This window comes from Saccopteryx leptura, chromosome 9 (assembly GCF_036850995.1).
Source record: "Saccopteryx leptura isolate mSacLep1 chromosome 9, mSacLep1_pri_phased_curated, whole genome shotgun sequence".
Classification (NCBI taxonomy): domain Eukaryota; kingdom Metazoa; phylum Chordata; class Mammalia; order Chiroptera; family Emballonuridae; genus Saccopteryx; species Saccopteryx leptura.
In genome coordinates, this window is record NC_089511.1 from 70,173,547 (window position 1) to 70,288,301 (window position 114,755).

Genomic DNA, 114,755 nt, shown 5'->3' on the forward strand with positions numbered 1-114,755 from the left:
ATAGTCAAAAGATTTTTGACAAAAGCACCAAAGCAATTTAATGGAAATAGAAAATTATTTCCAACAAATGGTACTAAACCCATGTGAACACCAATAAACCTTCAAATACTACCTCACATTATTTTCAAAATTTAATTTGAGATAGATCACGTACCTTAATATAAAAGCCAAATTCTCAGGTCATCCAAAAACATTATTAAGAAACCAAATAGGCAGGTTACAGACTGGGAGGAAATATTTTTAATTAATATATCTGATACAGATATTTAATAATAAAATGATAAATATATTTAATAAACTATAACTTAATATAATAAGAAGGCAAACCTCTGAATAAAATATCAGCAAAAGTCTTACAGACACTTTAAAAGGAAGGTATACTAATGGCCCAGAAGCACATGAAAAATGCTTAACATCATTAATTATCAGGGAAATGCAAATTAAATCACAGTGAGAAAACCACACACCCGTAACAATGGCTAACATTGAAAACATTGACAATATGAAATATTGGTAAAGATGTAGAGATACTGCACTTTCATATACTGCTAATGGGAGGGTAAAATGGCATAACCATTTTGTAAAATGGTGTGTGGTAGTTTCTTATAAAATTAAATATACATCTACTGTACCCAGCAGTTCCACTTTAGCTTTGTTCACAGAAGGACTTGTACATGAATGCTAATAGCACTTTATTCACAAAACAGATGTCCATTAACAGAAAAAAAAGATAAATATTCTGCAATCATTCAATGGAATACTACTAAACAATAAAAAAGGGACAAAGTGCTAATACATAGAATAACATTAATTTCAAAATCATTATCCTTAGTAGATAAAGTGAGACACAGAAGAGTATTTACTATATGATTCCATTACTATGACATTATAGAACACTCAAAGCTAACCAATATTGAAAAATAATTAGAATAGTGGTTGCTTCTAGGAAATGGGATTGACTGAGAAGATATAAGAAAGTTTTCTGGGGTTGATGGCAGCATTCTACATCTTGAGAGGTGTGAGTTGAATGAACGTATGCATTTGTCAAAACCAATCAAACTGGACACTTCAGATACCCACATTTGTAAGATGTAAATTATATCTTTTTTTTTTTTTTGTATTTTTCTGAAGTTGGAAACGGGGAGGCAGTCAGACAGACTCCCACATGTGCCCAACAGGGATCCACCCGGCATGCCCACCAGGGGGCGATGTTCTGCCCATCTGGGGTGTTGCTCTGTTGCAACCAGAGCCATTCTAGCACCTGAGGCAGAGGCCATGGAGCCATCCTCAGCCTCCGGGCCAACTTTGCTCCAATGGAGCCTTGGCTGCGGGAAGGGAAGAGAGAGACAGAGAGGAAGGAGAGGGGGAGGGGTGGAGATGCAGATGGGTGCTTCTCCTGTGTGCCCTGGCCGGGAATCAAACCCGGGACTCCTGCATGCCAGGCCAACGCTCTACCATTGAGCCAACTGGCCAGGGACTTTTTTTTTTTTTGTAAAGATAGGAGGGGAAGTGGTAGAGCATTGGACCAGCGTGTGGAAGTCCCAGGTTCAAGTCCCTGCCAGGGCACATAGGAGAAGCAACCATCTACTTCTCTACCCTTACCCCTCTCTTTTCTCTCTATCTCTCTTTCTCTCCTGCAACCAAGGCTCCATTGCAGCAAAGTTGGCCCTGACACTGAGAATGGTTCCATGACCTCTGCATCAAGTGCTAGAATGGCTCCAGTTGCAATGGAGCAACAGCCCAGATGAGCCCAGATCATCACCTCCTAGTGGGCATGCCAGGTGGATCCTGGTCGGGTGCATGCGGGAGTCTGTCTCTCTGCCTCCCAACTTGTCCGTTCAGAAAAATACAAAAATAAAAAAATAAAGATAGGAGGGGAGATAGTGAGACAGACTCCTGCATGCACTCCAACCGGGATCCACCTGGCAGCCACTGTCTTGGGCTGATGCTCCAATCAACCGAGCTATTTTTAGTGCCTGAGGCTGATGCACTTGGATCAATTGAGCTATCAACAGAGCCCAGCTGACTCTTTTATTTATTTATTTTTTAGAGGAGAGAGAGAAAGGGGGAGGAGCAGGAAGCATCAACTCCCGTATGTGCCTTGACCAGGCAAGCCCAGGGTTTTGAACTGGCGACCTCAGCATTTTAGGTCGACGTTTTATCCACTGCACCACCACAGGTTAAGCCAGCTGACTCTTGAACCAATCGAGCCACTAGCTGTGGGAGGGGAAGAGAGGGAGAAGTGGGAGAGGGATGAGAAGAGAATCAGATGATCACTTCTCTTGCATGTCCTGACCAGGAATTGAACCTGGGATGTCCACATGCTGGGCTGATGCTCTATCCTCTGAGCCAACTGGCCAGGGCTTATATCTTTAAATGAGTAACTTATATTCAATAAAAAAGAAAAGGAGAACAGTGAGATAAAACATTAAGTATGGGTACATTTAAGAAAAGAACCGTATATTGTGAAAGAAACATTTGGCATTTACAATGGTAACTCAAAAAAGGAAACAAGAATGTTTACCATAATTACAGAGGTGCTGTCTGAAGCTGTTAAGCAGAATATATTCCATCTGGTCTGGGAGATTAAGGGGAAAAAGTGTTATACTACACATTGACATGGTTTAAATTAGGTTTTCTCCTCCTCCTCCCCTTTTCTTCTCCTTCTCCTCCTCCTTCTCCTCCTCCTCCTTCCCTCCTCCTCCTCCTCCTCCTCCTCCTCCTCCTTCTTCTCCTCCTCCTCCTCCTCCTCCTCCTCCCCTCCTCCCCTCCTCCTCCTCTTCCTTTTCCTCCTCCTCCTTCTTCTTTTTCTTCTTCCTTTATTTTGTTGGTATATTTGTATTTGGCTCTTTTTCCTTAGCTTTGGCTGTCAACTCTGCAAATAGCTGCTTCTTGACACTCACAATTATTAATCATTTTAGTCTTCGTGAATTTCGTTCCTGCTAGACAGAGGCTCAAATTATTTTTTAACTTAAACCTGGTGCTTTTGTTTGTGAAAGTCAGTCATATTTTTACCTACATCTTTTTTTTTTTCAGAAGGAAAATTTAGGGATGCCACAGTTCTTGGCTGGCAAAACACTATAAACTAGCCCTGGGTAGGCAGTGGCGCAGTGGATAGAGCATCGGATCGGGACGCAGAGGACCCAGGTTTAAAACCCTGAGGTCGGCCCTGGCCGGTTGGCTCAGCGGTAGAGCGTCGGCCTGGCGTGCGGGGGACCTGGGTTCGATTCCCGGCCAGGGCATATAGGAGAAGCGCCCATTTGCTTCTCCACCCCCCCCTTCCTCTCTGTCTCTCTCTTCCCCTCCCACAGCCAAGGCTCCATTGGAGCAAAGATGGCCCGGGCGCTGGGGATGGCTCCTTGGCCTCTGCCCCAGGTGCTAGAATGGCTCTGGTCGTGGCAGAGCGACGCCCCAGAGGGGCAGAGCATCGCCCCCTGGTGGGCAGAGCGTCGCCCCTGGTGGGCGTGCCGGGTGGATCCCAGTCGGGCGCATGCGAGAGTCTGTCTGACTGTCTCTCCCCGTTTCCAGCTTCAGAAAAATACAAAAAATAAAAAAATAAAAATTTAAAAAAATTAAAAAAAACCCTGAGGTCTCTGGCTTGAGCGCGGGCTCATCTGGTTTGAGCAAGGCTCACCAGCTTGAGTCCAAAGTTGCTGGTTTGAGCAAGGGGTCACTCACTCTGCTGTAGCCCCTGGTCAAGGCACAGATGAGAAAGCAATCAATGAACAATTAAGGTGCCGCAACAAAGAATTGATGCTTCTTACCTCTCTTCCTTCCTGTCTGACTATCCCTATCTGTCCCTCTCTCTGGCTCTCTCTGTGTCTGTCACAAAATAAATAAATAACTAATTCTTAGCCTGACTGGGCGGTGGCGCAGTGGATAGAGTGTCAGACTGGGATGTGGAAGACCCACGTTCGAGACCCTGAGGTCGCCAGCTTGAACGAGGGTTCATCTGGTTTGAGCAAAAGCTCACCAGCTTGAACCCAAGGTCGCTAGCTCCAGCAAGGGGTTACTCGGTCTGCTGAAGGCCCGCGGTAGAGGCACGTATGAGAAGGCAATCATTGAACAATTAAGGTGTTGCAATGCACAATGAAAAACTAATGATTGATGTTTCTCATCTCTCTGTTCCTGTCTGTCCCTGTCTATCCCTCTCTGACTCTCTCTCTCTGTCTCTGTAAAAAACAAACAAACAAACAAACAAACAAAAACACTATAAACTTCTCACAATCTAGCTTGAACTTTCTGGCTTGCCAAATATATAAATAAATAAGTAGAAAGATAACTTGCTCAACAGTTCTGTTACTTCTTGCATCTATTACAATAGCACAATTATTGGGTTTTGATCAGTAGAGTAAATAGTTAGTACAACTTGGTCTCTGTGTAACCTTCTTTGCCAGCTCTCATTTATACTTGGCTTCACCAGTGTTTCTTTGCTGCTGCTTTACTTTTATTTATTCTCTTTGATGTGTTGAAATTTAAGCCCTAGACTAGAGTAGGTAAGAAACAGAATAGCTATCAAGGTAATAGGGAAATCTTTTAAGTGAAAAAAAAATCATCTTCCTTTTTCACTGATAATGTCTAATTTGATGAAGGTTTGCATTGTTTTTTATTTTTATTTTTATTTTTTTATTCATTTTTAGAGAGGAGAGAGAGAGGGAGAGAGAAACAGAGAGAGAGAAGGGGGGAGGAGCTGGAAGCATCAGCTCCCATATGTGCCTTGACCAGGCAAGCCCACGGTTTTGAACCAGCGACCTCAGCATTTCCAGGTTGACACTTTATCCACTGTGCCACCACAGGTCAGGCTGCATTGTTTTTACTGTTTTCTTCTCACAGTTTAAATAGCAACGATACCAGTGTCACTACCATTATGAATAATACACTAATACCTAATAAAATTAAGTAGGTTTTAGAAATCATTGGACCCCATCAGATTCTATATAGATTATTAAATGTGCTTTGACTATAGTCTTATTCAGATATTTTAACTGGTGTGCCACAAGAATTTTTAAAAACATTCAATACCTGACTAGTTAGTCTGGGACACTACCTCTTTTCCCTTACACTGTCAAATAATAATAATAATAAAAATGACAGCAGCCGGCCCTGGCCGGTTGGCTCAGTGGTAGAGCGTCAGCCTGGCGTGCAGGAGTCCCGGGTTCGATTCCTGGCCAGGGCACACAGGAGAAGCGCCCATCTGCTTCTCCACCCCTCCCCCTCTCCTTCCTCTATGTCTCTCTCTTCCCCTCCTGCAGCCAAGGCTCCATTGGAGCAAAGATGGCCCGGGCACTGGGGATGGCTCTATGGCCTCTGCCTCAGGCACTAGAATGGCTCTGGTTGCAGCGGAGCAATGTCCCAGATGGGCAGAGCATCGCCCCCTGGTGGGCATGATGGGTAGATCCTGGTCGGGTGCATGCAGGAGTCTGTCTGACTGCCACCCCGTTTCCAAGTTCAGAAAAATACACACACACACACACACACACACACACACACACACACAAAAATGACAGCAGCCAACACAGTAGCCATCCAGTGTGAATACCCTGTCTTGAACCATAAATATATAGGTCATATAATAGAGTTGCATCTTATTGGTCATGGTACATAATAAGGTTACATTTGATTGGTTAATTCTTAAGGTACCAGAAATCCTTATATACAAGTATAGGCCATTGAATTTTTTTTTCTTTGAGAAAGGCAGGGAGAGAGAGACAGGAACATCAAGCTGCTCCTGTATGTGCCTGGACTGGGGAATCCAACTGGCAACTTCTATGCTCCAGAGGATGCTCTAACCAACTGAGCTATCAGGCCAGGGCTTAACTTCTTTTTTTTATTGATGAAGACAGAGAGGGGAAGGGAGAGAGAGGGGAGGGTGAAGGAAGAGAGGGGAGGGCGAAGGGAAGTATTCATTTGTTGTTTCACTCAGTCGTTCATTCATTGGTTGCTTCCCGTGTGTGCTCTGACTGGGGATCAAACCCTCAATCTTCTTGTTTCCAGATGATCCTCTTAACCGACTGAGTTAACCCACCAGGGCTACAATTGACTTTTTAAAAAGTCACTTTTGCCCTGGCCAGATAGCTCAGTTGGTTAGAGTGCTGTCCTGACAAGCAAAGGTTGCAGGTTCAATCTTTGGTCAGGGCACATACAGAAACAGATTGATGTTCCTGTCTGAAATAAAAAAGGTCACTTTGGAACAAAAAGGATAGATAATTACTAATATTATTGTTTTTTATAAATCAATCAAAATTATGCCTATTTTTTTTGTCAGATCAGCAGAAACATTTTTTTGGTGTGCTGTAGAATTTTAGTAATTAGTTTATATGTGCCATGAGATAAAAAAGATTGATAATCACTGGTCTTATTTACTAATGTCAAGTGGGCAGTTTGATAGAGTTAAAAAGAACTCTGTACTGGGAATCAGGACATCAGCATTCTACACTAATCAGTTGTACGATCCTAATCCTAATAAAATTAAAAAGTTAGACTCGTTGATCTCCAATTAGGTCTACAGCTCTAATTAAAAATAAAAACAAGGCCTGACCTGTGGTGGCGCAGTGGATAAAGCGTCGACCTGGAAATGCTGAGGTCGCTGGTTCGAAACCCTGGGCTTGCCTGGTCAAGGCACATATGGGAATTGATGCTTCCTGCTCCTCCCTCCTTCTCTCTCTCTGTTTCTCTCTCTCCCTCTCTCTCTCCTCTCTAAAAATAAAAAATAAATAAATAAAAATGCAAGGTATAATTAAAAAAATAAAAACAAAATATTTATCATGGGTTTACTGAGTTTTAGGTGCTATGGTTGGTCAGAAAAGTGTGAGATGAAGTTGTAGCTTTTAGCCCCTTAGCTAAAAGGGCTCTGCCCTCCCCTAAGTCTGGTAGGGAAGATAACTTATATTAAATGAGAATAAACAGAGTGCTCAATTAGAATGAGGATGGAAGACAATACTTTTCCTCATGGTTGTGAAGAGATACACAGGCAAAATCAGAATGTGTTGCTTTAAAACTCTAACTCAACAATCCTTATCTGTAAGAAAGAGAGCAATATCTATGAATCTCCTCATATTCAACTGGATCACTGTGTCTCATTCTGTATTACTCATCCTGTATTACTTAACTGTGCCTGTTATTCAGTAGGCTTCAGTTACATTGTCTTTCCATTCCTGGGAAGAACCAAGCCTTTTCCTAGTTCAGGACCTTTGCATTAGATGTTCTTTCTGCCAGTAATGGACTTCTTTCTTCAGTTCTTCTAATAGGTAGCTCACCCTTTCAGATTTCAGTTTAACAGGTTCCTATCACATATCTAAAAATAGCTCTTTCTAACCTATCATGTCTCCAAGTTTATCTCTTTTTAGTGCTTTTTATTTTCAACAGAAAATATTTTATTTAATTACTTGTCTCTTGATCTACTCTAAAATTTAAGCTCCTTGGGGGCTGAACCTTCTACTTAATATTATTTTTTCTAACAGGATCTATCCGCACAGCCTACAACACCTGGCATTTAGTGAGTTCTCAGTAAATATATATTTAATGAATGAATGCCAGGATCACTGACTACAAATATCTGGCTCCAGCAAATATGCTCAGTTACTTGACAGAAACTTCTATAATAAACACAATCTAAGAAGGGGAAAACATGAAACATTCTTTCTCCTTTGATTTATCCTTGTTTCTGTTACAGTCTTAGATAAAAGGGTTCTGCATGGCCCTGGCCGGTTTGCTCAGTGGTAGAGTGTCGGCCTGGCATGCAGGAGTTCCGGGTTTGATTCCCAGACAGGGCACACAGGAGAAGCGCCCACCTGTTTCTCCGCCCCTCTCCCTCTCCTTCCTCTCTGTCTCTCTCTTCCCCTCCTGCAGCCAAGGCTCCATTGGAGCAAAGTTGGCCCGGGCGCTGAGGATGGCTTTATTGCCTCTGCCTCAGGCACTAGAGTGGCTCTGGTTGCAGCGGAGCGACACCCCAGATGGGCAGAGCATCGCCCCCTGGTGGGCATGCCAGGTGGATCCTGGTCGGGTGCATGCGGGAGTCTGTCTAACTGCCTTCCCGTTTCCAACTTCAGAAAAATACAAAAAAAAAAAAAAAAAAAAAAAAAAAAAAAAAAAGGGTTCTGCACTTGTTTCATTGCACATTTTATCTGTATATCATAATGCTGACTTGAGTATTGGCAATAATAGGAACACATTTTAAAACTTGTATATATAAAGATGTCCCACTCTAGTAAAGAGGAATTTTTCAGGTACAAAAAGGAATTTTGCAGGTACTCATTTAATCAGGGTGTAGGGCCAATCCATAGATCACTGTTTTCACAGAAATTTCTGTTAAATAAACTTTACTTAGGATTTTTGTAGCTAAGTTTATGAAGGCTATTGAGATGCAGTTTTCTTTTCTGTGGTGCCCTTTTCAGATCTCAGTCTTAGGGTTTTGCTGGCCTCAAGAAGAGAGTTGTGTTCTCTCTTCCTATATTATCTGTAAAGGTTTGTGTCAAAGCTTGGTATTATTTCATTACATTTTGATAGAAGTCACCAATGAATTCTATGGTGTTTGGGAAGGTTCAGTTTAACTGATGCAGGACTGTTTGAATTTTCTGTATTTTCTTATGTTCATTTCAGAAGTTGTGTTTTATGGATGGTGTCAAAATTAGGGGCATAAAAGTTGTTCATATATTTCCTGTTATTCTTTTGATGTCTGTAGGATCTGAAGTAATGTCCTCTTTTTAATTCATAATATTGTTAATTTGTATTTTCTTAATCAAAGAACTAACTTTTGGATTTCTTGATCTCCTATGTTTGCCTATTTTCTATGCTATTAATTCTGTTCTTATTTTTGTTTTTCCTTCTGTCTACTTTTATTAACTTTATTTTATTATGGTAAAAAATGCATAATGTAAAATTTACCATCTTAACCATTTTTGCGCAGGGGCCATGCTAATCTTCTCTGTATCGTTCCAATTTTAGTATATGTGCTGCCGAAGCGAGCACACCATCTTAACCATTTTTAAGTCTATAGTTCATTAGCATTAAGTATATTCACATTGTTGTGAAACATCTCCATAACTTTTTCATCTTGCAAATCTGAAACTCTATACCCATTAAACAACAACTCCCCTTTCCTCTTACCCCCAATCTTTGGTAACCACCATTCTACTTTCTGTTTCTATGAATTTAACTACTTTAGCTACCTGATACAAGTAGAATCATACAGTATTTGTCTTTTGTGATTGGTTTATTTCATTGAGCATAATGTCTCGAGGTTTGTCCATGTGGTAGCATGTGATAGAATTTCCTTCCTTTTTAGAGGGAACAAAAGTCCATTCATCTGTCCGTGAACAGTTGAGTTGTTTCTACCTCCTGGCTATTATAAATGAACACGAATGTTCACATATGTTATAAATATGCGTATGCAAACATCTCTTTGAGACCTTCCTTTCAATTCTTTAGGGTATATACCCAGAAGTGGGATAGCTGGATCATGTGGCAGTTATAGTCTCAAGTTTTTGAAGAACCTCTATACTGTTTTCCATAGAGTCTACACCATTTTGCAATCCAAACAACAGTGCATAAAGATTCCAATTTCTCCACATCCTCATTCACACTTATTTTTTTATAGTAACCATCCTAGTAGATGTGAAGTGATATTGTGTGGTTTTTATTTGCATTTCTCTGATGATTAATGATGTTGAGAATCTTTTCAGATTCTTGTTGTACATTTGTATATCATCTTTGGAGAAATGTTTATTCAAGTCCTTTGTTTTGTCAGGTTATTGAGTTGTATGTAGTTCTTTATATATTCTGGATACCTTATCAGATACATGATTTAAAAATATTTTCTTCCATTCCATTACTTTTTCACTCTGTTTGTTCTTTGATGCACAAAAGTTTGATGTAGTCCCATTTGTCTATCTCTGGTTTTGTTGCCTGTGTTTTTAGTCTCACATTCAAGAAATCATTGCCATGTCTAATATCATGAAGATTTGTCCCATGTTTTCTTCTAGGAGGTTTATAGTTTTAGATTTTATGTTTAGCTCTTTAATCCATTTTGAGTTACTTTTTTATATGGTGTAAGAGAAGGGTTCAAATTCATTCTTTTGCATGCAAATTGTTTTCCCAACACTATTTATTGAAAAGATGGTCCTTTCCCCATTGAGTTATCATGACACCTTTATCAAAGACCATTTGATCACATATATGAGGGCTTTTTACTTTTAAATAGACTTAATTTTTTAGAGCAGTTTTAAGCTCACAGCAAAATTGGGCAGAAAGTAATTTCCATATACCCTTGCTCCCTCCACATGCTAATATACTTTTTTAAAAGCTTCCTTATGTTAAAAAAAAAATAATAAAAGCTTCCTTACGTGAACTTAGATTTCTGATTTTAAACCTTTCTTTTTTATAAATATATGCATTTAAAAGTATGTTGAGAGGGGAGAAACCAGAAGAATGCAGGAGAAGAGGCCTGCAGGAATGACTGGCTCAGCCAGTTAAAGATTAGCCACATCCTATAGGTCTCTAACTGACTTCCTGGAGACTCTTACAATGTTCACAAGAAAAACAAGATCTGTAAATAGATAGGGCCAGGGGTCTGGAAACCCTTTTCCCCTTGCTGCCAGACCCAAACTCCCCTTCCCCACCTTGAGTCATGAGGTGCACACAGGACCTCAGGCAAAGGAACCACACACCCCTTGCATGGACACTGTAATATAAGATGTAAGACATCTAACTTTAGGGAGCTAGTGCTTTGGTGCTACTAGCCTCATGTGCTACGCTGGCTGCTAATAAATTCTCCTTCCTCTATTAAGCTGTCTATTATCCTCCATCAATGTTGTTTCCTGCAACAATGTATATTCTATAACAGGCTTTATTGAAAGGAAGAAAGGAACCCTGCCGGGCACTCCCCTCCCCCCCAGAAGAGCGCCAGTTACAGACTAGGGCAAATTATATAGTGTTTGGGAGAGCCTGAGGGGATACTGAGTCAAAGGTTCTGGTATGTTCCCTTTTATGGTTTTAGGATTTCAGCTTTCTGGAATGATTCTTCTTGGGGCAGCTTGTCAGCTTCTTGGAATTCCTGTCTCAGGGACGATAGTCCAGTAAGGGTGAGGTCTGACAGATAAGCGGAACATCAAGAGGGCAGTTTGGAATACACATATCTGTCACTATCTTCCTTTGAACACTACTTCAGCTGCAGCCCATAAATTGTATTTTCATTACCTTTTAGCTGAACCTTTTAAAAATTATTTAAATTTATTTGTTTTAGAGAGAAAGAGGAGAGTGAGGTGGGGTATGGGGGAGAGAAATCGATTTGTTTTTCCCATTATTTAAGCATTCATTGGTTGATTCATGTCTGTGCCCTGACCACAATCAGACCATGCTCTAAGCAACTGAGCTACCCAGCCAGGGCTGAAACTATTTTTAAATTTCCACTGATGTCTTCTTTGACACTGAGGTTTAGAATTATGTTGCTTAGTTTCCAAATATTTTTGGGTTTTCTGGATAACATGTTATTTCTATCTGACTCTATTGTGGTTAGTGACTATACTCTAATTTCAAGTCTCTTAAATTTAAGGCTTGCTTTGTGGCCCTGCTTTAACAATTTGTAATGATGGATTATTATGGTGCACTCAGACTTTATTTTTTCTGCTTTGGTTATGTATAGAGAGCAGCGCTGTGATGGTTAAACACTAAGTTCTGAAATCCTGAAAGGGTATTCCATCACCGGGAGATCCTTGAAGCTTACACCGCAGTAAGATTAAAAACACTGCTCTTTAGCTCCATCATAGAACTTTTCAGGAAGGCTTTCTTTCCCCTCTCACAAACCGCAAGGTGCTCTATAAACCGACCCGAGCGCCCTCTACAGCTCGGGGTGCATGCTCACGATCCGTGTACTTTGGGAAGTACGTATATGGTACTCTAACTTTTTTTCAATTGGTCGTCCCTTCAGAGGAAAGAGCTAGTTAAATTCTCAAAACTCAGAAGTTCTCGGAGAGGAAGGTGGGTCGAGTTCCAGAAGGGGGAAAGAATGCCTCACCTCTGGATTGAAGAGAGCACGCCTCTTGCGAGGCCTAAGGAGGCCGGGACTCTAGTAACAGCTTCCCTTCTCGTCGGTGGCCAGTAACCCACCCACGGACACCGCCTCCCAGACTGTTTGCCTTCCCTTCCCAGCTACTCAAATTTAAACAAGGAAGAGGAACTGGTTAGAGCGAAGAAGCTTGTCAGCAACCGTCTGACACGTGACGTAAAGGACCTCGAGGAGGACCTGCAGAGCTTGCGACCACCCTGGCTCCTCCCACTTTACGACATCTCAGTGCACCGCCCTCCGCCGCAGGGTGGAGCGCTGGGCCCCGCCTCCAAGCGGCCTCTCTGGTACCACCTAGCTGGCCCTCGGGGTCGGGAGAGAGGCCTGGAGGAGGGCGGTGCAGGGGGAGGGGAGGGAAGGAAGAGAGGGGTCACGTGTGGTCACTGGCCCGAGGTCACGTGACGGAGCGCGGGGGCTGGGAGTTCTACTGAGGGAAGCGGAGTGAATCGCGGGGGACGCGGCGGCGCGGCGCTGATAATGGTGAGTGTGCGGCGCCCCGCGCGCTTGCCTGCAGCCCTCGCTCCGGAGCGCGCTGCCGGACGGCCAACGGCGGTCTCGGCGTCGTGAGAGGGGTCTGGGGGAGCGGCAGGAGGAGGCAGGAGAGCGGGGCGGGGAGCCGGGTTAGGCCTGTCGGGCCACTGCGGGGTCTCTTCTCGGGCTCAGCGAGGCCCCAGCACCTGCGGGCGGCGGCGCGCTCTCCCGGCCATGTCGGAGCCTCTGCCGGCGTTCCTCGACCGGCTGTGGGGGCCCTGGCTGGGCGCTCGGACCCCGCCTCAGCGGGGGCTCGCCGCCGCCTCCCCTTCCAAGGTAGCCGGTCCCTCCGCTCCCCCCAGGCGGGCAGCTTCGATTTCTCAGACGTGGGGTGACTCTGGACTCCCCCAGTCTGGACGGGGGAGGAGGACGCGGTCACTCTCTCCCGGAGTATCACTAGCTTGATAAACTACGTGATTATTTTGTTTTTAAACACATATATGGTGGCATTCTGAGGTTTCCCGACCCCAGTTCCCCCTGATGTTGACACTTGTAGAATGGAAGAGAAAAAGAAAAGGACGTTGCAATAGGGAACGTCTTTAATTCAAAGGACCAAGTTTTGTGCCCGCTGGTCTAAGCACTGGAAGCATTTCCTTCCTCAAGCCATTTCTAGAAACTTGGCGCTTTGGGATGTTGAAACGGCCTAGGAGCAGAGGGAGGAGAAGCAGAGGACTGGGACGCAGTGGGAGCGCGGCGAGGGCGCGGTGGCCTTTACCTGCGTGTGTGCTGGCAGTCTCTGCATATTCTCTCATTTGGCTCGTTTAGGGCAGTGATTTTCAACCTTTTTTTTTTCCATGGCACAAACACACACTAATTACTAAGGTCAGTGCCCCTGACTGAATACAACCATTTTTATCTCATGGCACAAATAAATTAGTTACTAAAGAAGAAGAGGTCAGGGCCCCTTTTTCTTTAGTAATTAGTTTGAGTGCGTGAGAAACAAAGGTTGAAAATCACTGATTAGGGTACTATTCGTTTCATTTAACAAGCATATGTTGAGCGCCTACTGTGTGCTCTTCTTATACTACCCGCTTTGCCAAAGCTCACCGGTTCAATAAATCGCATGACGCTTTTCACCAAAGACCAAGCTACGTTTTTTTTAATTGATTTGAATAAATACAAGTAAAGACAGACATATTCATTCTTCAACTTGGAGCATTTTTTTCCTTTCATTCAAGAAATACTTACTTAGGTATGCTCAGGGGCCCAGAGCAAGACTGAAACAGCCCTTGCTCTCGTAGTTTCCAAGAGAGAGGGAGATAGACATTTGTGTAATTATTTGTATAACGTGGGAATTGTAGTTGTGATAAATACCAACAAGGAGGTGTTGGGAGACCTTGCCTAGTCAGGAGTTAGGGAAGTCTTCTTTAGTTCAATGTAATTTGCAAAGAAAACTTAAAAGGCCCTCCTATTTTTTGCTTACATTTAAAATTGTTACTTCTAATAAGTTTTTGAATTATGCTCATGAGCAGTTTATTTTTATTTTCAAATTAGCCCTCGTACTAAAGCTTATAACCTTGAAATGGGCACACGTGTAATATACGTATGAAAATTTGCTGTTTCATTGCTGTGTATGGGCTAAGTGAATAAATTTTGAGCCTCCCACTCACCTTGAGTTGCATTTCTTTACATTCACTGGACTTAGTGAAATTTTTTCAGTGAGAGCTAAAAAGTTTGTCTTTTAATGTAGCTACATATACTTTTGCTAGATGGTAATACACAATGTTGGGTTTACAAGTTATATGAACAATCTTAAGTTAACCTAAAGTCAATGATAGGAGGTTTAGGTCACGATTAGAAAACTGTAAGAACAGTTGCTATATAGAATTTTAATAGTCATATATGCAATCTAGTTATTTAAAGGCTAAGATGTATGGCGCAGTGCCTGGTCAAGGCACATATGGGAGTTGATGCTTCCTGCTCCTCCCCTTCCTCTCTCTCTCCCTCTCTCTCTCTCCCCCTCCCCCTCTAAAAATCAATAAGTAAAATATTTTAAAAAATTAAAGGCTAAGATGTTTTGCTTATCTGTTAATTGCTTAGTATTGTTCGTGAAAATCTCATATTTTAAGTGCTTACTTGAAGATATCTTTTTCAGAAGAATTGAGTAGTTTTTCACTTTAAAGATCTCAAAACTGCCTTATGTTAATACATGCATCCTAACCTTTTTTACAATTTATATTCTCTTTCTTCAAGTCTTCACCATTGTGACAATTCTGTATTTTATATCCTCTTTACATATTGGGAGAAGTATTTTAATTTGATTGTGAATAAAAGATTTTAATTTTATGATTTTTTGTTTGAAGTGACAGAAGGTGCACATCTTGAAATAAATAGCAAGACTTAGGGTTGAGAATCTTTTCTTCAACTCCTTTTAGAGGGAAAACAAAAAAGACAAACATTTTTTCTCTCTGTTATCTACCTGTTAAATGTAAGAGATCCACAGTTTTCTGAAGGCTTTTTGTAAATCTGATTTTTTTTGATACAACGTAGAGTAAAAAACTGGATGTTAACCCAGTGCTAAATTCTCATGGCATCATTAAACCTTGTTAAAGTGTTGTAGTTTATTTTTCAAGCTGTTATTCTGCATATGCAATATTATATTTTAAAAATATTTCTGATTCCTCCCAATCTTAGTTTTGATTGTGTTGAAAATTAAGTCTGCTTTTAATTTGTAGTTATGAAATATGTAAAGAATACAGAAAATAATAAAGGATGACTTTTTTACATGTTTTAAATGCCTAGGAATTGTTAATTTTTATGTATTGTGTCAAAATAAGACTTATTGTTTAATTATAATGTTATTAGTTGTGAAGTTTTATAAGGACTTTTAAGTCTATTTTGCATTTTAATTAGTAGCAATTTTGATATTTTTTGATTACTTGATCTTTTAAAATCGGCCTTCAAATCCAAAGTTTAGCTGTATGTGTTAAATATATGTATGTGGAAAAATGTTACCATCATATTTTCTTTTATTTGTAAAGTAACTTTTATAGTGTGCAAATCTCATTTTTCTTTGAGGCAGCTCTGGGGAAGTATTAAGGGGAAATGAGAAAATTAAATTTTATTGTCCTGTTTCTATTTTGTAACTCAAGTGAGTCTGTTGTTTTCTACCCTTTCTTAATTGCTACACACACCCCCACATACCCTTGGCTCAGTGCATTGCACATTATTGATTAATTTGTAAATATCAGATGATATATTGAGCTGCTATACATTTTTATATTTATAGCACTTACGAGAAAATTTAGTATTTTGAGTATAAATTTTGAGTTTAAACCTTGGGGTATAAAAGCTAACTAGGAAAGGACCAGTGCATGTGACCTATCTTTGATGTTTTCCAGTCTCTAAATTTGTTAGTTTTCTCCCTCTTTAAAAGATTTTATTTATTGATTTTGAGAGAAAGAGAGAGAGAGAGAGGTAGCGACTTGTAGTTGCTTCACTTCAGTTGTTCATTGTTTGTCGGATTCATTGTTTGACCCAGCAAGCCCAGGGATTTGAACCTGGGATCTTGGCATTCCAAGTTGACTCTATGCACTGCGCCAAAACAGGTCAGGCAGAATAGTTTTCTAATTAAAATTTTCTGGTTGAAATTGAGTTTGTTATTTGTAATGTTGCCAGGAAAGATTAAAAACATCTTGTCAGAAGGAAAATTTGCTGTTCATGCCTTTGGAATATGTCAGAAGTATTAATTGGCAATTTTTTTAGTTGATTTCTTGAAATTAGAATCCTTTTGTTAATACAGGATTAATAAAATAAGCTCAGAATTTAGGAAAACACTGTCTCCTCTGACCCTAGTGTTATCCTGTGACCTACATAGCTAGTTTTAGGAAGATCATTAGCTTGCTTGCTGTTACCCTGCCCCCTGAGGACAGAACTGAGACTTAATGCAAGTTCCTTGTTCAAGACTGCTTCTGCACCAATGCGGACTTTGAAGGAGAGCTAGTTTTACCAAATATTCCACATTTTAGGTTCTTTTGTGTTATTAGTACAGTATGTATTCAAAAATTAATTTACTATTCAACAGGTATTTGAATGCCTTCTACCAAATGCCACACACTGCCCTTAGCCACTGTGATGAGCAAACAATAAGGTATCTGTCCTCGTGGAGTTAACAGTCAGGGAATCAGGTACTAAATAAGCACTAACACAGATTATAATAAATGATGAAGGAAAACTACTTGGTGGTGTGAGACCTATATTTGGAGAATCTGTGTAACTTTGATTAAAAGTTAGGGAAATCCTCTTTATTGACGTGAGTCAAACAGACTCAGATGAATTAGTTTAAGGATACTTGATTTAGGACAAGAAGGAGACTGACAAATGTGATGAACTTGGATCATTTGAGGATGGTTGGGCTGGAGAAATGGATAGAGCCAAGTATATGTTAGGCAAAATTGTGTGTATGTGTGTTTAAAATAACATTTCATTGAAGAAAATATTTGCTATATAAAAGTGCACAAATAAATGTACACCTTGATTAATTTTTTTTTAATTAAGTGAGAGGTGGGGTGGCAGAGAGACTCCCACATGCGCCTCAGATTGGGATCCACCTGGCAAACCCTCACCAGAGAGATGCTCTGCCTATCTGGGGATGCTGCTCCAGTGCTCTGCTACTGAGCTATTTTAGTGCCTGAGACGAGGCCATGGAACCATCCTTAGCACCTGGGGCCAACTTTGCTTGAATCATTGGAGCTATGGCTACAGGAGAGTGAGGAAGGGAGAGGGGAGAGAGAGAGAGGGTGAGGGAGGGAGGAAGGAAGGAGAGAGAAGGGGGGCAGAGAAGCAGATAGTTGTTTCTCTTGTGTGCCTGGGAATTGAACCCAGGACTTCCACACACCAGGCTGCCGCTCTGCCGCTGAGCCAACCCTGAGCCAACTGGCCAGGGCCACCTTGATTAATTTTTACAAAGTGAATATACCTTTGTAACAAGCACTCACCTAAAAACAACAGAACATGCTAGCAGCATCCAGAAGTTACCCTTATGCTTTCTTCAACCAGTTCCTGACTTCTAATACTAATTATGGATGTTATACGTTTTTTATTTTAATTTAAAATTTTAATTTATTGTGTTGTCATGGTTTCAAGTGTCCTACTCAATATAACGCTTTACACCCCTCATTGTGCCCTACCCCATGCAAGGTCTCTTTACACCCCCATTTCCCTCCCTTGTTTTTGACTTTTTAATAAATGGAATCATATAGTATGTATTTTTGTGAATGGCCTATTTCATTCAACATTATGTGTGTGAGATTCATCCTTGTTGTTTGTGGATATATCTCATTCCACTGCCCACTGTATGAATATAGATTAAAATTGATCCTTTTTTTTTGTTGATATATATTTCGATTGTTAACTGGGGCTATTGTTAATAATGATGTGAACATTCTTATATTGTCTTCTGGTCACGTGTGTACGAGTTTCCGTTTAGGGTTGATACCTAAGGGTGTAATTGCTGGGTCATGGGATATGTCCATCTTTACTAGATAATGCCAACTATTTTCTAAATAGGTGTTCCACTTTATATTATTACCTGCACATTGAAGGATTTTACACAGAATGATCCGATTTATGTTTTTAAGAAATCATTGGTTGTTGTTAGGGCAGAGTAAGAAGGGATGTAGGACAACAGGATAGGAGATGATTCTCTGTAAATTTTTAAATAGACTGGAAAACTATCTTTAGTGGCAAATAATCCACATTTATATCTGATACTGGAATTACTAATGGATTCTGTATTAATATTATGCTTGGGTATTCATAAGCAGTTGATCTTTGTCTTTTAAATTCAGGATTTATAGAACATACTTTACAGAATTATCTGGTCACATTCAGGATTTACAGAACAAGGTATATACATTTTCTTTGGAAAATGCACAGAAATTTACTCTCTTCCATTAGAGCCAGTTTTTTTACAAGGGCTGTAACACATCCTGTTCAGACCTATATAGTAGTAGATTTTACAGGAAGTAGCATATCATAATAATTCATTTGGATTTGTACGAGTAATTTGGATTTATGAGTTCTGCTATAATGAAAGAATCTTATAAAAGTATAACTAGACCCTGACCAGTGGTTCAGTCAGTGGATTGAGCGTTGACCTGGTGTATGGACATCCCGGGTTTGATTCCTGGTCAGGGCACCAGGAGAAGTGACCATCTGATTCTCGCCTCCTCCCTCTCTTGTTTCTCTCCTTCCTGTCCCACAGCCAATGATTTGATTGGTTTGAAGGTGGCCCTGGGCACTGAGGATAGCTCAGTTGGTCCAAGTGGTCAGCCTCAGGTGCTAAAAATAGCTTGGTACTTGAGCATTAGCTTCAGATGGGGTTACTGGGTGGATCCCAGTCTGGATGCATGCAGGAGTCTGCCTCACTATCTCCCTTCCTCTCACTTAAAAGAAAATTTAAGTATAACTAAAGGTAAGTTAAAATCCAGATGTTAATAATAACTTTTTAGATTTCTGGTATATGTATTTGATTAGTGGTTATCTATAGAAATGATCGAAATGATAGCATGATTAAATTTGTGTAGTTTTTATCTTTTATAAAAATATGAATTTATCCTCTTAACAAATTATTAACAGTATTAACTATACACATTGTATTAAATTTAAGTTCTACCTGTGAATTTACAGATTTACAGTCTCATGAAACTGTAGGTCATAGGTAATTAAATTTGAATTGCAAAACATAGTGACTGACAAAACATCATTATGAGCATTTTTCTTTTATTTCAGAGTTTTCTTGGCGGCTTTTTTGGTCCCATTTGTGAGATCGATGTTGTCCTTAATGATGGGGAAACCAGGAAAATGGCGGAAATGAAAACTGAAGATGGCAAAGTAGAAAAACACTATCTTTTCTATGATGGGGAATCTGTTTCAGGAAAGGTAAATCGTTTGTAAAATGCTAGAATTAGTTATCAAAGTGGTCTGTGCTGTTTTTAAATTTGAATGATTTCATTAGGGATGGAATCCTTTATTGGAGGGTCAGCTAAAATCCTTGATTCATTAGCGCATTCACAGGAAGTGTTCTTAAACTGGAAGGGTTATGGGGCAGAGTCGAAATTAAATTGTGTGCAAAAATTTGTGTGTGTGTGACTATCTGCTTGAGACAGTTTCTCCAATGAGGCTGCAATCCATGCAAAGTTTGTTCTGTAACATAGAGTTGAATTACAGAGATTAAGGATAATTCTCTAGTACAGTGGTCGGCAAACTCATTAGTCAACAGAGCCAAATATCAACAGTACAGTGATTGAAATTTCTTTTGAGAGCCAAATTTTTTAAACTATATAGGTAGGTACATTCCTTATCAAGGTAGTGCCTGCCTGCCCATGGTATTTTGTGGAAGAGCCACACTCAAGGGGCCAAAGAGCCGCTTGTGGCTCGTGAGCCACAGTTTGCCGACCACTGCTCTATTATACCTTTTTAAGTTTCTTTCTCATTCTTTATCTCTCTGTACTACTACCATTGTATCTCTTATTTTTTGGTACCCTGTAGAGGACTCAAGTATATACATAATATTTGAAGGTTTCACTTTCTCTCCTTTTCCATATCAAGTGATATATAAGATTCTTATACCTAGAGAAAATGATTGACATTCATTAGTGTGTGATACTGAGGAATGGTAATACCATAGACAAAATCAAGGTATAAAACATTTGAAATAGTTAGCATACTTTTTCCCTACTATTGGATATTTAAGTAGTTTTTATTTTTCAGATGGCTTGTAATGTGTCACTGTATCTTTGGAAATATATCTATATAGATAATTTCTTCTCTAAATTTGTGTTGGATAAGATTATTGTTTTAGAATGAATTCCTGGAAGTGAATTGTTGGACCAGAAGACATGAATATTTTAAGGGTGTTGATACATATTAATTTGGAAAATATGCATCAAATCACATTTCTACTTATAATGTCTTGTTTCACCCAGAGTGATGTTGAATATGATCACTTTTTAATCTTTGCTGTTTTGATAGGCACAATGATATTCTTATAATTAGCATCTCTTTGGTTGCTAGATAGGTTGAACTTAGGTCTGTTACTTGTTGCCATCTTAGTGTTATATCTGAAACTAGAAAGCCCGGCGGTCATACGAAATGACCGCTGTTCTAGATATTAGAAATTGTAATTAAAATGATTTGTGCAAAGGTGTCTGCTAATTCAAACTGAATTACCCAGGGCAGGCGGCTGGACATTATACCGGCTTTGATCTAAGTTTCGATCACAGACAATGGCCATGGCAATGCTGATTGCTGGCTCATTACTTGCTATAGCATTAGAGGCCAACTTTTTTTCAACTTCGTGCATCATTTTATATGCAGTAGCAAATGGGTTAATGTCTTGAAATAATTCCCCCATTTCATTAAGTAAGGTCTCAGGAACTCTTTTATTCCATTCTAAACGTGCCAAACTGGCTTCTGAGGGATCAAGTATATATAGTTGAGCAAACTTTCTTTTCCCGTCAGAAGGATGCAAAGTTCCAGTTTGATGGTAAACTTGACCATGAAGTCGAAAGCAATCAAGTCCTGGTCCAGGCAAGTCAATTGGTTTGTTTCCCATGGACGCAAAAGCAAACAAACTATTAATGGATCATGCTATCCATGCACTGTTTGCTATTTGGATGCTGATTAGTCAATAATTTATTCAAGAGTGGTGGATAATTCTCAATTAGTGGAACTACAATGTTTCCGTACTTGCAACATTGAGAAAATCCTTTCTTGCCACGGTCAAATCGATTAGTTTCTAACTTGAAGTTTAAGGACTGACAGTGTTCACATTTAATATTCATGTCACCAGAGGAATGCTCAAAAATTAAAGTTTCTCCATTTGAAACTGTTTTAATCCTTTTTGTGTTTCGGTCAGCATTACTCTGTCGTTTTTTTGCATTTCTCTGCTGCCTTTGTTCAAGGGAGTCATTTTGTCGAGACAGGCTTTTTTGTCTTGCATCTGAGGCAAGCCTTGTTTCTCTATGCTCATCAGTCTCATTTTGCCGAGAAAGACGCATTTGCTCTGCGACTGAAGCAAGCCTTGTCTTTCTCTGCTCAGTGGTTTCTTTTTGTCGAGAAAGCCGTTTTTGTGCAGCTTTAGCTCCTTTTCTCTCCTCTTCAGTGCTGTATTTTCTAGGAGGCATTTTTAAAAGAAATTACGTTAAGACATAGTTTTTATGTAAAACAGATGATTGCCAATGCAAACAAATGTTCACCTTCACCTTCCCCCTGACCCGCTCAATTTGCGTTCAGCCGTGGCAACTTCACCCCATTGGCTAGTACAGTTACGCAAGCAACCAATAAGCTATCAGCGACAAACAGACACTTAAGCCGCATATAATAAAGATGTTTTGGTTTTCATCTTTACTTTTCTGGTACTCTTCCTTTAAAAAGATGGAGAGAAAGAGAAGAGGCCTAAAAAAGAGCAGACAAAATTATCAAAAGGATGGAACATGTCAAATGAAAGAAGAGTAAAGGAAATAATGTTAATTTATTGAAAAGAAGACATTAATATGGTAGGGTTGGAGGGGTAGGGAAACCAATCTAGTCTAAGGAGAGATTAAACCTGCTAATATCTCAGGTATTTAATTTATAGATATGACAAGTACATTTCTTTCCTGCTAGGTTAAAAGCTTTTTAAGATCAGAGAACCCGTGTATGCTCTTATATTCTCCATAAAGTACATTATTGTTTGTTTATATAATAAGCTCTCACTAAATGTTTGTTTTATTTGTTTCCTGTTTTGAAGTCCAAAAGGGAACATTCCCGGTCTGGTTTAAGGTAAGCTTATGCCATCTGGACCAGTTAGGCTGATGTTTATGGCATAAATAAAGGAAGAAGGGAATGTTTAAGGAAATAAAGCTTGTCAGTGTGGTTTTTAAAAAATGGCTGACATTCAAATTACATTTTTGGAATTTCTAGGGATCATATGTAGGCTTAATAATTATAGAGTATATTTTTAAAAATGATACACCTGGCCCTTGCCGGTTGGCTCAGCGGTAGAGCGTCAGCCTGGCGTGCGGGGGACCCGGGTTCGATTCCCAGCCAGGGCACATAAGAGAAGCGCCCATTTGCTTCTCCACCCCACCCCCCTTCCTGTCTGTCTCTCTCTTCCCCTCCCACAGCCAAGGCTCCATTGGAGCAAAGATGGCCCGGGTGCTGGGGATAGCTCCTTGGCCGCTGCCCCAGGCGCTAGAGTGGCTCTGGTCGCGGCAGAGCGATGACCCGGAGGGGCAGAACATCGCCCCCTGGTGGGCAGAGCTTTGCCCCTGGTGGGCGTGCCGGGTGGATCCCGGTTGGGCACATGCGGGAGTCTGTCTGACTGTCTCTCCTGGTTTCCAGCTTCAGAGAAATACAAAAAAAAAAAAAAAAAAAAAGATACACCTCTTACAGGTAAATAATTGCTCAAAGGATATTGTATCTGGTATCTGATTATTTATTTACCAGAGTCTGTTTTTCATTTTTAACCTTTTTATTGTGAAATAAAACACATACATAAAACCACACAAAACAAAAATAAATTATTATCAGACATATTTTCTTGTGATCACCATTCAAGTCGAGAAGAACTTTCCTAGCTACCCCATAAAAGTAACCACTATGCTGACTTTTAAAATAATAAACTGTGTTTCTTCATTGTTTAGTCTTGCTCCTTTAAAAAAATTGGTATGGTGTTTAAATGTCTTTTAATCTCAGGTTCCTTCTTCATGCCTTTCTTTTCCTTATAATCTATCTGTTGAAGAACCTGGGCATTTGAACTGTAGACTTCTCTCTCATGGCATACTCATGATATAGTTATTGCATGTAAATTGGCAGCTGGATCCAGAAACTTGATCAGAGTCAAATTTTATTCTTTTGGCAAGAATACAGGTGATTGTATTGGGGGTACATGGTGTCTGATTTTCTCTTTTTCTTTTTTGCAACTCTTGTAACTGTTGTTAATATTGACTCCTGATGTAGCTCTAGAACAGGTTATTAAATATGATTTATGAACACTTTGAAAAGAAAGCTTAACAGAAAAAAGAAAACAAGCGTTGGTTATCTGCGACCTAGCGTGGGTCACTAAGAACATGTCTTACCACACCAGTCTAGGCTTTCTGAAATGTCTGAGTATAATAAAAAGATCATTGGGATAGAGTTGGGAGATTTGGCCTTTATTTTATTTTTTAAGCAAGAGAGAAACAATGAGACAGGGACAGACTGACGGGAAGGGAAAGAGATGAGAAACACCAATTCTTCGTTGCGACACCTTAGTTGTTCATTGATTGCTTTCTCATACACTATTTGCCTGGACCTGGGGGACTACAGCAGAGCGAATGACCCCACCCCTTTCTCAAGCCAGAGATCTTTGAGCTCAAACCAGCAACCAAGGGGTCATATCTATGACCCCACACTCAAGCCAGTGACCCCACACTCAAGCTGGATGAGCCTGTGCTCAAGCCAGCAACCTTGGGGTTTCGAACCTGGGTCTTCTGTGTCCCAGGTTAACATTCTATCCACTGCACCACTGCCTGATCAGGCTAGCAGATTTAGTTTTGACTTTACCACTGACTTAGTAAATAACTCTAGGCAGTCATTTAGTTTTCTTTATCTCACTTGTAAATTCAAGAGGTTGGACTGAATTATTGGTTTCTAAATTTGACTTTACATTGTAGGATTCTCTGCATGAAAATGCTTCATATATTAGATATAATCTTGGAGACCTGAGAGGTCTGACATCCTACTCACAGCAAGTATAAGTTTCTTTTATGATATATCTGACATGCAAGCTTCTATAAGTATACTTTTTCCCCCCAGATTTTAAAAACGACTTAATTTTTTTAGAACAGTTTTAGGTTTACATCAATATTGAGAGGGAGATACAGATATTTCCCATATATCCCCTACTCCCACACATCATTCCCTAAAATGGTATATATATGTATTTATTTATTTTTAGATTTTATTGATTGATTTTTGAAAGAAAGGGGGGGAATGGGAAGCATCAACTCATAGTTGCTTCTCGTATGTGTCTTGGCTGGGCAAACTTGGGCTTTTGAACCGGTGACCTCAGCATTCCAGGTCAATACTTTATCCACTGCGCCACCACAGGTCAGGCAGAATGGTGTGTGTGTGTGTGTGTGTGTGTGTGTGTATTTATATTTTTTAATTAAGGGTGCATCTACGCTGGCACATCATAATCACACAAAGCTCATAATTTACCTGAAGGTTCAAGTTCACTCTTGGTGTTGTATCTGTGGGTTTGGACAAATGTATGATAACATATATCCATCACTGTATCATACAAGATACTTTCATTGCCTTAAAGTCCTCTTTGTTCATCTCTTCCCCTGCCTGCAAAACCACTGATCTTTTTATTGTCTCCATAGTTTTGCCTTTTCCAAAATGTCATATAGTTGGAAATCACAAAGACTGAAAAGACTATGTACAGTAGTCTTTTCAGATTGTCCTCTTTCACTTAATAAAATGCATTTAAGGTTCCTCTGTGTCTTTTCATGGCTTGATAGCTCATATCTTTTTAGTGCTGAGTAATAGTCCATTATCAGGATATACCACAGTTTATCCATTCACCTACTGAAGGACATCTTGGTTGCTTTCAAGTTTTGGCAATTATGAATAAAGCTGCTCTAAACGTCTGTGTACACGTTTTTGTATGGATGTTAGTTTTCAATTCATTTGGATAAATACTGAGAAGTACACTTGACGTATCATATGTTAAGCCTGTTTTTATCTCTGTAAGAAACTACCAAACTGTCTTCCAAAGTAGCATTATCATTTTGCATTTCAACCAGTAATAAACGAGAGTTCCTGCTGTTCCACATCCTTGCTAGCATTTGGTGCTGTCAGTGTTTGGAGTTTGTCTAATAGGTGTGTAGTGGCATCTCATTGTTTTAACTTGCAGTTCCCTAATAATATGATCTTGAGCATCTTTTCATACATTTGTCAAGTGTATATCTTCGGGGAGATGCCTGTTCAAATCTTTTGCCTAAATTTTAATTGGGTAGTTTGTTTTATTGTTAAGTTTTAAGAATTCTTTTGTTTCTTTACCAGATATGTCTTTTGCAAATAAACCTCTCTGCTATGTTGCATTGATCTGACATACTTTCTTTTCATTTATAAAAAAATAATTTTTTTGAATTATTCTCATGCCACAAAATCCACCCTATTAAAGTGATTTTACTATATTTTCAGTGATTTTTACTATATTTACAAAGTTGCGCAATATCACCACTATCTTAATTTCTTAACATTTTCATCACTCCAAAGAAATAACATATATCATTAGCAATCACTTCCTTGGTGCCATAGACTAAATGTTTGTGTCCTCACGTGTTGAAACCTAATCCTTAACGTGATGGTACTTGGAAGTGGGGACTTTGGGAGGTAATTAGGTCATGATGGCAGGGCCCTCATGAATAGGATTAGTTCCCATATAAAAGAGACTCCTGAGAAATCCCTCCTTGCACTGCCATGTGAGGACACAGTAAGAAGACAGCCATTTATGAACTAGAAGGCAAGCTCAGACACCAAATCTTTTGGTCCCTTGACCTTGAACTTTCCAGCCTTCAGAACTGAGCAATAAATTTTTGTTGTTTATGAACCATCTATGGTATTTTGTTACAGCAGCCCAAATGGACTACAACACCTATCAACCACTAATCTACAAGTCTGCTTTCTTTTAGTATGGGTTTGCCTATTCTGGACATTTCATGTAGATGAATTTATAAAATATGTGTCTGGCTCTTTCACTTAGTATATTTTCGAGATTCATACCTTTTAGAAAGTTTTGGTAAAAAATATACAAAATAGGCCCTGACCAGTGGCTCTGTGGATAGAGTGTCTCTGTGGATAGAGTGTCTCTGTGGATAGTGTCAGCCCAGTGTATGGACATCCCAGGATTGATTCCCGGTAAGGGCACACAGGAGAAAGGACCATCTGCTTCTCTCTGCCTCCCTCTTCCCCTCTCTCCCTCTTCTTTTCTCTCCCTCTCCACCTCTCTCTCTCTTTCCCTCTGGCCCCTCTCCACCTCTCCCCATCTCTCCCTCTTCTCCTCCTGCAGCTAGTGGCTTGATTGGTTCGAGTGTGGCCCCAGGCACCGAGGATAGCTTGGTTGATCTGAGTGCGACAAACTCAGGTGCTAAAAATAGCTCAGTACTCACGCATCTGCCCAAGATGGGGTTGCCAGGTAAATCCTGGTAGGGACTCATGTGGGAGTCTGCCTCACTATCTCCTCTCACTTAAAAAAAATTTGTGTGTGTGTGTGTGTACATAATAAAACTTGCTATTTTTACTATTTTTAAGTGTACAATTCAGTGGCAATTACGTTCACAATTTTGTGCAACCATCACCACTGTTTCCAACATTTATCAACCCAAACAGAAACTCTGTATCCATTAAGCAGTAACTGCCCATTTCCCTTTCTTCCAGTCCCTGGATTCCTCTAGTCTACTTTGTTTTTCTATAGATTTGCCTGTTCTAGACATTTCCTATAAGTGGTCATATAAGATTTATCTTTTTGTGCCTGTCTTATTTCATTTAGCATAATGTTTTCAAGGTTCATTCATGTTATAGCATGTATCAAAATATTCTTTTTTATGGCTGAATGATATTCTAATATATATTCATATAGTATAGGGATATAACATCCTTTTTTCATTCATCAGTTGAGAAAGTTCGAGTTTTTACTTTTTGGCTCTTATAGATAAGGCTGGACTTTTGTGAACAAGTTTATTTTGTTTGTTTTAAGTGAGAGGAGGGGAGATAGTGAGACAAGACTCCTGCATGTGCCTTGCCTGGGATCCACCTGGCAACTCCTATGTGGGACTGATGCTTGAATCAACCGAGCTATCCTCAGTGCCTGGGGCTGACACTCAAAGCAGTCAAGCCACTGTCTGTGAAAGAGGAAGAGAGAGAGGGAGAGAAGCAGATGGTCATTTCTCCTCTGTGCCCTGACCGGGATTGAACCCGGGACGTCTGCACCCTGGTGGACGCTCTATCCACTGAGTCAGCTGGCCAGGACCTTGTGAACAAGTTTTGTGTGAATGTATGTTTACATTTCTCCTGAATGTACACCTATGAGTGGAATTATTCAGTTATATGTTAACTCTATGTTTAATTTTTAGAGGAACTGTCAAATTCTTCCAAAGCTGTTCCACCACTTTACATTCTCTCCTGTTTCTTCACATTCCTGGCAGTGCTTATGGTTGTATTTTTTTATTATGGCCATCTTGGTGGATATGCAGTGGTATCTTAGGGTTTTGATTTGCATTTCTCTGACTGACTGACTATATTGAACAGTTTTTTTGTGTGCTTATTCCCAGTTGTAGATCTTTGGAGAAGAATTTATTCCTATTTGTTGACTGTGTGTGTGTGTGTGTGTGTGTGTGTGTGTATATATATATATATATATATATATAGAGAGAGAGAGAGAGAGAGATGTCTTTTTATTGTTTTGAGTCTTGTTTTTTGTATCCAAAATGTGTATATTGGGATGGTTCCCCACTTATCTGACTCATGGTACTTTTAGTGTTGTTTCTTTCTGAAGGAGCCTCCTTTTGTAAGCCTTGCTTTTCCTTTGTAGGCTGAGAGAAGACAGTGGAGCAGCCAACACACACACAAAACTACTGTTTGTGCATGGCTCAAGATGGTAGGGACTTTATAGCTTCCTGAGCATTTCACATCCATGAAGTAGAAATTGGGACTCTGCATCAGGCACTGCTTGTGTCCCTCTTTACTTCTGGAGAGGAGTGGAGATCCTTAGTGAGAAGCATGTTGTGGGGAGGTCTTCACTGCTGGAAAAGTGTCTTTTTATTGTTGAGTTGTAAAAGTTCTTTATATAATCTGGATACAAGTCTTTGATCAGTTGTATTTTACAAATACTTTCTCTTTGAGTTGTCTTTTTATGTTCCTATGGTGTCTTTGAAGCATGAAAGTTTTAAATTTTGATTAAATCCAGTCCTTTTTTTTTTTTGCTGCTTGTTCTTTTTCTGTCGTCTAAGAAAGCATCGCCTATCCAAGGTAATGAAGATTTATACCTGTTTTCTTCTAAGACGTTTGTAATTGTAGCTTGTACATTTAGGTATTTCATCCATTTTGAGTTAATATTTGTATATGGTGTGAGGTTGGGATCCAACTTCATTCTTTTGTACATTGATATCATTCTAGCACTTTCTGTTGAAAAGAATATTCTATCCACATTGAATTGTCTTGGGACTTCTGTAATCTATACTTTTGTTAAAAGTATTTTTTTATTGATTGATTTTAGAGAGAGAAAGAGAGAAGGGGGCGAGGAGTGGTAAGCATCAACTCATAGTTGTTTGTCATATGTGCCTTGATTGGGCAAGGCCAGGGTTTTGAATCAGTAACTTCAGCATTCCAGGTCGATACTTTATGCACTGTACCACCACAGGTCAGGCTGTAGCATATACTTTATAGGTTAAAATTAATTGCTGTGTATGTCAAAAAATGTTCTGGAGAGTGTGTGAGTCATTGCTTAAGACAACTGGAAATATTTACGTTATCACAAGATAAATAGGGATTTTTTTTTTAAGTTGAGAGAAGGGGAGATGGACCCCTGCATGCACCCTGCCTGGGATCCACCCAGCAACCTGTTTGGGCCAGTGCTTGCAGCCGAGCTATTATCAGCACCTGAGGCTCACATGCTTGGACCAACCAAGCTGTCCTCGGTGCTGGGGCCAATGCTCAAACCAGTAGAGCCACTGGCTGCAGGAGGGGAAGAGGGAGAGAAGGGGGAGAGGGAGGGAGAGAGAAGCAGATGGTTGTTTCTCCTGGTTACCCTGTTTGGCAGTCGTACCTGGGACATCCATATGCTGAGTCAATGCTGTATCCATAGAGCCACCAGGCAGGGCCCAATAGGAAAATTCTTAAAAGCTACTCACTTAGGTTCTTTTATCCTTATTTAGAATATTTACTTCTTTAGCTCATATAACAAGTCTAGAACAGTTGGACTGTATTACTATACCTTCTGAGTAATTGAGAGTTTTGCTGACTATGTGTAATTATTGAGATACATTTTTTAATTTTTGGAATTGTGAAAATTTTGACTTAGTACTGTGTTTTTCATTCCATAAGACGCACCTGACCAAAGTCTAGGATTTTAAGGAGAAAAATAAAAAAAATATTCTGAACCAAATGGTGTGTTAAAATATTTAATAAAATACCGTATTTTTCGCTCCATAAGACGCACGGGCATTTACCCTTCCACTTGGGGGGGGGGTACGTGCATCTTATGGAGCGAAAAATACAGTAATTTATGTGGTGATTTTGTGTATGTGTGTGTAGGGGGATCATAAGTTATAATTTCTTAATCAGGACAGTCTTTTAGATATTTTAACATTGGGCCCCTTATAGCTTCCATCTGTTGAGACTGGCCATATCCCCCACCCCCTTTTTAAAGTTGATTTTATATAGAGAAGGGAGAGGGGAGAAACATGGATTTGTTATTTTAATTGTTTATGCATTAAAACTTTTTTCAAATATTTACTTAGTGATTTTAGTGAGAGAGAAAGGGAGAGAGCAAGAGAGACAAGAACATCTGTTCCTATATGTGCCCTCCTGGGGATGGAATTGGCAGTTTCTGTGCTTCCAGGCAATGCTCTAACCCAGTGGTCCCCAACCCCCGGGCCGTGGACTGGTACCGGCCGTGGGCCACTTGGTACTGGTCCGCAGAGAAAGAATAAATAAGTTACTTTATTTCTGTTTTATTTATATTTAAGTCTGAACAATGTTTTATTTTTAAAAAATGACCAGATTTCCTCTGTTACATCTGTCTAAGACTCACTCTTGATGCTTGTCTCTGTCACGTGATACATTTATCCGTCCCACCCTAAAGACCGGTTTGTGAAAATATTTTTCGACATTAAACTGGTCGGTGGCCCAAAAAAGTTTGGGGACCACTGCTCTAACCAATTAAGCTATCTAGCCAGGGCTATTTATGCATTCATTGGTTGATCCTTTTTGTTTGTTTTAGTAGAATAGACTGAGCCAGAGATGGGGCAGATATGGACAGACAGGAAGAGAGAGAGATGAGAAGCATCAATTCTTTGTTGTAGCACCTTAGTTGTTCATTGATTGCTTTCTTATAAGTGCCTTTTCCCCCGGGGTTGGCCTCCAGCTGAGCCAGTGACACCCTGCTCAAGGCAGCAACCTTGTGCCCAAGTCAGTGACCATGGGGTCATGTCTGTGATCCCACGCTCAAGCCAGCAACCCTGTGCTCAAGCTGAATGAACACATGCTCAAGCCAGCCAGTGTCCATGGGGTTTCGAACCTGGGTCTTCTGTGTCCCAGGCCGACGTCCTATCCACTGTGGCCACTACCTAGTCAGGTCATTGGTTGATTCTTTTTTCTTTTCCAGTGAGAGTAGGGAAGGCAGAGAGACAGACTCCCGCATGCACCCAGACCAGGATCCATCCAGCAAGCCCTCTAGTGGGCAATACTTTGGCCAGCTGGGGTGTTGCTCCATTGCTCAGCAACCAAGTTCTTCTTAGTGCCTGAGGCGGAGGCTATGGAGCCATCCTTAGCCCCCAAGACCAACTCACACCAATCAAGCCATGGCTGCAGGAAGGGAAGAGAGAGAGAAAGAAGAGAGGAGGAGGGGTGGAAAGGCAGATGGGTCCTTCTCCTGTGTGCCCTGACTGGGAATCAAACCCAGGGCATCCACACTCTGGGCCAAGGCTCTACCACTGAGCCAACTGGCCAGGGCCTGTTTTGTTTTTTTTTTGTATGTGCCCTGATGGGAGATCAAACCTGCAACCTTGGTGTTATTGGGGCAATGCTCTAACCAACTGAGCTACCTGGTCGGGGCCAGCCTTTCCCTATGAAGCAAGAGAATAAGAAAGATTTTTTTCCTCTTTGACAAACTGTTCATTTAATTTTGTATCAGTATGGGATGTGTCCTATTGTATCCTAGAATACTAGGATTCAGGGAAGTGGAAAGTGGCAGTGATGATGAGTGAACTGTCTTGAAGTGGTGGTACCAGGGCCAAGCCATTGATAATGAACTCTGCATCTATTCCTTATTGCAAAAGTGAACAGAGTCTGAGATTGTAGAAGTTTATAGATTAGACCTTTAAGCAAGGAATATTATTGTAGAATCTTTTTTTCATTTTTTTTTGTAGAATCTCATGTCAACATGATATGAACCATATTCTAGCAGCAGTTGGAAACTAATCTTGGATAAACACAATCTCCAACAACAATAATGTACAGATATCTTGGTGTTCACTATAAATGACCCTATAAATGGCATGTAGTACACTGGTAAATATTTATCTTAAATATAGCATAAATGAATTTTATTCCTTAAATAGATCCTGAGAACAGCATTATTTGAGACACCTGTGGAATAATGTATATATGCTGAAGAATGAGCTTTGAGATTGGCTTGTTAGAGCAGTGAATGTCATGTATCTATAGATTGTTTCTCTATATTGTATTTTCACAGCCTTTTATACATATAGGCATAGTTTCAAGTTTCTCTGATTACTTATTAATAGCAAAAGGAAAAATAGTAACTTTAAATTGGAGAAACCTGGAGGGTCACCTTGACCAAGTGATCAAAGTTAACATCTCCAGTACTAAAACAATCTGGCATCATGTGCCTCCTAATAAGATACACTGAGAAGGACACAACTTCACTTCTGGTGTTCTTGCCAGAAATGCATATAAGTTAAGTCTAATTGTGATAAAATACCAAACCTAAGAGCAGGGGTCCCCAAACTACGGCCCGCGGGCCGCATGCGGCCCCCTGAGGCCATTTATCTGGCTCCCGCTGCGCTTCCAAAAGGGGCACCTCTTTCATTGGTGGTCAGGAGAGGAGCACATTAACCATCTCATTAGCCAAAAGCAGGCCCATAGTTCCCATTGAAATACTGGTCAGTTTGTTGATTTAAATTTATTTGTTCTTTATTTTAAATATTGTATTTGTTCCCGTTTTGTTTTTTTACTTTAAAATAAGATATGTGCAGTGTGCATAGGGATTTGTTCACAGTTTTTTTATAGTCTGGCCCTCCAACAGTCTGAGGGACAGTGAATTGGCCCCCTGTGTAAAAAGTTTGGGGACCTCTGCCTAAGAGGGACATTCTATAAAGTAACTGACCTGTATTTTTTTTTTGACCTGTATTCTTAAAAACATGAAGTTCAAGAAAGGTAATGACTGAGGAATGTCCTAGATTAAAGGCGACTAAAGAGACATAACTATGTGTAATATGTGATCCTGGATTGGAGCCTGGACTGGAGGAAAAAAGGATATAAAGTACATTATTGGGGCAATTGATGGAATTTGAATATATACTATAGAATGTTAATTTTCCTGATTTTGACTAATTGCACTGTGGTTATTTCTTTTCAGGTATACATGAAGCTTTTAAGGGTAGAGGGGCATGATGTTGCCAGTTTATTCTTGGTTATAAAAAATAGTCATGTGTGTATATGCATGCATATGTGTATATAGAGCAGGGGTCCCCAAACTTTTTATACAGGGGGCCAGTTCACTGTCCCTCAGACCGTTGGAGGGCCACCACATACAGTGCTCCTCTCACTGACCACCAATGAAAGAGGTGCCCCTTCCGGAAGTGCAGGGGGGGGGGCCGGATAAATGGCCTCAGGGGACCGTGGGCCGTAGTTTGGGGACACCTGATAGAGAAAAGATGATAAAGCATATGGGACAAAATATAAACATCTGATTGGTCTGAGTAAAGGTTTTGTGGCAAATCCTTGTGCTGTTCTTGCAACTTTTCTTTCAGTTTGAAATTATAATAAAGGTTACAAAAATATAACTTAAGTTGGTGTTCAAATTCTTTAACCTAGTTCACCGTCATAATTTCACTTATTTTCCTGTGCTCCCTTGCAGATTAGCTTTTAAACCAGTATACTTAACTATTCCTTTTTATTCTGGGATTCTTCAGATTCCAGAATAGCTTAAATTAGGTTTAAAAGCCACTAACACACACACACACACACACACACACACACACACACACACACACACACACACACACAACTTTAGCAAGAGAGAGAAGATAGGAAAAAGCAACTATATTTTAACATCAGTAGGAATCAAGGAAAATTTCAAAGTTTAGGCAGTTTGGTGGGAAAACAGAACAACTTTGCATTTCTAACTTTATGCAGTTCAAAGTGTTTTTTAAAGAACTATGAATTTAAAAAAATATCAGATACAGCCATGTTCAAACAAAGATATTACTATAAACTGTTCCTAAATAGACATTGTTAAAGTATACTTTTTTTCTGTGTGTTTTATTAGTACAAATTAGAGAATAGCTCTAGTTACTGTTTGGCATATAAAACAGCTGGGAGTTATGCTTGTGTTATTTGCAGTTCAGACCTAAAATTTAACTTGTTAGTGTATGGGAAGCATCTTTAAGTACTACCATTTTTTCTTAAAATAGATATTTTTCTGACTTTGAAAGTATTATTTGCCTATTAAAAAAGAACCTTTGAGAACTACAAAGATGAAAACAAAATTACTCATAACCATACATTCCAGAAGTAACTGCTGTTTGAGATCATTTCTTTTTTTGTAGTTTTAAAAAATATAATTGGCATTATAAGTTGTATATAGTTTGATCATGCTTCCTTCATGTAACATATTATGCATATCTTTCCACATCATTAAAAATTCTTTGACTATATTATGTTTAAACTTAAATATAACCCATTCATTATATGATGTACTACAATTTAATTATTTACTTCTTTTCTTGAGATAATAATTTGGAAGACAAGTAACTAACTTATCCTGGTTACAAATATGGAAGAACAGAAGAGTGATTATTTTAATTTTTTATTTAAACTGAAGTAATTGAACCTCTTTTTTTTTTTTTTTTTTTTTTTGGTCCTTGATTTCTATTTCATTTGAGAAGCATTCTTTGGAAGAAAAGCTTGTTTTAAACATTTTTTTTAGTAAAGAATATGCTTTTTTGTTTGTTAGCTAATTCTTAAACATTTAGAATTTTATTTTTATTATGTACTTTACAGATATTTTATCAAATTAAAAATTCATATAATTAAGGTTATTTGGCAGATATGAATTCAGGGATTTTGAGATTATATTATTTTACTTCATAAGTATGTATGACAAATCATTCAAAATTTAAATCTTTAGATAGTCTATTTTTAAGGTGAGTAGCAGACTCCGGGCAACAAGCATTGCTTTTAAGATTAGCAAGTATAACAATACAGTGTTTTAAAAAAATGTTTTTTTAATTTAAATATTTTTTTATTTATTGCTTTCAGAGAGAGAGAGACAGAAACATTGATCTGTTTTTGTATGTGCCTTGACCAGGGATCGAACTGTCAACCTTTTTTGCATATGGGAATGATGCTCCAACCAGCAGAGCTATCTGGCCACAGCAACAGTGTAGTCTTGTTTACAAAAGTTGAAAGTGATCTTGTAGGTCAATTCTTGGAATTAGTGATTATCTTACATTAAAATGTTATTGTAGAATTGTTTAACTGTTTGACCAGAAAACACTTGAATAGTTGAAATACCCCCCTTTTTTTGATTGAGTCTTTATAGTTTTTCAGCTATAAGAAGAGTTCCTTCCTAACAAAGCAAATACTTGAAGTGTACATATAAGTAATAGGCTCCTTAGTGATTGTATATGAGTAAGTTACACATTCTCTGGTGCTATGGTCATCATGATCTAGGTATGTGGTGGTTGGTCTCAAACTTCAGAAATAAATACCTGAATTACTTACATTACACATTGCATTCATCTAGAAGGAATTAACTTGCAGGTGCACTCAAAGGATTAACGTCTCCTACAATTTCATGTTTTGGCAGGTAAACCTAGCCTTTAAGCAACCTGGAAAGAGGCTAGAGCACCAAGGAATTAGAATTGAATTTGTAGGTCAAATTGGTGAGTTGGAAAATAGTATTACTTTTTTGTTGTTTGATAACTGAGTTTGAAGAGGGTTGGATTTAGCACTTAAATAATTGAATTAGAGCTTAATATTGTGGAAGGAATTGATTTTGCATAATAAAAGAGGATTTATTTTATAAACACATTAAATCATGTTTCTCTTAATTATATTAAATGATATTTGACTCATTCTGTCTTTATAGTAAAAATTAATTACTAAAAATAAAATGAGTTGTGTAAGCTACTAACCTTGAAAAACTAGAGGTAAATTAGTTGACTCACTGAAATTTCCATCTGCCTACATTTTTTCACCAGCTTTACTCACAATTACTGTCTCCTTCATCTGTCACTTTCTTTTTTAAAAAAATTTTTTTTAAAGACTTGATTCAATTTTTAGAGAGGAGAGAGAGAGGGAGAAAGAGAGAGAAAGAAGGGGGGAGGAGCAAGAAGCATCAACTCCCATATGTGCCTTCACCAGGCAAGCCCAGGGTTTCAAACCTACGACCTCAGTGTTCCAGGTTGACACTTTATCCCATTGCGCCATCACAGGTCAGACCATCCGTCACTTTCTAAATACCCATGCCATTTGTCTTCCAAACCGAGTGTGTGCCTGTAGCCACTCAGCTGTCAACAGAAATTCCTTGTGGAAAGGAAAGTTATAATTTCTTCTTGACTTAGATCAACTTGTGTACATTTCCTTACATGTATGTCAGAGACATTCTTGATTTAGCAGGAGTTTAACTATGTCAATCTTTTGGTACTACAGATTGAGAAAAGATAAATATATGTCTTTACAATACTGTATACACAGCTAGTTTTTAAATCTAGTTTTCTAAGTTTTATTATACATTTTTAAAGTATCAATTGGAATGGGTGGATTTTTTTTACATATCTATTCTAGACAAGACTTTACTTGAGGGACAAATTATAGTTATTAAGTGATAGTTGATTTTAGTATTTTGTGTTTCATAGTTTTATCAAGGTAATATATATATTTGCCTTGCTAAAGCAAAAGAATAAAACATTCTTTGCCTTAAAGGGAAGAAGTTCAAATAATTGCTGGAAAAGTGTCTTTTAAAACAGCTTTATATTGGGCAGACCCTAACTAGGAATGAATTCATTTATATTTGCTTTGGAGGTTGTAGTTTGAGTTTTAATGAAATGATATTAAATATAATTGGTCTTTTGCTTTTTAAAATTTCTTAGAACTTTTCAATGACAAGAGTAATACTCACGAATTTGTAAACCTAGTGAAAGAACTAGCCTTACCTGGAGAACTGACCCAGAGCAGAAGTTACGATTTTGAATTTATGCAAGTTGAAAAGCCATATGAATCTTACATCGGTGCCAACGTTCGCTTGAGGTATGAATTAGGTATATTACAAACTGCAGGCAGAGTCACAATGAGAAAATAATGATTACTACTGAATGTCATATTAGAACTTCTAATTATACTGTGTTGGAAGACTCAAGATTTTAAAAAATTCTGTCAAATACTTTATTTTGTTTGGCTAATGCTGATCTGAGGTAATAAGAGCCGCCTATTATATATTTAGAGAACTACATAATGAGAAATTTTAGTTATATACTTCTTTTGTACTTTATTTGTTGTGTAAATAGAATTACCCTCTAAATCCATTAGTTTTCCAACAGATCTCATTTACTATATCAGAGGTCCCCAAACTACAGCCTGCGGGCTGCATGTGGCCCCCTGAGGCTATTTATCTGGCCCGCAGCACTTCCGGAAGGGGCACCTCTTTCATTGGTGGTCAGTGAGAGGAGCACATTGACCATCTCATTAGCCAAAAGCAGGCCCATAGTTCCCATTGAAATACTGGTCAGTTTGTTGATATAAATTTACTTGTTCTTTATTTTAAATATTATATTTGTTCCCGTTTTGTTTTTTTATCTTAAAATAAGATATGTGCAGTGTGCATAGGGATTTGTTCATAGTTTTTTTTTATAGTCTGGCCCTCCAACGGTCTGAGGGACAGTGAACTGGCCCCCTGTGTAAAAAGTTTGGGGACCCCTGTACTATATGGTTAAGGAGTGATCTAGAGAGATTTGCTCCAGTAGGCTTGACGATAGCACTCCAAATTCATTTAAAAAGTATGTATGTATACCATTCTTAAAATTGAACTTTTTTTGTTTTCACGGTGGGGGCATTTATTTAAAAAATCAGAACTCCTTCATTAAGTAAATGAAGTAAGTTGATCCCAAAGGAGTTTCAGCAAAGAGAAAGCTGAGTTACAGTTAATGTTTGATTTTTAAAGACACTGATATTTATCCTAGGAGATTTAACTTGACCTTTTCATTAACTTTGTAGGTATTTTCTTAAAGTGACAATAGTAAGAAGACTGACAGACTTGATAAAAGAATATGATCTTATTGTTCACCAACTTGCTACCTATCCTGATGTTAACAACTCTATTAAGATGGAAGTGGGCATTGAAGATTGTTTACATATAGAATTTGAATATAATAAGTCAAAGTAAGTACCTTTCACAAACAGAGGTAACTTAAATGTTCAGGGGAAATTAAGAAATAAGCTTTTCAGGTTTTTTAAATTGGTCAAAGTGAGGGTAGAATTGACATTAATCTGATGTTAACAGATCTCTGAACAGAAGGAAACTGTAGTGTAGAAGTTTGTTTTGGCTTCTGACTCAGTGCAAGTGTCTTTCATACTCTATTCCTGATAGGTCTTTGCTTGGTCATATTTTGTAGAGGATCTTTTCTCAGAAGGCAGCTGATTCCTATGTCTGTAAAAATTTTACTGGCCTGACATCACTTTAGCCTTGTCATCTTTTTAAAACTAAACAAAAATACTTTATTTTTCTGACAACATAAATAATAAATACGTTTTTATTATTGAAAATTTTGATAATGTGGGAAAGTCAAAGGGAGTAAAAATATCACATATTTTCACCTTTACCTTTTAACCACAATTAATATAGTCTCTCATATCTTTCCATGTGGGAAGAGGAGGTATGTTGTATTTTTACAGAAATAGGTTCTTGTTTTGTTTAATGCCTTTTTAAAGTATATTGTGAAAATTCTCAAACATATACCAAAGTATATGAACAGTATAACGAATCCTCATGTACCCATTGCCCAGCTCTGACTGTTCAGATTTGTTTTGTCTATATTCAGCACTATACTCCCCATAGATTATACAGCAGCAAATTCCACATATAAAATTTTATTCATAGAAATTATGTATCATTTTTAATATGACCATAGTGTTCTATCTGAAAATGTTAATAATTCTTCAATATCTTCACATATCAAGTCAGTGTTCGCATTTCCTAAATTGTCTCATACATGGTTTGTTCAGATCAGTATAAAATGTTCAGATCCAATGTGTGCAAACACATGGCTTTTGGTTGTTTGATCTTAAATATGATTTATAGTTGTTTTTCTCCTATTTTTTCATTAAAGTTTATTTGTTGAAGAAATGGATGTACACACTCTTATCCTCTTCCTGTGCACTCTTCTGTTACCTGATTTTTATTGTTACTCTTCAGTTTGTTTCACTGAAACTATGATATACATGCCTTCAGAGTCTTAAATTATGTCGTTGATAAAATTATCAGATAGTTTAGGACCTAAAAACTTGTCACTGGGAGCCTCCCTTCAGACTGACATAATTGCATTAACCAACTTTTTGGGATATTATTATTTTTTGGGGAGATATATATTATTTTGAGATCCAAACCTGGGAGAAGGCTTACAAAGCCCTCTAGGAATATTGTAGGAATTCCCAGTTTTATTATCACTTCATTTAAAGGTACTTGGGAAAGGTCTTTGATTGTTAGATACTGATCAGCAACAAATTCAACTAGGGAGTTTCTTTGAGGGCAGGTGATGTGTTAGCTACACTATTCTAGCACTCGGAGTAATAATGATACTAAACTCTTGTGTAGAATTTTTATTGCTCAGAAACATTTTCATATACTAAATGAATATTTTGAGCATAAGAATCTTAATTTTCCATGCATAAATTAAGTTCTTTGGAAACTAAGTTAATTTCTGAGTAAGGACCAAAAGACTAATTCTTCCTTCTGAGGTGTATTGATAGTCAAGTAATAGTTTGATTCCTTATTTTTATGATACACTCATGTGCTGTATAACAATGTTTCTTTCGATCAGCACACTGCCTGTACAACGGTGGTATACCATAAGCTTCAGTGTGTAGTAGGCTTATACCAGTGTTTTCAACTGCTGGTCCATAGACCAGTATGTCAGAAATTTTGGGCTGGTTTATGAAAGAGTTAACTGCCCTGATGTTGTAAGAAGATTATAGACCCAATGATCTTAGTCAAATTTACTTGTGCTCAGGGTGATTTTTGCTTTAGCAGTCCAAAATAATTCTATTTTCACTGGTCTACAAGTATAAAAAGGTTGAAAACCACTTGACTGTATCATCAAGGTTTGTATAAGTGTACCCTATGACGTTCGTACAATAACAAAATGGCCTAATGATGTATTTCTTAGAATGTACCCCCGTCATTAAATGGTGCAAACTGTAAATTGATTAATATTTTTTTGAAAAAGAGGAATATGAATAGTCAAAAAGGTATTCTTAAATAGTTATTAATATAAAGATGTCTAATAAGGACTTTTAGGGCATATTTTACTCTTTTTCTTTGTTTTTTAAATAATAAGTGAGATAAATTTTTTCCCTAAAGGTATCATTTAAAGGATGTGATTGTTGGAAAAATTTACTTCTTATTAGTAAGAATAAAAATCCAACATATGGAGTTACAACTGATCAAAAAAGAGATCACAGGAATTGGTAAGTTGAAAGAATATTTGAATGAAAAGTCCTGTTTTAGTTGAAATTTTAAAGTCTTAAAATATTATTTAAACAAAATAAATATTCACATTGGGTACTAACTTTGATAATATTGCTGGCAATAGGTTACTCATTTACATTTTTTAAAAAATCGATTTTTGAATATAATAGTTCCCCCTTGTCTGTGGGGGATACAACTTAAGATCCACAGTGGATACCTAAAACTACGGATAGTACCGAACCCTATATAAACTTTTTTTTCTGTACACACAGACCCAAATTAGGCACATAAAAGATGAATAACAATAATAATGAAATAGAACAATATAACAATATACTATAATAAAAGTTATGTGAATGTGGTCTCATTCTCTCACAATGTCTTATTGCAGTGTACTGACTCTTGTTCTTGTGATCATGTGAGATGATACAATGCCTATGTGATGAGATGAAGTGAGTGGAATGATGTAGGCATGGTAACATAGCATTAGGTTGCTATAAGGGTTACTTGAACACAAGGACTGCCAATACCATGAAAGTTTATCTGACAACTAAGATGGCTACTAAATGACAAATAGGCAGCTTATACACGTGGATACACTAGACAAAACAGTGATTCCTGCCCCAGACAGAATAGAGCAGGAAGACACGAGATTTCATCATGCTACTCATAATAGCAAGCAATCTAAAAACTTAGGAATTATTTCTGGAATTTTTCATTTAATGTTTTTGGACCGTGGTTGACTGCAGGTAACTGAAACCATGGGTTAAGAGGAGAACTACTATAGGTAATAAATTCACATAAAAAAAAGTGTGTAAGACTATATAGTAAAGAGTATCTTATTTCTGTATTCTAGCTACTCATAGGCAATATATTTATGTTTTTAAGTCCTTCTAGACTTCCTTTTTAAAATTTTTTTCCATTGATTTAAGAGAGAGAGAAGTATCAACTTATTCCACTTAGTTGTTCCAATTAGTTGTGCATTCATTGGTTGCTTCTTGTATGTGCCCTGCTCTGACTGGGGAACAAACCTGTGACCTCAGTGTGCTGGGATGACTCCCTATCCACTGACCCACCTGGCCAGGGCCCTTCTAGACTTCCTTTTTGTCTGTTATCAAGGCAGCAGTAGTAACAGTTGCTCTTCAAGTTTCCCTATGCTGCCTAAGGATGACAAGAGGAAAGATCCTGGAAAGTCATCCAAGAAAGAAAAGGCCAGGCCCCGGCCAGATAGCTCAGTTAGTTGGAGCATTGTCCTGAAGCGCAGAGGTTTCCAGATCCATCCCTGGTCAGGGCACATACAGGAACAGATCTATGTTCCTGTCAGTCTGTCTCTCCCACTCCCCCTCTTTTTTCTCTCACTAAAATCAATAAATTAAAAAAAAAGAAAAAAGAAAGAAAGGAAAAAGAAACAGACCAGTGAAGAAATCTGGGACAAGGTGAAAAAGAAGTGGTCCAAAGGCAAAGTTTGGGACAAACTCAATTACCTAGTCTTGTTTGGCAAAGCAGCATATGAGAAACTAAAAAGGTTCCCACCTGTAAGCTTGTAACGCCAGTTGTTGTCTCTGAGAGATTTAAGATCCTCAGTTCCTTGGCCAGGGCAGCCCTGCAGGAGCTCTTTAGTAAAGGAATTCCTCAACTAGTTTCAAAGCACAGCTCAAGCAATTTACACAAGAAACACCCAGGTTGAGGATGGCCCATCTGCTGATGAGGATACATGAACAACAGGTCCCACCAACTGTGCATTTTGAAAAATAAAACTTAGTTTTTTAAAGTGAATTTATACTACTTGATTAAAAATCGTTTAATTTGCTTTTAGAGGAAAAAAACCATCAATTTGTTGTTCTACTCATATGCATTTATTGTTCAAAACACCTTCATATACTAAGTGAATGTTTCGAGCACACGAATCTTAATTTTCCATGCTTAAGTTCTTTAGAAACTAAGTTAACTTCTGAGTAAGGACCAATAGGCTAATTCTTCCTTCTGAGGTATATTGATAATCAAGTAATAGTTTGTTTTGATCAGCACACTGCCTGTACAACATTTATTGTAGTTATTGTTTGATTCTTGTATGTGCCCTGACCAGGGATCAAACCCACAACCTTGGAATGTCAAGACAACTCTCCAACCAACTGAGCTCCCTAGCCAGGGCAAAAAGTAAAACTTTATTAAAATAAAAATTCTTCTAGGGATTTATGCATGTACCTCTATATTATGCCTTCTCCGTTTTTAGTTAAATAGTTAACATACAATAAAAACTTGCTTTTTCACCTAGTGATATATCATAGCAATCTTTTCATATCAATATGTAAGGAAGAAAACTTACTCATCATTTTTTATAGTATTGCAGTTGTTGTATGTACGTACTAGAATTTAACCACTCTGCTGTTGATGGACATACACGTTTCTAGTCTTTTGTTATTATAAAAAGTGTTTTAATTTAATAGTTATTTTACCTGTGTGTGTGTATGTGTATGAGCAAGATAAAATTTTAGAAGTGGAATTGCTGTTTCAAAGGGTATATTTATTTTTAATTTTTATACATAATACCAGTTTGTCCTCTGTATGGTTTGTAACAATTTTCATCTACCAGCAGTTAATGTAGGGGAGTGCCTCTTTTTCCTCTCTTCTCCCCAGTGTAAGGTTATAAAACATTGAGCTGATCTGGTGGAAAGGGGGAAGAAGTACCCCATTGTAGTGTAAAGTTTTCTCATTCTGAGTGAGCATGAGTATATTTTAATGTGTATAAAAACTTTGTATTTTGGCCCTGGCCGGCGCTGGGGATGGCTCCATGGCCTCTGCCCCAGGCGCTAGAGTGGCTCTGGTTGTGACAGAGCGACACCCCGGATGGGCAGAGCATCGCTCCCTGGTGGGCGTGCCAGGTGGATCCCGGTCGGGCGCATGCGAGAGTCTGTCTGACTGCTTCCCCGTTTCTAGCTTTAGAAAAATACAAAAACAAACAAACAAACAAAAAAAACAACAAAAAAACTTTGTATTTTTTGTAAACTGCCTATCCATATTCTTTGCCCCATCACTATTGGATTACCAGTCTTATTTTTAAAAACTATTTACATATTAGGGAAATCAATCCCTATTTCTACAAGAAAAAATAATTTTTTTTCTTTTCATTGTCTTGCTATGGTGGTTTATGCCATGTAGAGGTGTTTGATATTTATGTAGTTGTTGATTAGTTTTTCTCTTTATGGACACTGAGTTTTGTGCCACAGTTAGAAAGCCCTTTTTCATACTGAGGTTCTAAGAATAATTTTCTTTGCTTGATTCTACTAAAATAATATGTTACAGTTTAGGGATTTTGTTTAAATTTTTAAATTATTTGGAGTCTGTCCCATGTAAGATAATGAGGTATAAATCCAACTTTGCTTTTTCCAGATGGCTGACCAGTTGCCCCCAAATCATTTATTGGTTCATAAACTGCTTTTTAATTTTTTTTTTTTTTGTATTTTTCTGAAGCTGGAAACGGGGAGAGACAGACAGACTCCCGCATGCGCCCGACCGGGATCCACCCAGCACGCCCACCAGGGGGCGATGCTCTGCCCCTCCGGGGCGTCGCTCTGTTGTGACCAGAGCCACTCTAGCGCCTGGGGCAGAGGCCAAGGAGCCATCCCCAGTGCCCGGGCCATCTTTGCTCCAATGGAGCCTTGGCTACAGGAGGGGAAGAGAGAGACAGAGAGGAAGGAGAAGGGGGGGGGTGGAGAAGCAGATGGGTGCTTCTCCTGTGTGCCCTGGCCAGGAATTGAACCCGGGACTTCCGCATGCCAGGCCGACGCTCTACCACTGAGCCAACCGGCCAGGGCCTGCTTTTTAATTTTAATTAGTATATCAATTTAGTTTGTCCCCTGTAGCTTGTTTGTTTCTTGTTGAAAATAATTTTAGGCAGTACATTTTAAGAATTTATAATTGGGCCTGACCAGGCAGTGGCGCAGTGGATAGAGCGTCGGACTGGGATGCAGAGGACCCAGGTTCGAGACCCAAGGTTGCCAGCTTGAGCGTGGGCTCATCTGGTTTGAGCAAAAGCTCACCAGCTTGGACCCAAGGTGGCTGGCTTGAGCAAGGGGTTACTTGGTCTGCTGAAGGCCCACAGTCAAGGCAAATATGAGAAAGCAGTCAGTGAACAACTAAAGTGTTGCAACACACAATGAAAAACTAATGATAGATGCTTCTCATCTCTCTGTTCCTGTCTGTCCCTGTCTATCCCTCTCTCTGACTCTCTGTCTCTGTAAAAAAAAAGAAAAGAAAGTTTATAATTGGTGGTAGTCATAAATATCTGTGATTTCTTTTATTTATTTTATTTATTGACTTGAGATAGTGAGAAAGGAAGAAAGACAGAAACATTGATCTGTTCCTGTATGTGCCCTGACCGGGGATGGAACCCACAGTGTTTGAGTATCAGGACCATGCGCTAACCAACTGAGTTATCTGGCCAAGGCTACATCTGGGATTTCTTAATCTCTATATTTTCCCTGCTAATAAAACTTTTAAGTAATTTAAAGATATTAAAACCAAACTTCATGTTCCCATTTGTTTTAAAAAATTATTTACTGAAAATTTTTTTTAATATAAAAATTATGTTTCTAGAAAATTTTAAATAAATAATCTGTTCTCATAATCCGGAGTACAGATCCATATTTACAACATTGACATCATTACTGTATGTTTTGGTATACTTTTTTCACTTATCATATCACTGACTTTTTAAAAATGTCTGGATTCAATAATTTCTTAAGAGGGTGAATCTCCAAATTTAAAAGAACTGTATGTCAATCAGATATTTAGTTTGATATTTTATGTTAAAGTTAACTGCAAGAGAAGACAGTTTGGGTGTTGTAGAGAAAACTAGCGAGTCAGTAGTTAGTTCTGACGTGTATTGCTAGTTTCCAGCGTATCAGTTATCAGAAGGAACTCTGTGAAGAAGATTCTTGCACTGTATATTATCTTAGAGAGGAAGGGAGGTAACATTCTGTTGAGTGTTAAGTATGTTATTTATTAAGGTGACCAATCACCCTCCTTTAGGGATGACAGTACTTCTTATAAGTTCCGTTCTCCCTTGAAAAGTGTCCTCCTACATGTCCTCCTTTTTGATATTGGAAGACTAATTTGTAAATTACTGTATTTGATCGTGCAGAGTTGATCCATTGCGTGTGATGTGACATATTTGTATCTAAATGAGTCCTTTTATCTTACAATTATTAAAAATTAATAGGCATGGAAGCATAATTACAATATAAAATATTACAAATGTTTTTATTATGCATTTATCACATTATAGTGTATTATTGTTGCAATGAATAAAATGTCTTTTATTTATGATTGTTTTCTTCAACTTATTTTTGTCCTTTTCATTGTAAAAATGTTGGTCCCCTTATATTTATAGATCAGGAAACAGAAAAGAATAGTCACCATTTTTACAAAATAGAAAGATAAATTAGTACTAAAATAATGTAGTGAGAAAATAGGAAGAAGGTATAAGACTGGAAATTATGTTCCAGAAATAATTTAAATTAATATTATTTACATTTTTGCACTAGGACCCAGTACCACAACAGAAACAGAAACAATTGCTAAATATGAAATAATGGATGGTGCACCAGTTAAAGGTAACCCTCTACATTGGTTTCTTCTGTGTTCTAGGTAGTGCAAACAGCAGTGTTCATGCAGTTTTGTTTGAAAGTATTTATGCAGTGTGAGAATATTTGTGAATTTTTAACACAGTTCTCACAATGATGGCTTTTATGATCACCTTTGTACATATACTGAGAAGACTGTAATAGTACTTACAAGTGTGAAATAAGGTTTAATTTTTTTACTCCATTTAAATTTAGAATTTAGAGACATGTATAATCTATAGTTCTGAATTTGTAATATTTTTATTGTATTCTTTATAATAGTTCATTTCTGTAAATATATTTTATTCTTGATGAACATAAGGTGCAGTCTAGGTAGGCATTAATTTCTGTGGGATTCTAGAGTCTGTATAGCACCCAGAAAAATAAGCAGTTCCATTACTACTAGATAATCTTCAGTGTGTCAAATAAAAATAACTCAAAAGTGGTGGCTTAGAATTTCAGCTTATATAGTCACCTTCAAAAGAACAATAGCACGGAGAGAAATGACTAGACAAAAAAAAGTAAGCTTTAGGCTTCTAAGGGTAGCAAACTGAGAAGGTAGATATATGAGAAGAAACTAATGGAATAAGATTGGTTTGTAGATTCTTCTTGTGCCATCCCTTGACTGATGAGTCTGTCTCTAGTAAAAGAATTTATGTCCTGACTTTAGGCAGTAAAGGGGGAGCCTTTTCTGCTTTGGCTGCTGCTTTTTAAAACATTTTAAAATTATTTTTTATCCTTCAGTGAGAGGAGAGGAGGCAGAGACAGACTCCTGCATGCACCCGACCGGGATCCACCCAGCAAGCCCACTAGGGGGCGATGCTCTGTCCATCTGGGGCACTGCTCTGTTGCTCAGCAACTGAGCTCTTCTTAGTGCCTGAGGCAGAGGCTGTGGAGCCATCCTCGGCACCCGGGGCCAACTTGCTCCAATCAAGCCATGGCTGCGGGAGAGGGAGAGAGAGAAGCAAGAGGGGGTGGGGTGGAGAAGCAGATGGGTGCTTCTCCTGTGTGCCGTGACTGGGGATTGAACCCCAGACATCCATATGCTGGGCCAGTGCTCTACCACTGAGTCAACCGGCTAGGGCCTAATTTGTTTTATTTTTATATTTTAATTTTTCCATTGACTTGAAAGAGAGAGAGACGCATCATCTCTTTGTTCCACTTAGTTGTTTTGTTTAGTTGTGCACTCATTGATTTCCTCTTGTACATGCCTGGACTGGCTATTGAAACTGTGACCCTGGTGCACAGGGATTAGTTGTTACCCTCTGAACCACCTGGCCAGGGCCTGCGTTTGTTGCTTCTTAACTGCCTGGGGCTCAAAATACTTTTTATATCAGGCATATTTTGTGGTGATATAGAACTCTTCAATAGCTAATTATTGCAGAGTTGGAGATTGAGCCTAGGCCTTTCTGACTCTAAGACCTATATGTTTATACTTTTATATTATGCAATTATTACTTGGTAAAATTCCAGCAGCCACAGTGTTTTATGTAAAAAGATTCCAAACAGGATATAGAAGTAGTTACCCTTAGGAAAAGAGAAGCCATGCAACTGAATAGCAATCTTTTCCGTATTGAAGGAGTGTCATCATTTTGAACATGTTTGTTGCTTTGGATGCATTAGTAATAAATACTCAAGAATTTACACAATTAAAAATTATGGTAAACTTCATGAAAGGAGAAAAACACTAATGCAGCACTTATCTACTGGCCCTGTTGTATGTTTTTTCCATCTAGTCCTAACAAATTCTCTTCAAGATTGGTATTCTCCGTTTCACAGATGAGAAATTTGAAACAGAATTGTGACTTGGTCAAGGTCACGCAGCCAGTATACCATAGAGTTGGGATTAGAATCCAGGCATTCTGGCTCTAGAACAGTGGTTCTCATCTACGTGCTATTTTGCCATTCCCCCTCTTTACTCACCACCCCCACGCTAGGACATTTGGCAATGCCTGGAGACATTTTTGGTGGTCACATGTGGGGAATGCTTCTGGCGTCTAGTGGGTAGAGGCCAAGGATGCTGCAAAACCTCTTACAGTGCATAGGACCTTACCCACAATAAAGAATTAGCAGACTTGCCTGACCAGGCGGTGGCGCAGTGGATAGAGCATTGGACTGGGATGCTGAGGACCCAACTTCGAGACCCCGAGGATGCCAGCTTGAGCGCGGGCTCATCTGGTTTGAGCACTCACCAGCTTGGACCCAAGGTCGCTGGCTCCAGCAAGGGGTTACTCGGCCTCCTGAAGGCCTTGGGTCAAGGCTTACATATGAGAAAGCAATCAAGGAACAACTAAGGTGTCGCAATGCGCAATGAAAAACTAATGATTGATGCTTCTCATCTCTCCGTTCCTGTCTATCCCTCTCTCTGACTCTCTCTCTGTCTCTGTAAAAAACACCACCACCACCCCCCCAAATTAACAAACTCAAAATGTTAATATTACCAAGGCTGAGAAATTTTGGTTTAAAGTTTTAGTTATACTGCCCAGTCTTGAGGAACTGAAGTATTAGTACCTTCTCTATAATGATTATTTCTAGTTATATAACTATATATTATTTAGTAATCTTTTAGAATTCAATGGAAATTGCTTTCCTTTCAGGTGAATCAATTCCAATAAGACTATTTTTAGCAGGATATGACCCAACTCCAACAATGAGAGATGTGAACAAAAAGTTTTCAGTAAGGTACTTTTTGAATCTAGTCCTTGTTGATGAGGAAGACAGAAGGTACTTCAAGCAGCAGGTATGGTGCCACCCAGGCTGGTATTTTGTTAAATGGCAGTTCTAAAATCACCTGTGCAAACTCATTTTTCTAAGCTTTATTGTACTGAGCAAGGAGGTTACTAAGTGAAAATACTGAGAGTATGATAAGGAAGTAGGCATGAATGCTATTTGTTGTGATAGATAGATCCCTTCCCAATTGTTCTGCAGGACTCCAGAATGGGCTACAATTTAGCAGGACTTTTATTTTTCTATTGAAGGTTTTGTTTTTTATAAAAACAATACTCACTGTAAAAAAATAAAATTGGAAGAACAAATTGAAGGTCATCAAAAATTACACCGTCATTGTGATTAATTTTCCAGATAAAATTGTGTGTACATTGAGATCACATAATGCATGATGTTCTTTATTTTTACCTTATCAACAAACATGAATTTCCATTAACACTTTTAATGACTGCATTAACTTCATGAATTTTGGGGTCTCCCTTTTTTTTTTATTCTATTATAAATGTTCATGAGATGACCCAAATCTAATACTTTTTTAAATAAACTGTTTATCATAAAACCTATTCTCATTTTGAAGTCAAAGCCTTTGCTGAATTATGAATGAAGATTTTGATTACAAATTTTTTTTGGTATTCTGAACCAGATTAATAAATATTTAGATCTCAGCTGAGTGTTCAAAACTAATTAGAAATTATTTTGTGCTGAGTACTATGAAGGATACAAAAACTACCTTTTTAAACATGGATTGTCCTCAAGGTTTCACATTGCACATATATGGAAAAAGAAAAATTAATAGTTTGACAGTAATTTAGAAGAGAAAAAATTCTATTTAATGCTGCCATATACTGTGTAATTAAACATAGGTAATTTATAACTTCAAAATAGATTGTATGAAATTTACAATTCCTAAATTAATTACATATTGTGGCCCTATTGAATAAGTATACTGCTTCCCATGGGCATTCATTTGGGTGTTTAAATTCTGATATGTTTAAAAACAGTTTTTCATGACTTTATGAAGCAAATAATTTTAGGAATTTGGAAAAGAGATTTCAGGATATGATAGGCTGAGAAATAGTGTTGGAGCATATAGGGGAAGATGTAGGGCAAGCTTATTTGAAGTGTACTGGAGGCAGAGAATAGTTTGGCTGGGGGGGGGGGCGAGGGAGGGAAGGGAGTGATGTACATTGGATCAGGGTTTTGGTTTATCTTATAGGCACTATGGAAGAGCAATCCAAGCACTGTTTTAGATTAATCTGGTAGTGATAGGAAGGTCGTACTTAGAAGGGGCCTCAGACAAGTGAGGCAGTCTTCTACCTGGAAGGTACACTGCTCACAAAAATTAGGGGATATTTCAAAATGAATATGAAGCGATAAAAAAAGCATTTGATTTTTTAAAATTAAAATCAGAAAAGCAAATGACAAATGAAAGAAAGTTTGATTATGCAAATGAGATGCTACTCGTGATTGAGTAGCAAGTGACATATTGGTGGGAGTGAACAGAAGCATGTCAAACTGGACGAGAGTTGCCACACATTGACTGTTCAGTAGGGTGTATGATCACCCAAGACTGCCAAAACACACTGACAGTGATGGGGCAGGACAGGATCAGATCGTCCAGCAGTTCTTGTGGGATTCTCTGCCACTCTTGCTCCAGGGCAACTTCCAGCTCAAGAAGTGTTGTAGGAGGCATTGGACGGTTTGCAGACGTCTTCCCAGTGCATCCCAAGCATGTTCAATGGGATTCAGGTCTGGAGAACATGAAGGCCAGTCCATGCGTTTGATTCTTGCCTCCTGAAGCATGTTGTTCACAAGATGTGAATGGTGGGGCCTTGCATTATCATCTATGAAAAGAAAGTTTCCAACAGCTCCAGCACAGGGTACTACTATAGGGTGCAGGACCTCATCTTGATATCTGACAGCAGTCAGCAATCTGTTTCTGATGACGTGGAGGTTGGTACAACCACCAATACTGATGCCAGTCCACACCATGATTCCACCACCTGAAGGAGTCCCTTTCTTTCATGAAACGGATTCTCCCATGTTCCTTGTTCATGCCAGATCAAGACATGATGATTGTCATGCTGCAGACTGAACCGTGACTCATCAAAGAGGACAGTTGACCACTCATCACGGGTCCAATGACGATGCTCATCAGCCCACCCTCTGTAGGTTTTACAGTGTTCAGCAGATAACAGAATGCATACCATTGGTCACCAGGCATGCAGTCCAACAGGATGGAGATGATTTTGTATGGTCTGGGTGTATATCCATTGTCTAGTGGCAGCAAGAAACTGTCCCTGCAGCTCTGTTGCATTGCTGCGCCTGTTCCCTTCTTGCCAGTCAAGTCAAGTAGCGGTCATCTCTTGCTGTTGTGGCAGATGGGCGACCCTGCCCTTGTCTTCTTTGTACTGTGCCAGTCTCTTGAAAGTGATTCCCCAGTCTGTTAATCATGCTTTGGGATGTTCCACGTGCTGTTGCCACTGTTGTCTGTGTTTGACCAGCTTCAAGACATCCTATGGCTTTCTAGGCTTTGCATTCAGGCAAATCATGTTGCAGGGAATGCATTGCAAGGGCTGGGAAATTGCAGGATGCGCACGTTCAAGATTAAGGAACGTGCAGATACTCCAGTACTTTCAGTCTTTTGTATAGTGCGTTTTCACCAATGAAATAGAAGTTGGTTTTGCATCTTATTTGCATAATCAAACAGCTTTCTTTGACTTGTTTGCTTTTTTGATGTTCTTGTTTAATAAAAGAATCAAGTGCTTTTTTTTATTGCTTCATATTCATTTTGAAATAACCCCTAATTTTTGTGAGCAGTGTATTTCAGTATCTAAGACTGAAGTGACAGGGCTTGAACTTGGACAAGGGTGGTAGAACAGCAAACCAAAGGATAGATTTATTCTTTATATCAGTAATAGCTAGAATTTTGTGCCAGATTGGATTGGTGGTGGTGGTGTGCATAGGTACTGGTAGGGGGAGCAGAGTTGACAGAGGCATTCTGAGATTAGAATTAGAAGAAAGTGCATCTTTAGTAGGGAAGTCTTTCATTTAGTTTGGGTTAAAATTTGAAGTAGCACTATTTTCATGGTGAAAATTTAAGGTATAACATGAAAACATTAATTTATTGATATCTTGAATTTTTTTTACTAGGAGATCATTTTGTGGAGAAAAGCTCCTGAAAAACTTAGGAAACAGAGAACAAACTTTCACCAGCGATTTGAATCACCAGACTCACAGGCATCTCCTGAACAGCCTGAAATGTGAACTGAATAGGAGGAAAAAAAAACAACTCTCACAACCATTGAGATTAAGTTCGGCAAGTTAAAGATGGTTGCAGCAGGTAGCGGGGGAAAGGCCAAAAGTCCATGTATAATAGTCTTCTTTATCTTACAGTGCTGCATTTATTTTATGATATAACTAAATATTCTTCATGTACATACATTTTAAAAAAGTGCTTTCTTTGAAACACTGGAACTTTCTTAAGCTGCCGGGCTTTTTTTTTTTATTACTGCGCACTTTGATTTCATGATAAGGATTCATATATGCATTGGTATAAACTTTAAAGATTTTCATGAGTAGGCTGTATTTGTAATTTTGCTTTTTTTCTGCATAATGTTGATTATAAATCCATTCTTTTTCATGCTAATGATTACCTCTTATTCTCTATATGCAAAATTAAATATTTTGTGTTCAAATAAAATTAAAACCTGCGTGGCCCTTACATCCTACAGCAATTTAAAACATGGCATCTCAATTTCTGAGTACTACATTTATGACTTCATGTACATGAGAAATGCATATGGAATGTCTCACGTTAGGTGCTTCTGAGTCTGCCATTCCATAGCTTCCTGAATTTTGTTCTCTTTGAAGTCTTCTGTGGTAAGAATTTTTTTCCCCAAGGAATATGTGACATCACTGCAGCCTTCTTTTGGTCATGTTAACCATTTTGCTACTACTATCCAGCAGGTCTACTGTATGTTTTCTGCAATGTGGAGTTAACTATTTAGAAGTTGTTAAAACTATACAATTTTTCCATTAATACTTTGAAATTATTCTTAATTTAAGGAAATCTTTGTACCATATACATGCAAATATAATTTTCTTGACTTCACAAATATTGTCTTCCCTTTTCAGGGAAGAATATGAGGATGGGGCAATTCAGATGGATATGTTATTAAGCATGTAGTCATCCATTTCTGGACAATACGTTTGTTTTATTGGAACTTCAGCTCATTCAAACTTAATTTTAAATTTTGCCTACTCTTTACATTTTAATACTAAATTAAAGTCATTTGTTCAGAGTCTATAAAAAAAGAAGGCTGCAGTCATGTGCATTAAGTTTGATCTCAGATACACTCAGTGTGGGGTGAAGGAACTAAAGCCTGTTGTGTGAACTGCTTTTTCACTTATGGTTCGTTGGATTTTGTACCAATATTTTTTATACACTTCAGTGCAAGTCTTGTCAGTTAATCTTACTTTATGAGTAAGCTAAGTAATCCAAATTACATTTCTTTAAACTTGTTTTACTACTTTGGCACTTTGATAAAATGGTCAATAACCAATTTCTTTACTGGCAAAAGGTTCTATGTACCATGTGCTGGAGCATCTATTTTAAATATGGTATCTGTGAATGGTAATGTTTTTCTTTTCATATAAGTGCCTGTTCAGAGATTCAAAATTTTAAAATGCCAAATATTTTCATGGTCATTTGCATGTAATAATCTACAAAATACTCAAGAAAATTTGAAAACCAATTGTATTTATCCAGCCTCGAATTGTGCAACCACGATGTATAATAAAGACTTTGAAACAGATACTGAACTTGCTATTTGATTAAAACGATTAAAATAATTTCTATTCTCAGTTCTTTCCTCATTTTCCCATTTATCATTGTGGCCAGGATTGCGGAACACTTCAGGAAGCTATAATTATGACAATTTTGAGTTTTTACAAATAATGTCAATTTGTTTTAAAGCTATAAAATGCTTTTAATTAGTTGGCTTAAAAGACTCATAAATAGGATGCTTATTCAGTTTGCTTGAGATATTGTTTTATAACCAATTTGAAAAATAAAAATTTGAATTCAGTATTTGGTGAACTAAGTAAAAAGTTGGCCAGTTAATCTGAAGTGAACTTGGAAAAGGAATTTATGTCTTTATAGGGTACTATATCTAAGGTGGTTCTCAATTCTGGCTACATTTTTAAATCACTTTAGCAGTTTTTGAAAATCATACCAGGTCCTACCTGGTATGAATCAGAATTTCAGGGACCCAGACATAACCATTAAAAAGAGCTACCCAGGGTTGAGAACCACTGTCTGAACTATTTATTTTTCTCATTAGTGAAAATTTTTCATTGTTTTGAAATGTTGGGGAGGAAAACTTTTTTCTACCTCTTCTATGTTTGGGAGCCTGCTAATTAAACTGACAGAGAAAAAAAAATGATTTGAGTATAGAGGAGTTCAAAAAAATGTGACTTAAAGGGGTGGTTAGAATTTGGGGCTTAAATATCATTAATTAATAGGGGAAAGGGGGTAAAGAACACTAGGGGAACTCACTAAAGAAATGCAATATGGCTCCAGCAGTACAGACGTCTGGGAAGTGCTGTGTTCTCTGTGACACTACAATCTCACGCTGGGTTGACTGCTCTGCCCAAAGACAAACATGTCCCAGGAGGTTATTCAATGTATAGAGTGTAATAACTACCTTATGGTATCTTTTAACTTAGAAATGCATTGTTATTTCTGGTGGTCTATGTGACTACCCACCATATGGTTTTGCTGTATAAAAAGGAACCCTGTTCTGGGAGGGGTGTGGATTTTGTCCTGCCATGGGAGGAAGCAAGCAGCTGCTGTGCCCATGTATGTAACTTTCTCCTATTAAAGCTCTTATGAATTTGGATAAAGCTTTGTGTCAGTTTTTTGGAATTGATCTTGAATTTAGACTTTTGAGGCTTTCCGATACTTATAAATGACTTTCCAATGGGAATTTGTGGGGAGGATGGACACATGGAAAAGCAAACGACTTTTAGGAAAAATAGTAAGGGTTCTTAGGAGAATAATGGTAGGTACAGTTTTGTGACAAAGTCTGTCTAGGTGTGGTGCTGACTTCTGTCTGGTGTGGAGTTCATCTTCCCTGGTTGCTCCCTGAGGAGATTTATGACTACTGGGTTCTTTTGGGAAGCTCTGCTTTTAGGCAGATAGGGGATTTCAGGAACTCATACACTTTCTCAAAACTTGATGCCACATTGGTATATTCTGGAGCCCTTTAGTATGGGCCAGGTAGTTTGAACACTCAGTTCTAATTACCATGTGAATCAGTAGTCTTTTATTTAATTATGTCCCCTCTATATTCAGCTGAATCTGTTGAACACTCCAGGAGTTTACAGTAGTCTGGATTGGAATTAACATTTTAAGTTTCAAATTAGATAAAAGGTATAGTGAGGAAAATATGTCATTAAATATGTATAATACATTCTTTTTCAGGCTTGAGGTCCATGAGCATAATTCTTATGTCACTTCCCTATTTAAACTTTTAGAGACTCGATTCCAGGATAAAGTTTGAATTCGGTATTACAAAACACCTTCAGATACAATTATGCCAGCCTATGGAGAATACCCATCCTCCATCCTGCATGCTTAACTTCTGGGAAGGTTCTCCTGGCCAATCTGGCTCACCAGCACCTCCATCTATAAGTCAAAGGGATGTCTGTTTGTTGTGCTGTCAAGGCATGCTATACACACCTCCAAGATTATGCTCACACACTTAAAGAATTCAATAGATTTTGAACTTCTTTGGGCTCAGCCTTTTTTGTTTGGTATACTTTGTACTTATAAATACTCAGTATCTGAATAAATAGGTGAACCTAATTTTCACAGTGATTATAAAATTAAAAGGTGTCCTTTAGAAAAATATACGATCCAAATGTAATAAAATAGCTTGTATACCTGATATTTTAAAAAGTATTCTGAGCCTGGACTGGGGTGGCATGGTGGATAAAGTGTTGACTGGAATACTAAGGTTGCATGTTCTAAACCCTGAGCTTGCCTGGTCAAGGCACATCAATGAACAAGCTATCAATGAACAACTAGAGTGGAGCAACTATGAGTTGATAATTCTTGCTCCAAACTCCTCCTCCTCCTGTAAAATCTAAAAAAAAATTCTGTGAAACAAAGGCATGTAACAAATTGTTACTGGAATCCTAGTTGACACACAGTTTACATATTACATGACATTCCTTCAAATTGCAAGATTTTAATGTTTCAAGTATAATGAGAGAATTAGAAAACCTAAGAACATATTTTGAGAATTTAATATGTTGCATGTAACAGTATCCAACCAATGCAAATGAAACTAAACTTTGGGGTGCAGAGGACATATTTTTGCTATTGTTAAGGCTAATCCGGAGGGACCCGAAACATTGAAGACACAAAATCCGTTGATTCCACACCAAAGCTTTATTGTCTAGCTTGGCAGAGCGGCGGCAACTCTGACAGAAATCTGAGGGAGAGCGCGCCAGCCCTTTGTTTTACCTAGTTTTATAGTTTTGCAAGCAGAAGCAAAAATTGTAATTAGGTGCCTTTTACCACTATTGGTTATAGTCATATGCCCTTTAACATGATAGGACCATGTTCAATTTGCAAGCCATACATCATTTTGGAGAAAACAAAATTTACAAGTCAACACAATGATAGAAAGCTTTCTTCCTGCACCTGGCTAGCCATTCACCCTTTTCCCCACAGGTGTGGTGGAATGTAAGGAAATCCATGTTTTCCTTCTCTTTGCCAAGGGCCATCCTGGTTTTATGCCAATCACACAGTATAGAGATCATTCACCAAATTTCTCTGCACACCTTAACCCAAATTAATAAAATGTTTTTTGAGCCTCTTAAAATATTAATATTGATTCTGTAGCTTTTGGTACTTTACAACACCTGCGGGTGAGGTGGCACAGTGGCTCCTCAGGGCTCCTCACTATGCAGCTGTGACATACAAACTGCTCAGGTTAAAGTATAGTATGTACACATGCTATACAAGGGGTTTACCTGAGAAAATGCAGGCCAACAAAATACCTTGGCAATGTTCCTGTAGGGCAGATCAAGTTATGTTCGCTAATGCTATTCTATCGGAAAGTTAATACTCCGCGAAACTTTTGGGAAAATGCTCCTAAATGTTGGAGTCTGCAAGCACGCTCACAGCTCAGGACATTGCTTCTCCATCAATCCCAATCGCCCTAGTCTCAGTTCTGCCCACGTGCTTCTAGACCACGTGCGCCTACTGACCTGGCCAGCTTGCTTCACAGCGGCACTTCACAGGCCCCCTCTTCTCATCTGTGACATCCCCAGTGGTGCCTGATCACTTTCTTTCTATTTTTCTTTTTTTAGATAAAGCTGGCTCCGATAGCTGATGAGAGAGCGAGAACAAGAACTTATCTTTTCTGATTTTCATTCCTAATCTTCTTCTCCCTCTTTTGAGCAATCTTATCGTACTCTTTCTTTTTTGATCGGGCGATTTCCTGGGCAGCTCCTCGGCTCGGTCTGGGTCTTTCCGGACAGTAGGCGCTTGCGGTGTGCGTCACTATTCACTGCAGTGTTCCGGCGCTGCTCCAGCCAGTTTCCTCTAGGACTTGCGGTCTAAATGTCCTTACCCCGGTGTGCCCTGCTGTGGGCTCGGCTCCCGGCGGGGCGCCACTCTGGCCACAGGGCAGCCGTCTGCTCTGCTCTTCGCGCCCACGTTGGACCCTTTCCTGGGGCTCTGGGGCGAGTTCCCGCCGTTGCCTCCGCCTCCTCCTCGGCCTCAGGAGGTTCCAAAGCCCCGAACACGTCCTTGTTTGTGCCACTGACTGTGAAACCTCAGGGCCCCAGCGCAGATGGCGATGTGGGGGCCGAGCTAACCCGGCCTCTGGACAAGAGTGAGTGCAGGAACTAGCGGGGACGGCGGGGCGGGGGGTGTCTGCTGGGCTGAGGGGCGGCCTTAAGGACGCTGCACCCCCTTCCCCTGGACACCCGAGGTCCCCTCGAGCGTTATCATCGCTCCGGCCAGTGTCTGTCTCTTTCACTGATTTGTGAGCCTCTGAACGCTTGTCATTGTGTCCGATTGATGCTTTAATATGGCGCCTCAGAAGTGGGTTTTGCCGTTTCACTCTTCTCTCAATGGTTTAAACCCTTTTATTATTTACCTTCCATGAGTCGTTAGTTGGACGATTGATTTTTCTAGCATCCTTCTTTGTTGTCCACCCCCCCACCCCCGCAGAATTATTGCCTCAGAGGCGGTGCAGTGAAAAGCCAGAGGAGGACTTTTTTCAGGATTCTTTGTCATTGACTGGGCACCTACACAAACAAGACATTGCCTTAGGCTGTGGGGTGGTTGCTAAGAGGAGCCAGACTCAGCTCCAGATCTTTCTCGCTCCAGATGTATGGATAACCAACTGTAATACAAGGTAGAAGATGGTAAGGGTCCTCGCCAAAAGTGGTAGGCACCATGATCATCCGCGACTGGAGAGAAAGGAATCGCTTAGCATCAGCAGAGTTACTTTGTTCCTTCAAGGTAACTGTGGATGGATTTGACAGAGAGGCGTGTAAATGTTTACGAGGGAAATTTCAGATTATAGGACTGAATGATTGAGGAGGTGAGGCAGTTTTCTTTAATCAAAGGAAGCTAGGGGGAACTAGGCACTGAACTATCTTTAGGCATTTCACTTCAATAAGCAACATTAGTGCCTCATATTGTAACTTTAAAATACAGAATACAACATGCTATGGTCAAATCTTGTTTTTCAGGGCAGAAGTACAATACTTTCACTAAAAATGTGGTGGAACTTTCACAGTATATATTACTCTTTAATCAGGTCTTCCAAGCCACTGTTAAGCAAACTCTTACTTGTAGTTGGGGGCTATATTATTATTATTATTTTTTGTATTTTTCTGAAGTTGGAAACCAGGAGGCAGTCGGATGGACTCCTGCATGCGCCCACCGGGATCCACCCGGCATGCCCACCAGGGGGCGATGCTCTGCCCATCTTAGGGCATTGCTCTGCTGCAATCAGAGCCATTCTAGCGCCTGAGGCAGAGGCCATAGAGCTACCCCCAGCGCCCGGGTCAACTTTGCTCCAGTGGAGCCTTGGCTGCGGGAGGGGACGAGAGAGACAGAGAGGAAGGAGAGGAGGAGGGGTGGAGAAGCAGACGGGCGCTTCTCCTGTGTGCCCTGGCCGGGAATCGAACCCTGGACGCCTGCACGCCATGCCGACGCTCTACCACTGAGCCAACCTGCCAGGGCCTATTTTGGTACTTTTAATAATGTAATTATTATGCCTGACCAGGCAGTGGTGCAGTAGTTAGCGTTGTGCTGGACCGCTAAGGACTAGGTTCAAAACTCTGAGGTCGCAGGCCTGAGCACAGGGGCTCCAGTCTGAGTGTGGGTCATAGACATGACCCTGTGGTCGCTGGCTTGGATGCAGCAACCGCCACCCACCCCCAATCAAGGCACATATGAGAACGCAATAATGAACAACTAAGGTGCTGCAACTATGAGTTGATAATTCTCATCTTTCCCTTCCTGTCTCACAAAAACAAGCAAACAAATAATTATTTGTGTTATTGTATATTATTTATTTTTATTATTTTTAGCTAGAGACAGGGAGAGAGATTCTCTGCTCATCTGGGGCCATGCTTGCAATCAGGCTATTTTTATCACCTGAGGTGGAGGCTACATGGTACCATCCTCAGCACCGTGGCCTATGCACTCCAACCAATAGAGCCATTGCTGCTGGAGAGGAAGAAAGAGAGAGAAGGGGGAGGGGTGGAGAAGCAGATGGTTGCTTCTCCTGTGTGCCCTGACTGGGAATTGAACCTGAGACATCCACACACCAGGCCAGTGCTCTACCACTGAGCCAATTGGCTAGGGCCCCAGGGCATCGTCTTAACCATTTTTAAGTATACAGTTCAGTAGTGTTAAGTATATTCACATTGTTGTGAAACATGTCCCCAGAGCTTTTTCATCTTGCAAAACTGAAACTCTAAATTTATTTTTAAAAACCATTTCTGCTTTTATTTTATATTATATAAGGAATGATTTGTGTGAAGTAATGACATTCATTAGATTTAAATATAGAAAAAATACTTATTTTGTGCAACTATTCCAATTTACCTGAAAGTATAAATGTCTTTGATGCTTCCAGTAAGGAGAGAGAATGGAGACCTAGATTGTTAGCAGCAGCAGGTTTTCTTCTGGTGGAGAATCCTTATGTACTAGGCGGTTTTTCATTTCCTTTGGGATTGGTTTAGATCAGGGGTCCCCAAACTATGGCTCGCGGGCCACATGCGGCCCCCTGAGGCCATTTATCCGGCCCTCGCAGCACTTCTGGAAGGGGCACCTCTTTCATTGGTGGTCAGTGAGAGGAGCATAGTTCCCATTGAAATACTGGTCAGTTTGTTGATTTAAATTTACTTGTTCTTTATTTTAAATATTGTATTTGTTCCCGTTTTGTTTTTTACTTTAAAATAAGATATGTGCAGTGTGCATAGGGATTTGTTCATAGTTTTTTTTTTATAGTCCGGCCCTCCAACGGTCTGAGGGACAGTGAACTGGCCCCCTGTGTAAAAAGTTTGGGGACCCCTGGTTTAGATGTTGCAATTACTAGAATGATTTTCAACATTGCAAGAGGGGCTGCAGAGAACAATGAACTACCACAGTTTTACATGATTAAGGTACCAGATTTTCATGTAGAGATTGAGACAAGAAGTTGTCACTTCTCAATCACTTGCATGCTCTTCACCCCAAAATTGGTGTACTTCAAGGCTTTGTCCTTTGTTACCTTGCCATCTTATTCTGCAATCTCCTTAGGGTGGCTCACTCTTTCTCCTTAAGTCAGTATTCCTTTTAGATCTTTGTCTCGAGCCTATACGCCTCTCATTCTCCCTGAACCTGTATCTCCCTGGACCTTAATATCTGGCTGCCTATCACGTAGCTCCACTTGGATTTATTACGTGCTCCTGACCTTCACATGTCTAAGACAACTTATCTGTTCCTCAACTTGTTTATTCTTCAGGTTTTTTGGTCAAAAACCTGGTAGTCTTGGTTCTTCCCATTCCACTTCCCTACATCTTACAGTCAGAAAGTACAGTCAACAAGTCTTGTTACTTTGTCTCATAAATATTTATTGAATTAATTCATTCCCTTCCTCCACTTCAACCAACCTAACCTAAATAATCAGGTTCTGTCTTTTGATGGGACTATTGAAATAACCCTTACATGTATCCTTGAACACCTTTGAGCTCTAATCCATTCTCTACAGTAGTCAAAATGTTCTTTTTTTTTTAATATGTTCTTTTAAAAGAAAGATCTAATAAATAACATCTAAATGTGTTGCTACCCTGAAATAATTACTATATTTCCCCATGTATAAGACGCTCCCGTGTATGAGATGCACCTTAATTTTGGGGCCCAAAATTTGAAAAAAAGTGTATTACATAAAGTTATTGAACTCAAGTTCTATTCATAAATTTCATACAATTCCTCATCACTGTCAAAACTCCCATCTACTAGCTCAGGGGTCCCCAAACTTTTTACACAGGGGGCCAGTTCACTGTCCCTCAGACCATTGGAGGGCCGGACTAAAAAAAAAACTATGAACAAATCACTATGCACACTGTACATATCTTATTTTAAAGTAAAAAACCAAAATGGGGACGAATACAATATTTAAAATAAAGAACAAGTAAATTTAAATCAACAAACTGATCAGTATTTCAATGGAAACTATGCTCCTCTCACTGACCACCAATGAAAGAGGTGCCCTTTCCGGAAGTGTGGCGGGGGCTGGATAAATGGCCTCAGGGGGCTGCATGTGGCCCGTGGGCCGTAGTTTGGGGACCCCTGTACTAGCTTGTCCTTGTCTGTGTCTGATGACGAATCACTGTCTTCATATATTGCCTCGTCCTCAGTTTCATCTATGGCATTTGAAATGCCACAACCACCAGGGTGGTGTTCTTAAGTCTTTTGGGCATTCTTACGAACTTCTAAGTGTTTGGAAGTCCCAGCAATGAATTGCAGCCAGCTACTTTGATGGCAGAGTGGCCCTCCTCTTTCTGGGAGTCAACAAAGCTGCAAGCTTTGGGAGGTCTCTGATGGAGCAGTGAAGGAAGAAGGTAGCTCCCTGGCACCAAGTTCAGCCTGATGAGTGCTGGCTGATCACAGGTGACAGATGCACTTCCAGAGTGTGTTCTGATTTTTGATTAATCACTGGCGTGTTTATAAGTGGCAGCAACAGATAATACCTTTTTTTTTCTAAGTGAGAGGCTGGAGGCAGGGAGGCAGAGACAGATTCCTGCATGTGCCCTGACAGGGATCCATCTGGCAAGCCCCCTCCTGGGTGATGCTCTGCCCACGTGGGGCCACTGTTCTTGCTTGGCTACTGAGCTATTTAGCTATTTCAGTGCCTGAGGCAAGGCTGTGGAGCCATCCTCAGCGCCTGGGGCCTAATTGCTCGAACTATTCAAGGTATGGCTGCTGGAGGGGAGGAGAGAATAAGAGAGAGAGAGAGAAAAATAGAGAAGGGGAGGCTGAGGTTTGGAGAAGCAAATGGTTGCTTCTCCTCTGTGCCTTGACTGGGAATCAAACCCGGGACTTCCACATGCCGGGCCAACACTCTACTGCTGAGCTAACTGGCCAGGGCAACAAATAATATTTATGGTAGGTTTTGTTAGTAGTTATGACTCCTAGGGAAGGTATCTGCTAAGTGAGGCAGGTTTTAGTAGTTTCCATTATAGATTATAGTATTGGTAGAGGGGTAGATGCAGATTGGAACTTGGATTCATAGAGCTTGGCAAGAGGATTGAAGCCATTCACATTCCTTTTAGTAAGGTGAACTGGAAGTTTTGGGGAAGCTTGCTTATCAAAACAACTAGCTGGTATGTTCTGGCATACCACTTACGAAGTATAGAATTAGGGTGTAATGCTCAGGGAAGGAGGTCAAGACAAGGGAGACGCCTGTATTAGCTATTAGGTCACACTTTTATGACTAGAGTACATATGGTTTCCTGGATGGGATCGTGCTAGTAGTTGCAAAAGGGACCTTATGAAAGAGGCTAATGAAGTTATTATCATTTGTTGTAAGTTTATCAGGTAAGAAATAGCTGAGGCTTCCTAGTCTTTCTGCTGCTGTCACCCCATCACCTGAGCAAGATGCAGAAAGGTCATTTTTGCAATAGTGGCAGTTTTAACAAATCTAGTATAACTTTTTATAATTCCCTTTGTAATATGAGAGGTTCAGCATGAGTTCCACTAGAACAATATTCTATTCATGTTAATATTCAACAACATAGAGATTTTTTTTTGTATTTTTCTGAAGTTGGAAATGGGGAGGCAGTCAGACAGACTCCCGCATACGCCCAACTGGGATCCACCTGGCACGCCCACCAGGGGGCGATGCTCTGTTGCAACCAGGGCCATTCTAGCACCTGAGGCAGAAGCCATGGAGCCATCCTCAGCGCCCGGGCCAACTTTGCTCCAATGGAGCCTTGGCTGTGGAAAGGGAAGAGAGAGACAGAAAGGAAGGAGAGGGGGAGGGGTGGAGAAGCAGATGAGCGCTTCTCCTGTGTGCCCTGGCCAGGAATCGAACCCGGGACTCCTGCACGCCAGGCTGACGCTCTACCACAGCCAACCGGCCAGGGTGGGATTTGTTTTTGTAGTTTTTATTTTCTTTTTTAGAGAAAGAGGGGAAGGGGGAGAACTGAGAGGCATCAATTCCTAGTTGTGGCCCTTTAGTTGTTCATTGATTGTTCCTCATGTGCCTTGACCAGGGGCTCTAGCCGAGCCAGTGACCTTGGGCTTCAAGCCCACAACCTTTGGGTTTAAGCCAGCGACCATGACGTCATGTTGATGATCCCACACTCAATCTGGCGAGTCTGCGCTCTAGCTGGCAACCTCAGGGTTTTGAACCTGGGACCTCAGCATCTAAGGTCAATGCTTTATGCACTATGCCACCACAGGTCAGGCCTACCTTTTTGTGGTGGTTCTTTTTCTTTTTGATTTTTTAAAAAAATATTTTTCCAAAGTTAGAAGTGCGGAGGCAGTCAGACAGACTCCCTCATGCTGCCATATATTTTTCCTAGAATTGTCTTTTCCAAAGAACCCTGCCTTCTTGTGATGTGCTTGAAGGAAGACAGCTTCAGTTTTGTCATTTTTGTCTCCAGCAATGTTTCAGGCTTAATTTGCTCATCTTTCTGGTGGTCCAGGGTATTCGTAGAGCTCACTTTCTTTTCTTTTCTTTTTTTTTTAAATTGAGAGGAGGGAGGCAGAGACAGACTCCTGCATGCACCCCACTGGATCCACCTAGCAAGCCCACTAGAGGGGATGCTCTGCCTATCTGGGCTGTTACTCTCTGTTGCTCAGCAACCAAGCCATATATATATTTTTTTTTTTTTAAATTATTTTTTTTGTGGGTTTTTTTTAGCACCTGAGGTGAGGACTTGGAGCCATCCTCAGCTCCTGATGCCAACTTGCTCAAACCAATTGATCCATGGCTGTAAGGGGCTGGGGGGGGGGGGAGGGAGAGGTGGAGGGAGAAGCAGGTGGTCGCTTCTCTGTGCCTTAACCAAACCCAGGACATCCACATGCCAAGCCAGTGCTCTACCACTGAGCCTACCAGCCAGGGCCTGTAGAGCTCACTTTCAATACCACATTTCAAATGGATTACTTTTTTTTTAAGGTTTTATTTATTGATTTTAGAGAGAGGAGAGAGAGAGAGAGAGAGAGAGAGAAAGGCAGGGAGGAGGAGCTGGAAAAATTAGCTCATAGTTGCTTCTTGAGTGTGCCTTGCTCGGGCAAGCTAGGGGTTTCGAACTGGCGACCTCAGTGTTCCAAGTCCACGCTTTATCCAGTGTGCCACCACAGGTCATGCCTGATTAGCCTTCTTCATATCTGTACGTAGTAGTTGCAAATACAAGGGTGTGGATGATCTTAGCCTTGGTCTCTAATAACACATCTTTGCTCCTGGTGATCTTTCCTAATTCTTTCATTCTTGCCCTTCTGAGTCTCTGCCTTCTTTTGATTTCTTGGCTGTCGTCTTCATCTGAATTGACTGAACCGCCTGACCTGTGATGGCACAGTGGGTAAAGCACTGACCTGGAACACAGGTCTCCGGTTCAAAATTCTGGACTTGCCTGGTCAAGGCGCATATGGGAATTGATGCTTCCTGCTCCTTCCCTTTTCTCTCTCTCTCACTGAAAATTAAAAAAAAAAAAGAAGAAGAATTGTTAAAAAGCAAACATTTTTAACAATTTCAATGTCTTTTTTTTTTAGTGGAAGAATTAATTAGAAGCAGTGGGACAGGCAGAGCAGCCACATTTTTAGTGTCTGTGCTGTGTATTTACTACCCCTTCAATTAATAAAGGTAGTAAAACTAGTGCTATTAAAGGAATGGGAAACAATACCACTACTAAATTGTCTTTGATACAGTCTCTTTGGGATTGATTCTGCTTTTCCTTTTTGGATCCTAGAGATTTTCTAACCTATTCTGATCACTTCTTTCCACCTGCGTTTGCACTGTGGCTTTGGCCTTTTCAGTTCTGTTATGAACATTGAGTGAAGCAACATTTTTGCGTAGCACTAGAGTGATATAGGGAATGGAATAATTCTAAATAAATTTGATGTTTCAGTTTGTATTGAATTTATAGGTCTGCATGTGTTCTAGCCTACTTCACCAATCCTCAAGTGACCATGTAGCTTCTGTGTGTTTAGGTGGGCTTAGAGTTAATTATTGATGAATATAGTGAAACAAATGAATGAAAACATTTTAACAAAAATAGGTAAATCATAAAATTTAAACAGTTCCAATTTTATAATAAATGGCTGCTTTGTTCTTCGTCAGGATGTAAGTGAAGTACAGTGGATCATTATTTTTGTGTGAAGACTCTGGGAGGGCCCAGGTCGGGTAACAGTTGGTTCGAATGTCGTCCTGATCTGCCAAGGTTGTAGATTTGATCCTGGTCAGGGAACATACAAGAATTAATAAATAAGAGGAACAACAAATTGATGTTTCTTTTTCCCTCTCCTTCTACCTCTCCCCCCCTCCTTCTTTCTCCTTCTCTCCCCTTCTCCCCCTTCCCACCTCTCTCTAAAATCAATCAATCAATAAAAAAAAGAGCCGGACCAGGTGGTGGCGCAGTGTTTAGAGCATTGGACTAGAATGCCGAGGACCCAGGTTTGACACTCCCGGGTCGCAGCTTGAGCGCGGGCTCATCTGGTTTGAGCAAAAGCCCACCAGCTTGAACCCAAGCTCGCTGGCTCGAGCAAGAGGTTACTCGGTCTGCTGAAGGCCCATGGTCAAGGCACATATGAGAAAGCAATCAATGAACAACTAAGGTGTCGCAATGTGCAATGAAAAACTGATTGATGCTTCTCATCTCTCCGTTCCTGTCTGTTCCTATCTATCCGTCTCTCTGACTCTCTCTCTGTCTCTGTAAAAAAAAACCCCACACAAAAACAAAAAGAAAAACCTGGAGGCACATCTGCATTTTAGGAGAGCCTATTCTGATGGATTGTCTTGAACATTTTGTTTTCTCTTCAGGAGAATATATGTGGTAATCATTTAAAACTCAGTGCAACTGATTTAGAGTTTATAGTAGGCATTTTAATTTTAGCAAATTAAATGTAGTTTGAATCCCAACAAAGCCATATTAAATCCCAGGCTCTCATTGCCAGAGGTTGGAAGAAAACTTAAAAGTTGTAGTCACTCATTTATACTGTGGCTGAAATCCAGAGAGTGTCTCCTTCAATCACTGTTAATTTTAATGAGAAGTAAAAAAAAATGAGATCATTCTGTTAAGAACAATGAAACAAAGCTTAATTTTTATGAAAAAACAAAAATGTTTTATATACTTCTATAGTAGGTAAAATTTTTAGCACTATTTCCATTGTGTTAATGTTTTTGATAACAGATTTTAGAAAAATCCTTTTAGTTAAAGTGTAGATACAGAGAAACCTCACTTTTTTGTGGGTAATATTTATTTCTAAAGACTTGAAAATATCTACATACCACCAAGTTTACCCATTTAAAGTGTATAATTAAATGGTATATTTGTAGGGCTGTACAACTATCATTGTACAGTCTAATTTTAGAACAGCTTCGTTAACCCAGAAAGAAGTCTCCTACCATAGCAGTGACTTCCCATTCCCTAGCCCCCATCCCCTCCACCCGCATACTAATCCCTGTTGTTTCTGTTGGGACATTTCATGTAAATACAATACAACATGTGGTCTTTCCTGACTAGTTTCTTTCACTTAGCAAGAGAAACCTCGCATTTTTAAAAACATTTTACATTGAGTAAAGCATCATTTTTGCATAGCACTAGAGTGTTACAGGGAATGGATTAATTCTAAATAAATTTGATGTTTCAGTTTGTATTGAATTTATAGGTCTGCAGAATGTTCCCAAGCAGTTGCATGGGCTGTATTCCAGTCTTTTGTCATTGAGTTTTCCACTATTGCAGCAAAGAAACTGTTGCCTATTACTGGTTTGTGTAGGGGGCTGGTCCCACCCGGCATGGTTAGGGGCCTTTTGCACGTCTAGTGACCTCCAGGTCCTTGGCTTGCCCTGGAAAGATTTCAGGGATAAATTGGAGTGAGAATAAAGCAACTTTTATTCAGGCAGAGAAAAAGAAAGAGGGTAGGCGGCGGGAACCACTGTGAAAAGAAGCAGAAAGTATCTGTCCAAGTGGATGCGGGCCAACCTGAGAGCTGAGTGCGTAGTGAGTCCTTAGGAGTTGATGTGTTTCCAAGGATGGAGTAGTTGTTTGCAAGCTTTGTGGTGCCAAATTCTGATTCTGCCTTCTGGTAGGGTGGGGGCGAGGGGCTTGTTATTACCACCACAGGGTTTCCTGCTATTAACTGTTTGTCTTTGATCTTTTTTTTTTTTTTTATAAATAAATTTTTATTTTAATGGGATGACATCAATAAATCAGGGTACATATATTCAAAGAAAACATTTCCAGGTTATCTTGTCATTTAGTTCTGTTGCATACCCATCACCCAGAGAGAGATCGTCCTCCGTCACCCTCTATCCAGTTTTCTTTGTACCCCTCCCCCTCCCCTTCCCCCTCTCCCCCCTTCCCTCCCCCCACCCCCTGTAACCACCACACTCTTGTCCATGTCTCTTAGTCTCGCTTTTATGTCCCACCAATGTATGGACTCCTGCAGTTCTTGTTTTTTTCTGATTCGCTTATTTCACCCCGCACAATGCTACCAAGGTTCCACCATTCTGCTGTAAGTGATCCGATGTCATCGTTTCTTCTAGCTGAATAGTATACCATGGTGTATATGTGCCCCACCTTCTTTATCCAGTCTTCTATTTTTTTTACAGTGATTAAAAGCCTTTAAGCAAACTCTTGGCCAATACAGCAAGAATCCATAAAAGAGTAGTGTCCTTAACATGTTCACCAAGTCCAAATTGGCCCCATCACCATGCCAAATTCCTGAAAAATGCAACCCAACCACAGTTCAGTCTGTTAGGAGCTGTCACAGGGAGCAGAAGTTCAGGAAAAGTCCACACAGGAAAAGTCCGCATGGCACTGGAATTGTTGTCACCATTCTATACTTTGCAGCTCATGTCCAAGTCCCAATGACCGCTGCTTCTAGCTGGTAATGATTCAGGTAGACTGGAAAAGCCATCTGCAGCATGTGTGGATATGGAGCTTCTGTTTTCCTCTGCCTGGAAAGTTGAGACCAGGTTGCTTTTCCCTGGAGCTCTGCGACTGTGGCATGGTAAAGAGAACCTTGGGATACACTAAGCTGGGTGGCAAAGGTAAATTCATAATACAAGTTGGCAAAAGGGGGAAAGAGAGCTCTAAATTAGGAGTAGATCCCAGCCTGAAATATGAGTGGGACGTTGAGGTAGGAGGAATAAAGAAAACACTATATATTAAGCAAAGCAGCAGAAAATAAGACTATCAACACCCACAACAGAGATCTTTGAGGGAAGAATAAAAAACCTGACTATTCAGGTAAGACATAGTTAAGTGGCCCTTGTGCAAGTGAGATCAGTTTACCTGCTTCTTGGAAGAAATACCCTAGGCTCGTCCATAGTGTCATAGATGGGGCCAACGGCCCTGGGCACCTTCAGCCTTCAGTGGCAAAACCCAGCTTTCTGGGCAAGGTTAGGTCATAGGTGGCTGGAGCAGGGCTGGAAGAGACTGAACCCTCCCTTAGAGGAGTGAGGGGGAAGCCTACCTTCCAGTGTCCCTGTTTCCTCCCAGCAGAGGCATGTAAGCCTGGCAGGCTTTAGCTCAATGACCTTCCTTTCCACTATTGAAGCAGGACCCAGATGGCATCCTATGAGACCCCTTTGGGGCGTTGGAGCCTTTAAGGGTGTATCCTAAAAGCTGGTAGTTCCCCTGATCTCTATTGGGCTTTTTCTGCCTCTAGGTATCTTAAAAGCCATGCTCAGAAGATCTCGCTGAGAGGTTTGAGGATCCACATCCGCCTATATAAATCTTTTCCATATATCTGGAGCTATTTGGAAAAATTGTCTTGGATCTTGCCCAGAGGTGGGGGCTTTGGTGAGCAGACTTGGGCTCCTACTTCCTCACCCACTCGACTTGGCTGGGTCTTTCCTTAACTTTCTTTCTATCCTTCCTCACTGGGTACAAAGTAACAGAAACCTAGAAATATCAGGATAACTGCCTGTGATAGGGGAGATATACATTGTCAATGAAAGAAATGTCCAAACCTGTAAGAACTTTTTTATGAGTTTATTTGAGCCAAATTGACAAGTGCCAGGAAGTAAAATCTCAACAGATTGAGAAAATGCTCTGGAAAATGGCAGTTTTGCCACTTATTCTATACATCAGAATGAAAGGAAGACTAAGGGGGTTAACATGAAATCCATTGGTGAGAGGTTTGGGAGGCAGGGATAGGATAGTTAACTGTTAACACAATAGTAGTAACTGTGTCTCTGCTCTGGTGGGTGTTTGTGCTTTGTGGGTTGGTGGGGTTGGAAATTACTTGGATAATCCAAAGGTTTGTTATCAGGTATGTTATCATAGATGCAAAACAAGACAGCAGATTGGCTAACTTAAGGTAAAGCTTGACTTTTGTTGGGGAAAATACTGGTCTAGGACTTGATTATCTGCCACGAACTGCTTTTGTTAGAAAGTTTTCATTTGAGACTAGGTGTGGGGTTATTTTAGGTCTCTGAGTTTGTAAGGCCTGCTGTGTAGGCCTCCCCGGAGCTTGTCAGGTTTAGTGTGTGGCCCCTTTTTGTCTACAATGTAGACCACATTTAGTGGGCAAATATAGTGCCAAGCCAGCCATTTTGAATTTCCCTCATTTTACAAACAGATTTTTGTTAGTGGATGTTCTTTACTCAGCCTTCATTTCTTCAGGGAATGTTGTATGTATTGTGGCTGCATGAAAATGCAGTTGGTGCCTTTGTGGGAGGTAGAACTAGAGGCTACTTGGCCTTTCTGTGTATCCTGGGCAAAGATTCTATCTTCAGTTTTGGCCTGCCTTCCCAGGAATGCAGTGTGTGGCTGAATCAGAAAAATGTTTATCTCTACAGAATAATGTAGTAGTCTTTTAACATGTTCGGTGGCAATACAATCTCAGCTTAATTAATTTAAAATATTTTAATAAAATACTTAAAATATGATTCTAAGTGGCACATTACTTCAGCAGGCATCTAATTTAACCTCCCCTACAGTACAGTAATTTCTCTGCCATAATCTTTGAAATGACGTCCGTTAAGCCTTACTTGAGTACTTTCAGTGTGACAAGGAGCTGGCACTTTTGAGAGGCAGCCCTTTCCACTGTTCTAATTATTAGGAAGCTCTTGTGTAAATTCCACTGGAATCTGCTTCTTTCACTTCTCCCTGATTTTAGTTTTGCCATCTAGAACAAAGTTAAGCATAATCTGTTCTCCCTAAAATTATGACCTCCAAACTAAAGATCTTCCCTGACTCCTTTAGTTATTTGCATAATGCTCTGGTCCTTGCAGTATTGGTTGTCTTTTAATTTTTCTTTTTTAAATGAGGGTGGGACAGACAGACAGGAAGGGAGAGAGATGAGAAGCCATCAACTCATTGCTGTGACACCTTAGTTGTTCATTGATTGCTTTCTCATATGTGCCTTAACTGGGGGCGGGGATCCAGCTGAGCCAGTGACCCGTTGCTCAAGCCAGCCCAACCTGACCTTTGGACTCAAGCCAGTGACCATGGGGTTATGTCTATGATCCCACGCTCAAGCCGGTGACCCCGGGGATTTGAATCTGGGTCCTCAGCGTCCCAGGTTGATGATCCATGCATAATGCCACTGCTTGGTCAGGCTTGGTTGTCTTTCTAGATACCTTTTAGCTGCTCCTTATTAGATGTTCATGATGGTTGCTAGTAAACAAAATAGAGCATGATTATGTAAAGTGGCTTGATAGAGGCTAGGGGCAATGTCGAATCCTGTCGCAGCCTGCTTATTCCTGTGCAGTGTAACAGGAATATTGCATAGTTTGACTATAATTTTTCTAGGTACTCCATCTCACTATTAAATCATAAAGAGTTTATGGTCAAATAAAACTTTAAATTTCTTGCAACACTCAGTAGATTGCTGCCTTGAGTGTTATGACTTTAAGCTTCTTTTGCTTTTGGACTTTTCTATTTAGAAACAAATATTAAACAAACTGTGTATTTTGATATCTTCCAGATGAAGTAAAGAAGATCCTAGACCAGTTTTACAAGAGGAAGGAAATTCAGAAACTGGGTGCTGATTATGGACTCGATGGTAATGCTAATAACTTTCCATTAGGGACATTTTATTACTTTTTAGATTGTAGCTTTGTCAGTATTTGTAGTCCTAGTGGACATAGTTGTGATCTGGAGGACGTCCATGACCTTGGCTTTTGTCTGAGCAGGAGATTGGCCAGGTAGACCTGGTGATCCAGACATATAGCCAAGGAGCTGTGTGTTAGCTTTCCTTTATGTTGTGCTACTTTAGCCCAGATCTGATCAACCAAAAAAACCCCAAAACTCTGATTAATTAGGTGTGATGTGTATATGTGCTGTTTAAGTGAGAAGTGAAATGAAAACTAAGCACTACCTGTTTTGACTTTGTATTCCCTGCAGCTCGTCTCTTCCACCAAGCTTTCATCAGCTTTCGAAATTACATCATGCAGTCTCACTCCCTGGACGTGGACATTCACATTATTTTGAATGATATTTGCTTTAGTGCAGGCAAGTGTTTATAGAGATTTTTAAAAATCCTGTTGAACAAACTCTATTTCCTTTCTTTCCTTAGGCCTTGTTTAGAATAGGTTTTGTTAACATTTTCTATAAATAAGTCAGTGCTTGCATAGAAAGGAGGCTGTCTGGGTGCTTTTGCTTTTAAATGGGTCCTTGATCTAGTTACTAAGTCATCCATATGTCTCAGACTGGAGGTCGATTTGATCTCTCACCATCTGCCCTTCACTGTGAGTTAATATAGAGCGCAGTGAAGTGAACTCTCAGACAAGACAGAATTGATGCGTGCAGCCCATTCCCTTTGTTTCTGCCACTGACTTCTTCATCCCTCATAGCTAGACAGCTCTTGCCATAAAAGAGAAAAAGTAAGAACATCATCATTTTGTTCCCATAGGCAGCTTGGTTTTGGTTATATATTCTAAATGTATATGATTATTAGACCTTAACCTTGACCTGTACCAGGCACTGAGTGAGAACCTGGAGACAGAGTGGAGTGGGCCCCGACCCACCCTCAGAGCCACTGAGCAGTGGAGACTTCTTGCTGAGAAGTCAGTTCACTGTCACGCTTTGTCTCGCAGTGGTCTCTGTAGTTTAAAAATGATTGCACCTGCATTGCTCTTCAAGAACCACAGGCCTTCTCTCTAATGTATTTTTCCAGATTTTTAAATTTTAATTTAACTTTCAACAATGCTGACCGTTACCTGCTTATATTGGAAGAATAGAACAGGGTGGGTGGCAGCAAGTTTTCTGTTTTCCTAGAAAAGATCAATGAAATTGGGAGGAACATGTAAGACAAAGCAGGATCTCAGAAAAGGGTAGTGTCTTGCTCCAGGGCTTTTCTTTTCATCCTGGCATGTCCCCCAACTTAGCCACTAAGAAGAAAGGTCTCACTAAGTGTAGTTATGGATGACATGTGTTTGCACCTGTTAATGCATTTTTTTTTTATTTTCCAGCTCATGTGGATGATTTATTTCCATTTTTCTTGAGACATGCAAAACAAATATTTCCTATGTTGGAATGTAAAGATGATCTACGTAAAATCAGTGACTTAAGGCTACCACCTAATTGGTTAGTTTCTTCATTTATGTATTGGAAATTTTCAGTTTCTAATCTTGGGAGATTAGTAATTATTATTATTTTTTATTGTATGCTGGATGATAAATCATAAGGAGTCTAGATTGTGTCGTTTTTCCTAGAAAAAGCAGCAGTGAATCAGGCAGGCAGGTAGCTGGTGTCTCCCCTCTGCCCTGATCCAGCTCTGGTTTAGGTTTATACTGAGATCTAGAGTGGACCTTACTTTTTCCAGCTGAATGCTCGGCGTGTTAATGAGCTCTCACAGCCATCGTGGCTACAGCTCCAACATCCAGCACTTTGCCACCTCTTTGAGAATTTTTTCCAAACCCTTAGCAAGCTCTTCTCTGCTGGGCCCTGCACATGTTCCACCCAGCCCTCGGCCCAGGGCCATGGGAACTCCCACACAGACTTTAAAGCTCCCCCTCTGCTCTACCCTTTCTTTTCTTCTGTACTCAGTCCTTTACATTTCAGCTGCTTCAGCACCTCTCAGTGTGGTCTCTGCTGCTCAGCTTGGTGGGACTACTATATTTTGCTTGACTTTTACCTCCCTATTCCCTGGGCTGCAGTGAGGTTCATCTCAAGTGTTTCCTTCTTCCAGGGTCTGTAGTCCTGCACTACCTGTTGCTCATGTCTCCAAGCAGCTGCTACATATATTTTGTCCAGTTTTGTGTTTGTTTTTGGTGGGAGGGCAAGTCCACTGCCACTCGTCATGGCCAGAAGCGGAAGACTCAGTCATTTTACATTGTATATGTTGAAATTCAGAGCCTGGGAAGATTTGCTTATAAGTTTATGGGTTTAGAGCTGTGAAAGTGATGTGAACATATCTATGAAGTAGTTTAAACTTATTTTAATTCACTAATATGAATTTGGATTTTTCTGTTTCTTGTTTAATAAATGTCATTCTTGTCATTATAATAGTGTGGAAATGAAACTCATCATTTAATTAAGTTTTAAAAAATTTTTTTATTTATTGCTTTTAGAGAGAGAGGAAGGGAGAGAGAGCTTCATTTGTTATTCCACTTATATTTATGGATTCATTGGTTGATTCTTGTATGTGCATTGACTGGGGATCAAACCCACAACCTTGGCATACTGGGATGACACTTTAAGCAGTTGAGCTACTGGCCAGTGCTTAAGTTTTTTTAAAGGTGTTATCTTAAGAATATTAAGAGGATATTTCCTTGAGATTTTTTTTCTGTTGAGAACTTTGCCAAGATAGATTTTGAAATTAATGAGATCAAACTGTTTACCTACTCATCTTTTAGGTATCCAGAAGCCAGAGCCATACAGCGGAAGATAGTATTCCATTCAGGCCCCACAAACAGTGGAAAGACTTATCATGCCATCCAGAAATACTTGTCAGCAAAATCTGGAGTGTACTGTGGACCTTTAAAATTACTGGCACATGAGATCTTCGAAAAGAGTAATGCTGCTGTCAGTGTATTACCAAATATTTGCTGCTTTTCCTATAAATTTTGTGTGTGGGGGGTGATAAGAATGAAGATGAGAAGGTGGAGTGCATATGTCATACGCTGTGTGTTAACAAAAATTGCCTTATTTCATTGCACCTAGGAAGCTATCAGTTGTAAGATGTACCATTATTTTATGTACAACTGAGAAAGAAAAAGTATTACTAATTGAACTCTGACATACCAGTCAATTGTTAACGTATATCCTGATTTCAGAGATACTAAAATGTGAAAAAAAAGTGTTTGAATAAATGAAATATAATGTCACAGAAAATTTCATGTATAGATACAGATAACCTGAACCTACTACCCAGGTCCTGTCAGATTCTAACATTTTTCTATACTTGTTTTATTTACTTTAAAAAACATTATTTATTGATTTAAGAGAGAGGGAGGGAGAAAGAAACATCAATTTGTTTTTCCATTTATTTATGCATTTATTGGTTGATTCTTGTATGTGCCCTGACCAGGGGATCCAGTTTGCAACCTTGGCATATCTGGATAGTGCTCTAAACAACTGGGCTGCTGGGCCAGAGCTTACTTACTTTTTTAAGAAATAAAATATTGGCCCTGGCTGGTTGGCTCAGTGGTAGAGCGTTGGCCTGGCGTGCAGAAGTCCCGGGTTCGATTCCCGGCCAGGGCACACAGGAGAGGTGCCCATCTGCTTCTCCACTCCTCCCCCTCTCCTTCCTCTCTGTCTCTCTCTTCCCCTCCCTCAGCCAAGGCTCCACTGGAGCAAAGTTTGCCCGGGCGCTGAGGATGGCTCTGATGCCTCAGGTGCTCGAGTGGCTCTGGTCGCAACAGAGCAACACCCCAGATGGGCAGAGGATCGCCCCCTGGTGGGCGTGCTGGGTGGATCCCGGTCGGGCGCATGTGGGAGTCTGTCTGACTGCCTCCCTGTTTCCAACTTCGGAAAAATACAAAAAGAAATAAATAAATAAAATATTAATGTAGTTGAAACTCTGAAACCCTCTTTTGCTTCCTCAGAGTTAGCCACTACTCTGTTATGATATTTAGTTTACCTTTTTTTAGATTAGACTTCTGATGCTATCAAATAGAGCTAATAATAAAGACTAAAGCTACCTTTCCAAACCTGAAAAGGACTGAATATCCTGAGTTCTGAGGCATCGTTTTACTAACGGGGTCAAACTTTGATTTGTTTTATTATGACTATAATGTGAGATAAACCAGTTATGTAATTTATGTACTTTTCCTACATAATTGCCTCTTTATCCATAAATACAGAACAAAGACTTTCTTTTACATATCACAGGATATTTATATAAAGCAGGACATTTAGTATTGATAGATCACTATTATTTAATCCATAGTCTATATTCAAATTTTGTCATTTGTCCAGTAACGATAACAACACTCCCACCTTACCCCGTCCCCACTGCCCCCACCCCAGATTCCGTCCAGAGTCTCACACTGTATTTCATTGTCATGTTTCTAGTTTCTGTTAATCTGAGACAATTTCTTTTCCTTTGTCTTTCATAACCTTTGCATTTTGGAAGACTACTGTAGGTCAGGTGTGTTATAAACTGTCACTCAGTTTGATATGTTTGATGTTTCCTCATGGTTAGTTTCAGGCCACTGGGAGACCAGCTGTCCCGGTTTGCCTGAAGTTTCTCAGATTTAGCACCAAAAGCCCTTCATCTTTGGGAGCCCCTCAGTCTGGGCAAACCAGGTGGTTGATCCTCAGATACACCATGGCATTGATACTGGTCTTTCTCAAAGAATTATATTAGGAAGACTACATGCTTTTTTTTTTTTTTTTTTTAAGTTTTCCATTGATTTGAGAGAGAGAAAAAAGAAGGGAGGGGGAAGAGAGAGAAAGAGAAGCATTAACTTGCTGTTCCATGTGGTGGTTCTATTTTGATTAGGTGCTCTAAGTGGGGATCAAATTGCAACTTCAGTGCACTAGGATGACACTTGATTCACTCAGCCACCCAGCCAGGGCCAGGAATACTGTACATTCTTAAATTTTATTTATAATATTCTTGAATATGGAAATACTTTATGTTCATTTTATTCTAATAAACTGAAATAGTATGGAAACCTACAAAGTTTAAAAGTGAAACTTATATTTCTCATGCTTTTGTTACTTGAGAATTTAGCTGCCTTGAGATGTTTCCAAGTTTACATAGGTATGTAAGAGAGTAGCTTTTATTTTTTATGAAAAAAATTTTTTTTAAAAGATTGGCAATATTTTGTTTCAGCTGTTTGACAAATAAATTTGATGGTAGTGGAGAGAATACGCTATTAAACAATCAAAACTTCTTTTTGCTATTGTTTTCAAGGAGAAAATAACTCCAAGTTTCTTTTTGTCATCCTAGGATGTGCCGTGTGACTTAGTAACAGGTGAAGAGCGTGTGACAGTAGATCCCAATGGGAAGCAGGCTGCCCATGTTGCTTGTACTGTTGAGATGTGCAGTGTTACAACTCCTTGTAAGTGTACACCATTTTTAAAAACTTAGTATTCTTACTTTAAAATACTGATGAACATATGAAATATTTTTTTATTGTGAAAAAATTTTAAATTGAAACAAAGAAGAGAATAGTACAACAAATACGCAGTGTCTACTATCACTAATAAATGCCCAAAACTTTCTGTGATGAGTGCTTTTGAATATTCTTTTCCTTTTTTTTTCTTAACTAAAATTTTAACAGGTATGAAGTTACCTTTGTGCCAATATCAGTTCAGTCCTTCCCCTTCTTATTTTTCCCCCAATATTATTTTGTATTAGTTTCAGATGTACATATAGTGGTTAGACCAATGATTTTCATCCTTTTTACACTTGGGGACTGGTGAAAATAGAATCATTTCGGCATCACTAGGCAGAAATCACCCTGAGCAAATTTGACTAAGATCATTGGGTCTGTAATCTTCATACAACATCAGGGTAGGTAACTCTTTCATGGACCGGCATGAAATTTCTGGTGGACCAGTCTACACACTGGTGGTTGAAAAACACAGAGATATATAATCACATACTTTACAGTGTTCCCCCTGATATTCCAGTACCTACCGGGCACCATACATATTTATCTCAGTGTTAATTGACTGTATTACTTGTGCTGTACTTTGCGTCCTGACTGTTTCATAAGTACCAATCTGTACTTCTCAATCCCGTCACCTTTTTCACCCAGTACCCAGTCCCCCTCCTCTCTGCCAGTCATAAATCTGTTCCCTGTGTCGATGAATCTATGTTCTGTTTTATTTGTTTATATTCTTTAGATTCAACATATGAGTGAAATCACATGGTACTTGTCTTTCTCTGACTGACTTATTTCACTTAGCATAATACCCTCTAGGTCCATCTATGCTGTCACAAATGGTAAGATTTAACTTTTCTATAGCCATTTATTATTCATATTTTTTATCTTTTTAAAACAAATTTTAAATGTATTTATTGATTTTAGAGAAAGAGAAATAGAGTAGAGGATATCAGTTTATTGTTCCATTTATTTACGTGTTCATTGGTTGTTTCTTTTATTTGCCCTGACTTAGTTTTGAACCCTCAACCTTGGCATATTGGGACAATGATCTCACCAACTGAGCTAACCTGCCAGGGCCCTGCCTCTTTTATATACTGATATATATTACCAATCAATACTATAGATTGTGTGTCTTAAAACATTTATGTGGTTATCATAGTGTATTATAGTTCCACATTTGCTTTTTATTGTATACGTTTTCAGATCTAGACTTGTTTTTTATGTATATACAATTACATATTATAAAATACATATCAAGTTTATTCATTAAACTGTTACATAGTATTCTTTTTTTTTTTTTGCATTTTTCCGAAGCTGGAAACTGGGAGGTAGTTAGACAGACTCCCACATGCACCCGACCAGGATCCACCCAGCATGCCCACCAGGGGGCGATGCTCTGCCCATCTGGGGCATCGCTCTGTTGCATCCAGAGCCATCCTAGTGCCTGAGGCAGAGGCCACAGAGCCAGCCTCAGCGCCTGGGCCATCTTTGCTCCAGTGGAGCCTTGGCTGCGGGAGGGGAAGAGAGAGACAGAGAGGAAGGAGAGGGGTAGGGGTGGAGAAGCAGATGGGCTCTTCTCCTGTGTGTCCTGGCCGGGAATCGAACCCGGGACTCCTGCACGCCAGGCTGACGCTCTACCACTGAGCCAACTAGCCAGGGCCACATAGTTCTATTTTATGATGAAACTTATACATTCCTACATTAAAGGATATTGAAGTTGTTTAAAGTTTTTCACTATTAAATGTAGCACTGCAGTAAACTAAGTTGTTTTAAAAGTATTTAAAATGAAAATTAACTTTTTCTTATTACATATAAGCAATTATATCTTCTTATAGAAGACATAAAATTAAATACAAAGAAAAGAAAAAAGTACATCATCTCCCAATCCCACCCATTCAGAATGAACAAATGTTAACCTTGTGGTGTATAATTTTCAGATTTTTTTATGTGTTTTTTTGTATTGTATATCCATGTACTTATATGTGCACTGTGGGTAGGTGTAGTAAATAAAATAGGAGTTGTATATTATGTACTATTATGCCTTAGAGCTCATTATGTCCTATTTATTTATTTATGTATTTATTATTAAGTGAGAGGTAGAGAGGCAGAGAGGTAGACTCCCGTATGTCCCCTGACCGGAATCGCTGTTCCATTGCTTGACAACTGAGCTATTTTAGTGCTTGAGACCAGGCTATGGAGCCATCCTCAGGGCCCAGGGCCAACTTGCTCAAATCATTAGAGCCATGGCTGGTTAATGATCCGATGTCATCATTTCTTATGGCTGAGTAGTATTCCATAGTATATATGTACCAAAGCTTTTTAATCCCCTCGTCCGCTGATGGACACTTGGGCTGTTTCCAGATCTTCGCTATTGTGAACAATACTGCCATAAACATGGGGGTGCATTTCTTCTTTTCAAACAGTGCTATGGTGTTCTTGGGGTATATTCCTAAAAGTGGTATAGCTGGGTCAAAAGGCAGTTCGATTTTTAACTTTTTGAAGAATCTCCATACTGTTTTCCACAGAGGCTGCACCAGTGTGCATTCCCACCAGCAGTGCAGGAGGGTTCCTTTTCTCCACATCCTCCCCAGCACTTATTCTGTGTTGTTTTGTTGATGAGCACCATTCTGCCTGGTGTGAGGTGATATCTCATTGTGGGTTTTAATTTGCATTTCTTTAGTGATTAGTGATGTTAAGCATTTTTTCATATGCCTATTGGCCATCAGTATGTCCTCTTTGGAGAAGTGTCTATTCATTTCTTTCGCCCATTTTTTGATTGGATTGTTTGTCTTCCTGGTATTGAGTTTTACAAGTTCTTTATAAATTTTGGTTATTAACCCCTTATCAGACGTATTGTCAAATATATTCTCCCATTGTGTAGTTTTACAAGTTCTTTATAAATTTTGGTTATTAACCCCTTATCAGTCGTATTGTTAAATATATTCTCCAATTGTGTAGTTTGTCTTTTTATTTTGTTCTTATTGTCTTTAGCTGTGCAGAAGCTTTTTAGTTTGATATAGTCCCATTTGTTTATCCTGTCTTTTATTTCACTTGCCCGTAGAGATAAATTGGCAAATAGATTGCTGCAAGAGATGTCAGAGAGCTTACTGCCTATGTTTTCTTCTAACATGCTTATGGTTTTATGGCTTACATTTAAGTCTTTTATCCATTTTGAGTTTATTTTTGTGAATGGTGTAAGTTGGTGGTCTAGTTTCATTTTTTGCAGGTAGCTGTCCAATTTTCTCAACACCATTTGTTGAAGAGGCTATCTTTACTCCAATGTATGCTCTTACCTCCTTTGTCAAGTATCAGTTGTCCACAAAAGTGTGAGTTTTTTCTGGGTTCTCAGTTCTGTTCCATTGATGTATATGCCTGTTCTTATGCCAGTACCAGGCTGTTTTGAGTACAATGGCCTTGTAGTATAACTTGATATCCGGAAGTGTGATACCTCCCACTTTATTCTCTTTTTTTTTAACATTTTTTTAAAAAATATTTATTTATTACAGAGACAGAGAGTGAGTCAGAAAGAGGGATAGACAGGGACAGACAGACAGGAACGGAGAGAGATGAGAAGCATCAATCATTAGTTTTTCATTGTGCGTTGCAACACCTTAGTTGTTCATTGATTGCTTTCTCATATGTGCCTTGACCGAGGGCCTTCAGCAGACCGAGTAAACCCTTGCTGGAGCCAGCGACCTTGGGTTCAAGCTGGTGGGCTTTTCCTCAAACCAGATGAGCCCGCACTCAAGCTGGTGACCTCGGGGTCTCGAACCCGGGTCCTCTGCATCCCAGTCCGACGCTATATCCACTGCGCCACCACCTGGTCAGGCTACCTCCCACTTTATTCTTCCTTTTCAAGATTGCTGAGGCTATTTGTGTTCTCTTTTGGTTTCATATAAATTTTTGGAATATGTGTTCTATATCTTTGAAGTAAGTCATTGATATTTTAATCGGTATTGCATTGAATTTATAAATTGCTTTGGGTACTATAGACATTTTAATGATGTTTATTCTTCCTAACCATGAGCACAGTATATGCTTCCACTTGTTTGTATCTTCCGTGATTTCTTTTATTAATGTTTTATAATTTTTCGAGTACAAGTCTTTAATCTCCCTGGTTAAATTTATTCCTAGGTACTTTATTTTTTTGGTTGCAATGGTGAAGGGGATTGCTTCCTTAATTTCTCTTTCTGACAGTTCATTGTTAGTGTATAAAAATGCCTCTGATTTCTGAGTATTAATTTTGTATCCTGCCACCTTGCTGAATTCATTTATCAGGTCCAGTAGTTTTTTGACTGAGACTTTAGGGTTTTCTAAAGTACAATATCATATTATCTGCAAATAATGATAGTTTTACTTCTTTTCCAACTTGAATGCCTTTTATTTCTTCTTCTTGTCTGATTGCTGTGGCTCGGACTTCCAGGACTATGTTGAATAAGAGTGGTGAAAGGGGGCATCCCTGCCTTGTTCCTGATCTTAAGGGGATTGCTTTTAATTTTTGCCCATTGAGTATGATATTGGTTGTGGGTTTGTCATAGATGGCCTTTATCAAGTTGAGGTATGTTCCCTGTATTCCCACTTTGCTGAGAGTTTTGATCATGAATGGGTGCTGGATTTTATCAAATGCTTTTTCTGCATCTATTGAAATTATTTGGTTTTTCTATTTTCTTTGGTTTATGTGATGAATCATATTGATTGATTTGTGAATATTGTACCAGTCTTGCCTCCCAAGAATAAATCCCACTTGACCATGGTGTATGATTTTTTTCATATATTGCTGGATCCGGTTTGCTAATATTTTGTTGAGGATTTTAGCATCTAAATTCATCAGGGATATTGGCCTATAATTGTCTTTCTTTGTGTTGTCTTTGCCTGGTTTTGGAATCAGAATTATAATTGCCTCATAAAAGGAGCTTGGAAGTCTTCTTTCCTCTTGAATTTTTTGAAATAGCTTGAGAAGGATAGGAGTTAGTTCTTCTTTGAATATTTGGTAGAATTCACTTGTGAAGCCATCAGGCCCAGGACTTTTCTTTTTTGGGAGTTTTTTGATAACTGTTTCAATCTCATTTGTTATAATTAGTCTGTTTAGGTTTTCTGATTCTTCCAGATTAATTTTTGGAAGATTATATGTTTCAAGGAATTTTTCCGTTTTATCTAGGTTGTCTAAGTTTTTTGGCGTACAGTTCTTCATAGTATTTTCACACAATATTTTGTATTTCTGTTGTATCAGTTGTTATTTCTCCACTCTCATGAGAGTGGAAAAAATTTTATTTATTTGAGTCCTCTCTCTTCTTTTCTTGGTGAGTCTGGTTAAAGGTGAATCGATCTCGTTGTTAATCTATTCGTTATTTAATAACATGCTATTTAGTTTCCAAGTGTTTAAGTATTTTTCAGTTTTTCTGTTGTGGTTGATTTCTAGTTTCATGCTGTTGTGATCAGAGAAAGTGTTCGATATGATTTCAATCTTAAATTTGTTGAGACCGCTTTTGTGCCCTAACATGTGGTCTGTCCTAGATAATGTACCATAATCACTTGAAAAGAATGTATATTCTGTTGCTTTAGGGTGAAAGGTTCTGAAGATATCTATTAAATCGAGTTGATCTAGTATGTCCTTTAAGTCTGCCGTTTCTTTGTTAATTTTTTTTCTTGAAGATCTATCTAGTGATGTAAGTGGGGTATTGATATTCCCTACTATTATAGTATTGCTGTTGATCTCGTCCTTTAAATCCATCAAAGTCTGCTTTATATATTTAGGTGCTCCTATATTAGGTGTGTAGATATTTATAATAATTATATCTTCCTGTTGGATTGCTCCCTTTATCATTATGTAGTGACCTTCTTTATCTCTTACTATAGCCTTTGTTTTAAAGTCCATTTTATCTGATATAAGTATTGCTACCCCAGCTTTTTTTTCATTTCCATTTGCATGAAATATTTTTTTCCATCCTTTTATCTTCAGTCTATGTGCATCTTTTGTTTTAAGGTGTGTCTCTTGTAGACAGCATATGTATGGGTCCTGTTTTCTTTCTTTTTGGGGGGGGGGGTCCTGTTTTCTTATCCACGCAGCTACCCTATGTCTTTTGATCAGATCATTTAATCCATTTACATTTAAGGTTACTATTGATATGTAGTTGTTTATTGCCATTTTATTCTTTAAAACTGTATTCCTCTTTTGCTATATTCTGTTTCTCCTTTGATCTGTTTACAACAGGCCCCTTAGCATTTCTTGCAGCCTTGGTTTGGTTGTAGTGAATTCCATCAGGTTTTTTTTTTTTGTCTGGAAAGCTTTTTATTTCTTCTTCAATTTTAAATGATAGCCTTGCTGGAAAAGGTAGTCTTGGTTGTAGGCTCTTGTTCTGCATTACTTTGAATATTTCTTGCCATTCCCTTCTGGCCTCAAGTGTTTCTGTTGAGAAGTCAGAAGTCATCCTTATGGGGGCTCCTTTGTAGGTCTTTTTTTCTCTAGCAGCTTTTAATATTTTCTTTTTATCACTTAGCTTTGGTATTTTAATTATGATGTATCTTGGTGTAGATTTCTTTGGGTTTCTCTTTAATGGAGTTCTCTGTGCTTCTTGAACTTCTCTGTGCTTCTTGAACTTGTGAGACGTTTTCCTGCCTTAATTGAGGGAAGTTTTCAGCTATGATATGTTTGAACAACATCTCTATCCCTTGTTCTTTCTCTTCTTCTTCAGGAACCCCTATGATGCGGATGTTATTTCTCTGCATGTTGTCACAGAGCTCTCTTAGAGTTTCCTCAGACTTTTTGAGTCTCTTTCCTTTTTTCTGCTCTGCTTCCGTGCCTTTATTTATCTTGTCCTCTAACTTGCTGATTCGATTCTCAGCTTCATCCATCCTGCTTTTAATTCCTTCCATTGTGTTCTTCATTTCTGATATTGTATTTGTCATTTCTGACTGATTGTTTTTTATTATTTCAATGTCCTTTTTTATATTTGCTATCTTTTTACTTAGGTGTTCGTAATGACCATCTATTGTTGTTCCAATATTTTTAAGCATCCTAACAATCATTATTTTAAACTCTGCGTCTGGTAATTTAGTTATATCTGACTCATTCAGGTCCTTTTCTGGGGATTTCTCTTGATTCATTTGTGTTGCATTTCTCTGTCTTCTCATTTTGTCTGTAAAAGGAGGTTTTGGCCACTAGAGTCCACTGGGTGTGGCCTCTGTGTCTCCTAGGTGTGGTCTGTCTGCAGGCCCGCCACTCCCTCTGCTGTTGCTTCCTAGGCATTCGGGTATGGATGTTGCTGGTGCCTGCCCACTGGGGCTGTTGCTGTGGTTTCTGCCTCTCCTTCACTGGAGTGGCTGTGATCACATGCTTGGGTGTAAAAGCCTCTGTGGCCTTGGCCTTTGCCTTGCCCCTGCGGGTGGCATTATGCTCGGCCCTGAGGACAGGGGTGAGCACCTTTGCTCAGCTGTGGGTCTCTTCCTGGTTCCAGGCTTTCGCCCGGCCCCTGCAGGAGGAAGCCTTGGCACCACAGGCCGGCTGGTGCTGTGTGCCCATGCTCAGTAGCGGGACTCCGCCTGTTCTGGGCTTTTGGCTTCACCTCCGTGGGAGGAGCCGCCTCCCAAGTCAGGCCACAAGCCTGGGTTCCGCCAGCAGGGCAAGGCTGTGCTCCTGCACCCTTGCTCAAGGGCGGGTCTCTGCCCCTTCTGGGGCTCCTGCCCTCCCCCACAGGCTGGATTGCAGGCGGCTGGCTGCTGGGCTTGACCATTTTTGCACGTCCCCCTCCTCCTTAGCCGGGCAAGACTGAGCTCACATCTGGGCCTCAGTGGTGGCTAGCGGCTTCCGCCCTTGCCAACAGAACCGCGCTTCCGCGTCCCGCCCTCTGGTGAGCCCCAGCCGTGTGGGTGTGGGCGCTGCAGCTCAGACCCGAACACTCACTACTGTAGTCCCGAAAGCTTCCTCCTTCTAAGCGACTCTGCCCTGAGTACCACGGGAGAGCTTGTTTGGCTTGTGTCCTGCTTCCCTTTGCTGGTATTGCTGTTTCCAGGGGAAATATTCACTTCAGATTTGGGGAGTGACTCGTCCCAGGGGTTAGGGTGGCTGTCTCTCAAAATGTTTCTTTCTGTGCCTCCTAGATTACATTCTCTTCCTGCTACTCCGGTCCTCTCCTCTATCCCTGTCCCCTGGAGCCCCGGGTGAGTGGTTGTGAGAGAGGTTTTCTGCGCGGTCCCTTTAAGAAGAATCCTGGGGCCCTGGCCATATGGCTCAGCGGTAGAGCGTCGGCCTGGCGTGCAGGGGACCTGGGTTCGATTCCCGGCCAGGGCACATAGGAGAAGCGCCCATTTGCTTCTCCACCCCCCCTCCTTCCTCTCTGTCTCTCTCTTCCCCTCCTGCAGCCAAGGCTCCATTGGAGCAAAGATGGCCCGGGCGCTGGGGATGGCTCCTTGGCCTCTGCCCCAGGCGCTAGAGTGGCTCTGGTCGTGGCAGAGCGACGCCCCGGAGGGGCAGAGCATCGCCCCCTGGTGGGCAGAGTGTTGCCCCTGGTGGGCGTGCCATGTGGATCCTGGTCGGGCACATGCGGGAGTCTGTCTGACTGTCTCTCCCCGATTCCAGCTTCAGAAAAATAAAAAACAATAAAAAAAAAAGAAGAATCCTGGGTCTGAGAAATCAGTCTCTTTCTCACAAACAGTATCCTGACTTGTTTCCAGCTAAATACGGTCCATACCGCCTCTTCTAGGCTCTGTGGCTGCAGACTGGGGCTTTGTTCCTGGGACTCAGGACCCTCTCCTCTCTGCTAAACTCACTTCCTGCCACGCGAGTCTCTCCCAACTGCTGTTTGCTCTGGGGAGCTGGGCAGCCCTCTCCACGTTTCCGCTTTTCGTACCAGTCTCATTGTGGCTTCTTCAGTGTTCCTTGATTGAAGAGTCCTCTTAGTTTAGTCCAAAGTTGGTTTTTCCGGATGATGGTTCTTAAAATTAGTTTGTAATGCACTTTGGTTCTGGGAGGTGGAAGTTGGTACATCCACCTATTCCATCGCCATCTTGTCTTCTCTAGTTTTTGTTTTTTTAATGTCCTCATTATAAAAGTAGTACATTGTAAAAATTGAAATAGCACAGAAGTTTATAAATAAAAATTCCTTGTTCTATACCCTTTTTTCTAATCTTATTTGCATATACCCAGATGTGATAAGTAACTTTTAATCTGATGGGGGTTTTTTCAGTATAAAATTAATTTTCTTTTGTTTCCTAAGTGTCATTGTGTGCATTCAATATACTCTTCTCAGTTCCTTGGTATTTTGGGAAGAAATTTAAAATATAATTTATATGACTTAAAGCGAATAAAATAATATGGTTGGAGGCATTTTGGCATTAGAAAATAAAATGAGGCACTAAGTTTTGCTGCAGTGATGAGCTTAAAACCCCTAAGAATGAGCAAAGCTGGAGCTCAGGAAATTACACTTTGCATTTACTTTCTGCTTCTTGCACCTGCCTGTGGTGGAGATGCTTCATTTACTGCAGGGCTATCTACTCCTGGTTCCTGGAAGCATAGATACATTTTTCTTTTACTGCTAAGTAGGTGGTTTTTTGTTTGTTTTTTGTTTTTAGCAAGAGAGAGAGACAGGGACAGACAGACAGGAAGGGAGAGAGATCAGAAGCATCAGCTTGTTGTTGCAGCACTTTTAATTGTTCATTGATTGCTTTCTCATATGTGCCTTGACCAGGAGGCTTCAGCTGAGCCAGTGACCTCTTGCCAGTGTCCTTGGGCTTCAAGCCAGCAACCTTTGGGCTTAATCCAGTGACCATAGGGTCATGTTTATGACCCTACCCTCAAGCCAGCGACCCCAGTGCCCAAGCTGGTGAGCCCACGATCAAGCCAGCAACCTGGGGGTCTCGAGGCTGGGTAGTTGACATTGATGCTCTTATCCACTGCACTGTCTTCTGGTCAGGTTAGGTGTGTTAGTTCTTTTAGGCAGATTCTTTAGGCTGCTTCTTAGATGGGAGAAAATAGGACAAATGAACCTGCTTAATTTGGGAGGCATTGCAGTAGAGTGGTTTAAAGTCTGGACTTCAGTGCTAGATGGCTAGATGTGAATTTCATGTATTTTGATCTTACACTTAACTGCACATACTGTGTCCTTGGGCCAGTGACATAATTTCCCTGGGTCTCAATTTATTCTTCTGTAAAAAATGAAGATGATTGTGACCTTCGTCTTATATTTGTTGTGAGAATTAAATGAATTATAATTGTAAAGCACTCAGAACAAGACTGCCAGAAAAGAATCATTAGCGATCAGTGATGATTCTGGTGGTGATGAAAGCTGGGATTTTGGTGCTGTAATTTCTTTGTAATACTATTTAAGTAGATCTTGATGCTCATGATAATTTTTATTTTAAGACGAAGTGGCTGTGATTGATGAAATTCAAATGATTAAAGACCCAGCCAGAGGATGGGCCTGGACCAGAGCACTTCTAGGTTGGTGGTTCTTAATGCTGTAAAACTGTGCTTTCTGACATTTGCTTTGAGATGCATTTTTATCTGCTTGATGTTGCCAAGTAGAACCAGCTAGATTTTTTTGACAAAAATCAAACAAAAAAGCTAAGTGTGAGTTTTATTTTCCAAATATTATTAAAATATTGGAAAGTCCATTTCCCAGTTATAAATTTAGCATGGCCATTTAATTAAAGTTAAAATGTTCAAATCTCATTGTATTTATACTAGCCACTATTAAGATTTTGATGTGTTTCATGCCAGTCTTGTGACTATATAATTCTGTATATATTTTTTTCAGTTCTGTTGTTTCAGACATTTTATGTTCCACATACTAATACTGCATGTTCTCCATTGAAGAGCTGTACTCTGATTTTTCCACAGAGTTGAACATTTCCTCTTTTTATTAATAATGCTGCAGTAAAAATCTTTGTGGCCATAGCTTCTTATTTACTTAATTATTTCTTTAGTAAGCTCCTGGAATTGGAGTTCTTGAGGTCCATGGACATGAATGACTGTTTCTGCTGCTTGATATTGGAGTGAATTTGTTTTCTTCTATTCAGTGAGAGGAGGGGAGGCAGAGACAGATGGGAGGTATGCACCCTGACATGGATCCACCCAGCAAGCCCACTAGGGGGTGATGCTCTGCCTATCTGGGGCATTGCTTTGTTGCTCAGCAACCAAGCTCTTAGAGCCTGAGGCAGAGACCATGGAGCCATTCTTAGTGCCTGGGGCCAGCTCGCTCCAATCAAGCCATGGCTGCAGGAGGGGAAGAGAGAGAAGAGGGGGAGGGATGGAAAAGCAGATAGTCACTGTGCCTGTGTGCCTGGATCGGCAGTTGAACCCAGGACATCCACATGCCAGGCCGGTGCTCTACCACTGAGCCAAACGGCCAGGGTCTGGAGAGAATTTTTGATCAGCATGTTGTAGGACAGGTGTTTTCAAATTTAAAAACAAATAGCTGAACTCTTTCTTCAAACAAAGTATTCATTAAAGCCTTAATGTTAAGAGAGGAAAATGGACCTGCCAGCGGGTACAGAGCCTGGCGTTCTTTCTGCCCGCCAGCCCCCAGCCTCTGAGGCACCGTAGTGGTTCCATGGTGGCCAAAAACACAAGTATGGGACTAATGTTTAGTATTATTAATAATAAAATGCCAGGTTCTAGTCGTGGCTAGTCCCACTCTTCCTCTAGACTCACAACCTTGGCCAAAGCAATTTAAAAGTTCTGAGATTTATATAAATGAAGATAATCTTTGACTATTATTGTTTTGAGGGTTGAATCAGAGATAGCATTTATGAAAATTTGGTAAACATTTGGTAAAGTTGTAAAGCAATAGTGAAAAAACTTAAAATATTTTTGCTATGTGAAGAAATACTGAGTATTTAATTTTATATCTTTAAAATTTTTTAATTATAATTTTATATTTAACAGGACTCTGTGCTGAAGAGGTCCACGTATGTGGAGAAGCTGCTGCTATTGACATGGTTACTGAGCTTTTGTACACGACTGGGGAGGAAGTGGAGGTACTTAGATTATATGCTTTGTTCTCAAGATGGCATAGCAAGTAGCCCAGAGGACCCAGGCAGTGGCGGTACAGGCCTCAGGTAGTGGCAGAATCAGAAGTGAACTAAAAAGAAAGCTTCCTTTCTGTATTGACTAGATCACATAATTTGGAGTTCTGACAGAGTGGCTGTCACACCCTGAGTCTTCCAAAACTGTAGGAGATTCTTCACATTCTCTTGACAGAACCTTCTGGAGTCTCAGGAGAGCTCTTGAGAATTAAATAAATCAGGAATTGTTGGAAGCTTGAGACTCAACAAAAGTTTACGGTTTTTAAAGTCTCTGATGTCTAGTAATTTGGGCCTTTGATATACCATCTAATTGCTAGAGATAGTTATAAACTCTTTCTCAAATTCCTAGATTAGGAAGTAACTGATTTTCTTTTGATATTGCCTTTGTTTTCTTCAGAGTTCTATAATAAGTGAAGAAATACTTAAATGTTGGTCAATTACTTTAGTTTTTGTGCTCAGCTTTCAGGGAGAGAGAGTGGAATGTAGTAGAAGAAATTCTGGGTTCTAGTCTTGGCTTTGCTGTTATTAACTTTGTGTTCTTACACAAATCATAGAAGACTAGACCTGGAAGAATCCTCTTCAGACTTTATCTTTTTTGGGGATCTATTTTACTGTTTCATAAAATAAAGATAACAGTTAATAATAGTTCTGAACTTACCAAGTGGCCATGAAAAATAAATGTATATGAAAGTGCTTTGAAACCTTATAAAACAATGTTTAACAATAGCAATGAGAATTGATGGTAACATTTATTACAATATTTAAAATAAATGTTTTTCTGTATTTCCCCTTGAAAAAATATTGGAATGTGTCAGTTTTTAGCTACTCTTGAATGTTTGCAAGTTTTTCACTTAATTGTTTAGTCACAAGAAGTTGAGTTAGGTGTGTTATTTACAGTATCATGTCTTTATTAAAGGTTCGAAACTATAAGAGGCTGACACCCATATCTGTGCTGGATCATGCGTTAGAATCTTTAGACAACCTTCGGCCTGGGGACTGTATTGTCTGTTTTAGCAAGAATGATATTTATGCTGTGAGCCGACAGATTGAAATCCGGGGATTAGAATCAGCTGTGATATATGGCAGTCTCCCACCAGGTAATTACTGGTTTTCATCATGACAGCATGAAATCTTGTTTCTACCATTTATGTTGAGATTGTATAAAAGACACAGTAAAAGATACTGAATTTAAGATGCCTGATAAATGAGTAATTTGTTATAGGTCATATAAGTATTTCTTTAGTTCATCTTGTTGAGAAATATTTTAATTATTTCTAGCTGCTATTATTAGACTATATTTTAAATGTTGAGCTAATGATTTTCTTACAGAAATGTCATTAAAATGTGAACTTGGTAATATTCTTTAAGTTGTAGTTCTGTAATCTGTTACTGTGTGTCCTCAGAAATGATCAGGCTAGTGTGGTGTGGGGTCATGCTGCTGGATGTAGGGACATGTAAAGTAGTGGAAATAAAGGGTAAGTGGTTCTTTGAGGATATAAAGAAATAAGTTTGAAACAATAAGAGTTTCATCCATAAAAATGGAAAGTAGAAGGTGAAGGTTTCCAAGATATATTTAGTGTGATACAGTAGAAGATTAAGAATACTGATTTAACATAAACTTCTTATTTTAGGGACCAAACTTGCTCAAGCAAAAAAGTTTAATGATCCCGATGATCCATGCAAAATCCTGGTTGCTACAGATGCAATTGGCATGGGACTTAATTTGTAAGTGATTTGTTTTTAATAATCATGGCTATTCAGTAGGTTAGATGCAATTAAAAAATTTCTAGTTGGTGTTAGAATGACCAACTAGTTATTATCATGTGGATTTGGAATTTATCTCACTTTTTTTTTTTTTTTTTTTTTACAGAGAGTCAGAGAGAGGGATAGACAGACAGGAATGGAGAGATGAGAAGCATCAATCATTAGGTTTTTGTTGCCCATTGCGACACCTTAATTGTTCATTGATTGCTTTCTCATATGTGCCTTGACCGCGGGCCTTCAGCAGACCAAGTGACCCCTTGCTCAAGCCAGCGACCTTGGGTCCAAGCTGGTGAGCTTTACTCAAACCAGATGAGCCCGCGCTCAAGCTGGTGACCTCGGGGTCTCGAACCTGGGTCTTTTGCATCCCAGTCTGATGCTCTATCCACTGTGCCACCGCCTGGTCAGGCTCGCTTACACCTTTTAAGGGAGTAAAAAGAAAATATCACATAGCATGGGGACTTTGAATGCTGCTCCCTATCACTGCTGTCCTGTCATATTAACCTTAGTTTATTTTTAGTTTCTCAGTCAACAAGCTGTCTATAGGGCTAGCCGTTATCTGTAGGCGTAACAGTCTTATGGAGAAATAGTCCTCTCTGGGGAATGAATCAGAAAGCGACCCAAACCGTTAATAGTAGACTTTTTTTTTTTTTAATGAGAGGAGGTGAGGCATGTTCCCTGACTGGAATCCACCTGGCAAGCCCCCTAGGGGTGATGCTCTGCCTATCTGGGGCCCTTGCTCCTTTGCAGCGGGAGCCCTTTTTTAGCGCCTGAGGCGGAGGCCATGGAGCCATCCTCAGCGCATGGGGTCTGCTTGCTGTAATCAGGCCATGGCTGCAGGAGGGGAGGAGAAGAGAGAGAAAAGAGAGGGGGAAGGGGTGGAGAAGCAGATGGGCGCTTCTCCTGTGTGCCCTGACTGGGAATTGAACCCAGGACCTTCCACACACCGGGCTGATACTTGACCACTGAGCTAACTGGCCAGGGTGCAGCCAACTTTTAAAAGCAGACTGGGAACACTTTCTGTGGTTTATTTGTAAAGTAGTTATTTTCTATAGTCTTATTGAAGTATAATTAATATGCTGTACAGTTCACCCATTGTAAAAGTACAGGCTGATGAATTTTAGTAAATTTATACAATTGTTGAAAATATTATTTAAAGAAAAGAAAAATAATTACCTACAAACATCTTTTCCTTATTTTGAAAACAGTGGGCAAGATCGCAAACTAGACTTGAATGAGTGTCTCTGCAGTGAACCAAATGGTGGGGAGATTTTCACCTTTGAGATCACTTTTATTTCTATTTCAGGAGCATAAGAAGAATTATTTTTTATTCCCTTATAAAGCCCAGTATCAATGAAAAGGGAGAGAGAGAACTAGAACCAATCACCACTTCTCAAGCCTTGCAGATTGCTGGCAGAGCTGGCAGATTCAGTTCAAAATATAAAGAAGGAGAGGTTACAACAATGAATCGGGAAGACCTCCGTTTATTAAAGGAAATTTTGAATAGGCCTGTGGATCCTATAAAGGTAAGATGTAACGTGTAATTACTCTTTTTAGAGGACAGTCATTCTTTCCTTCACTCTTCTTCCTGAGCTTTGCCTCAGACACCTGGCAATAGATAAACAAAAAAATTTTATCCCATGAAACTTATATCAAGACAACCCTACCTTATTGCCTTGGAGAGTAATAGAGACTCCCCCCACCCCATCCCCAGTCGAGAACAGTGTGCGAATGAAAGCTCTAGTTTGAGCAGGTTTAGTGAACCTGACTTTCTCTTCCTGTAATCTAGCAGCAGGTGTGGACAGGGGTACGGTAGCTTCAGGTGGGCACAAAGCTGTATAATAAGCAGACTGGAAAATTGCTAGAAGCTTGAATATAGTAGAAACCTTTGAGTGTGGGGCAAAAACTGCACTAAACAATACAACTTCAAGCCAGTAAGGACAAGGTTAAAGTTTGGTTAGTGTAGTTACTGAGGTAGAAGTGTACATATTTTAAAGAAACTAACTCTGGCCCTGGCCGGTTTGCACAATGGTAGGGCGTTGGCCCAGTGTGTGATGTCCTGGGTTCAATTCCCGGTTGGGGCACATAGGAGAAGCGCCCATCTGCTTCTCCCCCCCCCCCCCCCTTCTCTCTTTTACTCTCTCTCTTCCCCTTCCACAGCCATGGCTAGGTTGGTTTGAGTGCATTGGCCTGAGCACTGAGGATGGCTCCATGGAGCCTCTGCCTTGGGTGCTAAAAATAGCTTTGTTGCTACCATGGCCCCAGGCGGGCAGAGTATCAGCCCTAGATGGGGGGTGCTGGGTGGATCCTTGTCGGGGCCTGTGCGGGAGTCTGTCTCTATTTCCCTTCCTCTCACTTGGAAAAGAGGAAAAAATAAACTGGTTAAAATTTAAAGTTTTCTAGAAAATTTACTAAATGTGGCTCTTCTCGTTTTTCAGCAACCCTAGGTAAAGGTGGACTATAAATGAGATAATGCAAGGAAAAGTTCCTGGAGGAAAGCTGAGGTTGAAATATTGATAATTTCTGTAGCCTGACTGGCACAATAGATAGAGCATCAACCTGGGGTATCAAGCTGTTAGGGTTCAAAACCCTGAGGTTGCTGGCTTGACTGTGGGAATGTTAACATAATCCCATGGTTGCTGGCTTGAGCAAGGGGTGGGTCACTGGCTCAGCTGGAGCCTCATTGAACAACTAAAGTGCCACAACTCTGAGGTGATGCTTCTTTCTCCCTTCCTGTCTCTGTCTCTGTCTCTGTCTCTCTCAACAACAACAAAAAGTTCTGTAGCTTTTGTTAAATGCAGTTGATAACAACACACCATTTCCCTCCTGTGTACCTCATTTCTTGTGCTCATATTCTTCCTCTGACCATAAATCATATCTCTCTCCTTTTCTTTCCCATTCCCTTTCTTTTTTTCCCCCTAGCTTATAAGCATTTCTTAATGCTGCTATATACAGTTAAAGAGAGAACTGACCTCTGGTTTAGACATTTTTTTTCATATACTTATGTATGTATGTATGTTGGTTTCATTGTCCTGGTTATAGCAATTGGGTTTTCCTTGTTCATTTTTGTTTAGCAGAGAGAATTGAGACCCTGAAAAGCATTTTAACACTATCAGATCATCACAGATTTTAGAAATATAAAATGTGAGTAAAAGATTGACTGATTACTCAGTGGGTCTAATTGTTTAGTTTTTTTTAAAGATTTTATTTATTGATTTTAGAAAGAGAGGAGAGAGAGAGGAAGTGAAAGGAAGGTGGGGGTGAGCAGGGAGCATCAACCTGCAGCTGTTGCTTCTTGCATGTACCTTGACCTGGCCAGCCCAGGGTTTTGAACCAGTGATCTGAGCATTCCAAGTTGACATGCCTATCTACTGTGCCACCACAGGTCAGGCTAATTGGTTAATTTTACTAAATCATCTCATTAGCTTTCATTCATTCTTTTTTTTTTTTTTTAAGTGAGAGGAGGGGAGATAGAGAGACTCCTGTAGGCACCCAGACCACCCAGCAACCCTGTCTGGAGCCGATGCTAGAATTGGCTGAGCTATCCTCAGTGCCTGGGGCTATGCTCTAAACCCCAACCTTTTTTGGGCCATGGACCGGTTTAATGTCAGGAAATATTTTCACGGGACGGATAAATGTATCCCGTGACCGGGACAAGCATCAAGAATGAGTCTTAGACGTATGTAACAGAGGGAATCTGGTCATTTTTTAAAAATAAAACATCGTTCTGACTTAAATATAAATAAAACAGACATAATGTAAGTTATTTATTCTTTCTCTGTGGACCGGTACCAAATGGCCCACGGACCGTTACCGGTCCGTGGCCTGGGGTTGGGGACGACTGCTCTAAACAAGTTGAGCTACTGACTGGGAAAAGGGAAGAGAGAGAGAAGGGGGAGAAGGCTGGGGAGAGAAGCAGTTGGTTGCTTCTCGTGTGCGTCCTGACCAAGTATCAAACCCAAGATGTCTGCGTGCCGGGCTAATCCTCTTTCCACTGAGCTAACGAGCCAGGGCCCCAATAGCTTTCCTAATTGGTAATAAATGGGAAAATGATTATGCTTTTCTTATTTTACTAAAATATTATCTTGAATTAGGAGAATTGGTCCTTTTTAAAAAAAAGCTTTTTTTTCCCTTTTACTAAAGGCAGCTGGTCTTCATCCAACTGCTGAACAGATTGAAATGTTTGCCTACCATCTCCCTGATACAACACTTTCTAATCTCATTGTAAGTAGAAAATCATTTTAAATTTCTTTTCTAAAAAACATTTATGTGTTTGTTGGCTATTGTAAACAGTGCTGCAGTGAATATGTGGAAGTACATCTTTTTGACTTAGTGTTTTGAGTTTCTTTGGATAAAAACCCTAAAGTAGAATCGCTGGGTACTTTTTTGTCTCATTATATAGCCTTTGTTTTAAAGTCTGGTATAAGTATTGTTGCCCAGCTTTTTTTGTTTGTTTCCATTTTTATGAAATGCCTTTTTCCATCTGTTTACTTTGAGTCTTGTGTCTTTTGATCTGAAGTGAGTGGGTCTCTTGTCGAGAGCATGTGTAAGGGTCCTGTTTTGTTATCCATTCAGCTGTGTGTCTTTTGATTGGAACACTTAACTGTTGGCATTTAAAATAATTGTTGAACGATATGTACTTATTGCCATTTTTTTACTCTCAAAAATTTTTTTTGTTTTATAAAACCATAAATAAAAATGTTGGTGTGTCATATAATTACTAGTTAACTTCATGGACATGAATGTACAGTCTGTTTTTGTGAAGTTACTATTTATAAAATTTATGCTGAAAATGAAAACTGAAAAATCTCCTGGGACTTCTGAGTATTTGAGGTTGGGAAGGTTATGGAGGAATCTGTGTAGCTTCAGGAGGCAATGAATAAAGCAGGCCTTTCTGGAAGTCTGTTATGGGTTAAAGAGATAGTCTTTTGTAGATTTATGTACTTTATTCATGCCCAATTAGGCAGTCTAATAATTTAACCTCTCTTCCCTCCCCCAGGATATTTTTGTAGACTTTTCCCAAGTTGATGGGCAGTATTTTGTCTGCAATATGGATGATTTTAAATTTTCTGCAGAGTTGATCCAGCACATCCCATTAAGTCTGCGAGTGAGATATGTTTTCTGCACAGCCCCTATCAACAAGAAGCAGCCCTTCGTCTGCTCTTCGCTGTTACAGGTAAGCCTTTATCTTTAGGACATTTTGAGTTGCTTTAGGTTGAGGTGTTTTCCCAAACAATACTTTGTTACTCAAAACAATTTGCAAATATCTTTTAATATGAGATACTGTGTAAGAGCTTAAATATAAGCAGTATGTAAAGTGACTCTCTTTTTCTTAGAGATAATTTTGGGAGGGGAAAGAGAATCCTTATTTTGAATTTGGGCTTATATGGTAGCCTTTGTGAAGAAGCTAAAAACAGAAATAATTAAATAAAATTTTTTCAAGGGAAGGGGGCCTTGCCTGATAATGTACTTTGTCTTTTTTGATGTTGGGTGATATTTTTGGAAGGGAAGGGGACTAGAGGTTTAGCAGTGACAATAGTAGTCAGTTTTCTTAACCATAAGGCACTGAGCCAGGGATTGCTGTCTTGTATGAGTTTGGTGCCAGAGTCCAGTTCTCTTTTTGAATCATTTGAGTAGAGACACAGCTCACTGACTTCTGAGAAGCCCAGGGTTCCCCGAAGCAGGCCCGGAGGGAGGGAAGCTGTGCCCCGCCCGCCCTGGGCCGTGCTCCCGCTGCGCTGCTTGGAGCACCTTCACCACCACACACCCCAAGGTCTCTCTGACTCGTTCTGACTCATGGTTGTAGTTCCACTGTCATCTCTTCGATAGACCTTAGCATTCTGCATATTAGATCTGTTTTTATCAATTCTATTTCTAAATTTATTTTAAAGTTATTTTTTAAGTTATATAAATATGTTCTCTGCACAAAAGTAAAACATTACAGATAAGATAAATTGGGCTACCTCCCCCAGTCTTAGTCCTATGACATAACTATTATCAGTTGGTTTGCACCCTTGCAGGCCTTCTCAGTTGCCTTTGTGTGTACATAGGTATACATGTAGAAATTCTAGTTTTGTTTTTCCTTTATTATGTCTTAGAGATCGGCCATGTCCCGGTATTTACCTAGAAAATAGGTTTCTTAGAGCTGGCATTTGTTAGAAAGCTAGCTAGTATGGGGTTGACGTTTATAGAAGCAAGTCTTTTTGTGTGTGTGTGTGTCAGACAGAGAGGGACAGACAGGCAGGAAGGGAGAGAGATGAGAAGCAACAATTCTTCGTGTGGCTCCTTAGTTGTTTATTGGTTGCTTTCTCATATGTGGCTTGACCGAGGGCTACAGTAGAGTAAGTGACCCCTTGCTCAATCCAGCGACAGTTGGGCTCAAGCTAGCGAGCATGGGGCCATGTCTATGATCCCACGCTCAAGCCAAATGACCCCACACTCAAGCTGTCAACCTTAGGGTTTTGAACCTGGGTCCTCCGCATCCCAGTCTGATACTCTATCCACTGCACCACCATCTGGTCAGGCTATGGAAGAAAGTCTTAAGTACTGCAAACTGACCTGGATGGAGCTTGAGCCTTGACCCTGTTTATGCCATTCTCCAAATTATTCTGATGAAGCAGAAGGGTTTTACTAAGGAGCAAGGGCAGTTTAACAGTTGCTTATGTTTAAAGATTAGAATGTGAAATCTAGAGATTTTTCCTTGATTTCTATTATCTGGAACTTTAAAAGAACTCCTTGGAGGACACTGGTTTTGTTAAAAGGAGGAAGTCATTCTCCCGCCTTTTTAAAAAATTACCTACATAAGATATTAAATACTTTATACTGTTCTTTAAATATAGAACAGTATAAAGAAGAAACCAGCCTGCCTATTGAGACACAATCACAGTTAATTTTGTTTTGCTTTCTTTTTCTTCTAATCGCTAAGTTCAGTGAATCCTGATTCTTTACTGAACTGTTTTTTCTGTCTTGCAGTTTGCCAGGCAGTATAGCAGGAACGAGCCCTTGACCTTCGCATGGCTGCGCCGATATATTAAATGGCCATTACGTCCACCTAAGAATATTAAGGACCTAATGGATCTTGAAGCTGTCCATGATGTCTTAGATCTTTACCTGTGGCTAAGGTATCAAATTTTTCCTTTATGTGCTCTTATTTTTCTAAGTAATAGGGCAAATCAAAGGTTTTATGAATGGTCGTTGGCTCTTTCAAATGATGCATATACTTGCAGGGTACTCTATATTATGTTTATTGTCCATAAAGGCAGTTGGGCCTGGTTTATCCCCATTCCAAAAATGACTTAAGGAGTCCTTGTGATCCTAGTTAAAATAGGTAGGTGAGAAGGCCTATTAGGTCTTGCTACTTAAAGGGTTGTCCTTGGACCAAAAGTATTAGTGTCACCTGGAAGTTTGTTAGAAATAGAGAATATCAGACTTAATCAGATTCTGCTTTTTAACAAGATCTCCAGGTGATTCATTTATATAACATTTGAAAGGTACAATTAAAGTCCTGTTAGTGGTGTTGATAGGTTCTGCGACTTTAAGCAAAAGGAGGTATAACAAAACCAATTTTATAGGCTAATTAATAAAAAACAAGAGTTAAATTCCTATGACATCTCATCAATTTGACTTTGGGGGAGGGGTGTACAGCACAATCAAATGTCAAAATAATCTGGAGATATTTTCTCTCAACATATGTACCCTGATTTATCAATGTCACTGCACTAAATTTAATAAAAAAATTATTTTTTATTTTTAAATTTTTTTATTAAGTGAGAGGCAGGGCAGCAGGTACAGGCTCCTGCATGCATCCCGACTTGGATCCACGCATCAAGAAGGATGCGTGAGCCCCCTAAGGGCAGAGCTCTGCCATCTGGGGATGCTGCTATGTTGCTTGGCAAGGAGCTATTTCAGCGCCTGAGGTGAGGCCACGGAGCCATTCTCAGCTCCTGGGGCCAACTTGCTCCATGGCTGCGGGAAGGGTGGAGAAGCAGAGGGTCACTTCCCCTGTGTGCCCTGAATGGGAATTGAACCCAGGACTTCCACATGCTGGACTGACGCTCTACCACTGAGCCAACCGGCCAGGGCCTCATCAATGTTATCATGAAATAATGTTATATATTACGTTGTTATTCAACTGATTCTCAAAGGAGAGGCATGTCTCACTAGGGGAGGATATTGGAGTTACTTACGGTAGGAGTGATGACCCATTCTCAATGATGTATGTATTCCTCAGGTGTGTTGGGGCAGAAATAAAAGTTTAGCAAAGACACTGGATAGATTTTGCAAAAACAGAACATTTGGAATTAATCAGTGTCACGATGTAGTAGTTCCATCACTGAGATTATTAGTTCAGTGACTGATAAAGCTGTTGCTGTAATGTAATATTTCTTTTTCCCAGCTATCGGTTTATGGATATGTTTCCAGATGCCAGTCTTGTTCGAGACCTCCAGAAAGAACTAGATGGTGTTATTCAGGATGGTGTACACAACATCACCAAACTGATTAAAATTTCAGAGACACATAAGCTGTTGAATTTGGAGAATTTGCCAGCAGAGAGTCAGTCTCGTTTGCCAGGAGCATTAAAGAGCCAATCAAGAAGGATGCGTGTTACCAAAACTTTAGGGAGTAAAACTGCTGAGCCACCCAGCCCCAATGCAGCAGAGAAATCCCTCGCTTCCAGATTGGTGCAGCAAGGACTCCTCACTGCGGACATGCTCAAACAGCTGGAAAAAGAGTGGTTGACGCAACGGACTGAGCATGGCAAAGAAAGAACAGACTCTGGGACTTCCTCGAAAGGGTCAAGAAGGAAGAAGAAGGAACCTGATTCAGATTAGTTTTATTTTTATTTTGCAAATAAAAATATTTTAAAATCCTTTCTTTAAAGATTTTATTTAAGGCTTTATATAGTGGCCATTTATAGTATAGCTGTAGTCTAGGGCAATGCACTCTAAAGAATGCTGCATGGGAATAAAATCGGTCTGGTGAAATGTCTGACCAATTTTCTGTACCATTGCTGAGGATGTCATGGATGGAATTCTTTGACAAACATTACTGTCTGTTGTACGCACGTGCCAGAAGCTGTTCTAGGTGCTGGAAAGGTTCTGAATATATGCAGTAAAAGCAAGACATACTTTATGGAGATTTTGACACAGAGACAAATAGGAATAGGTTAAATAAATACTGTCAGCTTTTTGAGGGTAGGGATTGTTGTCTGTCTAGTTCCCTGTTGTATGTTCAGTGCCTACAATAGAGTAGAAGCACAGCCAGTCTTTGTTAAATGAGTGCTGGGATAAAGTAAAATAAGGGAAGAGAGTGACAAGTAGCAGTGAGCCCTTTTTTTTTTTAACTTTTTTTTTTTTTTAGATTTTATTTATTCATTATAGAGAGGGGAGAGAGAGAGAGAGAGAGAGAGAAGGGGGGAGGAGCAGGAAGCATCAACTCCCATATGTGCCTTGACCAGGCAAGCCCAGGGTTTTGAACCGGCAACCTCAGCGTTTCCAGGTTGACGCTTTATCCACTGCGCCACCACAGGTCAGGCCCAGTGAGCCATTTTAATTATTTTTATTTATTTATTCATTTTTTAGAGGAGAGAGAGAAGGGAGGAGGAGCAGAAAGCTTCAACTCCCATATGTGCCTTGACCGGCAAGCCCAGGGTTTTGAACTGGCGACCTCAGCATTTCAGGTCCACGCTTTATCCACTGCGCCACCACAGGTCAGGCAGCAGGGAGCTATTTTAATTTTTTTTTATTTTTTATTTATTCATTTTAGAGGGGAGAGGGAGAGGGAGAGACAGAAGAGGGGGAGGAGCTGAAGCATCAACTCCCATATGTGCCTTGACCAGGCAAGCCCAGGGTTTCAAACCCGCGACCTCAGCATTTCCAGGTCAACGCTTTATCCACTGCGCCACCACAGGTCAGGCCCAGGGAGCTATTTTAGATAAAGTGGGTGGTCTCCCCATGTCCAAAGGTCAGTCTGATGCATTGTGGCCTCTACTTGTTTAACAATGTTTTTAGTCCTTGCTAGAAATAAAAGGAGCTTCAGGGCATAGGCTGTGGAGTTGGACAGACCCAAGTTCAACTTCTCTCATCAGTACCAGCTCAGTGAGCTTGTCCTCTCTGGGGATTGGTCTCTCTGCATCTGAAGACAGACAATAATGTAATATTTACTTAGAGTTGTTCAGGAGCTTAAGTGTGATGACGTGCCATTTAGCACAGTGCCTAGTGTACAGGAAGTGGTTTTTAAAGTATTTATTTAATTTTTATTTTAAGTGAGAGGAGGAGAGATGGACAGACTGCCACATGTGCCCTGACTCGATCTACCCAGCAACCCTCTTCTGGGGCCGATGCTTCAATCAACTGAAGCCATCCTCAGTGCCCAGGACCAATGCTCAAACCAATCGAGCCACTGGCTGTGAGAGGGGAAAAGAGAGAGAAGCGGGAGAGGGAGGAGAAAAGAAGAGGATGGTTGCTTCTCATGTGTGCCCTGACTGGGGATTGAATCTGGGACTTATGCATTCTGGCTGATGCTCTGCTCTATCCACTGAGCAAACCAGCCAGGGCCCTACAGAAGTCTTTTATAAATGAACCTGAAGGTTTGGGTTCATTCTGGGCTGTGAATTGACCTCTGGTCATTCCAAGACCTGAACAAATTCTTTTTTTTTTTCTTTTTTCTTTTCTTTTTTTTGTGGGAAAGAGACGGAGGAAAGAAGAGGGATGAGAAGCATCAACTCGTAGTTGGGGCACTTTAGTTGTTCATTGACTGTTTCTCATATGTGCCTTGATGGGCTCCAGCTGAGCCAGTGACCCCTTGCTCAAGCCAGCAACCATGGGGTTATGTGTATAATCCCATACTCAAATCGGCAACCCCACGCTCAAGCCGGCAACCCAGCTCTCAAGCTAGATGAGACCATTCTCAAGCCAGGGACCTTGAGGTTTCAAACCTGAGATCTCAGCATCCCAGGTCGATGCTCTATCCCCTGTGCCACTGCTGGTGAGTCCTGACCTAATTTTTTGAGCAACTGTTGTTAAACAGGCTGACTTCAGACTAGGGAGTAAACTGACTTGGTTTGAAGTTGGGTCAAGGAACAGCCAATTTGCCAAGCTAGACATCTCTTTCTGGCATTTTTTTGGGGGGTAGTTCTGCATTCAGATGATGTTTCATTTAATTAAGATAGCAATCTTTATTCTTCTAACCTTTGCCTTTGTGTAAATAAATGCTGAATAGGCGGCACTGACTGTATTTCTCCCTTGCTTGTGGGTAAACAGTAGAGACATGCGCAGAAGGGCATACTTCTTCAGATTCTCTTCACTGGACAACTTCGGCCTCTAGAATTTGTCTTCCCCTGTAATTTACAGCATAGCAGACACAGTACGTTCTTGCCCAGATGTTCTCAAGAAATACCCGTGAACTGAATGGAATAGTGGATTCACTGTCATTGTATTTAAGTGATGAGGTATATCATAGAGGTTTAATCCTCCCACCTTCTCCATGTTGGGGGCCAGAGTTGCTAATTCACAGAAGAAACTTGAGCAGGACCCTGGCAGACTTCACCAAGTTAAATGTGAGTGAAGTCTCAGATAAGAGAGAGAGGTGGGATGCTGTCAGGAAGGGACTGCTTGAACACTGAGCTATAGGACCAATAGTGATAAGTAGTTTACCTTGCACCTTTCCCTTTGTGGGGGATGGAGAGACTAAAGAAAGGAAATGATGTGAACCAAAAAGGAAAAACAGAACTGGAGTGTCTGAATAATTATCTGCAGAGTGCTTAACATTGTCACTATGAAAATAACCTGGTCTTCCTCCTCTGCCCCTAGCTTGACATGTCATTTATTTTTCTTTGAGGGCTTCTGGACCAGCCAGGTCCCAGGCGTGTGCCTCCCCTAAGGTCATGTTCTCAACCTTTCTAAAACACAGCTCTTTTTTTCCTTGCACATTTCTAACAGATTTTGAAGCCCTCTTTGGATGATTGTGGATTCAGCTGAACATCAACATGGAAATGGACTGAGACTTAGATGCTGACCTCATTCCATTGGTACAGATCTGGGTAATTTTTTTCCCCATTGATTTGAGAGAGAGAGGAAGGAGGGAGAGAAAGAAAAGCATCAATTCTTTGTTTCACTTAATTGTTCGATTTAGTTGTGCACTCATTGATTGCTTCTCACATGTGCCCTAACTGGGGATCGAACCCGCAACTTCTGGCATGCTGGATCATGCTTTATCTGCCGAGTCTCCCAGCCAGGACCCAGATCTAGATAATAAAATGTGGTTAGTACATAATTAGTTAGGGATAATAACCAATGACTTGTAATGCTTTGTACATTTTATTTATGAACAAGTATAAATCTACGAAATTGGGTCTTTTGAAAAATGCCTATTGTGAATCCCAAATATATAAAACTATCATCACAAAGCACCAAAGTCTTACGTCCTTGAACTGGGAATCTGTAACTAAGATGCAGTCATTCTCTATGTTTCCAACTCAAACCTATTAGAATAGAGTGAAAAGTTGTGGTTGGCTAAAAGACGAGCAAATGATAAATGAGGCAGCTTATTTTACTTCTATATTTCAAAGCTATAAAATATGTAAACTTGAACAGTACTTATCAACATGACTCTGAGTTGTCACTATTCTAAAAGTCTGTCACTTAACATGGTGGGTCAGTTCCACACAGAGATGATAAAAACAGTTGTCGTTTTTGTTTTTTTTAAGGGAGAGACAGACAGAAGGGAGAGAGATGAGAAGCATCAATTCTTTGTTGCAGCACCTTAGTTGTTCATTGATTGCTTTCTCATATGTGCCTTGACCAGGGTCCTCCTTGCTCAAGCCAGCGACCTTGGGCTCAAGCCAGCAACCTTGGGGTCATGTCTATGGTTTCATACTCTAGCTGTTGACTCCTGCACTCAAGCTGGTGAACCCACACTCAAGCCAGATGAGCCTGCACTCAAGCTGGCGACCTGGTGATTTCAAACTTGGGACCTCGGCATCCCAGGCCAACACTTTATCCACTGCGCCTCTGCCTGGTCAAGCAACAGTTGTCTTAATGGGCAAAAACAATGCTAGAGAAGAAATAAAGTTTTTGAAGTAGGACCAACCTTTGAAGACTGACTTTAGAAAGCTACTTTTGGCAAATTTTAGTAGAGAAGGTGATTTTAAACTTGTTCCTTTAAGGCCACACATTTTTTTTTTTTGAGAGAGATAGATATTCTGACTGGAAGGGAGAGAGAGGAGAAGCATCAACTCATAGTTGTGGCACTTTAGTTGTTCATTGACTGCTTCTCATACGTGCCTTGACCTGGGGGCTCCAGCTGGGCCAGTGACCCTTGTTCAAGCTGAGAACCTTGGGGATTCGAACCTGGGTCCTCAGCTTCCCACATCACCGTTCTGTCCACTGCACCACCACCTCGTCATGCAAGGCCATGCTCCTAGAACAGGGGTCCCCAAACTTTTTACACAGGGGGCCAGTTCACTGTCCCTCAGACCGTTGGAGGGCCAGACTATAAAAAAAACTATGAACAAATCCCTATGCACACTGCACATATCTTATTTTAAAGTAAAAAAACAAAACGGGAACAAATACAATATTTAAAATAAAGAACAAGTAAATTTAAATCAACAAACTGACCAGTATTTCAATGGGAACTATGCTCCTCTCACTGACCACCAATGAAAGAGGTGCCTCTTCTGGAAGTGCGGTGGGGGCCGGATAAATGGCCTCAGGGGGCCGCATGCGGCCCACGGGCCGTAGTTTGGGGACTCCTGTCCTAGAATATATTCAGAGATTCTGTATTATGTGCGCCCTCTGCACTCTATGCCCTAGGAAAACCCCTGTGCTTATGGAGACTTGGGAAAGGCTTGTAAGCCAGTGACTATTCTGACCTGCCATTTGACACACCTGTGCAGTGCAGTGAAATCAGTAATCCCCTGCTGGAAATTGTTTTTTTTCAAGTGCTTGTAAAAGTTGAAGTCATTTTTAAAAAAAATTTCTTAAGTAATTTAAAATGTTCATAAATTGCCTTACTCTTTAACAGCTACATTTTTTTAAAAATTATATTTTATTTATTCATTTTTAGAGAGGAGAGAAAGAGCGCGTATGAAGGGGGGAGGGGAGGAGCAGGAAGCATCAACTCCCATATGTGCCTTGACCAGGCAAGCCTGGGGTTTTGAACCGGTGACCTCAGCATCCCAGGTCGATGTTTTATCCACTGCACCACCACAGGTCAGGCAACAGCTACATTTTCTTAACATGTTTATCATTCATTGTTATCCTTTTAAAATTGATAAAAGAATGGATGTTGATCACATTCTATCTATAAAATTTCCTCTGCATACAAGTATTAAAAGTAATGGATAATATAAATTCAAAACAGAGCTCATTTGGTCCTGGTTAGATAACTCGATTGGTTCGAGTGTCATCCTGATATACAAAATTTGCCAGTTTGATCCCGGTCTGGGCACATACAGAAACAGACTGATGTTTCTTTCTCTCTTCCTCCCTCTTAAATCAATTAAAAAAAGAAAAAGAAAAAAGCTCAGTTGAAAGAACTCTTCTATAACCCACACTTCTGCACATTAATTTATCTCTGATATACATACATACACTAAATAAGCTAGTCATGTTTTAAAAATTGATTTGTGTCAAAGAAATATATGTATATCTCTTTAAAAGTCAGAGACAGGCACTTTAAACTCTTATTTATTTATTTTTGGTATTTACCTCATTGACAATATCATATGCGTCTTCTACTTTCTCCTGAGTCATCATTTTAAGACATTAGCTACTGATTTTCTATTATACCAGCTGAGGATTTAGATTTTTATTTTTAATTTTTTTTAATTTTTATTTTTTACAGAGAGAGAGAGTGAGAGAGAGGGATAGATAGGGACAGACAGACAGGAATGGAGAGAGATGAGAAGCATCAATCATTAGTTTTTCATTGCGCGTTGCAACACCTTAGTTGTTCATTGATTGTGCCTTGACCGTGGGCCTCCAGCAGACCAAGCAACCCCTTGCTGGAGCCAGCGACCTTGGGTTCAAGTTCGTGGGCTCTTGCTCAACCCAGATGAGCCCGCACTCAAGCTGGCGACCTCGGGGTCTCGAACCTGGGTCCTCAGAATCCTAGTCCGGCACTTTATCCACTGCGCCACCACCTGGTCAGGCTAGATTTTTTTTTTAAGTGAGAGGAGAGGAGATAGACAGACTCCCACATGCACCCCAACTAGGATCTACCTGGTAACCCCCATCTGGGGCCAATGCTTGAATCACTGAGCTATTTTTAGCACCTGAGGCTGATGGTTGGACCAACTGAGCTATCCTCAGTGCCTGAGGTGGATGCTCAACCAGTCAAGCTACTGGCTGTGAGAGGAGAAGAGAGAGAGAAGGGGGAGAGGGAGGGAAAGAGAAGCAGATGGTCACTTCTGTGTGCCTTGACCGGGAATCCAACCTAGGACATCCATACACCAGGCTGATGCTCCATCCACTGAGAAAGCTGGCCAGGGCTAAGGTTTAGATTTCATTTTTTCTTTTTTTTTTGTATTTTTCTGAAGTTAGAAGTGGGGAGGCAGTCAGACAGACTTCTGCATATGCCTGAGAGGGATCCACCCTGTATGCCCATCTGAGGTGTTGCTCCATTGTGGCCAGAGCCATTCTAGCACCTGAGGCAGACGCCATGGAGCTGTCCTCAGTGCCCGGGCCAACTTTGCTCCAATGGAGCCTTGTCTGTGGGAGGGGAAAGGTGGAGAAGCAGATGGGCACTTCTCCTGTGTGCCCTGACCAGGAATAAAACCTAGGACTCCTGCATGCCAGGCCGACACTCTACCGTTGAGCCAACCAGCCAGGGCCGGGTTTAGATTTCTTAAGTCACTCCTTTACTCCACTTCCCTTTTGATATAGCTGTTATTCCTTTTTTGTTGTTGTTGTTAAACCAGTATTTATTGTAGAAATATACTTGTGACTTTTATATTACTTCTAGGCAATTTCTCTAACTTTGTCTTCCAGCTTATTGAAATTTTTGTTTTCTTTATCATAATTTTAGTTTCGTAGACTTTATTATTATTTGATAGTTCTTTTTTTTCATTTTGAAAATAAGAGGAATAACAGTAAACAATGTAATGTCCACATCAGGGGAGAGATTCAGAAACACATTTGTAAAGAAAGGGACACATAGAATTGAGAATAAAGGGGTTATGGCATTGGAGGAGAATAAAAGTAAAGATTTTGACCCTGGCCGGTTGGCTCAGCGGTAGAGCGTCAGCCTGGCGCACGGGGGACCCGGGTTCAATTCCTGGTCAGGGCACATAGGAGAAGCGTCCATTTGCTTCTCCAGCCCCCCCCCCCCCTTCCTCTCTGTCTCTCTCTTCCCCTCCCGCAGCCGAGGCTCCATTGGAGTAAAGATGGCCCGGGCGCTGGGGATGGCTCCTTGGCCTCTGCCCCAGGCGCTGGAGTGGCTCTGGTCACAACAGAGCAACGCCCCGGAGGGGCAGAGCATCGCCCCCTGGTGGGCAAAGCGTCTGTCCCTGGTGGGCGTGCCGGGTGGATCCCGGTCGGGCGCATGCGGGAGTCTGTCTGACTGTCTCTCCCCGTTTCCAGCTTCAGAAAAATACAAAAAAAAAAAAAAAAGGAAAGATTTTGCTGCTGCTTGTAGGAATGTTGACATTCGAACAGCTGACAGGACAGTCCTCTTGAGTTCTAGGTAAAGTGGGTGCTCGCAGCCCTGGCTTTTCTCAGAGGCTTTCTGCCATTAGGAGAGTCTGTACCTTGATGTGATGAAATAAAAGCCTCCTAGAACTCAATCTCTGAAATTCTGCACAGGAATTTAATGTCATTACCACTTGGTTCATATACTATGAATTTTTTTCTTAGTTATAGTACAAATTCATATAAGTGATTTTGACCTGAATTATCAATTCTGCCTCCTGTTACTTAATTTTTAGTAATATACTGCTCACAAAAATTAGGGGATATTTTAAGTATCCCCTAATTTTTGTGAGCAGTATATTAGAATTTGTATTTTCATGTATTCTTTTAACTAAATCTTGCTTTGATATATATATATTTTTTAACAGGGACAGAGAGAGAGTCAGAGAGAGGGATAGATGGGGACAGACAGGAATGGAGAGTGATGAGAAGCATCAATCATCAGTTTTTTGTTTTGACACCTTAGTTGTTCATTGATTGCTTTCTCATATGTGCCTTGACCGTGGGGCTACAGCAGACTGAGTAACCCCTTGCTTGAGCCAGTGACCTTGGGTCCAAGTTGGTGAGTTTTGTTTTTTTTTATAAATAAATTTTTATTTTAATGTGGTGACATCAATAAATCAGGGTACATACATTCAAAGAAAACATTTCCAGGTTATCTTGTCATTTAGTTCTGTTGCATACCCATCACCCGAAGAGAGATCGTCCTCCGCCACCCTCCATCCAGTTCTCTCTGTACCCTCCCCCTCCCCCTCTCCCTCCTTCCCTCCCCCCACCCCCCCGTAACCACCACACTCCTGTCCATGCCTCTTAGTCTCGCTTTTATGTCCCACCAATGTATGGAATCCTGCAGTTCCTGTTTTTTTCTGATTCGCTTATTTCACCCCGCACAATGCTACCAAGACTCCACCATTCTGCTGTAAGTAATCCGATGTCATCATTTCTCCTAGCTGAATAGTATACCATGGTGTATATGTGCCCCATCTTCTTCATCCAGTCCTCTATTTTTTTTTTACAGTGATTAAAAGCCTTTAAGCAAACTCTTGGCCAATACAGCAAGAATCCATAAAAGAGTAGTGTCCTTAACATGTTCACCAAGTCCAAGTTGGCCCCATCACCATGCCAAATCCCTGAAAAATGCAACCCAACCACAGTTCAGTCTGTTAGGAGCTGTCACAGGGAGCAGGAGTCCAGGAAAGTTCCCCACAGGAAAAGTCTGCATGGCACTGGAATTGTTGTCACCATTCTATACTTTGCAGCTCATGTCCAAGTCCCAATGACCGCTGCTTCTAGCTGGTAATGATTCAGGTAGACTGGAAAAAGCCATTTGCAGCATGCGTGGATATGGAGCTTCTGTTCTCCTCTGCCTGGAGAGATGAGACCAGGTTGCTTTTCCCTGGAGCTCTGTGACTGTGGCATGGTAAAGAGAACCTTGGGATACACTAAGCTGGGTGGCAAAGGTAAATTCATAATACAAGTTGGCAAAAGGAGGAAAGAGAGCTCTAAATTAGGAGTAGGTCCCAGCCTGAAATATGAGTGGGGCATTGAGGTAGGAGGGATAAAGGAAACACCATATATTAAGCAAAGCAGCAGAAAATAGGACTGTCAACACCCACAACAGAGATCTTTGAGGGAAGAATAAAAAACCTGACTATTCAGGCAAAACATAGTTAAGTGGCCCAGTTGGTGAGCTTTTTGCTCAAGCCAGATGAGCTAGCACTCAAGCTGGCGACCTTGGGGTCTCGAACCTGGGTCCTCGGCATCCCAGTCCGACACTCTATCCACTGCACCACCGCCTGGTCAGGCTCTTGCTTTGATCTTAAAACTTCTTAGTTTATTTTGCTTATTTGCCTAGGCTAATACTCTTCTTTCCTTACCAACTTAATTTATCTTACATTATTTTAGCAAATTTTATAATATATTTGTGTTTTGTCCTTATTTCAATTATAGATCATCCTAGAATAGTATTTCTAAGCAGCAGTTATCTTATTAGCTGAATTTATAATTCTATAAAACAGGGGTTTTTTTGTTTTGTTTCAGCATTTTCTTACTTTCTGGCACTACAGATGCTTCAAGTTCATTTTGTATGTATACCCTGTCCCCTGCTCTAGCATTGAGACAGGATAGTAAGAAGCTAGGGAAATTCCTTGGCAAGTGGAATGAGGAAACTGAGACAAAATTATGAAAGAAAGCCAAACAATTTGAACAATTTACAGCCAGCTAAAGAATGACAAGGTTTAATCCTCCCTAAACAAGGACACTTAGGAGCAAATGGTTTACATATTACAGACTGTCCCGGAGCAGACCAGCCTTGGTCCTGATCCCTCTTCAGTGACATCCATAAAAATGAAACTAACCAGCCTGACCAGGCGGTGGCTCAGTGGATAGAGCATTGGACTGGGATGTGGAGGACCCAGGTTCGAGACCCCGAGGTCGCCAGCTTGAGCGTGGGCTCATCTGGTTTGAGCAAAAATTCACCAGCTTGGACCCAAGGTCGCTGGCTCAAGCAAGGGGTTACTTGGTCTGCTGAAGGCCCACAGTCAAGGCACGTATGAGAAAGCAATCAATGAACAACTAAGGTGTCGCAATGTGCAACAAAAAACTAATGATTGATGCTTCTCATCTCTCTGTTCCTGTCTGTCTGTCCCTGTCTATCCCTCACTCTGACTCTCTCTCTGTCTCTGTAAAAAATAAAATTAAAATTAAAAAAAAAAGTTTTAATAAAAAAAAAATGAAACTAACCAGAAAATAACCTTGACCCTCTATGCACATTTTGGTGAATCAACATATTGAATGATACACCTTTAAAGCTAATGAATATTCTGTTAAGACCCTCTCCTGAGCCCTCCCCTAGGATCCCACCAGCAAAAGATAAAAAGCCTCAAGACAAAGGCCCAGCTGTGCTCTCCAGAGCACACCCATGCCTTTCTCCCTTAGGCCTGTATCTCTGCTCTCTCTTCCTAAACTTTAAGGGTCCCCGTGAGACCTGCAACCAGGGAGCAATGGGCAGTGGCAGCCACAGGCTAACCCCCTGAACCTGTCTCTGAGGACCGCTTTTTCTCTGACTTTTCAGTGAGCTGACAGCAGCGGCACCTTAGCTCATTTCTGCCATTGTGACTTTCACTTCTCAGGGAGTTCGTGCAGTCCAGCATGGCCCACTTCTTATAATCTTTGTAGAGAGCCAACGCAGCCCCACCCAGCCCCTCCTGTTGATCCTTCGACCCTAAACCCTTCCTTTGTCTCACCGTCCCCAGCTGTAATAAACACTCTCAAAATCATCTGGACTCATGTTGTGAAATCTTTCCTGCAAGAGAAGTCAAGAACCCACGCACTACTGGCTGGCCCAGGGCAGACCTGCTCCAGGCCTGTCCCACCAGTCCCCCATCCTGTCCCGTAAGAGACATAAGCCATTTTTCCAAGGGGCCCACTTGTTTGTTTTAAAGAATGATATTAGAAACCAAGTTTGGGGCACTAGATGTACTTATTGCTACTGGGTGTCATTGCCTCTAGTGTTTCTCAGCTGACAGTAAGGAAATACATGTGACTATATTAATCTGTACATATATACATCTCCACAAATACATGTATATATACACTCTATTAAGCTAAACACGAGTTTATAATAATAGTCTCAACTCTAATCTAGTAATGTACCATATTTCTCCATGTATAAGATGCACCTTTTTTTGAAAAATTTAGAGTCTAAAAACAGTGGTTGTAGCCTGACCAGGCGGTGGCGCAGTAGATAGAGTGTCGGACTGGGATGCGGAAGGACCCAGGTTCGAGACCCCGAGGTCGCCAACTTGAGCACGGGTTCACCTGGTTTGAGCAAAAAGCTCACCAGTTTGGACCCAAGGTCGCTGGTTACTCGGTCTGCTGAAGGCCCGCGGTCAAGGCACATATGAGAAAGCAATCAATGAACAACTAAGGTGTCAAAACGAAAAACTGATGATTGATGCTTCTCATCTCTCTCTGTTCCTGTTCTCATCTCTGTCTGTCCCTATCTGTCCTTCTGACTCTGTCCCTGTAAAAAAACAACAACAGTGGTTGTAGATTTATTTACTTGCATTTCTTGCTTTTTCTCGCTTGTTTTTGCACTCATTGTTGAAGACCGATTTGTCATCAGACACAGATGAGGACAAGCTAATGGATGGAAGTTTTGACAGTGATGAGGAGTTGTATGAATTTTATGATGAATAAAACTTGAGTTCAGTAACTTTATGTAGTACTTTTTTTTTCAAATTTTGGGCCTCCAAATTAAGGTGCGTCTAATATATGTGAGCGTCTTATACATGGGGAAATATGGTAGGTCGTTTTAGCCTTCACTCTTGCTTGTATATAACCTCCCAGTCCAATAGTGAGAAACCGACCTTCCATCATGCGCCCTTCACTTGCCTCGTTGTTCAGTAGACAGTACACATGTATAGTGGTTGCAGATTCCTAATGCCATCTCCTGGGGGAAATGGCTTTATCAACCAGGTGCAGCACTACCTCTAGTTCCTTTTGCCTTTAGTCTTGCTAACTCCACTCATTTCTGAGATTATTAGGTCAGCGTTATCCCATCCTCTTCAATGAGGCTAGTTCATACATTTATAATACAGTCAGGCTCTTGTCAGTCTCTATGACATCCCTGATCTCCTAATTTATTTTTTTAAATACACATACATTAAAGTTTATTCTTTGTGTTGTGAAGTTCTGTGGGTTTTGACAAACATACTGTGTCATGCACTCACTGTTACAGCATCACGCAAAATAGCTTCACTGCCCTAAAACTCCCCTGTGCTTCAACCTTTCCCCCTCCTCTCAAACCCCCAGGCAACCACTGATCTCTTTACCATCTTTTTAATTTTGCCTCTTCCATATTTGGTGTTTAAATTTTCCTCTGATGCTGTTTAGTTTTACCAGAGGAATAAATGGATCCCCTAACTCCTCCCAGTGAGCGAGGAGAGATGCAGACAAATAGCTGTCTGCTGGTGGAAACCAGACTGAAAAAAAGTGGTTCGAGGTCTCCTTGGTCAGCTTGAAGCTTTCACTCTGTGGCCCTGTTTTCAGTCTTGTGCCTCACCCCACTTCTCATGGTGCCTAATGGTCCCAAGTCCAGAGGCTGTCGGTTCAATCTCTCCACAGAATAAACACACAGTCTCCTGCGGGGTGGGGGGTGGCCACTCATTGCTTGCTCTAGGTTGAGGGGCACACCTCAGGCCTGCTTTTTTTTTTAATATAAATTAAAAAAAAATTTTTTTTAAATTTATTCATTTTAGAGAGGAGAGGGAGAGACAGAGAGAGAGAGAGAGAGAAGAGAGACAGAGAGAGAGAAGGGGGGAGGAGCTGGAAGCATCAACTCCCATATGTGCCTTGACCAGGCAAGCCCAGGGTTTCAAACCGGCGACCTCAGCATTTCTAGGTCGACGCTTTATCCACTGCGCCACCACAGGTCAGGCCCTAACTGCTTTTTTATATAGATATTTGGCCAATTCCTGTTTTGGTTCTATGTGTTGCCTCCCACTTTTCAGAGGTACCTGGGCTTCCAATTCCTGAGCCAAGTTACAGATATCATTGCTCATGCCTCAGCAGACTCATTCTACAGGCTCTTAGGTTTCAGTTTCTTCTGCTAAGCCGTTACTTTTTTGTCTGCTTCTATCTTTCAAAATTATGTTAAGATCTCTTATCAATCTCTATTTCATTTCTCTTGTCTGTCTTAGTGGATTTATGCCGTGTTTAACCAGAAGATTCATTTGCTTTTAGAAGCTTTCTATTTTGTGCAATTGTAATTGTAGTTACTGTGAAAAATGTTAAGAGCCACATTTCCTGTATGACTTGGCTTTCCTTGATATGCATTTTGCCAAAACAGCTCTTAATATACAGTATAGCTGAGATTAAAAAAAATAATTATGTGCACCTGACCACCAGGTGGTGGTGCAGTGGATAGAGTGTTGACCTGATGCTGAGGACCCAGGTTTGAAACCCCAAGGTCACTGGCTTGAGTGCGGGCTCACCCAGCTTGAGCTCAGGGTCACTGGCTTGAGCATGGGATCACAGACATGACCCCGTGGTTGCTGGCTTGAGCAAGGGGGGTCATTGGCTCAGCTGGAGCCTGCCAGTCAAGGCACATATGAGAAATCAATCAATGAATAACTAAAGTGCCACAACTATGAGTTGATGCTTCTCACCTTTCTCCCTTCCTATCTCTCTCTAAATACTAAATTAAAAAAATAATAATTATGTGCAACTAATATCCTCATGAGTGTTCCCTGTCTTTTCTTGGGTCAGGAATAAACCTATAAGAAATTATCAATAAGCCCTGGCGGGGTAGCTCAGTTGGTTAGAGTGTCATCTTGAAATACCAACATTGTGGGTTCCATCTCGTCAGGGCACATATGGGAAGCAACTAATGAATGTGTAAATAAGTGGAACAATAAAAATCATGCTTTCCCCTTTCCTCTCTCTAAAATCAATTAATAAATTTTTTTAAAATGACAAAAGATCAGGAGAGTTCTTTTGAAACTTGCTGTTAGCATTTCTGCTTCGTTTGTGGTTGCTGCCGCGGAGACACTGGAGTAACGGTCACTACTGGCAGGATTTGGAAGTTTCTACACTTACTTACTTTCATGAAAGTTTGCTTTCTGATACTGTCTTTCTCATTCTTTTGCAGCAAGTGGAATACCAGCAGGTCGGACTGATTTATATATATTATGGACGACTTAACTTAGGACTTACTGTGAAAAAGAATATGAGAGAGAATTCAGCTGTTTACTTTAGTAACAGGAAAAGAATATTTATAAAATTTCCAACTGTTCCTATAATTTCAGTAAGTGGAACTGGTACCTTCTAATGGTTTATGGTTCTGTTTTACTGAATGCATTGAAAGGGCTGCATGCGTTTTCTCGTCCTAAAGGGCCAAATGGGATGAGATGAAATAGCAGTTTTAATCAGGGGTCCCCAGCTAGGTGAAGGCTTAGAGAGATGCTGTTGGCGTGCATTGTGGACCACATGGCTGCCCTTACGTGAGCTCATTTACTTTCATTCTTATAGTGGCCACTGAGCTAGCTATGAACCCTTTACAGATAGGAACTTAGAGCCCTCTTCTTTAGTGAGGGCAAGCCAAAGTGGGAACCCAGGGTCTGTGCTCTTGGCACTGTGCTGCCAGCTTTGGGCTGGGTGTCCCAGCTTAGGACCATGCTTCTCCTGTGCTTAGCTTCCAGGCTGTGAGAGCCAGGGTAGCCCAGGGATGGAGCCTGGGCTCCGAAGCTGCACTTCCCACGTTTAAATGCCTATTCCACCATGTGCCAGTTGGCTTCTGCCTTAGTTTCTTTGTTTGTAAAATGGAGGGAGTGGTAGTGGCTGTGGCAGTTAATATTGTAAAATACTTAGTAAACACTATCCAGTGTTTATTAAATA

At 40.2% G+C, this 114,755-nt stretch overlaps 2 protein-coding genes and 1 non-coding gene across 5 annotated transcripts; 2 read left to right on the top strand and 1 right to left on the bottom strand.

Moving 5' to 3' along the window:
* Positions 1 to 8,859: 8,859 nt before the first annotated feature.
* LOC136381612 (U6 spliceosomal RNA) lies at positions 8,860 to 8,967 on the bottom strand. The gene has a single exon (XR_010747104.1). It is a non-coding gene; the product is annotated as a U6 spliceosomal RNA (small nuclear RNA).
* A 3,367-nt stretch (positions 8,968 to 12,334) lies between these two features.
* VPS26A (VPS26 retromer complex component A) lies at positions 12,335 to 53,439 on the top strand. Its single transcript, XM_066348679.1, has 9 exons — positions 12,335 to 12,538; positions 19,322 to 19,471; positions 35,397 to 35,472; positions 36,682 to 36,838; positions 37,802 to 37,966; positions 40,164 to 40,270; positions 45,818 to 45,886; positions 48,493 to 48,635; positions 51,776 to 53,439. The coding sequence occupies exons 1-9, from the start codon at positions 12,536 to 12,538 to the stop codon at positions 51,887 to 51,889; spliced, it is 984 nt and encodes a 327-aa protein (XP_066204776.1). The 5' UTR covers positions 12,335 to 12,535; the 3' UTR covers positions 51,890 to 53,439.
* A 3,778-nt stretch (positions 53,440 to 57,217) lies between these two features.
* On the top strand, positions 57,218 to 99,538 carry SUPV3L1 (Suv3 like RNA helicase). 3 transcript variants are annotated; one of them, XM_066348157.1, is made up of 15 exons: positions 57,218 to 57,534; positions 71,307 to 71,384; positions 71,726 to 71,833; positions 72,793 to 72,907; positions 74,179 to 74,347; positions 76,722 to 76,833; positions 87,242 to 87,319; positions 88,766 to 88,857; positions 89,822 to 90,002; positions 90,537 to 90,630; positions 91,973 to 92,192; positions 94,810 to 94,890; positions 95,666 to 95,842; positions 97,639 to 97,787; positions 99,062 to 99,538. In XM_066348157.1, exons 1-15 carry the CDS (start codon positions 57,261 to 57,263, stop codon positions 99,495 to 99,497), a joined length of 2,364 nt encoding a protein of 787 aa, XP_066204254.1. In that variant the 5' UTR covers positions 57,218 to 57,260; the 3' UTR covers positions 99,498 to 99,538. The 3 variants fall into 3 exon arrangements, with proteins under 3 accessions (XP_066204254.1, XP_066204256.1, XP_066204255.1); XM_066348159.1 differs by lacking the exons at positions 71,307 to 71,384; positions 71,726 to 71,833; positions 72,793 to 72,907; positions 74,179 to 74,347 and having other exon boundaries at positions 57,408 to 57,534; XM_066348158.1 differs by lacking the exons at positions 57,218 to 57,534; positions 71,307 to 71,384; positions 71,726 to 71,833; positions 72,793 to 72,907 and having other exon boundaries at positions 74,187 to 74,336.
* Positions 99,539 to 114,755: the final 15,217 nt, after the last annotated feature.

Excerpts from the sequence above, each read along its gene's own strand:
- VPS26A (XM_066348679.1), top strand. Across the intron at positions 37,967-40,163 it reads TTTGAATATAATAAGTCAAA|GTATCATTTAAAGGATGTGA; the intron begins GTAAGTACCTTT and ends TTTTCCCTAAAG. Across the intron at positions 40,271-45,817 it reads AAAAGAGATCACAGGAATTG|GACCCAGTACCACAACAGAA; the intron begins GTAAGTTGAAAG and ends TTTTTGCACTAG.
- SUPV3L1 (XM_066348157.1), top strand. The coding sequence starts at position 57,261 with ATGTCCTTACCCCGGTGTGCCCTGCTGTGGGCTCGGCTCCCGGCGGGG. Across the intron at positions 74,348-76,721 it reads TCGAAAAGAGTAATGCTGCT|GATGTGCCGTGTGACTTAGT; the intron begins GTCAGTGTATTA and ends TTGTCATCCTAG. Across the intron at positions 87,320-88,765 it reads CTGGACCAGAGCACTTCTAG|GACTCTGTGCTGAAGAGGTC; the intron begins GTTGGTGGTTCT and ends TATATTTAACAG.